The sequence below is a fragment of the Dromaius novaehollandiae genome, unplaced genomic scaffold (genome assembly GCF_036370855.1).
Source record: "Dromaius novaehollandiae isolate bDroNov1 unplaced genomic scaffold, bDroNov1.hap1 HAP1_SCAFFOLD_30, whole genome shotgun sequence".
In the NCBI taxonomy this organism is placed as follows: Eukaryota; Metazoa; Chordata; class Aves; order Casuariiformes; family Dromaiidae; genus Dromaius; species Dromaius novaehollandiae.
Window position 1 is genome coordinate 2,257,745 of NW_026991333.1, and position 144,179 is coordinate 2,401,923.

Consider the following 144,179-nt stretch of genomic DNA (forward strand, 5'->3'; position numbering starts at 1 on the left):
TCTGCTGTGACATCAGAAGGATAGCCAACAGGGGGCGCTGTAGGCTAACCTATGAGGCACTGAGTCTGCTGTGACCTCACAAGCACAGCCAGCAGCCATGAGTCTGACACTGGCCTAGGAGGCACTGAGTCTACTATGATCTCACAAGCACAGCCAGCAGGGAGCGATGGACACTAAACTATGAGGCACTGAGTCTACTATGACCTCACAAGCACAGCCAGCAGCCATGAGCCTGACAATGGCCTCAGAGGCAGTCAGGGTGCTGTGACATCACAAGTACAGTCAGCAGCCACGAGCCTGCCACTAGCCTATGAGGCACTGAGGCTGCTGTGACCTCACAAGCACAGCCAGCGGGGGCACTGGACACTAAGCTATGAGGCACTGAGGCTGCTGTGAGCTGACAAGCACAGCCAGCAGCCATGAGCCTGGCACTGGCCTCAGAGGCACTCAGGCTGCTGGGACCTCACAAGCACAGCCAGCAGCCATGAGCCTGCCACTGGCCTCGGATGCACTGAGGCTGCTGTGACATCACAAGCACAGCCAGTAGCCATGACCCTGCCACTGGCTTTAGAGGCACTGAGGCTGCTGTGACCTCACAAGCACAGCCAGCAGGGGGCACTGGACACTAACCTAGGAGGCACTGAGGCTGCTGTGACCTCACAAGCACAGCCAGCAGGGGGTGCTGCACACTAACCTAGGAGGCACTGAGGCTGCTGTGACCTCACAAGCACAGCCAGCAGACATGAGCCTGCCACTGGCCTTAGAGGAACTGATGTTGCTGTGACCTCACAAGTATAGCCAGCAGACATGAGGCTGCCACTGGCCTCGGAGACACTGAGTCTGCTGTGACGTCACAAGCACAGCCAGTAGTGGTCGCTGAATACTAAGCTATGAGGCACTGAGGCTGCTGTGACCTGACAAGCACAGACAGCATCCATGAGACTGCCACTGGCAGAGGAGGAACTGAGGCTGCTGTGACGTAACAAGGACAGCCACCAGGGGGCACTGGACAGCTACCTATGATGCACTGAGGCTGCTGTGACCTCACAAGCACAGCCAGCAGCCATGAGCCTGCCACTGGCCTCAGATGCACTGAGTCTGCTGTGACGTAACAAGCACAGCCAGCAGCCTGCCATTGGCCTTGGAGGAACTGAGGCTGCTGTGACATCACAAGCACAGCCAGCAGCCTGCCACTGGCCTCGGAGGAAGTCAGCCTGCTGTGACATCACAAGCACAGCCAGCAGCCACGAGCCTGCCACTGGCCTAGGAGACACTGAGTCTGCTGTGACCTTACAAGCACAGCCAGCAGGGGGTGCTGTAGACTAACCTAGGAGGCACTCTGCCTGGTGTGACATCACAAGCACAGCCAGCAGCCATGAACCTGACACTGGCCTGAGAGGCATTGAGTCTGCTGTCACCTCACAAGCACAGGCAGCAGTCATGGGCCTGATACTGGCATGTTAGGCCCTGAGGCTGCTGTGACCTCACAAGCGCAGCCAGCAGCCATGAGCCTGCCACTGGCCGAGGAGGCACTGAGTCTGCTGTGACGTCACAAGCACAGCCAGCAGCCATGAGCCTGACACTGGCCTCGGAGGCACTCAGGGTGCTGTGACGTCACAAGCACAGCCAGCAGCCATGACCCTTACACTGGTCTAGGAGGCATGGAGGCTGCTGTGACGTCACAAGCACAGCCAGCAACCATGAGCCTGATACTGGCATGTGAGGCACTGAGGCTGCTGTGACCTGACAAGCACAGCCAGCAGCCAGGAGCCTGCCACTGGCCTAGGAGGCACGGAGGCTGCTGTGACCTCACAAGCACAGCCAGCAGCCGTGAGTATGGCACTGGCCTAGGAGGCACTCAGGCGGCTGTGACCTCACAAGCACAGCCAGCAGCCATGAGCCTGCCACTGGCCTGAGAGGCACTCAGGCTGGTGTGATCTCACAAGCATGGCGAACAGTGGGCGCTGGACACTAAGCTATGAGGCACTGAGTCTGCTGTGACGTTACAAGCACAGCCAGCACGGGACTTTGGACACTAACCTAGGAGGCACTGAGCCTGCTGTGATGTCCCAAGCACAGCCAGCAGCCAGGAGCTTGCCACTGGCCTAGGAGACACTGAGGCTGCTGTGACCATTTTGATTTAATGTTTCTTTTAGGGCTTTAGCAGTTCTAGGATGCCCCTGATGAAAGAATGTTGCTTCTCAGAAAATAGAGATAGAGGTTATCCTAATCTGCCTAGTTTAAACAGCATGAACATTCTTTCTGAGCTTCTAGGGCTGTCTTGTAACAATTCCTCCCTTTGAGATCTATATGATCATTTTCATATTAGTCTCACCCCTTTTAAAGTTTTCCCCTTATTAACTTAGTACAACATCTAGAAATGCATTGAATCACTACATAAATACATACAAAAGCTAATAACACCATTTCCAAAATTGTTAAATACTTTTTAACCCATGAGCTTATGTCAGGCAACCAGGAAGTCAACCATTTCCATGTTTCTTCAAATCCGAAAGCAGTATCATCTTTGTGAACCCCATGTAAGATTTCAGTTTGCTTCCAGATTTCATTTAGATCGGTAGAAATTCTGCCGCTTCGATCCACGTATACACAGCAACTAGTATTTGTTACTGTCCATACTCCTCCCTGAGATGCCAATAACATATCTAGAGCCATTCTGTTTTGGGTGGTTAGTTTAGCAATTTCTGAAACCTCCTCTTGTAAAGCTGCAACGGCATCAGAGGTTTTATTCCCTATTTTCTCAATAACTGCGGCACTGCAATTAGTGGGAAGCCCTTGTTGGAATGTCCAGGGAAGTGGGTACACACCCAACAATCCATCTGGTTAACTATCTGTCCCGATCCAATATCGGCGGGGGGGTGGGGGGGGTTCGTTACGATCCCAAGGACGAGATTAAGACGCTAAAACCAGTCAAATATCGTACAACCTTTTAGCTTTATTTTCCACAGAGTGGGGAGAAAAGGTGGGGAAAGGCGAAGGGGAGGCGAAGGGAAGAGGGGAACAGAACAAGGGTAAGGGGAAAAGGATAGGGAAAACTTAGAAAAGGCGAGCAGAAGCTAGCTACCACCACTCCAGGGCCAATGATGTTCTGCTGACTCTGTTCGAATTGCAGCTCAAGCTGGGTGCCTCCGACGAGAGAGAGAGCAAGAGAGCGTGTTCCAAAACAAAGAAATCCCTGGGCAATTATAGCTTTTCAAATTAAGTTTCCCTCCCCTCATGCGGCAGTTCAGACCAATAGTAATTTTGGGGTCTGGGGTCTCCTGCTCCCTTATTGGGTCTCATCATTGTTCCTAGGCAGGCTACTTTTCTCCCTTATCTTTACTCTGCCCTTCTTTCTCAAGGCCTTAACAAACAGGTGTTGTTCCAGCAATTAGCACTGCCCCAGCAGTGACAGTAAGTGTTCTCTTCCAAGGTCCTGATGAAGAGGATATAATCCAGACCCCCCTAATTAACACTGTTTCAGCAGTGAGGGGAGGCTTTGTTTCTCAGGGTCCTGGCGCCCAAGCAGGCCTTATTTCAACGCCTTGACATCCTCCCTCCCGGAGTGTGATGCATAGGAATGCAGACTGCTTGTAACTCCCTTATCTTTCCAGTCTGCACCAGCTCTGGGGCCCTTTCTCTCTGAACTAGGGAGTGCGGCCTAAGGCTTCAGCAAATTTAGCTACTCATGCTAAGCAAGTTTTATAAAAGTTGTGCTAAGCAGCAGTAATTTGCAGTCCAGGTCCCAAAGTCTCTGCCTGATCGTGCCCTGGTTCAGCGCAGGCTCGGTGTGTCCCGAATGGTCGCAGGGAGACCATTTCAGGGGTCGCAGCAGCTCAGTCCTGTTTCCGCTGGGAACAGATGGCTTGTTCGGGGTTATGGTTTGCCTACACCTTATGTACCAAGAAATGTTCAAGGCAAAAGTTCACTCATCTGTCCGCCACACTATCTTCATAGATTTCGTAATTACTTCCAAATGAAGATTTTGATCCCTTTAATTGTTTGGCTCAGGTAAGCTAGAAAAACTAACCACCACATTTCTCCCCTGTTGTTCGTTAAGGAGAACATCATTTTTACACAGAGACCATAACAGCAACATTAACCCTATTCCTAACAAACAAATTAAAGCAATTTTTCCCTGAATACAATCGAACTTTAAAACTGATTCACTTCTAATACAACTCTCATATCTTTATATATTTTTAATCTGAAAGGTTGAACTTGTTCAGCTTTCCACGTCTCTCGAGGTACTGCTTTCACTCGGGTGGAGTGCATCCAGGAATCAGTTCCCTGCAGTTTCACAGCAGTATTTCTTGTTAGCAGTACAAGATACGGTCCTCTCCATTTTTCTGTCAATGGCTCATCCTTCCAGGTCCAAAGATATACTTGATCTCCTGGCTGGAATGAATGTACAGGTGAATCTAAAAGTATGGGAGATCTTAACTGGAGGTACCTACGGAGAGAAGTAGGAACCTTTGCCATAGAGAAGAGGTAATCACTTAAAATTGGATTACCCTTAATGTGTGCATCTGATTTTCATTTCCAGTTAACTTTACAGTGTAAGGCTTACCATACAGAATCTCGAACGGACTAACTTTCTCCCTAACCCTTGGGGTTATTCTGATTCTTAATCATGCCAGAGGTAAAACATCAGTCCATTTCATCTGAGTCTCCTGACACAATTTCCCTCCCTGTCTCTTCATTGTTTGAGTCATTCTTTCCACTTTTCCACTGGATTGTGGCCTCCAGGGGGTATGTAAATCCCATTTAATTTGTAATATTTTTGAGATTTCCTGTACTATTTCTGCTATAAAATGAGGTCCCCTATCCAAAGAAAATCCTTCTGGCACCCCAAATCTTGGTATGATTTCTTTTAATAGCATTTTTCACTACCTCCCTTGCTTTATTGCTACGGCATGGGAAAGCCTCAGGCCATCCTGAAAAGGCATCAACAATTACCAACAAATATTTATATCCATTACAGCTTGGTAATTCAGAAAAATCAATTTGCCAGTAGTCCCCAGGCATGAAGCCCCTTTGTACTTCCGCTGGGGGGGCTTCTTCTGAATCCTGGGATTATTTCTAAGACAGATTTCACATTTTTGTGTAATGCCCTTTGCCATTATTAACATACTAATTCCCACGGCAAATCTTTTAACTGTTTCAACCAATGCCTCGGCTCCCATGTGGGTGCTATCATGTATTTGCCTTCTTCATTATCGGCAAAGTTGCCACACATTGTCCAGTAGATGTTACCCACCATCCTTCGGAAGTCTTTATGCATTTCAGTATTTCTGCTAATTTATTTTCTTCTTCAGTGTCTACGGGAATTTCCACTTTTAGCATTCTCTCTGGAACTAAGGCTGCCACCGACATGGATAATGTTACCTTTTCTGCAGCCTCATCGGCCCTTTTGTTCCCTTTAACTCTGTCAGTCTGTCCAGACTGGTGCGCTTTGCAACGCATTACTGCTATTTCTTTGGGTTTATTAACTGCTTCGAGTAGTTCCATAATCTCCTTACTGTATTTTACAGGATTCCCTCGAGAAGATAGCAATTCTCTTTCCTTCCAAATTGCACCATGGGCATGTATAACCCCAAAGGCATATTTTGAATCTGTAAACACATTGGTCTGTTTTCCTTCTGATAATTCCAGAGCCTGGGTTAAAGCATTCAGTTCTGCTTTCTGGGCGGATGTATTTGCTGGTAGCGATCTTGCTTCGATTTCTTCTTCCAAAGTGACAACAGCATAGCCAGCCCTTCTTTCTCCCTTTATGATAAAGCTGCTCCCATCGGTAAATAATTCCCAGTCTGGATTCTGCAATGGAATATCTCTCAAATCCGGATGGCTGGAATATACTTGCTCAATAGTTTGCAGGCAGTCATGAGCCAACTTCCCCTCTTCGTGAAGTGGTAATAAAGATGCCGGATTAAGGGTATTAGACACTTTCATGGTTACATCTTCTGGCTCAAGTATTACTGCTTGGCATTGCACCATCCTACTCGGGGATAAGCAATGACGCCCTTTCTGTTCTAAAACTGCTGCAACAGCATGTGGCACATAAACAGTCACCTTTTGTCCCAACGTCAATTTTCCTGCTTCTTGTATTAACACCACAGCAGCTGCAACTGCTCTCAGGCATCCTGGCCACCCTGCACTCACTTTATCCAGTTGTTTTGAAAAGTAAGCCACAGGTCTTTTCCAATTTCCTAAAGTCTGGACAAGCACTCCCAAAGCCTGGTGCCCTCTCTCATGTACGTAAAGCTCAAATGGCTTTGTCAGGTTTGGAAGTCCTAATGCGGGAGCCCTCATGAGAGCAATCTTGATTTCATCAAATCCTTTTCGGCACTCTGGAGTCCACTCCAGCAAGTCTCCCGGCCCCTTAACAGCTTCCTATACAGGCTTTGCCATTAATCCAAAATTAGGGATCCACAGGCGACACCACCCAGCCATTCCTAAAAATCCCCTAAGTTCTCTTTTTGATTTTGGGGGGGCGAGCTGACAAATGGCTTCTTTCCTTTCGATTCCTAATTTTCTCTCCCCCTGGGATATTTCAAATCCTAGATAGATTACGCTTTCCTTCATAATCTCTACTTTTTTCTGAGACACCTTATATCCCGCTGTTCCCCAGAAATGTAATAAACTGATGGTTGTTTCTCTGCATTCTTCAGTCCTGTCTGCCCCCAATAAGATATTGTCCACATACTGTGATAAGGTAGTGGTATCTTTCTTTCCTTGTCATAATTCTATTTCTTTTGCAAGTCCATTACCAAAAATTGTAGGGCAGTTCTTGAATCCTTGCGGGAGTACTGGCCAGCACAACTGCATTTTGCATCTCGTTGTAGGACTTTCCCACTCCAAGCTGAATAATTGTTGACTTTGTTCCTCCAAAGGGATACAGAAGAAAGCATCTTTGAAGTCCAATACTGTAAAATAGACATTTGAATCATTTATCGTCGTTAACAAAGTGTATGGATTGGGCACCACTGGGTGCACACCAATCACTATCTGGTTAATAGCTCACAAATCCTGTACTAGACAGTATTCTTGTGAGTGCGTTTTTTTAACAGGCAGGATTGGAGTATTGTACATTCTCGCAGCAGTCCACACTTGAAGAAATTATTAATTATAGGCTCCAGTCCAACACGGGCCTCTGACTTCATGGGAGACTGTTTTTGCCTTACCGGTTTAGCTCCTTGTCTTAATTCCACCTTTACCAGTTCTACACATCTGGCTCTTCCAGGTTTCTCCCTTGCCCACACAAAAGGGACTACTGCGTCTATTACTTCGGAGGGAATTCCGCTTGGTCCACTCTCCACCTGTTTGGAGTCCAGTGCTTTCTGTAACATATATGCTTGTGCCTTCCAGGCGTTATTTTGTGCAATGTGCACCTGAACTTTGTTTTTATCAAAGGTTATCTGCGCCTCCAGTTTATTCAGGAAATCCCTCCCCATTAGGAGTAATGGGCATTCTGGCATATATAAGAATCCATGTGTTAACACTCTATTTCCTATTTTACATTTAATTGGTTGAAAAAAAGGTTTGACCTCTCGCTTTCCCATGGCCCCAATTACTGGCATAGAGAATTTACTCATTGGTCCCTTACAGCTATTTAATACTGAATATGTTGCTCCAGTGTCTACTAAAAAATTAACTGTTTCGTTCCCCAGCTTTACTGAAACCGGGGGTTCGGCTGGGGAATCCAATTTCTCAACCCCTGGTCCCTGTCAGTCTGAATCTTCTGCACCAATCAGGAGCAAATCTGCCTCCGGAACAGACACAGACGGAGGTTTCCAATGATCTGATTGTCTCTTCGGGCACCCTTTTTTCCAGTGCCCCTTTTCCCTACAAATCGCATATTGATCTCTCCTCAGTGAAATTCTATTTCCCAAATTCCCTCCTACTCTATGTCTGCTTCCACGTCCTTGTCCTTTCCGAAAACCCCTTCCCTGAGAGGAAGTTTGTGCCTGGGCAAATGCAGCTGCCAAAATTGCAGCATTTTGCCTCTTATCTTTCAGTTTCTCCTTTTGTTTTTCCTTTCTCTCTGCTTCTTCCCTGTTACTGTACACCTTCTATGCAATTTCTATTAACTGTGATCTTGACATCCCCGACATACCATCTACTTTCTGAAGCTCTCTCCTTATATCTGGTGCTGATTGTCCAACAAATAATGTAGTAAAAGTCATCTTGTTCGCTTTGTCCTCAGGATCCAAGTCTGTCCATTTCCGGGTGGTTTCACATGACCGCTCGTAAAATGCAGAGGGATCCTCAGTCTTACCCTGCACGACTTGATATAGTTTTGCAATATTTTTGGGCCTAGGTACTCCGTGCTTTACCCCATATAATATTAACTGTTGGTACTGTTTAGTCATTAACCTGCCCATCCCTGTATTTTGATCCCAATCTGGTTCTTGGGCCGGCATAAAACGGTCCGGTCCATCTCTAGCATTTTGTCTTTCATTTTCCTCTCGAGCTTTGTCCAATACCAGTCTCTTCTCCTCAGGTGCAAGCAAAGTATTTAAAAGCACCTGTAAATCCTGCCAGTCTGGATTATGATTCTCAATTACAATTTTAAAGAATTGATGCATCTTTTCTGGATTTTCTCGGTACGACCCAGCAGACTCCTTCCAATTCATTAAATCTGTGGTTGAAAAAGAGACCTTCACATATACAGGCATTCCTTCTGGTCCTACTGCTTGACGCAGCGGGGCCTGAATCACAAGATTTTGTTGAGCCCGAGTAGCCCGAGTTCTGCCTGCAATCAGGCTAAATGCCTCAATTCCCTTATCTCTGCCATCGACACTATCTTGATCTCTTTCCGGAGAGACCAATAATTGTACATCCTCTTCCTCATCACCCACTTCTAAACATCTTTTCCCAATGCTACAAGCAGAGCAACACCAAGGCATTTGCTCTTTCTCTTTCATCATCATTAACACATTTGAGTCAGAGACCAATAGCTTACATTGTTTTCTTCTTTCATGATCATTTCTCAGAGAGAAAAACAAATCTACCTATGGGACCTCATCCCATTTCTTCTGTCTTCTGCAAAACAACATAAGTTGCAAAATTGTATTATAGTTTAGCGTTCCCATTTCTGGCCATTTTTCCTCATCCTCTAGTTTATACATTGGCCACCACTGAGTACAGTATTCCTTTAATTTTCTCCTTGTTAAAGGATTCCCTCCAAACTTACTCCAATGTTTCAGGATGCATCCTAAAGGAGAACAGGGGGATACCCCCACAGATTGTCCTGTTCCCATATCATTACCCTTAAGAGAACGTTCTTACCGATTACACTTTCGTATACTCCAGTCGTCACTGTCCAAACGTGTACAAAGCTTACCTTTGGTTACCACAACCAATTACCCTTACATCACACCCTCTATGCAATGTCTCTTAATAATTACCGCGTTGCACCTTTGAGTCGCTTACCCACTCCAACTGGGGAGGGTGCGCGTGGAGTCCGCAAACAAAACGGTCGGTGCGCGCTGGAGTCCGAAGAGCAGCGTCTCCCTGCCGGGAAGTGGCAAGATGATCCGGGCAAGGCTTTACAGCGAGGCTCCCATCTGGGGTGCCAGAAAACTGTTGTCCGAAAAGCAGATTCGTTGCCCGGTGTGCAATAAGCCAATAATTAGACACTCAGGAGAGACATTTGCTTATTTCTTTCAGAGCTGCGCAAGCCTGGGTGTGCGGTGATTACCCACAGATCAAGCACACTCCCCCAGGCTTTTCAAGTAGCATTTATACAAACAAATTGCAAGGTTTGCAACTTTCCCTTTTACACCGGTTGGTTAGTGATTTACATACAATCATAATATTGCTTACACACCCTTTTACTACTATGCATGCTCAGGGGAGGGGGTCTTCACCTGGGCGCGGTTCTTTTTAACCTATGGGTGTGACTTTTTGTGTTATAATGAGGACAGTCCAGTTAGGGATATGGGGAACTCCAATTCTTTTGCCAAATTGGCAATACGTGCCTAGAAAGAAAACATTTTGATTTAATGTTTCTTTTAGGGCTTTAGCAGTTCTAGGATGTCCTTGATTAAAGCATGCTTCTTCTCAGAAAACAGAGATAGAGGTTATCCAAATCTGCCTCGTTTAAACAGTATGAACATTCCTCCTGAGCTTCCAGGGTGATCTGGTAACAATACGACACATGCCCCAAGCCCTTCATCAATCTATCCCCTTTGGTGGCCGGGCTCGCTCCACTAGGCCCACGTCTTTTTCTTCTACTGGGCAGGCCACAACTGGGCAAAGCACTCCAGGCACAGGGCAAGGAACACCTGCCTCGACCTGCCGGTCACGCTCTTCCTAATGCAGCCTGGCGTGCTGGCGGCCGCCTGTGCCACAAGGGCACGTTGCTGACTCTTGGCCGCTTGCTCTCCCCCAGCACCCCCAGGTCTTTCTCTGCTGAGCTGCTTTCCCGCCACTTGGCCCCTAGCCTCTAATGGTGCAAGGAGTTCCTGTGTCCCAGGGGCAAGAACAAGTCCTTGCCCTTGACAGCCAACTCTTTCTGCGCTTCCACAACAAGCAGCTTAGCTTTGCCAATTACAATATTGCTTACACACCATTTTACTACTCTGCATGCTCAGGGGAGGGGTCTTTACCCAGGCGCAGGCCTTTTTGGCCTATGGGCATGATGCAAAGGCACCCTGAAGGAGGTGGATGGGCAGCAAAGTATTGCCTGGTGAGGGCAAATAACCTGGGCTTGCTTTCTCGAAGAATACAGAGCATTAAGGCTTTTCCTGAGTCCTCACTTTTCCTCCCCTTTCACTGTCCTCATGCCTGAGCCTAGCAAAAGCTTGAACTGTGCTTAGAGTCATCCATGGGGAGGCTGATGGCTACAGCAGTGTCAGCACTTGGAGAGGAATCATCTAAGACATACCTACAGATGGGCCTGGGCTCCCTGCTCTCGCCCTCCTGCCTCCCTAGCAGGGAGACGCCTCAAAGGGTTGCATCTTAATGTGCCGGAAAGACACAAAAGCAATTGAAAAACACTGTTGTGAGCACAAAGCTCTGTCACTGACATGGGTGAGGAAACAAACTCTCCTCTATTTACAAAGCAAAGAAAAGATTCCTTTCGCAATTGAAAAAATAATGTAATGCCAAGCCTATATTCCCTGGGAGGCCCAGGCATTACCACAGTCACAGGCAGGGAACCAGGGTCCTTTCTGGTTTTAAAATCCAGCATGTTTCATCCAGGGGCCACGCATCCCCCACAGAGGCACCCATCCCTCCGGCACCAGGAGATCATGGGCTGGGTGCCCAAGGACAGACGCCCACCCGGCCGGCTGTGGCACCCCCCACCACCAGAGGCCTGCACCCTGTGTCCATGGCCCCTCGGAGGCTCTGGCATAGCCTAAGGAGAGTGGGGAGAGCAGCGAGGTGGGCTTTGCATCATGGAGGAAATGCGGTTTCTCCTGGGGACCCTCCTGGGCACACAGGCAGCCCTTGCCCTGCCCCGGATGCAGCTGACTCTGGGGGGGCCCTCGTGGGGCCTGTGGAGCACAACTGCAGCCTGCCCTTCCTGAGAGCGGGCAAGGCACTCCCTGTCCGCAAAGTCACCCCCTTGGCCAAGCAACCTGTGGCTCCAGCATCCTCTTTCCTTTTCCGACACGAAGCTCTCGCTGGCCCAGCCCTGCCGGGGGGCAGGATGCCCGGGACATCCCCGACGCCCAGGCGGGACAGGCAAAGGAGCTGGGGCCAGGCATCGCCCAGTGCGGGCAGTGCTGCCCTCACGCGACATGGCCGCCACCACCAGCCTCCCACAGCAGGGAAGCCACCGGCTGCCCTTCCCTAAGATGGCGGCCAATGCCCCACCCCACTGGGTGCTGACAGCCCCACCCCTGTCGCCATGGGGACGGCCCAGCCCAAGGCAGAGCCGCCATGTTGGCTGCGCCCTGCAGCTGCTGAGGGGCAGGGAGAGAGCTGGAGGCAGGGCGGGCCAGGGCCGGGGGCCGGGCTGAAGGGGTGGGGGATGTTTGGGGCCAGAGACCCTCCAGGACCCCACACACCACCCAGAACGCCCCGCCACCCCAGGGCACCTGAGAAACCCCCTCAGGCTCCCACACACCCTCACTGCTCCCCCCAGTTTGCCGCCCTGGGCCTAAGGGCACGATTTTTTGTGGAGGACAGCTCAGTTAGGCATACATGGACCTTGAATTCTTTTGCCAAATTGGCAATTCATACCTAGAAAGGAAACATTTTGATTTAATGTTTCTTTTAGGGCTTTAGCAGTTCTAGGATGTCCTTGATTAAAGAATGCTTCTTCTCAGAAAATAGAGATAGAGGTTACCCTGATCTTCCTACCCCAGGCTTTGGGGTATCCAGTGCACCGTGACAGTGGGAGGCCGGGTCCATCATGGGGAAAGGCGGTGCCGCGGCAGGGTGAGAGGGTCAGAGCGGGAAAGCACTGAAACAGCGCGGTACTGCTGGAGCTCTGGTTTGGTGGCCACTTCTGCCCCAGGACTCACCCACACAGTGTCCATTAGGCAGCTGTTTACTGTTTTCCTGCTTGTTTGTGTGCTGAAACATTTTGCTTAAAATGGAGGATTTTGAGTTCTTTATTTACAGCTTCTCGTTCAGAGTTTACTACTAAGGGTTTCTCCTAGCGAGATTATGACTTAGTACTTCATTGCATAGTGCTCAGAGCTCACACTTTATCATTCAGGGTCTAAAATTTCAGCCACTGATTAGAGGTCAAGGTTTAAAATGTGACAACCCATAAATATGAAACCTCTAAGTGTAGTTTGTGTTCCAGGGTTTACAGTCCATTGCTTCGAGTTCAGGGTTTGTGGCTTACTGTTAAATAGAAAGTCTAAACCATTAGATGAAGAACTGTAAGCCTTGAGCGCCAAATGATAAACTGTAAATACCTGTGTGGGATTTGTCACTTTCCACTCTGCCACCCAGCATGCAGCTCTGTGGTCTGAGGTCTAGGCTCTGCTCTAGGTGCCAGAGTAGAACTGCAGACAGCTAGGGCCAGGGGTTTCCCGCTAGAGTATCAAAGCTGATGCTTATCCCCAAGGGAAAAAAGAGGGGAGTCCAATGCCAGCTGGGTGACTTAGCCACACCCATGGCCTTGTCCAAGCAACAGCAGAAGCCAATCAGTTGGATGACTGCCAGTCCAGTAACTACTCTTCAGGTGCCTTGGAGAGCTGAGGAAGCATACTGGTACTTGGGCCCATGGCTAGTCCGCTCCTAGCTGTTGTTTGTGCGTATTAATGAATAAAGAGTTGCTTTGATCTCCAAACTTGGCTCTGTGGTTTCTGTGGTCTCTGCACACAGGAAAAAGTGCCTGAACACAGTGCCCTGGGGAGGAGATTACACAATGTTTCTGGAGGATGAGGCAGCCTGCCCTTATATCTCTCCCACTATTTCGGGTGCCCTTGGACAGCCCCAGTGTTGTTTACAAGGCCTCAGGAGCCTTCCATATGGATTTCCATGGATGTTTGAGACTGTTGGAGGCTTTTCCCACTGCCCTGGAGACAGCTAGGGTCCCTCCAGGGCGGTAGGAGGGCCCAGATGCCCTCCTGATGCTCCCTGAGCTGCTCTCGGCACCCCAGCAGTGTTTCGGAGCACTCTGGGGACAGTGGGGTTTTCCATACCCATGGCTCCAACTGTCCCAATACTGGGTGGGGGATGTTTCCCATCTCTGGTGGGATCAGGCAGGGTTTTACAGGAAGGCTGGGACTGTCCCTGTTGGCAGTGGTGCAGGGCAGACCCACGCTGGGTGCAGGCCCACAGTGCTGTGTGCTGGGCAGCTGGAGAAAGCAGAGGGGGTTGGCCTGAGCAGTGCAATGTGGGGCAGGTCTGGGGTGACAGGAGGGATGGGGGGGCTGTGGTGGCTCTCAGTAGCAGTACCTTTGTCTGGGGCTGGGAAGGCAGCAACCTGGAGCAGAGGATCACTGGGACCACAAAGGACCACTGAGAGGAGGGGAAGCAGTGGGAGAGGAGGGTCATGAGAAGGATGAGTTTTAACAAGCTTTTCCTTTTCTAGTCTCCTATAGGCTTGTCCAGTGGACATGCAATTCCCTCACCGTGAAGACTGGATTGCTGCAGCAGGGTGGTTCTGCTTCCAGATCCCTCCATCTTCAGGTCCTCTGTGGCATGCCCTTCTCACTAGTTTCTCAGCTGCTCGTGCCATGGTAGAAGCTGGGCAGTCAGGCCAGATTGAGGCCAGAGCAGTCTGGCCAGAATATTTCCGTAATGTCCATTGGACACTGCAGACTTTGGGAATGGAAAGAGAGCATGGGTCACTCCTGCTTGGGGAGGCACACTGGGATCTCCTCCGTGGTCTCAGCTTGCCTCACATGGAAACAGTGCTGTGTGTAGTGGTGGAAGAGGTGCCTGTCCCAAGGGGAGTCATGAGACAGGCTGTTTCCCTAAGCCTATTGTCCTGTTCTCCTGTGGCAGCATCATTGGAAAGCTTTGTGTATTTGTTTGGCCAGTAGCCCCACTACATTGCACAAATCAAAGAGCGGATCTGTTGTGTGGCACCCAAGGGAGTCTTAACAGTGTGAGCAGTGCTTGTGAGTGAGGAGAAGTGTGAAGCCAGATGAAGTGAGTAGAGAGAGGGATTTGGAGAGACACGGTTGGGCTGTGGATTGCAGTGGACTGCGAAGAAAGAAGGCCTTGCACACTGGTTGGAGAAAGAGTTGGGGAGCAGACAAAAAGCCAAGGTTAGTAAGCATCTGGACAGTTTCCTGGTGCTGTATCTTTTCAGTTGCTTCACGTACTATGGTGGTGAGCTGGACAGCATTGAACTGGACTTTCTGCCTGTCCTATGATGAGATTAAGCTACACGAAACCTGTCCTCCAGGGATATTTGCTTTTTGGCACTCACATTACTGACATGCATGGCTTCCCAAGGACCGTTCTGGGTGGGTCCTGGTGCACGAGCAGTGATTGCTGAGTTGTGTGCTGGGCCGACACTACTGCTGAGAGAGCTGGGTTTGGCTTCTCAGAGGTAAGAAGTGGGGTCTGAGTGGGAAGGTGTTCAGGAAGTCCCTCAGAGGGTCCTTTGCTTCATCGGGAATGTGTACAACCCTGTAGTCTCTGTCTGCACACAGCAGCCAGTGCCTTCTCAGATGTGACCTGAGTTAACAAAAGCCGTTGTTAATGCTAGTGTGTGCTAGCAGCCTTGCACGGATTCAGCAGCCTTTCAGCCTCCTGAATTTATTAATTCTCATGCATTCCATGTCACTACTCATCGCTGCAGCTAACCAGTCTCTGGGTGACTGTGGCCCATTGCCTCTCAGCACATGCTTTTCCTCTCTTTGGCCTGCTGTATTCTGCTTCCTGCTTTTCCATCCGCACCCTCAGGTACCTAGAGAGCCCATTCGCAGAATCACAGAATCCCTGGAGTTGGAAAGGACCCCTGGAGATCATCTAGTCCAATCCTCCCGCTCAAAACAGAGACCCATAGAATAGGTTGCTTCTCAACTGTGTCTACTTGGGGTTGGAACATCTCCAGCAATGGAGACTCCACAACCTCTCTGGGCAACCTGTTCCAGTGCTCAGACAAAGTTCTTTCTTATGTCTAAACAGAATTACTTGTATTTCAGGTTGTGTCCATTTCCTCTTGTCCTGTCACTAGCTATCACTGAGAAGAGTCCAGCCCCATCTTCCTTACTATCCCTGCATCAGATATCTATACATATGGATAAGGTACCCCCCCCCCCCCGCCCAAGCCTTCTCTTCTCCAGGCTAAGCAATTCCAGCGCTCTCAGCCTTTCCTCATATGTCAGATGCTCCAGTCCCTTCATCATCTGTGTAGCCTTTTGCTGGACTCACCCCAGTAGGCCCACGTCTTTCTTGTACTGGGGAGCCCAGACCTGGACACGGCAGTCCTACGAGGTCTGAGCAGAGGGGAAGGATCACCTCCCTTGACCTGCTGGCAACGTTGGCCTTCCTTGCTGCAACAGCACATTGCATTGCATGCACTAATACAGAACGGTCTTCTATGAAATCCCTTCCTCTCGGATTACAAGTTACAGCTGTCATACCATTAATATCACTCAGAGTGGACATGACTGCTGATATTCACTTTGGTGTTATTTTCATTATATTTACTTGTAACCATGAGCATAAGCATTTTTACCTTGTTATGATTATCATAACTGATAAAGTACAAGTGCAATTAACCATTCAACAGGGTGCCTTAAAAGATACAGAGCAGTAATTCCCTTAAGGATCCATCCCTTAAAAACTGACCCCAAATATCTCCCCGTAACAGGCAGACAATGGTGGGATGTTTCCCTTTCCACATATAATTAATCTATTTGCCAGGACATTCTCTTTTACTGTGAGTAAAATTATACTTACAACTTACCTTTTCCAGGACACAGGTACATCCTACCTTGTCACATCACCTAATTTAGCTCAGATACATAAACAGTGCTATTTCCTGTCATTACTGGAAGAGGTAGTGTGCAATTATGATGTGATGATCAAACCAGTTCCATCCCTCTTGCTGTTGACAGCAACAGCTTCATCTGACTCACAATTTTTGCCTGGCCTACCCCTGTTCTTAGCCTTTTTGTCTTCTTGGAGGATGTTTCACACACTAGCAGTTGTCTCCGAAGTCTGGGCCAAGGTTATGCGGCTGCGCCACATCAGAGCTGGGCTTCAGATCCTTCAAATGCAGGCAGCTAAACAGGCAGGAGGAGAGAGTGGTGGAGAGAAAAAGCAGAGGGGAACTGTACAGAGTTGTCTATAGGCCTGACAGAAGTCCCTGCTTCCAGTCTGAGTCTCCACTCCTTCACACTGCACCATCATTCTAGGATCTTTGGCTACAGTCACCCACAAAATAACAACTTGCTATGGCTCTCTGTATTGTTAGAGTGCATAGTTAGACGCAGCTAACTAGACAGAGGTTTTATTACAGGTGAGCTAGCTAACCACAAATAATCTTATTGGAGGAATTACTGGTTATTCCAGTTAGAGCAAAGTAAAGTTCCAAGCAAGCAAAAACCTGACACGCCTGGCCTGCAAAGTTAGCTTAATACAGGGCCTGTGGCCCTGCTAGCAATGGCAAGGCCATATTCACTGGCCTACTGGTTGTTGTTCCCCTTCTCCTTTGGTAGTCCAGGAATCACAGGTCCAGCAAGGATGTTGTAAACTGTCCTATTGCTCAAGGCTCCCAATCAGGAGCAAACAGAGCATCTTCTTGGAGGCATTGGTTTTCTCCTATCATCTGGTTTGCCTCGTGATGACTCATTAAGGTCTTGAGGTAGCCTGTAGTTCTTCTGGGCAGTGTAGGGTCATTACCTGATTTGCTACATGTCTGTCATTAACACAAAAACTAATACAACAGCTAAAATCCTTGCTGTAGGATGTAGAGCCAAGTTAAAAATGCTGGCAATTGCAGGAACCCTCTCTGAGTCCAACAGAGCGAGCCATACACAGCACATCCTAGAGCTCAAGGCCAGCAACTGCTACCGCCCAAGTTCTTCTGGCAGTATCTCAACTGTGGGCATCTCAGCTCCTCAGACTTGCCTCAGTTGCCACTGTGGCATTGTAGCTTGGTCAGTTATTGGCTGTTGATGGAGCTGTATTAAAATCTGTCGTCTCACAAAAGATGATAACGCGCAAGCCACAAGCTTGTCCCACCCTTTGTTTCTGAGGGATAATGATTTGCTGTGGGTGGGAAGGAGGGGGAGTTAAAACTAAATAGCCTGTGGAGGTATCTTTAAGAAATGTTGTGTGTCCTTATTTTTGGTGCAGCTGTGCTCTGCCCCTTCTTCAATTAAGGCACAAGCAAGAAGATCCAGTTGCTGTAATGCTTGTACCCCTTCCCCCCTTCGTTAATATTAATGACCACTGTGCCACCTGGGCAGATGACACTGCCTACTGAAAACTACAGACTTCTAGACTGGATTACCACTGGACTAGAACAGCCAGCTGGACTATTCAAGCCTCAAAGATTGTCACAATCCCACCTGCTGCATAACCTTCTCACAGCTGGAGGATTTCTGTCACAAAGGGGACATGGTTCCTGTGCTACTGCTACCCCTTTTTCCTTCACTATTGTTTTGTAGCAGTCCTGCTCCCACAGAATCAGCCGCTCTTGAAATCCTTATCGCAAAAGACTTTCCTTGCACTCAGAATTCTAATGCAGGAACTTCTTTTTAAAGAAGTGTCTTTCAGTGTGGTTCAAACATCAGCATATTCCTTGCCCCAAGTCCTTCACTGTTTCTCTGAACAGTGTTTTAAATTGTCACTGACTAGGAGGAGCTTTTATTTCACTCGAGACCTTAAGCTTGCTTTCTGTTACCTATCAATTTCTCTGTTTCTCCGACCACCATTCCCAAGTAATTAACCTGGGGTTGCACTAACAGGGCTTTGGTCAAATTGATCTCTTAATTTTAAAACTCAGATACTTCTCCCCCGTACTACTTCTTCTGTGCCTCCGGTCACTAGAATATCATCTAAAGAATACCTTGGTTTCTTACAGCCCTTAAAACATAGTCTTTTGTAAATGCACAAAATCACACACAAAAATATATATACGTGTATATACCGGCATGCACTTTATGTTATCTATACACACCTTACCTTATGTGATGGTGTTCCATTAATCATGGTCTGTATTCACAGCAGTATTAAGAAGACATTGATGCTCACCAAGAGAAACAGAGGACCTCATCTGGAGATGGAGACACTTTTCAGTTGGATCCATTTGCTTTTACTGCCTCAGTTTGTATGTATTTTTCCCTTTTAACTTCAGCCACGACAATTAGCCTCTAAAGAAGATCTTCTATGCTTCTTTTAAATGTATGCATATAGGATAATAAAACAAACATGGTGACAAAAAGCTAAGCAACATGCGGGTTTGAATATCCATAGGGATGGAATGGATTACTTGTTCTTCTGTGCTACAACTGGAAGACAAAAATAACAAAAGATTGTTATTAGCAGTTATCTTAGTTACCCAAGCTGGAACATCTCCCTCCCTCAGAGTTTCTGGTGATAGTCAAGGTCTGCTAAGCTGTGGTTTTGCTTCCTTCACTTTATCCAGTTCATTAGCTATTGTTCATAAACAACTGCTCACCAGTCTTCCATCTTTGTTATCCATCAGTGTTTGTTATCCACTGGCTCCTTCTCTTCTACACAGCAAAGAGATAAGGTTCATACTTCTATTTAAATTGCCACTATTTACACGTACGCATAAATTTTGACCATCTTCTTTTTCTTCTTTCTTCTCTAAAAGGTTTTAAAACATGGCTTCCCATTATGTTACAGAGTTAACTTTGGGGGAACATTAATACAGCACTTCTGTTTTGGTTACTGGATAGGTATGAGTATCCTCCACTACTCTTGATATCCTTCCTAGATCCCTCCTATACTTGCAGGCCCTTGCTTCAAAGAACATGACTGAAATCAGTTCTATCACTAGGTCTAGCCGCTTCTCTTCAAGTTGTCCTTTGGAGAGCTACCCTGGAAAGAAACCCTAAAAAATACCTAGAGAGGCCTTGAGGTTTCTATATTTCAGGTCACTTTTCCAAAGCTTTTACTGTGAGTAATAATGGAACCACTTCTAGGATATTTTGGTTACATTTCTGTGTTACTTAAGCCTGAACTTAATTGTGTCAGCCACAGCCTGCACCTCATAGATACTTTTTTTTTTAATATATCGATGGATGTGTTAGTGTCCAGTAGGTGCCAGGGGGCTCTTCATTTCTTGACCACCCAGCAAAGTTTTCAAATTAATACTTACAGGGTCATTTAAATTTAGTTTTAAACGACTAATATTCTTAAGTTTACAAATTGACCACTATTCCATTTTGAGTATGAACACTGATGACTAAATTGTCTTTAGTAAACGACACAGAGCACAAGCGCTAGTCAGTTTAGCTAGTTCATTTCCATTTAACTCCTAATTTAAAACTCCTAATTAGAAAGTGCCATGCTCCAGTCCACGGCAGTGCTTCTTTTTCATGATCTGAGATCTGGAGGCTGTGGAGGGAGCAGAGCTCCTGGAGTTGGGGTAATGGCCTGCATCTACAGGGTGAGCTGGGGAGTGTCGGGGTCATATCGAGGCATGTACTAGCAGGGCAGTACAGGTTTGGGCACAGTGCCTGAGGCCACGGGCTGTATGTGTTTTCAGAGGGGTTCTGGCTTGGCTGTTTTCCCCTGCCCAAGGGCATGAATCAATCAGTGGTAGGGAGCTGCACTGCTGGGAAGGAAACAAAGTAGGACTGTATGCAACGTCTTGCAGGAAAGGGCAGTTTTACAGTCCTGCACTTGCCTGTTTTCCCACTAAAAGCACCTAGGAAGCACCCCGAGCACGTCAGAGACATCAACTGTGGTCCACTGGACAAGTTCCAGAGTGATTCCTGGGTTTGGGGTGTTTGGCTGAAAGACAGGTGAATGCAGGTACCGGTGGGTCTGCTGTGCTTTTCGAGGCAAACATGGCATGGTGTGAGGGGCTGGGGATTTCTGCAGCAAAGGTGGCTGCCCAGGGATGAAGGTGGAGGGCGAGAGCATGGGGATATAGAGTGGGACTTCTCAGGGGAGCCAAAGGAGCAAGGAGGTTAATATATATGGGGGCGGGGGAAAAAATGAAGAGGATGAGGACTGTGGTGGTGGTCAAGGATCACCTGGCAGCCTTCAGTGCAGCCCAACTAGGTATGGTGTTACTCTCAAGAGCATGATTCTGTACATCTCAGACGGTACTGGCCATCTTTACTACCTCTGTGTGTATGATGCAAGAGAATTTGTCTTACTTGCAGAGTCCAGGGGTGAGGGTTACTTTCCGAGAATCTGTTCAAGTCTGTTATAGAGAGGGTGGTCTTTAGTAACCCAGAGACCCAGAAGCAGCGACAAAAGGCGCGCTTGAGCAGAGGAATAAAAATGGGACGATGCGGGCGGGATGGGGGTGCATCGCAGAGGAGACAAAGAAGAGGCTCTAGGCTGCAGAGGCCAAAGAGGGAGCCACAGGACAAAGTTCAAAGGGCCAGAGATGCGGCAGCCACGGAAGGTCCGAGTGGCAGGTCCACATCGAGCGACGGACAGCCACCTGGGAAGAACTGCGCGAGGCTAAATGCAGGGCGGCGGGCTCGTGCCCGGGGCGAGGGACCAGGTGGTGGTGGCGCTCCAAGTACTCACCGCTCTGTGGTGGACTGGAGCTGCCCCAGTCGCAGGTGGCAAAGCTCCTCCTGTCCCATGTTTGAGCAGGCACTTACTTTAGTGGGGGTGAAAGCGCTCCTGCGGCTCTGCCTCTGCCTAGTCTGGGCTCAACTTGCCGGGGAGGCAAACCACAAGCAGCAGGGCGGAGGTGAGGGCAAGCGTGTGAGCCTCGGCCATGCCAGGGCGGCGGGCAGCGCACTGCCGGGGGCCTCGGAGGAGAGGGGCCGTGAGGGCAGGGCTGGGGGGCTGCGGGGGCAGGGCTGGAGGCGTGGAGCTCCGCGCGCCAGGACAACAGGGACATCGGTGCCGCGCAGAAAGGTTTCCCCCGGGGGACTCGGTGCCGTGAAGAAAGGCTTCTCCAGGGGGACTCGGTACCTAGCAGAAAGGCTTCCCCCTGGGACTGGGTACCAAGCAGAAAGGCTTCCCCCGGGGCACTCGGTAGCTCACACAAAGGCTTCCCCGGGAGCCTCGGTACGTCCCAGGAAGGCTTCCCAGGAAGGCTTCCCCTGGGCACCTCGGAATGCCACAGCAGAATTCCCCCCGGGGACCTGGCAGCGCTCAGACTCCTGAATGCTCAGAAAGCATTCACCCCAGGACAGCCTGTGCTTCAGAAAAGTGTGACCTCCCGTAAAAGACCCCGTCCTTCTGCACCTGGTGCCTCTGGCCAGGCCGCTTCCACCTGCTTGCTGTCCTGTGCCTGCGTGTGCTCGGACAAGGCCCGGCAGGTCTGGCCCTGCTGGTACCAGCTGCTGGAGAATGCACTGCCCGCCAGTCTGAACAGCCTCTAGCACTGATGGCTGTGTTGCAGTCCAGCACATTCAAGGCGCATGTCACTGCGGTTAGGCTTTGCCAACCCATGAAGGCTAGCCCACCCGCAAAGCTCCACTGAAGCTGAGGGATTTGTTCTGGCTTCAGGTTTGATAGCAGAGGAACAGTGTTGGGAAGCTACACGTTCAGTGTCACGACCTACAGCGGGAATGACCAGGGAGCACAGTGTCTGTATTAGCCCCGCTGCTCCGACCCCTCTCAAGGATATGCTACGTTTGAAGCCTGGGCACAGCACTGCCCGTTACAAGGAGCCCCTACATTCCCACAGAAGATGCGATTGCAGCTGGGACTGTCCTGACTTATTGAAGTGGAGGCTCATGGGTGTCTCAAGAGAGACATCAGCTGATACCAGGGGAAGATATCCACTATGTATCCAGCTGATGGGAATGGCTCTCCAGAAATACCCAGCTCTCTCCCCTGACTACAGGCTTTGACAGAGAAAGCGACCTTTTAGGCCCCCAGGCTGGCCTTTCTCTGGCCAGATGCCTAGAAGTAGCTGAAATGAAGGCCCCAATTAAACACGAGTGGTGCAAGATGCCTCTTTCATCCCTGCACATAGTCCTCAGAGCTCACCCACCTCCTGCTGCAGTGCCATCCCGATCTTTCCCTCCTCCAAGCAGAGCACCCCCTGGGACTGATGGCAAAAGGCAATCTTGCCACAGTTGTCCTGTTCCCCCTTTGGGGATTTACAGACCACCCAAAGAGGCAGGTTATCCTCCTAATGTCTTTGTGTGCACCTGTGCCTCCCTCTCAACAGCTGCCAGCATTTTCTATGCACTGCTGTTTTCATGTCTTTACGGCCCAATTCACAGCACTCCATGTGCTGTCTGAAAAGCAGATTCGCTGCCCGATGTGCAATAAGCCAAGAATTACACACATTTACATACAATTATAATATTGCTTGCACACCATTTTACTACTATGCATGCTCAGGGGAGGGGGTCGTCACCCGAGCGCGGGTCTTTTTGGCCTATGGGTATGATTTTTTTGTGTTATAATGAGGACAGTTCAGTCCTTGAATGGACTTGAATTCTTTTGCCAAATTGGCAATACACACCTAGAAAGGAAACATTTTGATTTAATGTTTCGTTAGGACTTTAGCAGTTCTAGGATGTCCTTGATTAAAGAATGCTTCTTCTCAGAAAATAGAGTTAGAGGTTACCGTGATCTTCCTACCGCAGGCTTTGGGATATCCAGTGCACCGTGACAGTGGGAGGCCGGGTCCATCGTGGGGAAAGGCGGTGCCCCAGTGGGGTGAGAGGGTCAGAGCGGGGAAGCACCGAAACAGCGCGGTACTGCTGGAGCTCTGGTTTGGTGGCCGCTTCTGCCCCAGGACTCACACAAACAGTGTCCATCAGGCAGCTGCACTCAAGGTGCCCACTGTCCATGTTGCCACTTTCTCTGGTGAGCAAACAAGCCTGCCACACTGCTTAGCAGGCTAGTGCCGGCGCTTGGCTGAGCACACTGCCTGTGCACGCTGCAGAGTGCCGAGTGCTCTAGAGCTGCCGAGGACGCTTGCTGTGGCCTGCTGCCAGATTGGAGATAGTGAGGCGCACGTTCTCAGCTCTGAGGTGTAATTCCCATGTTCAAACCATTCCCCAAGTTCCCCGGCTATCTCAAGGGAGTCTCATCCAAGACGCCATTCCCAGATTTCAGCACCTCCGTTCACAGGTACGTGATTATGCCAAGATGGCTGTCTACAAAATCCTTGCAATCATACAGAAGCAGTTAGAAGAAGAAACTAATCAAAAGGCAGATGCTTTGTGGGGCAGGCCAGAGGAAGACGACACAGGATCGTAGATTCCATCTTAGGTCGGTGCCGTCAGCGTCTGACTGCCTTGCCTTCAGACCCACATTTTGCAAGGTGTGTGGCAGAAAAGCGGACACCGTCTGGAAAGGAGGCCTCTCCTGCTCGGGGCACACTCAGGCCACAGGGAAGGAAAATACCTGTGAGAAAGTTAGAAAAGATTCAGCCAAGAACCAGCTTGCCACCTATCAACATCCCTGGAATGGCCATGTATTCCGAGGAAGAAACAGAAAGCGAAGAGGAAATGCTTTGTGATCTCCTCCCCTCTGTCCTCCAAGACTGTGTGCCAGGGGCCCAGACCACACAATGGGGGATTCACAAGTCCACGTACTGGACCGCTGCATCCACAGCAAGCTCTCCAAAGCCAGTGCTGCATTCCCTACCTAAACTGAGGCCCGGGAGCACCAGCGAGACCCTGCCCATCATAGGCCAGGAGTTTCCAAGAAAGCCCTTCCCTCCTCCGTGTGCAAAGCCCCCTTCCCAGAAGGCAAGGCTGCGGAGACCAGTGCGCGAGGCGCCTGTGCCAAGCGAGCCAGAGCAAGTCCAGTTGGAAGAGGGAGCACTAGCCAGCAAGCTGGTGGAAGGAGGGTGCTGGGGAGCACGGCCCCTCCTTTTTACCGCAAGTCCCAGAGGAAAACGTTGTTTGTGTAAATACACATTAAAGGGCCAGATAAGTATCATCTAATTGCCATCAGTCCTCCCCCTCTACAAAAGATACCGTTCACACATTGCCACAGCTCGAGGAGGCTCGGCTCCGCCGTGTCTGCCCCTGGAGGAGTTCACTCCGCCGTCAGTGATTTACAGCACTTGTTACATCCTATCTCCATGCAAATGGCATTTATAGCGCTGAGCAGCCTCAAACGGCGCTGGGGAATGCATCCCGGGGGGGCGCACAGGGACCGCCTTCCCCCCGGCGCTGGCGGGACCGGGGTCGCCGGCGGCTCCCAGTCCCCGTTCCCCGAGACACTTCTCGATTCCCCCTTCAAGCACAAGTTCCACTTTCTGAAGGGATCTTCCCAAACCTGCTGCTTTCTGGGCTGAGCACCGTGCTGCCGAGACAGCCGGAGGCACGCAGGCAGACCAACCCACTCAGCACCTTCTCCCAGGTCTGCTGCGCCAGGTTATTAGCACCAAACACAGGGAGAAGAGTTTGGAGGAGAAGGCTGTGAAACAAAAAAAGGTAAAGGTCAAGTCTTGAGTCGTACCAATCAGCTGGCTCTCGGTTGCTTACATAAAGTGTATTTTCTGAACTAAAGAATCAGGAAAATACAATGACGCCCTTAAAATTAACTTTCTGCTGAGGCTGCAAGATTTGTGTCATATCTTCCCTCCCAGATCTTTCCAACTGCACAGGTTACACAGGTTTCCCTGATATCCTGCTCTCCCTGCCTTTCCTCTTACTTTCTTTAAAATGTTTTTCAGGAACTTCCCCATCCATGTTTGGGGTTTGTGTGCGCTAACAACACTTGGCTGCTGCAGTAATGCCTTTGCAGTATACTGAGAAAAGGTTTCTAGCGGCCCTGCTGTTTTACTGACCGTTGTGCTTTTCACCGAACAGTAACCATCAATTCTTTTCCACTTTCCCCCTCCCTTCCTGCACAAGGACAGACTGGGACCTTCTGCCAGCACCTGTGATAACTCCTATCACAGCCCTGCCTGGCATTACTCTGCCTCCAGAAATCACAACTGCATGTCTGATCTGTCTGTCCTTGGTCCTGCTTTCCTCTTTAGACTCATCCTCTGCCATCTGCACACAAACCCGATGCTCCATTGCTCATTTATCCTGTTATTCTGCCTCTCCTGCTGGATTTCTCAGCATTCACTTTGTCTGTGATCACAGTCAGTTTAACCATGGCTGTATTTCTTGGTCTGTCAGAGATAGAAGGCTTGAGGACCGAACCCCTCCTACTTATTTGTTTAGTTTATGTCTAAACCCTTTCAATTTATTTCGTTTTAAGCTTAGATGAATCTTTTCTGTTATAGCCATACAGTAAAAGGTTTTTCTCAAACCCTTTTCATCTGTCCTAAAACCTACATTTCAACCTACCTCCTGTCCAATCAAAACATAGTTGCTATATCCAGCCATCAGGAATTCCTACCATTTTCTGCTCACTAGCAGATTGTTGCCTTGTATGAAGTTCAGTTTGACTTCTGAGCCTAGTCTAAGCTCAGGCTCTCCCTGCTTGTCCATTCTCGTGGCACAGTCTGAGTGCTCTGTCCTACCAGTGATGCCACTGTTCGAGCGTTTGTCTATTTGATCAACAAGAATATAGACCTGGCTGTTGCCTTTATTTAAAAGTGGCTAATAAGCAATCCAGAATCTGTGGATACTACCACAACCAGGCATGACCATAGTCCTGGAGCCCTTTGTTTCTGGCCTACATAGGGATCGAGACACAGGCCGAACACTTAATTTGAACATGCATTTCTCATAAAAATCACCACTAACACACACAACAACAACCATACCCTTGAGCCTGCTAAATGAGCTTCCTGGAGGAAGTTAAGGGAACTGGTGTTAAAATATCTAAACAGAGATGCAAGTATTAATGTGCATCTGTTGCATACCTAAACAAGCCCACAAATGCCTCTTGCATTAGTTTTTTTCAGCTGTGTGAAAGACTCTGATCTATAGCTGATGACTTAAAACTCATTCATTTATCCATCCCAAGCATTTTCTGATTAACATTGCAAAATTGAGAAAGTTCACTTGTCCAAGCTATACAAGATTAGTTTTAAATTTCCTGCATTTCATACCCTTCCTCCCTCCTCTCCCCTCCCGCCCCCACCCAAGAAGTCTTCAAGCACAGGTTCTTAACTACCCTTTTCAGTAGGTAAATGTGAAGATTCCCGCTCCCAAAGCCTGAGGAAATATTTTAAAACATCAGCATTTCTAAGCATTTAAGTATCAGCCAGTTCTAGTGCCAACATATCGCATAGACCTGACCAAAGAGGTAGGAGATATACAGAGAGGAGTCTCAGAGGAATCTGCTCTGTTAACCGAGTTAACGGAGCTGAATGATGAGTCCCTTGAGTTAGCTGTATTTAACATGTGGCCTGGAAACAGCATCTCCGTTGAGGGATGGGAATACTAGTGCCATTTTGCTTGCCCAGAAAATCCAGCCAAGCCTCCTTTGCAAAAGTAAGAGCAAAAATAAGCAAGGTGCCTTTCTCAAGGACTAAATTCTCATGACCATTAAAAAAAGGCAGCGTTATTTTTCTGCAGGATTCGTTCTCAGTTTAAATCTGTGATTAATGCAACTGCATTCTGCATCTATGGATAGGGCCAAATAGGAAATAATTTGGTCCCTTGTGCCCAGGCAGAGGATTATTTCCATTCCTAGTCTCTGTACAATATAATGTGTATGTATATATATTAAAATATATATTCACACATAACATTATATATTATATGTAAAACATTATATATAATGCATAATGCAATATATAACATATTATGTAAATAATCTATACACACATATACACACAATATATACATGTAGTCTGTCTGCAAGACTCTCTTTTATGTCAGAGTACAAAGGCACTGGCAAGCTGTTGAGCAGGACACAGAATACATGACATATGATGGTGATCTAAAAATTAGAAAGTCTCAGGTTTTAGCATCCACTGATACATCTGTCACATAATTTCTTTACAGATTTTAAGCCATTTTCACCATCTGAGCTGCAAATTACATCTTTATACACTGCTGGCTTATTAATTGCATTTTATTGAGGCAAATGTCACAGCCAAAATATGGTGTCAAATGTTGAGCTCTCAGAGACTCAAACCGATCCCATTCCGACAAGGTTAAACCAAATGTCATTTCCATTCTACATAAAATGTGAGCTTAAATATTCCATTTAGATGGCAGATGACTTCTAGATGTAATGACTGCTACAATATTTAATAGCTGCTGGTTTAACTTTATCTACATTTCTTAAAATGCCTTCTTTCTGTTTCTATGTTATTCGTGAGGTGTTTGTTTGAAAACCTACTGCTAAACTGTGAGTCAGAAAATACTATCTTTAAAATCAACTGATATTTCTGATAGGATGAGAACCTGCTTATTCTGAAGTCCTTGGGGATTTTGCCAAAGACTGAAAGAGGAACGGAGAGCTCCTTCTAGCTCTGTTGCTACAAAGAAGTAGAGATGAAGAGCTCAGACATACCGACATGGCTGCCATAGCAGAAGTCTTAAGATCTATTTGCTGAAGATGACGACAATATTTCATGCAGATGTTTGTTCAATAGACAGTTGCTCTCTCTGGGGAGACAGAACCTTCTCCATGAAAATAAAGACCACCAGCTTCCTGATGATAAAGGAGATCGAGGCTCATAATGCCAAACGCCAGTCCAGGTCAGGCTGTTCTGTGGGAGGTAGAAGGGAACATTTTAGCATTCTGGAGAATTAAACTGAACTGAGATTTGTTACTTGACACAGACTCCCTATGTTTCTTGTGAGCAGGAGCTGCATTTGAAGAGGCCGAGAAGAAAGATCGGCTTTATAGATGTCTTTGGCTGGGACAGGTAGGATGGGATCAAGACAACAGTGCTTATGCAAGGCAGCTCTGCTGAAATGTATGCACACAAGGCTGGGCTCAGGCTGAGGAGGTTCTGCAGAACTGGCTATTCCTGCTTGGACCCCTATTAAGCAGTTGATAACAGACATATTTCAGGATAACAGCCCCAGCCTTTGAGAACTAATTACTGCGCCACATCTTGCAGAGCAAAGGCCAGTCCTGCTCCAACGGGCCGGGTCACAGCCCTGCAGAGGGGCAGGACTGTGCTATTCCCTTTCCCACTGAAACTTTGAAATAACTGAAGAGACAGAGTACCTCCGGGCTGCCAAGCAGCCCCCCACTACAGCTACACTGAAGAAAGCTGCCACCCACTTGGCCTTGCTGCAGTGGGGCACACAAGACCAAAGGTGGGCACTGTCCTTTGGTAACAGCAAGTCGTCCCTTCCTGAAAGAGTCCTGTGAAACCAGAGCAGAGCGAGTGTGCGCTCCTGGGAGCAGCTGGGTGGCAATGCAATGAAAGGAGCAAAAAAGTTGGCTTAGGACATGCAGGGGGACGCGTGTTCATCTGTGGAAATGCAGTACTTTTATTATGGGAGGTCCGTGAAGCAAGGGCTGCTGGCATCTGTCATACAATTTTTATGGGCTTTGCCCTGGCACGTTTATCCTATCATTGTAGTTTCTGAGGAATCACTCTGTAGGACTTAAAAGCATTACAAGTGGCCTTTCACCAAGCTCTCTATTATCAATTATTATAATCTCTCCTCCTTGACAGAATAACAGCTATTTTTCCAGGAGAAATAAAGAGACCATATGTGCAGAAATACCAGGAGGGCCTGGAATAAACACAGTGGCAATGCCTAGATGAAAATTAAATGCTTCATCATGCTCGGAACTGATCTAAATCAACACAGCACTCAAAATACCAAGAGCTGCCATGGCCCCTTACCATAAGGTTGTTACTAGCAGCTTAGCAGAGCCCGTGAAATGTTTTAAAAAGATATATTCTGCAGAGAGATGCTGCAAATACTAAGGAGAGAAAGACTCATATGGGTTGTGTTTTTAACAGTTCCTTGACAGAATTTAAGCATATCAAAAAAGAAGTCAAAGTAGATATGTCAGGACCACATTCAAACATGTATTACTGCTGTTACAGAAGCAAGGCTCACCAGCACATGATTCGTTTTTAAATTATTATTAGACCAACTAATATAACTGGAAAAACAGCCAAGTTTCAGGCATTCAGATCCTTCTTCATCACTCATTGCTGTCATCTTCTAATGGAGAGGCGTCTCTACGGACAGTGCTTAAGAATTTAGAGATAGTTTAATTCTGTCTAGACTAGCAATTAGAGTTTTTAAACTGCTGGTTTAAACAGTTAGGATGATAAAGGACATTTAGAAATGGCTTTATTTTCCTAAAGTAGACGGATTAATTGTGAGGCACACAAATATGCTTTAGGATCCATGTTGTGTTAAGAAGGAGAACTATCTATGGATAGGAGATGCACCTAGAGAGAGTGATTTGCATAACACATACACACACAAATTGCACTGGTTTTAGCAATAGTTCAGATCACTTGGACTACAAATCTGATCAAAACTACGAGTCATACCCAGATATCCTGAAATCTTTTCAAAAGCTAACAAAGAGACTTTCTTCAGGTATCTCAGATCAAGGCCTTTTTCTTTGTTAGTCTTTGCTGAAGAATAAACGTTCCCATGATGGTTACTTCTGAAATCACATTTAGCAACCTAAATAACATAAATCTGATAATGGCTTAAATAAGAAGTGTTCCATTATTTTTACTATTTGTTTCCCACAAATGCCTTTTTAGAGAACTATAGCTGTACACCACTAAAGCATATATCACTCCTGAAAGTAACTTTTCACCTTCAGCTATTAAAAAAAATGAATCATTTTTCTTGGTTTTAGAGCCAGCATTTGAACATTGTGAGGTCAGCCGCAGAATGTGCCACCGCAGCGGGTAGCCCTGGGTCATCTATCACTCTCTGCTCCCATCCTGGTCTGTGCCAGACAGCGCTGCTTTGAAATGCATTGGTCCCAGCAGTGGAAACATTTTATCGACTCTTCCTGCTCTTAACTCATCTAATATAAATCATGTGTTTGTAGTCCACCAAAACCTGTCCATTCAAATTAAAAGAAAATCAATGATACTTTTCTTTTTCTGACTTCAAGGCTCTTCTGCATTTCATGTCTCTAGTGATTTCTTGCCCTCTTCTGTCTTCCTCACTATATGTTGTTTCTTCCTATTTTCTTTCTTCCACTCATTTCCATCAAATACCCTGCAAATGTTGGTATTAGTTAAGGAACAGAACAAGTTTGAGGGGATGTAGAACTGCAGCAACAGAGCTCAGATGACTCCCCCCATCCACCGACTTCGCGGCACTCAAAACCAGGGAGCAGAGACACAACCTCCTGCCATTCCCACTCAGTTTAACAGTAAGGGAAGAGCTGGGCTGTAGAGTGGGTGAGGGCAGGAATATAGTCATATACAACGCCTAACAGTACACCTGCAGCAGTGTCTGTGTTCCCTGCAAGCCACACAGTGTACTTCCTTACATTGGCAGGTTTTACACAAAAGAACTGGCACATTTGGAAATGAGTGCATTATGAAGTTGTGTGTTGCATTTCTCTAAAACAGTACAGGGAGCAGCTGAATACACACATATATTTGTTTAAAACATAGAATACCGAAAAGCCTCTGCTATTTTGCATACCGAAAAGCCTCTGCTATTTTGCGTTTGCCTGTTTCTAGTGGACAGATTTTATGCAGACATCTGGAAGGCTGAACATTTCTCATGCTACCTTTGCTCCTAGTGCAGCATGAGCACCTGAAAGGCTGCAAGGGTCTCTTGTGCCATCTCCTGGTTGCATTAAGGCTTCAGAGCATCCAGGAAATTGCTACACAAAGGAAGTAAAAAAGCTGCAGAAGTTTAGCTGAAGCGATGATGTTCTTGGCAGCTTTGAGAGATGCCTTCCACTCTCCTACAACAGCAAAATGTAAGAGGAGGGCTTTCCCCCCCTCCTGTTTCTAGAACTAAAGTGCTTTTCCACTGCATTAATGTATGTATGTTATGTAAATCCAGTATTCTTCAATCACATCTTTTACATGTGTTCAAGTAATGCAGACCCTGGCCACATCTACTCCTTTGCTTTGCATCAATGGAAAAATGCAAATAAAATCTTGAAAATGAAAGTGACTGGAATACAATGAAGTTAATAAATCACTGAACAGCATATCCTGGGTGCAGGTGAGTATTTGAATTTGGGTTCCCTCTACTTTAAAAAGAGTGCAGAGGAGACTGAAGATCACTGCCGAGTCCCTCTGCCTCCTCAAGGACAGGACCAATAGCCCTGGGCACTCATGACAGCTTTATCTGGTCTGTTCTCACAAATCTACAGGAAAGGGGGTCCTACAGGTGTGTTACAGGTGAGTAACCTATTCCAGTATTTACAAGAAGCTCTCCAATTCAAAAATTGAAACAGAATCACCCTTACTTCAAAATTCGTACTGCCTCCCTTACCCTTCACAGAGCACGGAGAAAACACTCCTGTGTCTAGCTATAAGAACTCCTTTTTTTTCCAACAACATTTCACACACATGGTACTGCACAATCTAATCTTTTCTAAATAAGTCTAATTCTTTCAGTCTTTATTTGTGTTTTCTAAATATATTTTCATTATTGTCTTCTAGACTTTTTCCACGTTGTTTGTGTGTTTCTTAAGTGCAGTGCCTAAACAGCAAAATATTCCTGCTAATGCTTCATTAGTAGCAAATAGAGCAAAATAAATACCTTCTGTCACGTATGGCTCTCATATATTGTATCTCAGGTCTTTCTTTTTCTTTTTGCCCTCTTATCTGAAAACTGTACACATAAACTCATATTCAGTTTGGAATCCATTATAATACCCAGAGTTTTTTCCTCAAGTTCTGCAGTTATTTTTCATTTTATATTCATCCTTCAAAAATGTAGGGCTTCAAGAGGTTGATTAGCTTAAATTCAAACCATTACCATACTTTTTGTGAATTCTTACACTGTATGTTATGTAAGTGTACTTTCCATCCCATCCTCCATGTCAGTAGTAAAAATACCAGATACAGCTGGGTCCTGGCCCTACTCCAGCTATCAAGGGTACCCTTACCCCTACTACATCCCACTCTTTTTCTCTTTATTTACTGTAGAACAGATTTTATGAGGTTTTAATGATCTAATACATCTAAAAACAGCCTTCAGCTTACTAATCTCCTATTCAGACCAGCATGCCTGTTTCTTGGTTAGCTTTCATCATGATAAGCATCATCTATCTTACCTTTTGTTTGGAGTGAGGGTAGGGAGTGAAACGGCAAACACTCCAGGCTTTTTCACCATCTGATATTTATTCACCTTTCCTGGTAAGCAAAGAAAGAACTTTATATGATAGAAAAAGTATTTAAGATCCCATTTTTATGACTTCTTTTTCCCTGCTGGCCATAACATTTTGTCTGTCCATTTTTATTCCTAACATGCTGTGTTATTCTTTTATACTTGTTGTTGCTGATGCACCCTTCTTGTTTCTACTTTTTCAGCATTCTTTTTTAATTTTTCAGGTCATTGACAAGGCTCTACTGCAGCCACACAGCTCTATCAATTTTCTTTCCTTTGCATGAGGATAGACTGTTGTTATACTTAAAATATGGCCTGTTTTAGGAACCGCTCTTTAGAAGCCCTCTGCTTTCCTGAACTTCTGTTTGCCTTAGAATTCCTTCCCTTGTGACCTTGTGTACCTATTTCTTGAGCTTACTGAAGTTTGCTTTTTTGAATCCCGTTGTTATTATTCTGCTGCTCTCATTCCTTTCTTTCCTTAGAATCATGAATTCTGTTGTTTCACAGTAACTTTCATCCTAATTGCTTTCCACCTTCAGATTTTCAACCAGTTTCTCTCTATTAATCACACTAAATCTAAAAAAGCAGCCCTCCTACTTATATCCACCATCTTTTGAAAGGAAAAGTTTTTCTCAACCTATTTCACAAGCTTATTAGACTGCCTATGTCCTATTATGTTTTGGAAGATCTGGAATAATTAAAGTTTTCTCTTCCCTGTACTGAGATGAATCATTTTTTGTACAAATGAAGTCTCTGCCCTCTCTTCCTGCTTGTTATATTGGCTATAGACACTACTATGGCACTTTTCCCCTTCTGATTTTCATGCAGAAAGTCCAGTAGGCCTGTCTTTGAATTCTAAAACAAGTATATACATTTATGACAGTATTTTAACATATTGTATCCTTTCATCTCATCTTTCCTTCCTGTGTGGGCTTGCTCTCTCCAATACTTTGCAATTGTGTGCACTACAGTCTAGCTTCTTCCCATTATTTCCCACGGTCCCAGCACTGGTTTAGACATCCAAGGCTACATATAAATTATCCCCATGTTGGGTTCAGACTAAAGCATGTCCTAGCCATCATTAGGAGGATATGTAGCTGTATGGGTAGAGATGCAAAACACTGCAGCATGTCCCTTGGCCTGGACATTCAAAGAATGAGACTGTTGGCAATATTTCTGAATATACCATTCTTGCAATTTTAGTTGCAGCCTAAGATGTCTAGTAAATTGCTAAGTATCTTATCTCAGGTGTTCGATGACATACTGCAGTTCCCCACATCTTCTTTCTTTAGGTTTCAACCTCTTGGTCAAATTATCTTTTATTTAAATAAACTAATTTAGAGGATGGTGCATTTCCTACAGTGATCTTCAACAGATGGAGCCCATTTTTGTCCTGCAATTTACCTTCGGGGAGCAAAGTTACTTTGCTGACATCTTCTGTGGATCTGTACACTCATCTCAGGAGTTGTCTGCTCTTTTTTGGCATTTTATCTTCAAGCTCTTTGCTCTTTCAGTTCCCTGCATTAAGAAATACAGAATTATGAAAACTGAAAAGTCCTTCAAACTTTTGTGATGCAGGAAATTCTAAATAGAGATCAGCAAGGTGGAACTGTTCATTCTCGCATATTTTTCAGAGAGTCAGAGTATGAAATCACAGCAAAATGCACAGTAATGCAGAGATGACCCAAAGATGACCACTCAGCTAATTACTGAGTTTGATTTATGGGGCGTAGTCTTTAAAATACTGCTCAAACCAGCATTTCCAAAGCTTAGAGATCCCTTCTAAAGGTCAACATAGATTTTAAAATAACTGTTTGTAAAGCATGCTTTGAGAAAGAAGCTTTGCCAAAAATGGAGAAAAGCTCTTAAGAAAACACAATATGTAATTTCAAGGAATATATGCTTTGGATTGCATTTAAGCAAGTATGAGAAAGGAAAAAAAAAACCCCCACTTACCCGCACTCTTTACTTCATTTTAATATGAGCGATTGAAACAATCACAATCATATCTTTACCACTGAAAAAACGTTGCCAGCTTCCCTCCCTTCAGACTATAGCTTATTTGTTTGTTATTTAGAAATGGCTTTCCTAAAATTTGGATCCTTTGCAAATCACATACAATACTCAGAAGAGTTATAAAAGAGTCCCAGGAATGCTTAAAAAAACCCAATCTAATACACAAAGAATGCAGAATAGAGAAAAATAAAATGCAAAGTTCAGAACTGGTTAAAAAGTTTCCAGGGAAAGAGATTTGTCAGAACCATGAATCTGTGTTGATTCATGAAATATTTTCCAGTTTCCTGGGTTGGGCTTCTATGAAATAACTCATAGGATCCAACAGAATTCAGTCATGTTTCCTGGCTTCTAGAGGTGTTGGAGCTGTGCGTCCTGGAAACTCAAATATAAAGCTTTCAAATGCACGTAGTGTAGCTAGGACTTGGTACCCAGGTCTCTACCTAGCAGAAGGCCTAAAAACCCCAGGGATTCTGGGGACAGACACCCGCGAAGGGAAGCAGGAAGAACACCAGTGTCACCGAGCAACTGCAAAGCAAGGAGCACATTTCATTTCAGAAACTCCATGGGTCACTGTTTGAAAAATAATCAACATAAAAACAAGATGAGGGATGAGAGTGGAAAATGGAGAACAAATAGGAGAGCTAGTGGCAGTTCCAGGTTATAGAACCACCTCATTTTTTCCAAACATTCTCATTTGATATTGGAACGGGAACATGGGGTAGACTGCATGCTCCTTCAATTATGCATTACTGACACCAAGAAACTTTTGTCAACTAAATCATACTGAACTTGTTTCTTTGACAAATTTTGTCCTTCATTTTGTTTTAAAAGGACATTCCCAACAAGGAAAGGAAACTTTATCCCCATCCCTCCTACAAGTTACTCATAAACAAACAATACAGTTAGATGCTAGACATAACTTTATTCAGAAATCTGTGTCATATAAGAGGTGCATACATCAGTGTTCATGGACAAAAGCAGACCAGTTTTCTTGTAAAACTGCGATTTTTTCAATAGCTATTTACATTATTTTTTATTGTGGGGTGGTATCTAAATAGAAAATCTTAAATATCTGATTGATGAGAACACCCCAAAGTAGTACTATAATGCAATCATATGCATTTACAGCAATACCAAGTCTGATACACTGAAGCATTACACAGAAGGTAAGAAATGATTTTTAAATGCTTGAATAGCACCAGTTATTGTCATAGAAGAAACATAATATTTTCTAGATGTAGTAATTGTTTTAAATCCTGATCAAAACTGTAACAAATATATGAGCTAAATATCATGGGTGCAAAATGCAAATGCTAAGTAAAACCAGAAAAGCAATTTCAACAGTCTGACTGACAACTGTATCCAATGCATTTACTAAGATCATGTGATTAGAAAGTTTTGTGGAGTTCTTTGCATTAGTTAAGATTATGCTACTTTAAATTTTACTGTCTTTCAAAGGCAAGGCGTGGCTTTAAGTGAGTGGTAAACTTTCATTTCAGAAAGCAAAGCAAATAATTAAAAATAAAAAAAATTAGAATAAATGCATATAGATCAAATATTATGTGAAATTTATGCCTGATGATAGCATTATCATTGACATTCTTGCATCACTGTATTACACAAAGATAAGAGGTAATCATTAAGTGTTTTTACAGTTAAGAATTTTAGAGAAATATTATTAAAATAACAACACATTCTACTTCCTAGGGGTAAGTCAGGATACTACAATTAATGACAAGATAAACGTACATATATGTATCAAAATAATTCATCTTAAAAGTAGAACAAATGCAAGAAAATCCTGCTGAGGACTGAGTTCTACAATTGTTTAAACTAGTAAGACAGCACAAAAGTTACTCTGGTGTTAATATATTAGCATGAATAAGTTACTGAGGTATTTAATGGAAAGAACTGGCACAAATTGTGTTTGACTGAGAAAGAGCAGAAGCAAAAGGCTTGTGTTCATATATATTGCCATTATTGATAAGAGAAAAGGAGAAGCTTTCCTCTTCAATATTGAACAAGCTACAATTTAACACGCACATGCATTTCTGTCAAACGCAATACTACAGTTTGCAAAACACTAAAGATGTGCACATTCCCATTTCTTATTTCATTATCTTTCCCCTCAAAAAAATATTCCAGTGCAGTTAGTTCACATTGCTCTTTCCAAAATATCTTTTTTCTTCATTTTTCTAAGAAACTACCTTCAGGATAGAGCTTATTTTAGCTGTTTCTTGCCCTTCCCTATCTCTCTTTGAGTACTACTAGTCTTCACTCTGATAGAAATACTTGTATTTGTAAGCAACTTGTAGGCTTAAAGTCTTGGCCTTGCATAAACCTTGGTAGCTCAACAAACTTTCTAGCAATATCGTCCAATTTCATTGGCATTTAGATGGCCTTGTAAGCATAAGCTCTATAAATATGTTAGCACCAAAGTTTCACAAGATGCAGATCCAAATTTCACACACAGTTATCTTTATTTAGTGCTGTTGCAGCATTACAGTCTAGTAAAGTAATGTCAGGAGCAAAAGCTATAATCAAATGTGTGCACATACGTACACAAATCAGCAAAGTGACTCTTGCACCAAGTACAGACAGAAACAAGCAATTTCACATCTGCCACAAAGGCAGAACCAGAGCAACAAAGTGGTAATATTTAGATTCAGGTCTTACTTTTATTTGGAAACAGGTTAGTTCAATGGCATTAAAAGCAAACCAAAATGTTTCAGCATGGCATTCCTCTCCTTCTTTAGTATGTTTGAAGAAAAAGACGGCCAATTATTTAAATCAAGTATAGTTTTCATGAAACACGCCATAACAGAAAAAACCACCAACAGTTAGAGGATAGCAGAGGACTTGTGCCCCTGAATTATATGCACACTGTGACAGGGTACAAATGCACTATGTTTTTATAAAAATATATTCAACATCTGATGAACTACACTCTGAACTCTCCTAGGCCAACTTTGCAACAGAAACCGTGATTTTAAGTTCTTTCCACAGTATTTCTTCCACATTTGTTTGTGGACTAATTATTTTTCTGATAAAGAACAGTGACAGAATGAGTTATCCTTTTCATCTATACCCTCTCTTTACTTTTCTCTTTATTTTTATCCTTTTGATAAGTCATCCAGGAAATCCAATCTCATTAGACAGTGTTTTACAATTCCATGTTAAGAAATATATCCATTTCAACTTGAGATAGTATGTTGAAATTCACTTCACTTAACTATTTGCTTGGGAATTGGTCCAGGAGATGTAGTCAACTTAATGCAGTTTTACACTTGGCATAGAACAGATAAAATGCAAATAATTACTGAAATGTTGCCTTCATCCTGCGCAGTGTGTCTTGAATTTTTCGAGAATGCTTTTCTGCTGGTATCTGATGGAAGTTGGCACAGTTGTCAGCTGCCAAGGCAGAAATGTCTGCATCTTTAAAACGAGTTATTCTTTGTCTGAGGTAAGACTGCAGCTTGAAATCTGGTGTAAATGTATAGGGATTCTCTTGAAATGCATGAACTTGGCTCACAACTTTTGCAATATTTCTTGAAAGAAAATATGGGAAAAAAAGATTATTTTGTTTTGCTGCTGATAATAAAACTTTACATTCAAAGGCACAGAGCGTTCACTTCTATATCTGATGTCAAAATGATGCAATGATTTAAACCGCTAATGTGAAATGCTGTGTTTCCTCTTATTACCTCATTAGACCATATTCTGTTCTAAAAATTTAGGTGATATACATATAATTAAAATAGTTACCTAAGTTTAGTCCACTTGTGAGCTCCATTTGTCATCGTGAATCCTCCAGTTTCAAGCTGTTGGACATGCATAGCCAAAACATGGGCTGATGGAATTGTTGGATGTGTTTTGAACCTTTCTCCTTCCATCAAACATAAGCTGTCACTTTTTAAAAACACCTGGTTTAAAAATGTACACAAACAAATCTCAGGTTTAGTGTCACAGCAGGCTTTATAAGAAGGTCTCCATTTTATGTGTTTAGCACTACATATTTATTTGTAATGAATTTTAACTTTTGACATTGCAGTTGAAGAAAACACTTTAAATTAATCTGGTGGCAGACATTTTAAAATACGGAACTAAAGAAAGTAACTTCAATCAAAAGATATCCCAAAAGAGAATTCTTGATGTTTCTAATCCACAGACAAAATTATATCTTAGAATTTTACTCTAGGTTTCAAAATCAGATAGATCAATGAGGGAATGCCTGTGATAAGAACAAACACTTAAGGTTGTTCAAAACAGATTAGAGTCACAAAACTCCTGCAGAAATCAAAAGAAAAAGTGTATATCCTAAATTGCTTTGAAATGTCTTTTTTTTTAGCCACATAGGATACATTTTTAAGAAAAATACGGAGATGAAAATTAATGTTAACTCTGGACTAATCAAGAGCTAACAGTCTTAAATCAAATTAAAATCTCCTTAGTAGCACAAAATAATCATTTTGGCTTTTATCCTGCAGAGGCACCCATGTAGGCAGATCTCATATCTTCTCCAACCCCCAAGGAGTATTTTACATTAAAGACTTTATACTATACCTCAACAGCCTTGAGTTCTTCCATTATTTCAGCTACTTTTGCAGGTAAAATTTTCCATGCCTTCCAATAAAACAAAATACAGTTTTGTTATTCACATTACTCTCCGTATCAGAACAAGATTATGTTTAAACAAAATAGTTACAGAAAAGAGTCCCAAAATGTATCACTTACTGGTAACTGTCGAACAATAAGATTTTCCAAGCCTGCTAAGATTTGCATCGCAGTGGCAAAATTTCTTTGTTCATAGCAGGATTTTGCTATAAGAAGAAATTTTGATAACAAGCTCACCTGCAGCTGGAAAAAAATATTAAGATACACAATTTTTTTTAGAGCTCATGTGTGTTTGGAAGCTATCAAATTCAGTCAGTTGCTAGTAAAAAGCTTAATCTGGGTACCACTTTATTTTGGAATTAGAAAGTATTTCTACTGATTTCGTGGGGATAAAGTACCCTTGCAAGTAGCGAGTGGTGCTAAGACTCACACCCAGTGCTTATCACCAGTAATTTCTTGATTCTATTGCTCTTGCAAGGCTGGAAAGAAGCACTAGAAGAAAACAGCAGAGAGAAAGCAAGGGACTAACACGACACTACTCACTGAAAATCATTCATATATAGTGTCTACTGAGTACCTTGAAAGGTTAGCAAAACATGCAGACTTTATATGACCAACCAGTGCTGTACTGCCTGTCAGAAATATAAACTGTGAGCTATATATTGTGATTCTAGCAGATTATTTCTTCTCCCAGGATTTGTTAAAAACTATTTGAATTGTTCATTTCACATATATGTTTCTGAGAAATACTATAAATTGGGAAGCCAAATAAAAACCCAGAAGATAACCCAACAGAAAGAGTGATAAGGGAATTCAGAGGTTTGGTCTCTGATCCCTTGAATCCACAGAAACAACTGTGGATAGATGTAGCCTCAGATTTTTCACAGTGATTAGAAAGGAATCATCTGGTAGCAGCCTAGTAGCCATTGAAACACAGATTTACTAAGATATTACTCCAGTAGTCAGTTCAGAAGTCAAAGCATAAATCAAGTTTAAGGAGTGACCTTCCGTTAAACTTTCCGTTAAACAAGAAGGTAGATAAGCGATGCACGCAGTTCTGAAATTTCAGTTAATCACAACAGTCAACAGCTGCTTGGTTTTGACAGAAATAGTAACTGGCCAGACAGAATTCTAATTACTCCTCGAATGTGCTACTACATAAATCTACAAAGTGACTGGAAATAAGAAAATTAGATGAGGAGGAGGAAAAAAGAGATGCACCTTCTTTCAGAATTTGTCATCAAAATTGTTGACTGTAGTAATATATCCCTCTGTCACTGAGGTTTCCCTGTTAAAGTCTGACTTCTCTTATCCTTAGGCAACTAATTTCTTATATTCTATTAAGTTTTCAAACCTGCTACTACAAAACATCAAGCAGACCCTCCTAGTGACAATAAACCAAACTGCTGACAGTCCACTGACAGGGACAGAAAATAGGTAACAGTTTCATAATTAATAATATAATAAAACTATGACAAACCTTTGAAGTGTGACACGTTACAATTTCAGCAGCAACCCAGGTACTGATACTGTCTGCATTTCTTAATAACTGTAGAAGATACTGGTCTTGTACACACTTTGACAGAAACAAATTACAGACTTTAAGTGAAACTGCCTCAGTCGAAACAGCTCTATGAAAAGGGTGGGGAGAAAAAAAAAGGCAAATACAAATCCAGTATCTGCATTACTTATAAGGAAAAATGTCAATTTCTAACCATTTAAAATAACTTTGCAGTGTTTTCAATCTTGATTTTTAAAACTTTTTAAAAAGTACATGGTGAGATATGTTACTTATCTTAAACCTTAAAATTACTTATTAATAAATAAATAAATATCTTAAAATTACAAGATAAGCATATGTAATTACAAGATAAGCATGTGCAGCATACACTTCTGTATAAAAAGACACCTTCACACTTGTTCCTGAAAAAACAATTTGTTCAAGCGGAAAAACAGCTAACACACAAAATAACAGCGAGAATCCAAATGCAATAAAACCTGAAACCACATAAGAAACTGAGCCTGAAAGGGCATAAGGCTACATCTATGCTATTCAACAATGGGCCAGTGGCTGTTCTCTGGTCCCGACACCCAGCGGCACCACAAGTTCCTTTCCCCATGCCTCCACCCCAAATCAGTACAAACCAGCTGATCTTGCCTCTGACATTCAACAACTTACACAAGAAGATCTGATTTACATGGACCTTCCCCATTGTTAGCCTGAAAATTCTACTACATTTAGTATAATTAACAAGTACTAATCAGAAGCTAGCAGAATCCATTGGGTATGTAAGAACTAGACCTCAATCAATTATAATTAAGAGCCCATGTGGCTGGATGAAAATAATAATTACAGTTGAACAAATAATTTAAAATTTGTAATCACTCTATAGGAACTATAAGAAAATTCTTACGTATCTGTGAACATCAGCAGCTGTAACAGCACAAAATGAATAGTCACGGAGATTATACATGGATATAGTTGCCAAGTAGCCTGCTTCAGAAACCATTACAATTTTCTCCCCACAAAATAAATCCTCCACAAGGCCCACAACATAAGTTTTCCCTAATACTTTGGCGTGACTTACTTTAGATTTCAAGGAAATCACTTTGCATATGTGAGCTACCACACATATGTACACACATATGTAGCTACACACATATACATATATATAAAATCTCCTGAAGTTCAAAAACGCATGTAAAGATAATATCTACTCTGAGGAAAAACAGAAAGTATTTTAAAAGTTTCTCTCTTCCTGGATGTATTAAAGGTATAACATGAACTATTGTGCATCAACAGAATAGAGCGATGGTTAAAACAAGCAATGTACTTACTTTTGGGAAGCCACACATTTGTCTTTAACACCAAGTGCTCTTGAATTTATAAAGTGTACTGGATGGCATTTATGAAATATTTCCTAAACAAAAAGAACAAGATACATCCTGTTGTTAGAGCTAGCAATCCTTTTAAAATGCTAGAGGATAAAAATGACAGAAATTTCTTTTCTTCACAAAACTTATCACAGGCATCAGTGCCTATGAATCAAGTTAGCCATTCTAGATTTCACTGTAGAGACTTGGAGAAAAATGGAGTATTATAATTCCAAGCATTACAAAATAGTGAAAGCCCACTCAACTTGAAATAAGGTTGGAAAATAGTAAAGAAAAGAGGCTGACTATAAAGTAAGATGTGCATTATTGGTACTTCCAAGTGAACCCAGTCCTTTGTACCTGTTGTAGCAATGTCAGCTGACAACAAAGCTGTTGCACACTGTATTCTGTTAAGAGATATGGTTCCACTTCATCTGCTTTAGCAAAGGAAACCGGGAATTCTTCTGTAAAATTGTGATAGCATGGCTTTGGCAAAACAGATGAAATAGTGTACAGTCGCTGTCTCTGATGATGGGCAATTGGTCCCATGCCTTTGGAAAGCTTCCAGTTGAAGTTCTGCGGACTAAAAAAGGCGGCCAATGTTATGTCTCCTGTTCTCTAAGGCCAACGTTACGTCTCCTATTGATCTAACCTTCTGGAACACCATGTCAGAGAAAGACCTTTGGAAATGCAAAACTCTTTAGCTAGTCTTCAAGCTTACCCAGAGAGGCATACACTAACTGGTTTCCCCATACTGCTACTTTAGGTTAATATGATATGCACAGTCAATGAGCCTGAGCAGGAAGCTTCTAGATCTAAACCAATCTGTATTTAAAACAAACTTTTATGTATTCAAGCCTGTCAACATAAAATAATTTATGTTCTGGAGTTTTATATTTTACCTCTTACTATCTCTGGCACTCTTTTTGCTTGGAATCAAACAGCCCTGTGAAACAGATACTACATATGAGTGAAAATGTATGAAAGCTCATACAAAGGCTATTGCTGCAATCAGAATTAATGCATACATTATCGTTCTCTTTCCAGAGCACAGAGCACTTTCGCCAAATTCAAAAAAAAATAACATGAGGCCAAGTCAATGCCTTAAGATTATTCTTTACAACAACATTATCAGACTGAAAGGTAACTTGTTCTTTGGATTTTTTATTTTTTACAATTTTTGGTCAGGGCATGGATTTCCTCTGACCTTCACAGCTCTAGCGTGCAGTACTGTATATTCCAAATCATTATTCATTGACTTTGTTCAGCACAGACATCAAACTTTATTTTCAAACTTCTCCCCTGTATGACTTGTAATCAACGTCCTTCCAGAAGGTGAACTGTTGATCTCATTCTAGATCATGCTATTTTCCTGGGCATAATCTTGCAGTATTTCACTGTATGTTCAGTATGCCCTCTCTTCATTAACTCCACTGTTGTGATATCAACTGCTAATCACTGTGATACTAACTTCTAATCCTGATATTAACTTCTAATCACATACTGCTTGAAGTAACATTGCTCGTTTTTCCATTCTTTTCCCTTCTATCTTCTGGTATCATTGTGATGCAACATCAATAAAAGAAGTCTGCTTTTTCCCTATTCTTTTTGCCCTTTATTGATTGAATCTCTGATGTACCCCATAGAATTTTGCAACTTTATCAAGACGGTGATCCCAAATTCAATTTGCACAATATCAATACATTCAACTTTCATATGCCACTCCAGTTACTCTGTGAATAGGACTTTTTTCGGGCAAAGGCTATAGTATGTTCCAGGTTCTGGGGTTACTTTTCACTAGCATACTCTATAAATGAGTAAAGACAGACAAAAGTGCAGAAGAGTTTTTGCTACAAGCTTGAAATTCTAGAAGGAAACCTTGCCCCTCACTGTTTTCTTATACTTCTGGTCTTACAAATGAAGATGTATATGTAATAAAAAGTATCAATAATTGCCAAGGGGAGAAAAGGTTTCCCAGTAACTATGAATCACCGGCTAGTATCAAGGGTGAAGTGTTTGACTCCTCTCAGAATTTGGTTTATCTGATCTATTATTACTGAAACAGTTGACAGGGCACAGTTAAGGCTTCAGATGAGCTTTCTAGTTGTACAACTGTTTAAACCATAGAAACTTTCAGCAGACAAAGCACAGGTATATACATTTTACAGAATCAGGGTCCAGCTCCTAAACTGAATACTCTGTTTTTGTTTTGTTTTGTTTTTTTGTGAGAAAATAATATATGGAAAAGGTGCTGAATATACTACGATCTAAAGAAACCACATACCTTCCTGGAAACATCTTCTGAGAGCTTTTTACACAACGAATGTAATGCTTTTCTGTCCTCCTCACCCTCCTCTTCACATTTGTCCATGCTGGAGCAATGATAAGCACTGCCACTTTTCCTGGCAGAAGAATCCTCAAGCAATGACAACAAGCGCTCACCATAGCCATTTAATGGAGCAACCTGTAAATGGAATATAGATTAACAGAATATTGAACTGAATTTCCCAGAAATTATAAGCAAGATACAAAATACTTATAAGACTTGAGTCAGTCCAAAATCAGCTGTACTGAACACAGCTGTCAAAGACAGCAATTTTTTTTGTACTTTACTTTTATTTGTACTTAAGACAGATTTTATAATAGCAGTGTCTCATACACCATAACTGACTTCAACTGACCTTTTTTTTCTTAAAGCTTCCAGCAAAATTCTGTCTTACCTTGGAAGAAATAAACTCTTTCAGAGTATACAAAAGATCAGTATTTGTTGCAAAGTCTACACTGTAGCAGTCTTCAATCCAAGCCTGCAGGATGTAGAAACTGCGATTACATATTTTGGTAAATGATGTGGAAGGGTCCAGACTTGCACTGGTGAGAAGAAAAAGGCACTTATTGTACCAAAATTGATACCTTATTACAATTAAAAATAAATGTTGAAAAAACTGCAGATACTATATGGTTTTGACCATACAATTAAATGCTTACGTTTCACATCTCTACAGTCTGTGACTCTACAGAAACAAAACTGTGGTTGTGTTTATGACCCAATATCGAACAATTGGCTAAAGCAAGATTCACAGAATTTAGAAGAAAACATTAAGAAAGCATATTGCCAAATACAGCACTTGCTCTAATTTCACTCTCACTTGCCAAGCCAGTCTTATAAAAACAACCATCAAAAACTAAAGTTCATTAAGTAGCTCTTTTCAGAAGCAGCTCTTTGCCATTAGAGGAAAAGCCAATTGTGCTTTGATAATATTTTTCACAGGAAGTTACTGTACCTGGATAAAGTGCTGCTGATTCTTTCAAGAAGAAACTGCAAAAACTCTTCTTGTGTGCAGAAATAACAAAAAGTGTAGAGAAACTGCTGTACGTAACCTTCCAAAAATGCATTTCTGTGAAGCACAAGAGAAAACTTCAGACAAGCAAGAACATGATTTCTTCTTGCAGTAGAGTACAGCAACAATAAAAATCCTCAAAACACCAGGAACTGGCAGGGATTTCAAATTCACAAGCTCTACAGGAAATTCTGATTCATTTTTATTTCATTTTTACACATCAATGCTTTGGAGAAAAATGAGAAATATTGAGACTGCCAACAGCAGAAGTATAATTTGTTTAATAAAAAAGTTAATAAAGAGATTAGAGTTTTATGAAGAACCTCTCTGACATTTCTATTATCTTCAAAATTTACTTTCTAATATTAGTACTGAAGAACACATTTAATTTTCTTGTTTCTGTCATCTCATTTGATGCTGCTGCAGATTTTTACAGTAAAAGCATAAAAAGTAGATGCTTTGATAAAGAAAATGAGATTTTTCTTGTAGCAGTAATTAGAATAGCAGCTGCTTTAACGATAAAACTATACTTACACATTATATATGAGTGTATTTTATTTATATATATTTATATACATGTACACAAGATACTAAGCTGAGCTAATTGTCATGTCTGCTTGACAGCTTACTGCAAACTGCTGAATGGTGAAGCTCTGATTCCAAGGCATTTTGTTTGCTCTGACCCAGGAAGGGCAGCACGCAGGATAAGTAACTCGGTCTAAGGGTCAGGACGAGTCAGGGGTAAAAGCTTATGTTGCTTCCTATCACCTGCCTCTGCCGCTTAAAACGCTCCATTTCATTTTGCGCTTTTTGGAAACTGAATCCTTGTATCTTTGACTGTTCAAACCAGATGAAACTGTGACTTACAAATCACATGGGAGTGTCTTTTGCATTTAGACCCCGACAGTGGCGCAAGGCTGATGGAGCTGTCCCATCTCTCAGGCTGTTCCCCTCCCTCCTACGGTCACTCCCAGGGTACCTTAGAACGACACCCCCTCACCCCAACTGAGCGTTAAAGGACATCTTTGTCCCCCTCTACAGCCCTGAGAAAAGCATATGTCTTGATCAGTCTCAAGGACTGAGTCCATAATTTGTAAAGCAGAACCTGTGTTTTCACCTCCAGACCCTATGTAATAGGAATTATCAAATTATATGTTCTGAAGAATTGCTACCTGCTAGCAGTAACGTAAAGCCATGATTCCATGGCAACTATCACAGCTAAACTTCAAATAAGGAAAGGATTAAAAAGTTTAAAGTTATTAATTTTTGATTTATTATCAACTGCTCCAGTTTAAGATCAAATCCAAACTTGGTGGTTCAGCTTATTTCTTAGACTGCCTTTTGCCATTCCCATGCCCATTTCTGCACAGGAACAGTAAGCTTGATATACAAAGGAGAGTTCATGCGATCTTGAATATTTAAGATCTATTGTAGAAACTGTTTTTTTTAAACTAATAACAACACCCTGCTTCACTCCCAACTAAGGATGTGCAAAATATACTATACCTAGAATATAAATAAGCCATTAAACCAAGTGGTGTTCCAGCCTGCAAATCTCTTATTCCATTTTGATTATTGCATTGGTGTTTCACTGTATTATAGTAAACAAGCAACGATGGCTCTTCGGCAGGTGCCACATCCAACGTGTCAGTTCTGCCGTTGTGAACGACTGTGGGAAGCACACAGGACTCCACACCCCACTGCTCCGCATACATGATCTGCTCAAAGACCCAAAGCAATGCAAAAATAAAAAGTACAAAAACAAAGAGGAAAATCCACAGAAAATGCAGTCAATTCAACCTAAAGTCAAACACAGTTATTTAAACAATTGCTTTTTTTAAAACAATACTGGACAGCTATTATATTTATTCCAATCATTCTTTTAAATTTTACCTAATTTAGCTCTTGTCGAAACATTCCACATTTCACATGCTGACTTGAAGGGCCAGCTACACTGATGCAGTATTGGAATGACACATGAAACCAAAGCAAAACAACATCTGACTTGCCTGCACATACTTCTTCACCAGTTCAAGAAACTGCACCTTTGATTTCATTTCCTGTAGCTGTCCTTTCAGTTTGGGCAACATCGATTTGATTTCAGAACCTTTGCATGTAAAAATACACACAGCATAAAAACATCAATGATTTGATGTATATGGAAATTTCCTTAAATGATGTGATATCCCATTTCATTACTAGCAGGTTGCTGTAATATTACCTTTGTTTCTTCTTTCTTTCTGCAATAGCTTCTGATAAAACTTTATGGTCTTTCTATAATTTTTTGTCTCTATCATTAGCAATTGTTCCAGTTCCTATGTAAAGACGAAAAAGATTCTGATCATAATGGTAAATGCTTTTCCCGCAAAGTTTCAATAAGAAACAGAAGCTACCTAAGAGTTATTTTGCATGAGAAAGAATATCCAAACAGTAACAATATGATGACAGCGAGGAAGAACAGCCTTTCACAGCTATGCTGTGCAGGATGGCTACAGCAAGCATCCTCTGCCCCCCAAAACATTACTGGAGTTACAGTTTTACAACTTCTGAACTGGAGCTGGTTTGTGTGTGATGAGAGTACATTCGAGTTTGTCTAAATCCATTTCTGTAAATATGTCTTGACATGTAATTGCACTTATCTGGTTGTTTTCAAGAGCATTTTCCTAAAATGACACTCCAAAGTCCTCCAAAACTAAAAGCAATAGGCTCTGAAATCAGAGCCCACCCCAGAAATGCTCTGTTAAGCAGCTGACCTAGATCTGCTGCAAGCACTGAATGTCTGACAAAGCAGTGGTTTCCAAACCAGTCTGTAGGCTCTGGTTTTCAGTCAATGTGCAGGTTCACTGGTCAGGCTTCAGCATGGCTAAACAACTACACACGGTTTCAGGCATGTGATAGGTCTTTTTGTCTCATGATTATATGTGAGAATGAATTTTTGGGAACTACTGCTGCTGGACTCGAGTAGTGAGACTACATTTTTCTTACTGATTCCAAGGATTGCTGTCATCTTTCATGCCAGAATTAACTTATGATCATATGAGAAAGACTATGAAATACATTTTGGGGTGCTAACAATTTTTGTAAATGCATTAGTATTTTCATGTATTTATCTAAATTACATTTTCATGACTCTCCCCCCCCCCAAAAAAAAAGCTCTGTATGCACTTATTCTCTTGATATTGAGTATAACTTCAGAACAGAAGAAAATATAGCAAAGTCAGAAGCAGTTAGTCATCATTAAGAACACATGCTTTCTAGATGAAAACTTTGAAATGTTACAAAAGTTCCCACTAGACTGCTCATTTTGCTGTTCAGGAAGTGATACATGCCAGGTTTACATTATACTACACAACCAGGTCAAAAGTCAGGCAGGAGACCTGCTGTATAAAGGATATATCAATTTTGAAGTTCAGTTTATATGTTTTATATTTATGCATTTTATACAATAGAAAAACTAAATTTCTCTTGAGCTATGTAACTTTTAAACAGTGGATAGAGACAGACGTATATCCTGCTTAGCACAATAATATCATTTTTAATGTAAACATTTATATTTGTTTGTGTATCCAAGTTTTCATTGTTTTTCCAGTCAATGAAAGTGGGCCATCCATACTAGGGTCAGCTTCTGATCTGGGATAATAGTTTCTGATAAGTAGCTGCCCTTGTAAAACATAAAGGGACATTGCATTTGAGTTTGTTTTCCCAGCAAAATAGAAAGTAGAAACTGATAAAGCTGAATGTCAAATGCCAATTGGTAGACGATTTTTGAATCGCATGCAATAATATTTGGATAAAAACTGGGATTCTGTTAAATTCCAAGTATTTTAAAATTAACTGTTCAGAAACTAAGTGAGTAAAACAAACAGATTAGATCCCCCCCCCCCCTCAGTTTTCATAGCTAAATGTGGATGAGACATTCAGGGGTACGTGGAAGTCTAACAAATCCCAAATCTACTGGGACTTTTAGAAGGGTCTGCTCCTAGGCATTCAAATAAAATGAGGTTCACAGGAACCAAAAACAGTCAATTCAATAATTACATCCAGTAGTGCTTTTATGTATTAAAAGAAGTTTTAAATAGTATTTAAAAACCAGAATGCACTATGAAAATCGACCCTATATAATTTTTTCCCATCACATACACACTTAGCAATTGAGTTCCAAATAGGAGAGTGAAATGCACACTTTCCATATGTATTCTCGTTGCAGAATGCCTTTCCCTTCAGCAGCGTGTAACAGGTAAACAAGCTGCTGAATAAGTAAGTATGAAAAGACAAAACACACTTGATTGTACCTCTTTTAAAGTAAGTTGTATGTAAAGATGAAAAAATTAGCAGTGCAATTAAGAGATCATGGAAAAAAGAAATGACAGCAGAAAAAAAAGGCTACCCCATGATTAGAACATGATATACTGAAATAAAACCTGCAAAGAGCTACCAGAGGGAAAAAAACCTAAACTAAAAAACACACCTATCTAGAGATTCATTAGGAAACAAGGGTATTGGAACATAATGTGTACTGTGGTTTTTCAAAGTGGTGGCTTTTGTATTTGGGCCCTAAGCTAACTACCAGCGATCTAGTTATGTGAAACAGCATTTTAAATGGAATAAATTCACTCAATGCAGCAGATAGAACTCCCATAAGCAGAATAATCAAAAAACACATGGCTCAGAGCTAAAATATCAAACAACAGATTGGTAAATAGGTTAACTTTTGATGGCATGGACTTACTAGAAATTAATTTGAGTTTGAGCAAAAACCTGTCACTGAGGGGTGCGTTTTTGACAGAAGCTCAAAAGGTTTAACAACACAGTTCACATTAGCAGCAAGAATCACACAACTTAAACCCTGTGGATTTTTAAAACTTATTATATAGTCATCACATACAGACTAGTGAAAGCTCAGAAAAGTTATTATCTAGATTATAAATTGGAAACAGCTTGCTTTCGCTTAAGATTCATTTTTATTTCATCAGTGGAAGTGAAAACAAATTGATTAAGAGAATATAATCACAGGAAGGGAATCAGAAAAAATGGCCATTTTCTGATGTTTGGCATCTAATGGATACGTTAAGAAGCGTCTTGTCCCCTAAATAACTCTGGGCGAGTAGTAGAAGATAGATGCCTTCCCAGTCTATTCTACATCATCATCTTCCATAGACCATTCAGGTATGTGCAATGTTATGGGATTAGATCCTGCTTCCTCTGAAGTATATTTTGCTCCTCAAGACACTTTTCTACAGCATGTCCCTTCGCCCGGGGAACAAAGGAATGGCAGAATCACTTGTTTACTTGGGAAAAGTGATGATTCCAAGTTGCCCTTAAAGCACCGGTGTTTACATGCTGAAGGGCAGCTCCCTGCACGGATCCAGAATACCGGGGAAGAGGGATGGGACAGGGAAGAGCGTGAGCAGAACGTGCTGCGTGTTCACTACGAACCTCCTGGTCACAGGCTGGGGGCAGAGAAGTTGGGTGGAGACTCTGCAAAGGGACTTACAAGCCCTGGAGGGAAGAGCTGAAAGCCAGCGCAGGCAAAGAGGAAGAGGACAGAGGCTAAGGGCGAAGGCTTGGTGCTGCAAGAGAAGTGAAAGCGGGCTGATCAGAGCACAGAAAAACCCTTATTGTGAGGGCAGCCCTGTACGTGCCCCTGGAGAGAGGGCAGCCCTGGCGGCTGCCTTCCCCTCCTGCTTTGCTGCAAGGGCTGGAAGGCTTTGTGTCTGCAGGATGCGTGCCATAAGCGGGAGCTGAACCTGCTATTACTTAGCACAACACACAGAATATATGTTTCTGTGCAAATTAATTTTCCTTTTGCAGTGCATTAATAATACAGCGTACAAGTGAATTTAGTCTTCTCTTAATCTCTGAAGAAGATAGTGGAATATAAACTGAATTTAATGACATAATTGAAGATGATAGTTTATAATGGTATTCTTTTTAACTTGTACACAGAGTGACCTGATGCATTAGGAAGGCTTTTTATGTAAGATATGAGGCTTCTATTTCTACAAATAATTATTTTATTCCTGTTTGTCCATCTGGCCTCATGTGCAGTCCAGATCACATACACTAGTTCTGCATTACTGAAACAGAATAAGATCAGGGTCTAATTCTTGTCCATCTACTAAGATTTCATACTAATTATAACCATCTGATTTTACTAGTCATATATGTGTAATACATATATATATACATACATGTATATTTATATACCTATATATTTAACAAACAAGAAACAAAGATTAGTTCATCTACCCTCAGTATTGAGAAGAGTACGCACTTTTTTCAGGTACTGCAATGTATTTTCTGTTGCTATGAACTGATTACTGAATGAACTGCATTTAGTATCAACAGTAATCTCCCTCAGTGGAATGCATGGGGCACAAAGACTATAATTTTCTACAGACATATCTCATGACTGTTCCCCCTGCCCCCAGCCCCTTGCATGGTTGTTGGGTTAGCCAAGTTCTTGCACATTAGTGCAAATAGTAGCAATATATAATAGCATACATTAATTTTGCAAGCAGATTCCAGAGCCAACACTCTAAACACCTTAAATCTTGCTTCATTTTTGTTGTACATCTGCTAGTTCAATAGGGAAAAACAATTGCCAAGTACTCAGAAGAAAAGATCATTTATCCTTTTGAATCAAGCTAAGTTGGTGAGAGGTCTGTAAAATCTCAGAGTAAGACGACTACTTGTTAGAAAAATCTAATTAGATGCTTATAAAAGCTCCTTACTCTTGAAAATCAGTTCTGCAGACAAGAGTCAGTCCTTTGAATAAGGGAGATTATATGCAAGTCCATTTTTCTCTAGCTGGCATACTTACACAGTGTTAAACAACCCTATAGGATTAAAAATGTGAATACTTGAGTAGATGTAAATTTTTAGAGCAACAGTCCTGAAAGCTTTTTTTCATTTTATTTTTACACAAACCAAGAGTAGGTCACGTTTCGCACGCTGTTTTCTCCTACGTGCCAACACCTGGACATTAAGGAGCAAAAGAGAGGCTGAACGTCCTTAATGAATCAGGCTTTAACTTGCTTGACAGAAAAATACAGTGATGGTTTTTACTGCAAATTGTAGTGAGGTCACATCGTTTCACAGACGATGGATGTGAATAGATCCACTGAGATTTAAACAGACTATCTAGAAATGAAGAAGTCCAGATCTTATTTTCAACTGTCCAGGTCTACTATGTTATGCTCATTTAAATATAAAGCAACAAATTCAACCAATTTCATAGTAAGTAAATCTGCAAAAGCAGTACAACTTTTGTTTCATCTTTATTAAATATTTATCCAGCTGAAAAATTACTGATAACACCAACCAAATAATTAACCACTCTCAGGGACACAGAAAGATTTCAGGTATCCCTACACTAATAGGTATTCCAATACTAACCCACTTACTTCAATTTCATTGTCTCCTTCCATGAACCAGCTCCAACTACATAGGTTTCTACAGTTTCATATATATCCTTACCGCTGCTTTGGACTTAACATATTTATGAACTGAAGCTTGTTACAGACAGATGCACAAATGTAAAAATTAAGTAAATGTGATCAATGTGATCTTTAAGGGCATGGAAGATCTTGCTAATCTAAAATAAACTCCTCCCACCCCAACCCCCAAACTGTTTAAAAGGCACAAGGCCACCCTCTTGATGATGATTAGTGGTCTCCAAGATCTGAGAGCTAATGGCCATTCTGCTGACAAGGGTGAGAAGCTTCAGGGAATTCACTGTGACCAAGGGAAAGGGCTCAGTGCATACGGAGGGCAGAACCTTTTGAGAGCCTGGGCTATACACCAGTCATAGCCAGCCTCAGCTCTTTTTCATAATATTACCACCACAGCTTTGGTGCATACCGCAGGTGGTGCTTTTCCACTCAGCTTCGGGAAGAAAAGACAGGTTGTAGTTCAATGATATCAATTTTATGTCAGTGCTCTTCGTTCCAGAATACTATCCCTACCCTGCTTTATCCCTAAGACACAACACATTTCAGTAGGAAAGCATTTTAGAGTCAGTATTTAACAGAAGAAAGAGGGGTTCAACTGACTATAACACAACAGATATTATCATACTTTTAACCAGTAAGTAAAGAGGTATCTTAATGATTTTAAATCAATGTACTCACCACTTTCTTAGCATCTATATTTTGTGACTCACTTGATTTCTGCTTTCCAAGGTTTTTCACGTAACTATGAACTTCGGAACCAAAACAGTCAGCTCCATAAAATGCACTGCTCCAACCAGGATTACAGCTGTGAAAGTCAGGTAGGTTGGGAGACGCAAGGTAGCTGTTTTCAGCTGTCTTTATCATGCTCTCTTCCCCTGGCTCCATATTTTCTTCTGCAAAGCCTGTACCAACACAACAGTCATTGCTTTGTAAACACTGTCCCTCTTTTTCTATAAGAATAGTATTCTGCAGCCTGAATTCTTTTTCACAGTTATGTGCAGGTGACTCGTCCAAGTCCTTTTCGTCTGGTGATGTATTCATCACAGGCTCAGCCTTCATGTCAAAGGTTGCTTCCACTTCTCCTAAAGAGGGTGAGGGGTGGAGTCAAAGGAATAATGGTCACATGTTTTGATGTATGCTTTGTTAAACTTAAATGCCACACATACAAAATACAATTGTGAGACTGTCTGTGCCCTCTAACAGTGTTATAGGTGTGCTACTCCACTTTAAAATGTCAATTGCTATGACAACAATATCTTTCATGTTCCCTTTATGCTTATTTTGGCTCTGTGCTTTCTTTTTCTCAGCTATACCTTGTAAAATGGTAAAGGTTAAAGAAACTGCAAAACTATTAAGTTTTGGTCAATAAGTTTTTGAAAAATACAAAATATGTTCTGAATACGTACAAAAAGCATTTAAACAAAGTATAGTACAGAAGCTTCAGAACAAAATTAAACATGTCAAACCTGTACACACATCATTAAAAAACTTAGCTCTTCAGATTTTTTCATCCATAAACCTTGAAGCTCTTTACTTCATATATAGAGAGCAAGAGTATTTGTTGCAGCCAAAGGACACACACATGTTACTGTTGAACATTCTACTCCTACAGGACCAGTTCCCTTGAGCTATGATGGGACTTCTCTGAAGTTATAACAGCTACTATCAGTCCTAAGGGATTGCGGTGACAGTCAAAGGTTGGCACGATGCAGACAGGAGCCACCTGCCAGAAGTCTGCCTTTTCACTTGAGCAATCCCCCAGGGCTTAGATATGCCAGCCTTAGAGTTAAATGGACCTGAGTTACTGGTGCAAAGAAGTCACATACCCCATGGGAAGGCCTCGCTCTACACTTGCAATCATTCTAAGCAGAAATAAAAATTGTAACATAGCGTGACAGCAGCCAAGTGCAAGCTCACAAATTTAAGTTTTGCCATAACACCCAATCCAACTTTACTCAAAACAGAGAAGTAACCTAGTTTAAAAACAGATGGACTTCTATGTGCTTTATGTACAAATGCATGAAAATGTGCAAGAAAGGAGATTCAGGACTACAGAAACAAGTGAAATTTCTGTAACTTTAGACTACGAAACAGCTTGTACAAGCTCTGTACAATCCCTTTCCCAGAATTTGTAAATAATTTAGTTGACAATCCCTACTTTTATTTTAATATATTTTTTATTTTACTGCCTGGCTTTGCTTAAATTCTGGTAAGTGAAAAAAGAAGGACCAGGTATGCTAAATGTTAGTGAGTCACCTCTCAGTCTATCCTCACCTGATTCAGTAATGCCTAAGGAGTCAAGCATTTTCTAAAGCTCTCCTCTCTCGCTAAGCTTGCTACGCTGTATGGAGCTGATTCAGTAAGGCTGACCATTTTCTAAAGCTCTCCTCTCTCGTTAAGCTTGCTACGCTGTATGGAGCTGATTCAGTAAGGCTGACCTCTTCCCCCCTCTCTCCGTTAAAGCATGCCACTAGAACATCTACTGGGTGAACACAAGAAAAAAACACATGTAGCAAGTAGGATTTCATGACTTTTTCAACAGTCGCATGTTGCTTTAGAAGCAGGCATCCCACTCAATGACATTTGGTCAGATATATAAGCTTCAAATAAAAAACAATTCCACATGGCATCAACAATGTTCAGATACTCTGTCATAAGCTCTGAGGTGAATGTTTTTCTGAAGGCACACTGCAAGTGCCAGTCTCTCCAAACTTGAGTCACTGGTGGATTCTCAGCACACACAAAGATCTAGAAACACAAAGTCCCTTCTCACCCTCCATCTGATTGCTGCTTGCCAAAAAGCTGTCAGATTGCTTCAGCTCCTGGAATACACTGCCACATTTTGAATCACCTGCCTCAGTTATGCTGAAAATATAAGAGGATGGGGGAAAATTAATGTTTCATATCCTTAAATATTTACATCAGGATAAAATGAGATCTTACGAATAATGCTAGCATCCACATGAAGGACTTCACTGCATTTATCTAACTCCTGATGTTTGTATGCACAATTTCAGTTGTTAATTTACAGGAAAAATGTTCAAATTCGTATCGACATTAAGGCACACTGAGCAAGGTGCAGAGATTTTCCTTTACAACATTTAGCAAAATTTCAACAAAAATATCAGAACACACATAAACAGAAGGCATAACTCCAGGCATAACTTAGACTGCAAATTGTTGCAATGGGTTTTTCATTCAGGATTCAGTCTCTGGATAAGTTGTCCCTAACAAGAATATGATAGTTTTGAGTTAAAGAACATAACAATTAAGAATTGCTGTATTCTGCAGATGAATGGGAAAACAGTATCTCAGTGATATTCTGAGGCAGTTCTTAACTGTGATCTAAAAGCTAGACCTGTATTTTTTTAGTGGTTAATAAACGATGATTTCCTTTTTTCTCCCACTTTCAAAGATTTTACATCCTAAGAAAAGTTCATATAGATGTTGACCTCTTCAGATGTCTCAGTAATTCAGCTGCAATAGCTCAACCTTCTCCTGCCAAAACATTCAACTCTGGGAATTAAGAACCTAACCTCTCACCAGTTTTCAATGGTTCCTTAAAACTCCCAACCCTAACGAGTAATGGGCCAGCATGTGAGGGCCTTATATTTGGAGGTCATACTCCGTTCCCCCTGAAACATGCTGCTCACATGAAACACCTCTAATACTGAAGTTCTCCTGGACTGCATGTATTAAGCTGCTTTGTCAAAACTTCCAGCCTATAGTTCAGGACCACACAGACAAAGAAAACATACATAATTTCTGCATATGCATTCACTACTGCTTACAATAGTTTTTGGTAAGATGTTTTTAAAAATGTGTTACATTTGGAGGTTGCAATAAAACAAGTACAGTCTTCATTGTTTTTCAAGGTAAATATGTCACTGAAAATGAAACAGTAAAAATGTGAATTTAATTAAGGTGGTGTTTTCTCACTTAACATGCTACCTACAAAAATTGTGAGGAGGAACATTAGGTCAAACTAAGGTAGTTAAGTAAAAGACACTTCTAGCAAAGCTAAATTAATTTTCTTGTTCTAAGGTGTTCATTAGAATGAAAAGGATGCATCAAGGCAACTTTACTTTTAAATTAAGGAGAATTTGAGCCAACGCATAAAAAAACAGGAACCCAAACAGAATAAGCAAGTTGAACAGTAAAAACAATATATTTCAGTTCTGATTAAATGGCCTTTCTCTAACATGAGTATGAAGCTTTCCATCAATAGTTACGAACAGTATTTGATCGGAATTAGATCTCCATTATTCACCTACCCTAGGGCAGAGATACAGACAAGCTTTATACAAAGTATTTCCTGCTAATTCATTATTTGCTATGGGGGAAGCCAAGAAGCATCTGATAGAATGGAAAATTAACAGTTGACAGGAAACAAGTAAAGACACCTGAAGAGAAGCAGCATATCCTTTCCTGCTGCTAGTAATAGGCAAGCTCTTAAAATTTTGGAAATAGAAAAAACATCAAGCCAAACTGTAAGAAGGAAAAAGCTGAAAAAATACCTACCACAAATGTGAAGCTCTTTCTCCATTTACAACCTGGTAGAGATTCTCCAGTAATTTTTCATCCCAGTACAGGTCACAAAATTTCTCACAAATTGCATCAGAGAACATACCAAACTTAATTTCCTTTAAGGTTAAAATAAAGTTACCTTATTAAAAAAAAAAAAAAAAAAAAAAAAGAGTGAGTGATAGAAAGAGAAACAGAAAGAACACATTACTAATAACATTCTTTTATATCAATGATATAATATATATAAGAAAACATACATACCCATATTAATAACTTCAACTCCATTCTCAAGATAGCCATCAAATGCAAACTCCTCTTGTATAAGATGAACTACTTTCTGTAATAAAGTGTCACTTGTTCTGTTCTGCTGGGACAAGGCTTCTACATCAAGGAGATAGGAAGTGTTTTGATTCACTGAGGTACACAGTGCATGTCCTTGCTGAGTGAAAACACTGTCTAAACTGGTAGCACACTCAGGATCTTGGCAGTTGGTTTTATTAATTTGGTTTCTTTTTTCAGACTTGTTCTGTGTATTAGTGATTTCGCAGTTTTGCACTTCACGAAGGGAGGCATCGTCTTCTGTTTGTGTGCTCATTTTATAACTTGCAATAGTACTCGAAAGTAGCACTGGCAAACTATGACAGCAGTCATAAGCAATTCTTGAACGAAGAGGTTTATTTGGTATTTGCTCTGATACAGCTAAATGTACTGGTACAAACGTTAAAACTCTTTTCTCTGTGTCCTGTTTGAGAATGATGTTATTTATATGAAGAGTATTGGAAGATGCAGGAAAAGCCAAGGAGCTTGAAGAAACTTCAGATAAAATGTTTTTTTCTTGTAAAAGATGCGAGGAATCAGACCGTGATGGTAATGTAACCGTAGAAATAACCACGTTGCCAGACTTTTGCTCTTCTGAAGATATTTGGGATGAGTAGGCTGGCATTTGTAAATGACACTCAGGTATTTCAGGTGCAGTTTCAACAACAGCTGGGTCCTTGGTACCATGACCATTTGTGTCTCCTTCATATAATACTGATCTGTTGTGGTCCATGTGTTTTTCTTCTCCTATCTCTTTCTTGCATTGCACAGAAGTTGGTTTGTGAACCTCTCTGAAAAGGAGCAAAGTATTTTTGAGGACAAATTCAGTAGATTTAATAACAAACTTTTAACTTATTTTGCAGTAGGATATACTAACTTTATTATATTTGCATTTTGTTGCAAAATAATAGGCTTAAAGTGAGCTGCGGGAGAGGTGAATGCAACAGGTAGTGTAGTCTTCTCACAATTTAGAGAAATCTGGCATGGTACTGGTCCTTTAACTGCTATAAGCTTACTTTCACTGGTAATAGGCACAAATCCTGAAAACAGAAAGAGAATTAGATGAAAGATGAACAATATGTACAATATAAAGGCAATGGAGAAAGAAAAAAACCTGTGTACCTGACTGAGAAAATCTCACCCAGGGAATTGATTTAGAGAATACTGAAACAAAGGAAGTCTCAGAGAATCTGACTGCTTACCTAGACTTGACTCTGAAGGGTCCATTTCATGTCTTTCATTTTTAAGTCCAAAAGGAACATGATCTTGAGAAGGGATTACTTCTTCCTTGGAAGCCTAGCAATAAAAAATGAAGTCCAAACTCAATCTATCAGGTTTTTTTTTCTTTAAACTCTGCTCAGCACATTACTTCAAAAAACTATAAACCTAGAATATTAAGATTTTGAACTTCTGTTACCTGCAAAGTAACAATCTAGTCACACCTAAGTGGAGAATTAAAATGACTGCTACACAAAACTCTAAGGATTGGTAGAACTGTTTGTAAATCTTGATAATTCACTGCATAATTTTCATAACCATAATTTTGAGGCAATTCATAGTGTTGAATAAAGTCAATTCCCCAGACCAACTGAACAGTGTTGTGTGTCCTATACATGGATATGAAACATAAACAGAACACAGCAACTTCATATTAACGCTTTCCATTCTTTGATTAGAGGGATGTAAGTGAAGGAGAGATCATGAAACTAAGTCACCGGCTCGCCTTATTTCTGGGCTCTCATCCATGCAGGTTGTGGAGTTCAGGTGTCATAACCTAGCGAGTGACCACTCCAACACGGAAAGATAGATATTCTGCTGCCTCTCAGGAACTACAAATATTTTTCTTCATAAAAATTCACTGGCCCACTGTAACAGCTACATCAAAAGTGTGACAAAATTGTTATCTTTTAATTAACTTTAGATTATTACATTAAAAAGCTTTTGCATCCTGGCCCTAATTCCTGACTAAGTAATACTTGCGAAGTGCAACCACATCATTTCAAGACTTACTAACTTTCAGGCTCTTTTACATATGCAGAGCAAACTTAAATATAGATGGTAAAATACATATCTAAGAGTAGACATTAAAAAATCAGACTTCTAAAATCAGAATATAATTTTCACGTCTCCTTTACATTACTGCAAGGAATTAAAAATATATATTTGTTGTGTGTGTCACTATATAATTAAACATATTATATATTATGTGTATATATAAACACACATACATATAATTCTTAGTATTATATAAATATTTTACTGTTAATAATGTTTTCATAAGAGCAGTACTTAAAGATTACTTAAATTTTTTAAAAAAATTAGAACAAACTTAATTACACTTGCAAGGATCAAAAATCTTACTAGAACATATTTTACAGAAATAAGTGGAAAAAAATGCAGCAAATTAAGAAAAAAAAGAGGGAGGGGCACTCTTACCTTAAAGACAAATTTGTTCAACAATGCCAGAATTTTTTTGCTGTTTATACCTCGATCAAGTAAATAACAACTGCATGTCTAAAAACATAAAAACCATAATTTTCAATTAGTAAACAAGTTTTCAATTAAGCGAGCTACTCTTGGAGAAGGACAAAGTCACAATAAATAGTCAGTCAAAGTTAATCTAAGGAAGTCTTATGAACTTATTTCAATTACTTTATTGATAATTTCAATATAAATTAAAAACACACCCCTTCATTTCCCTAGAGGAGTAACATTAAAAAAAAATGAGTGGTTATCATTTAATTTGATAGTAGCCTATTACCAAAAATAAATTAATATTTTGATTTTCAAATCACTAAAATAAGGCTCTGACCACAACTAACAGTTTCACATAAAATTGTTTAAATATAGTAACCTTAATTGCATCAGCTAGAGAAGGTCTTTCGTCAGGATTTTTTTTTGCCATATCCAGAAGAAGGCTTTTTAACTTTCTTGGCAACGCTAGTTTGTGATGAGGTGGGAAGCTGTATTTTGCTGCCATCCACAGAACTGCAGCAACACCATAAATGCAGACCTATTAGTATAACATAGGAGAGAGGAAAGATGTAAGGCGACCAAAACAATTTCCTCAAAACCAATCCCCCGTAGTCATCCAAACATGCTTCCTCCACCCCCAAAGTAAAGAAAATGCACGGGAGCTTCCAAAGAGCAGGCTGCCGTCAGCTTCTGAAGATGCTGGTGAAAATCCCAGCCCATTTCAAAAACTAGCAGCTATGCGTGCAGTGCTGATAATAGTAGCTAGTATTCTACTGTTGGAACAACTGACATAATTTGTCTTATTGTTTGTCTAGGAGAATTATTAAAAGTGTTTTGTGTTACATTTTGACGAACCCCTTTCTCATGTAAAAATTTAGATTACTGCAAGCTTTAGGGTTCTACCATAACATCTGACCAGCAGCAATTTACTTAAAAAAGGCCATGACAATCCAGCAAGTAAACGGCACAAAGTAATTACAAGCTGGTCTGCACAAGTCATATTTTACAGAGAAGATTATGCCTATCAGAAGAAGTAGGTACTATATATTTATTTCAGGAATTGTAGTGCTGGCAGCTAGACTACTTGAAGTTGCCATGATGAGAGACCTTGGAAAAGTACTTGATCTTGACAAGCGGTCTGATTTTATTTGAAGAATTACTATTTTCAGACAGAGACTCATTCAGACTATTTAACACTCAGCAGAGTTTAGAAATGCAGCTCTGCCATAGCTAAAGCACCACGCTTGATCCCATTGCCTCTGGGGGGCATTGAAAAGGCTCAGGGAAGAGCAACCTAAGCATAGCACTAAATGATGTGGCCGTACAGTACAGAGTTTTCTAGCACTCTTTTGAGCCATGTAAACAACACTGGACAACAAGCAAGTTCACTGTAAAGTAAGCAGCCTGTGAACCATCTGAACTGTTGAACAAAAGCTATTAACAGGTACAAAAAGTCTGAAGGAAGAGAAAGCAGCTCCCCCAGGTTATCTTCCTCTTAGGTTCAGAGTCCCAAGAGGTCAACAAGATTACAATTTTAACTTTTTTTTTTCTTTTAAAGGAAAAATTACCATCCAACCCAGCACATGCTCTGCAAAAGCTCCTTTTACTGATGAGCAGCGTAGTTACTGTGGCTGGCACTACACAAGCCTTGATATCCATACCACAATTCTAACTGTTAACGTTCATAACAACCAAACAGTTATACAAGTATCAGGATAAAGCCAAAAACTGAAGTGAACTTAGTCAGAATTCTACATATAATGCTGGAGAAAAACAATAAAAAAATTATCTGGATTTTCTAGAGATAAAGCATAAATCATGAAAGCTTCAGGATTATTAATTCCACTGTCTGCTGAAGCTGCTATATTATATTTCAGGGTTAGTTTAAGCTTCAAGATAGCTTTTGAAGCTTTCAAAAAAGCTGCATGTTGGATCAAAGCAATTTAATTTAAGAAGAAGGAATGACTTTAAAGAAAGGAACTATATAAATATTTTCTAGTTACAAGTAATTTTACAGAAAGACAAAATCTGGCTTTTGAAGATTTTTAAAGCCGTTTTTCTTCTGATTCACAACTACTATTTCATATTTGTAAAGGGACACACAGGACAGGAGATACCTATTAGCTCCTCTCTTTTCATATTACAAAATAGAAAGATACTGTAAATTCAAATCTTTCCTAACTCATAAGATTGCTACAGTACAGTTTGCAATTGAGATGCAATTGCAATGGAGACAAATACTCACTTGCTGATTAGTTAATATTTTTATCATGTTTGGTCTGAGAGCTCCATGGCACTTCTTTCTATAGGAAAATGCTCTAGGGGATACTACTACAGTTACATTGACAAACTCATAATGTTAACAGTGTTATTTGTATCCAATATTCCATAGCAGATTAACGCCTGTCGGCTTTAACCTGAACAGTTCAAAACAGTCACCTTAGCATGCCTTCAAGAACATGAAATATGACTTCAAGTGCTAAAAAACAGAAAGCAATTAAACCTTACGGAAAACTATCAAAGAACAGATTTTGGCAGTTACTCCAATAATTTGGGAGAGGGAAGGCAAATAGTTTTTAAGAAGCAACTGATTTTATGGGAGACTAACACATTCCAAAGCACAGATTAATGAGAAATAGCATTATTATCAAAATGTTAAAATGTTTTTGCTTTCTCCTTCAAGGAACAGAGGGGTACAACTGCCCACTGATAAAATGAACAGCAACCCACATAACCTACCACATTACCTTCTCGGTAACTACATCCTCCTCTTCAATTTCAGGAGCTAAATAAAATACATCACAAGATTCTGAAAGAGAAAAGAAAACAGAAACAGATATTTTCTTTCTTCTTTTCTCCTTAAAAAAGGAATAAAGGCAGACTGCTCAATGTATCAGTTTACCTTCAGCTTTTGGAGCAGCAAAGAGGATACTTCCATGGCAGTCAATCTGTACAGAGTCCAAACATAAGAACACTGCAAAAGAAGTCACAAAAGACAAGCTGTAATAAATGTCTGTCCTTGTAACTGTGTAACACCAGTCAAAGAAATGAAATAATTTGAATAATAATTTGCAACATCAGCTATCATCCTAGGCTATGATAAATGAAGCTTTAAATAACACTAGTGCTGGAACAGAAACCACCCAATATAACAGCAGATGAGAAATCACCCTAAGCTGCAATTACAGACAGGTAATTCCTTCCAGAAAAAAGACAAGAAAGTAAAACAAAATGGGAACAAGATAAATAAAAGGACTTAGAATGCTGCAAGTTTATTCTCTTTATATTGAGCATTGAAGAGGAAGGCCAAGAAAGGAACAAATGAAAGAAATGCTTCGGCTAGACGTGCTCCAGTCTTTTTACAGTCTTCAAAGCACAGCCTAATTTAACATACTTTAGCATAATAAGCCATACAGTCAGCAATGTAGTCCTGCCTTTGCAGCTACCACCAAATAAGCCCCTTTCCTGTGAAAAACAGGGTGCTAGGACAATAAAATTAAAATTAAATACTAAAAGACAAGTTTGAAGAGGTCTAGGAGTAAAAAAGAGATATAAAAAAGCAAATCATCCTTTTGTAGTTATCTCTACAAAACATATCTAAAACCATCTAACTTCATTAAAATGTGCTTGACCTCAATTTTGGCCTCAATATGCTTAACGTAAATACAGGCTTGCCTACTACCTTCCATAGTATTTAAGCCTGACCTGAACTACTTGTCTTGTCTTTTGTAGCATGACCATTTTCAAAAATATATGAAAATGCTAACTTCAGGGTATGTTTTCTTATCCGGATAATTTCTCATAAGCATAATGAAAAAATGCACTCAAGGGAGGATTTTGAGGAAAAGGCTGTCTAGTAGAATAAATAAATAAGAACTAGTCCAGCCTGTTCCGCATTTCATCTATTTAGCTATCATTCATCAGCTACCAGTCTACCAGCAATGAGACAAAGGATATTTTAACATATTGTTTATATCATATCAGCATCATCTTTAATAAGCTAATTTTTTAAAAGGGAATGCTCGACTTCCTTGCTCTTCACCCTGCCCCGAAATAGCAGCACAACTGTAAGTCACTCCGGGATGCGCAGTCACTCGCTCCGAACAGGCAGAAATTCCTCTGGCAGAAACATTCTAAATCTGAAAACTGTATTCAACTTCAAAGCAGCTTTATTCTTCAAGTAGGGAGTTTTAAGTCAGGTGCCTTCCATTTAGTGGCTTAGTATCACTATGTTCACTTTCATAGGCTAGGTAAGGTTCAGATCATAAGTTGGATTTTAGTATTTTGAAGGCATATGCATTCTGGGTGCATGTAAGTATGGCAGCAGAGGCTTACTAAGCATATTGAATTAGAGTCTGGGCCATTATGTACAGTAATTTGAAGCCCTCAGAAACACTAGGAACATGCATTATGGGGTTGAAATAGTCCTTCTGTTGCAATGCAGGTATCAGATACTCAGTTTTGAGGGCGACATTGCTTAAAGTGCTCAGAAATCTCTTTTTATAGTCAGCTTCCCTGTAACTTTTTTATACCATAAAAGACAAAGTGGTTGAAACTGAAAACAGAAGACATGCAGTAAGCTTTCTGTACCCTACTATCCATTTGTTCATATTTAGTTCCAGACTTCAAACTAATTCCTATCCAAATCCTCAAAAGCTGGCTTCTTAAAGCAAGAAAAAAGTAAAGGCAGGTCATCTCTGCTCTTATTTGCTACAGCTTTCTAGTTAGTATAAGCTAGACCAAACATTCAGAACACCTACTGAAACGTAGGACCGTCTTCTCCCACGTGACGTACAACATACTCCAATTTTGTCAAAGGTCTACTCCCCTTTCCTCTCTCAGAAGCTGCCTTCTGAGAACTCTCCCATAAACTCAGGCAAAAGAATGGGCAAAGAGTAGAGGAAATTCATGGCAAGATCCTGGGCACTTTAAATTGGCAAAGGCCTGGATTGTCAAAAACATGTTGGGTGTCACAAACAAACCCAGGCAAGAGAGAGCAAAGAGGAAGTTTTAAGACTACTTAGATATGAAACATATATTCCTTCCCCTGCACTCTCCTTCCTCCCCCCCCCCCCAAATATCATAACAACACAGAATAAGGAGAAAATAAGAGATTTTTACAATGCTATACATAGAAGAAACCTCCAAATGGAGTAACAAATCAAAGTCACAGTTTAAAGTGTGAAATTAGAAATATTGCCTATTATTTTTTCTATACAAAAAATAGAAGAGTGATATTTTACATCAATGGCCTAAACAGAACATTAAAGCAGTGGACATAAATAAACAAATATTTCAAAATAATTAAGCCTTTACCTGGATATTCTATGCAAGTCTGCAGAGTACATAAACATTCATGACATAATGCCCACAGTTCATAGTCTTTCAGAGGCTTACCATACCAGGACAAAAGGAGTTTTAGAGATATCCACTGCAAAAAAGAGTGAGCATGGAGAGAATTATTAGAAATTATTGCAAAACAAAAATGTTTACTGGTGCAATGAAAAATCAAATGCTAACAAACAATGTGCATACCTTAAAAGCATTAAGAAAAGGTATTTATGGCGGTTGCTGGTAGTAAACTAATAGTTCTTCTTACTGAAAAAAGCATTCCCCAGTTAACTGTATAGATGAATAAATCTCTTAATTGCATTACAAAAGTGTAATTCAAATTAGATTTCACAAAGAATAGAAGTGCTTCAGGCAAAGTGAGCTGTTTGGAAGTTCTCTCTTGTTACATTAGGAAAAGATCCTTTCATAACGTCAAAGACGACCTATAACCGAAGGGATATCATCTGGGCTTAAAGATGTAAAAATCCAAACAAAAAACAACAAAAAATTCAAATCCTGATTTACCCTAACAGTTGCATTACAAGTCTTACCTTAAAGATTTCATCAACATTTCTTGTTCTTCTGTGAAAGAATGTTAACAGTATTGACAGAATTAATGACAGGTTTATTTTGAAGTTGAAGCACATTATGTTGTTTTCAATCACTGGCTGTTCAGTTTGCAAAACATGGTTATAAATTTAGTTTTTATACCTGGCCTACACCTTAATATGACAAAGATACTGCTCGAATGCAATAGGACATTTATTTACTGTTCTTCAGAGAATGCATACTTTATATTTTGTGCATGTTTTTATATAAGAACTTGACATTGATAGTACTACATAGACATTATCTTCTAGATCAAGCTGTGCTAATAGAAGAGATTATCACTATCGGTGGTTTTTATTACCCACCAGCTGGACATTACCCTCTTCAGCCATCGACCAAAGGAGCAGTAAAAAACAAATTCACTGCAGGCAGATCCCTCTGGGTTAGTGCAGACCATCAAACTATTTAAAACAACATGGTACATTCTCTGTTGTGCATGCAGCCTCTAAGATATTTAACTATTGCTAAATAGCAACTTTCAGCCACGTTGGAGAAAAGAACTACCAACATCAATTCGAGATTAACTTAATTGGGGGGGAAAAAACCCCTAAAAACTAGAACACAGGAAACAAAACCAAAAATACAAACCTTGAAAAATATTTGTTGCTGTTATAAACACCTTTAAATCCCCAAATCTAAACAGACTAGGGGTCTGATCTTACTTACAGTCTGGTTACACAGCATGGTAGTACTATGCTACATGTTTGATAAAGTCAATCTCTGAACTGTTGTTTGCTGCAGTCAGTTTTTCATGATCCTGGCTATGGATCACCCTTCAGTGAAGCACTATTTGGATTTTATAATACAACATATAATGCGTAGATGACTGCATTACCTTTAATCAAGATCAACAAACAAACAACTCCCCTGCAATCTATGGGGGAGAAAAAGAGAACCACATTAATTTCTGTACCTTTTCCGATAATTTAATATTTACCATAATATAGCTGTCAGAGAAGGTAAATACTTTGGCCTCATACTGTTTAAATAATCCTTAAAGGTGAGCCAGATGAGCTATTAACTTTTAATAAGATGTGCCATCAAACACTGCTTTACTTAAAATGTTATGTAACCTCTCCACCTTCAACACATTAAAAAAAGAATTGGATGCTTGTATTATCACATACTTCTTGGTATCACTTTGCAAAAAGTAGTAAATTTAGTACAGATAGATATGAATACAGGTAATCGGGTTAAATTTCATTCTCAAATTTTGCCATCATCAGCACCCTGGAGTGCAAAATTCTTTTGCAAATGTTTTCCTTGGCTGCATCTAGAGAAGTAACCTCTAGCTGCCTGACAAGAAGGCACCAGCTGCGCAGCAGGGAGGAAGAGACCAGATAGTCAAAGGGATGAACTAAAGACTATTCAAAACAGACAGAGCTCCACACTGTTGAAGGATTACTGTCCCTGATCAGGGTTGTGTTCCCCTCTTCATAGCGTAACACTTCCCAAATGCCTCAGAAATGTCTTTGCTCACAGATGGTTTACCACAAAAACAGCAGTCAAAGCTTCAAATTCACGGTGGAGAGCTGACATGTGAAAAGAAAAATCACAAGAAGAGGACTTCCACAGACTGAGTTTAAAGAAGACCTATTTTTTTTTTTAAACAGTAGGTACATACACCCCTGCCATGTTTCTCTCCAAGAAAATCCCTCCTCCTGCAGTTTGTGTCCCTAGAGGCTCTAAGGGCTGCAGCAGAGAAAGACGGACTTTCTCTGCTGCGCACACAGATGGGCCCCCGTGTCCGGAGGAGGCGATCGACAGCTCGCAAGGGGAAGAACAATCTCCCGCTGCGCTGGAGACTGAACTTAGCTGCACAGTAGGGCGCTCAAATGTATTTCTCATCACTTCTGGCATATCCAAGCTCTCTAGAGGAAGAAAGACATGACAGAAAGCTTTAAATATAGCAGGAAAGTAGAGGGGAAAAAAACCCCTAGGAGCAGCAGCAAAAGTTTATGACAAGAAAGAGGAAAGTGAAAGAAAATAGGGGATGAAAAAGCACCAGGAACTGAAATTGTGTCTCAGAAGAAAGAAGGATGCAGGAATTGTGATGAACAGAGTCTGGTTAAAATACTTTCCAAAGGAAAAAAATATATATGCATTTCCCAACCTAGAGTCATGAGGAAATTTTTATTTAAGCCTCAAAGCAGGTATTTAACTTAGCAGACGTTCGGATTCCACTGCACTTGCTTATGTTTTGGTAAACAGGTAAGTGGAATTTTCCCTTCTTTAGGTATCTGTCTCACATGCAAGTCCAGATCTAATTCACAGCTATTAGCTTTTTCTACAACTCAAAAAAAAAAAAAAAAAAAAGAGTCTGAAGTGCTGGAAAATATCTGACTAAAATTTTTAGCAAAACAGTCTGTAGCACGTTTTAAGTCTGCTTCCTAAGTATCTATTTTGACACTTAGCAGAGCGAGCTCAAGACAACCATTCAGCATGCATAAGGCCTCAGGTCCACTGCACCTAAATCATTAACATTGCTCATTTCCTCTACTTGTTTTAATGCTGAGATATAAAACATTTAATCTATATTATCACTGGTGATTACTGCACTAAAATACAAGCAAAATTTTAATCCAGCGCCTCTTCCTGGAAATTTTTTCATGCTCTAAAATGAACTTTTTCATAAGAGAAATTTTTAAATAAGAAAGTTTTTTTCACCACACAGAAAATTTGACTAAAAATATGGAAAAGTCACATGGCTGATTAATGCCTATAACTACATAATGGTGACATTTCGCTTTATGCCAAAAAGATTATATTTAAACCTCACTTGTTGAGAAAATGATTTTTTCCTTCAGAGTTAGTAAAAGCATTTATCAGGTCTTCTTTTTCATGGCTGATACCAGAACTGTACAACCATAATTTTAGCAAAGTATCCAAACAATGACAACAGTTAAAGATTTCATGAACATGATGCTGGGATATTTTAAACAGCCAAAGCAAACAAAGACTTTCATTATTCTTTACTTAAGGAGTACTATTCTGGGAATAGACAACTTTTCTTTCCTGCAAGTGTTATTTCCCCAGTGTTCAAGTGTCATTGTTTGGCTACATGGGTTTTCACCTCTCTTATGCTTGACTGGGTATGAATGATCAACATGAAACAAATGTGCGTATGCCAGGATCCTGTTAACCCTTCCCATGTGAAAGCCACAGCATCTGAATCACAGAGAAACATTTAAAAGCATTAGAGATGGGACACACCTGATTAGAATGCAATTGGTTAGAGAAATAAAGGATCTCCACTCAAACTTGAAGTGAAAAATACTTATTTATGGCATGCAAAACTATAAAAATGCTAAGAAAACCCTCACAAGATACATTGCAGTAGCAAGACACAGCAAGCAAGTATTTTTAGTAATGCCTACTAGCAGTAAAGCACACAACATTAAGAAGCAGTTTTGGGATATTAGAAAAATATTGTCCACTGGAGAAGTACTATTGACAGGTAAGAAAAACCATCTATTCTCCAGAGTAGACAAGGTTGATCTTCAGCCGATGGGACTTGTATTGCACTCTAAATAACAAGAAATACTTAAAAGAGATGCTAGAGATACTAGTCTAAAAGCTCTGTTTGCAGTAATCATGCTTATATATTACAGAAAACTGATACAAGAGCAGCACTGTAAATCTTATGAGGTGTTATCCATTTAGCCCAGAGGATGGAAAATACATTCTTAGGGCTCCACACTCATTTTGTCCCTTTGCAGCAAGTGAGCAGACTCAATTATTAGTTTCTTAAATTCAAACATTTTTAGGTATTTGTTAAAACTGTGGCATTCAGAAATGAAAGGGAACTTGAAAGGGTAAGCAGAAATCAGGTGTAAAATTTGGAACCAAAGGATAGCACCGTATGGGTTTATTTTTGCAATTGTCAGGACGTAAGACAGAGGCAGAAACAGCTGTTTCAGAAACCTGAGGAATAAAATCTGGCTTCCAGAGGAGAAGGAGAGAGTTGAAAAGCTTCTAAAAATAAAAAAAAATACAATAGAAAACCCCAACCCTTTCACTAAGGAGAAGGCTCACAAGAGAGCCCTCCATACCATTCAGCAACTATTGAAAATGAATGACTCTCCCTTAGCATCTCCTCCGGAAAACAAACAAACGAACAATATAGATTTGCAGGCTAGAAGCTCTGCATTTCAGGGAACAGACAGTCATTTTGTTTGGTAAGAAAGCTAAAGGTCTTGCTCACAGAAGCTGATATACCTAAATGCTTTTCTTTCTCTACCCAAGTTAGGGGGAAAAAAAAAAAATCTCCTAGATTACTTGAGACATAGGATTTTAACAACTTCTAAAGAGCATAATATTTTTATGTGGCAGGACCTGAATATTTGCTGGGATTACTAAAAAAAGAAAATAGAGCATGAGTCTATAAAACCTTTTTTCTACTGAAAACATAGCTTTATAAGCCTCTGGTTTCTTGGACATCAGCTGCCCTGCTGTCTTCATTTCAGACCACATTTGCTACTCTGCTTTTCAGATAGCTGGAACAGCAGTTACCTTTTCTTAATTCACTGTGATCGGCCAACAGACTAGGCAGGAGCAGGATAACCTCACTTCGATTAGAGCCTACCTGTCTGGAAGAATGAAGTTCTGTGCAGGCTGTAGATCATTTTGTTTTAAATTGATGATAAAATGTCTGAAGAAAAGAAGCATTTTAACATTCAGAAGAATGGCAGACTAATCTGAAAACATATGTTCTGTATGCCAATTTCAACTGCTTTTGCTGGAAAAGCAACCAGAACAGTCCCTATGGCTTTTAAATCTTGGGAGAAATTTGGGAAGCCGTAATTCTGAGAAAGCTTAATTTCTTGAAAGCATCCTCATGTACCCAGACAGACTTAAAACCTGGTCCTGGTGGTCCAGTGAGGACAGAATATAGGTCTTAATTCAATAGACTTTTTCCTAAAGCAGTACTCCTTCTCAATGCACTCAATTCATGTTCTTAAGTGGTGGCAGCTTATTTATCCCACATACTTCTCCAGTTAACAGAGCCTGAAGTAAGTCCACTTCCATGTTCAGACAAGTGATGCTGAAGTATAGTATCTATATTCCTTGGAGGAAAAAAAAGCAGCTGCATGGCTTTATAGTCATCCGATAGCTAGAATTATTTCAGTCACCCTCTCCCTGACAACTTGAATGCAATTAATTTTAGGTTTATACACTTCTGCATAAAAATATAAAATATCCTTCCAGGAAAGGAGATTCATGGCATAACACAGATGAAAGACTGCAGATAGAGCTGTTTCTGTCACTTGAATACTAAGACATAACAAGCTTCCTCACAAGAAATCAATGGCTGAAAATGCCACGATCCTTGTTAGAAATACAAGCACATCTACAAAATAAAGCAGGTTCATGGAAGTCCAGAGGAACAAATGACGTAGCAGAAGTAGACAATTTTGGAATGATTTTGGAGCTCATGATCCCCTTTCACTCCCTTCTGAAGTATGTAGGGTTGCATAGTCCAGAGCAGGAGAGAGAGGAAAAAGGAAAAAAATGCTTACAATAAAAGGATCTTTTCCTAGAGTCTGAAGAAGAAACCTACAGGATTTAAAAACTAAACAAAGAAATAAATATGCATGCAATGAGTAACTCCCTGAGAGAACAAAACCATGCCATGAGGTATGTATCCATATTTACTATCCTCCTGCATTATGAATTTTATAAGCACACATGATATTTAGAGGAGAAGAGAGGGAAAGAGAAAAAGGCAGTAAGAACAGTCTCTTTAATGTGGCATCCATTTCTCAGCTATAATGAATCACAGGCTCCTTACGCAGTTGACTGTCATTGATTACTGCTCCAGTGGAGGTGTCAGAGCAGGGTGAAAACAGGGAAGGATACAGACTGAAAATAACCCTAGAGGCCACTGCATTGGATGACTGAAAGACAAGCTGTTAGGCAAGGAGAACAGGCAGAGCTGTCAGTAGAGACAGCTGAGGAAAAGTCTTCACCATCATTTCTGGAAATGAAGTGTGCACTGGATGCTTGTGCTGCTCATTCTTTCCAAGGCACAGCACAGCTAGAGAAGCATCAACCGTCCTGCATTTTCAGCCAGCAGTTCTCCTATTACATGGATTGTTTACATCTCTTCAAGTGTGGCACAAGAGAAAACCATCTAGTGAGAGACCAAATTTGTCCACCCTGAGAATCTGTAATCTGAGCAGAGAAGAGACCACACTACACTACCTATCACTGAATTCTAGTAGACAAAAAAAAAGGTAGTAAACTTTCCCTCTTCTTATTTGGCTATTTATAGAGATGAAATGCTTGAGACATATCCATCATATTGTGCACATATTTGAATTTGATCATGAAATATACATAGCACACACAGAAGCAGTAATTTAAGAACACAGGATAAATACAGCATATGTACAATTCTCAAAATCCTAAATGCATATGTAGATTAAAAAAAGTGGAATCTTTTCCCCTCCTGAAGCAGATGGGATACTGCCATTGATTTCAACAAGGCCAAGTTTACACCCAGGAACTCTACAATTTTCATAAGCACCTGGGAGGCCTACTGCAAAGTACTGAACTTCATGTACTGACAGCAACATAGAGACTCAAAAATCTACATATGCTTTGGTAATGTATTCTTACAAATGTAATTAACTATTAATTATGCTGCACTAACACACTAGTGAGTGAGCTCCCGTACACTTTGTTAAAAAATTAAAATGAATGTTGATTTTGCAATAGGAGAAATTTCACTGTAGCATTTTACCTTTGAAGAGAAAAAAGGGTCACCACATTTCCAATGTGAACGTGAAAGCGTGCAGACAAGCAGAATTCTGTTCTGCAGCACACTAACTTGCTGGGGGCAGGGGAAGCAATCACACAGTATTCAAGTCATTTCCTCTCCACATAAGTGACTACAGCAACTATATAATGAAGACTTTATTTTTACTACCTGCTCATTACTTTTGATTTCTGACCCTCTGCCTCCACAAAGATTATCTTCATTATTGTTTGCGCTCATCACACCGTTGTTTAATTCTGGAGAACTAATTAGGTTTGATCCATATCTGTTCCCACTGGGTTTTGTTGTTAACACTGCATCCATCTTGTTAAAATGTATTAAAGAATTTTCATTTGGCCCATGAGAAGTTTCAGTACAGTCTTCCAGTGCCATGTAATTGTCTAGCATTTTTGTTCCAGCAATTGATTGATTAGGGCTTTTTAGCATACCAGCCATATTTGGCATTTCAGAGGTAGCATCAGAACAGTCTTCTTTGTGATCAGATGAAAGAAAACCTGTATTTTTACCATTAATAAGTGACATGTGCTCTTCTAGGTTCATGCCAGACACCTGCGTACACACACAAGGAGCTTCTAAATGAAGATCATTAACCTGGTGATTCTTTGGTTCTACTCTTGGTGGATTACTAATAGCAAATGAATTAAGATTTCCCTTTGAAAAAGCAACCTCATTATTATTGTCTAGAGGTAGTGGTTCTTGTGTAAGCAAGTGATTTTTCCTAGCTAGCAGTCCACTGTTGGTTACAGATGTAAAAAAGGGGTTTGTATCTGAAGCTTCAAGTGGTAGCTTTGGAAAGGTTTTAATTTTTCTCAGACAGCCTTTCTTAAAAATGCCATCTCTCTCCATGTCAATAACGCATGATTTTATATCCAAAGCAACACTAGCAAAACTGTCATTATATACTGCATGTTTATCCTCCTCTTTGCTCTTTTTAACTTGAGTTGCAAGTTGAGAATGTTGAGCTTTGTCATTATCCAGATCAATTTGCATTTCCGCTAATCCACTTTCTCTGCCAGTCACCATAGTAACTGCTGAAGAGTCCTTGTGACAGGTAGCTGGCACATCTTCCACTGCAGAGGAATCACCTGCTATGTTGTTTTTCTCATCTGAGTATAATTTAGATCCCAAACTTCTTTGACACACTCTTCCCTTCCACATGTTATCACAGCCATCTAGATGCAAAAAACAGATGCTTATATTAAGAATATATTAAAACCTTCTCCTCTTTCCTAGCAAGCCTCTATAGCTCTTTTTCTGTCACTACTAAGTATCCTCCTTATGTTACAAAGAGTGAGTGGACTACTTTTAATCATAAAGGACACGCTATACAGAGAGCCAAAATAAGTTAAAAGTTTATTCAAAATATATTATGTTCATTGAGAGTTTTGTGTTGTCTGCTCCTCCCCCCCAACCCAAACCCACAAATATTTAATGACTTTTGGATATCCAGAAAATACCCTCTGACAGGAGAGTACACAAACATAGCATTTTAAAAATCGTTAGATATTTCAGAAGGTCTAAAAATTCTAAAGTAAATACATTTTAAGCTTACCTTGAGAAGCACCAAATGATTCAATTGAAAGAACCCTTCTTCCAACAGCAGATAGACTTCGACAAATATTACTTGGCGAAGCAATCTTCAGTTTTTCTTCACATAATGACAAAATGCTCTAGAGAAAATTAGTGTTAAATGCTTATTTAATGCTGAATAAAGTTATGAATTTTGACTAAACTGAATCATGTTCACTCACACAATACAGCTGAATTTATAAATAAGATGCTACATTAAACTTCTCTTGCACTGTTCACTGTACTATTTCTATTATGTAGCTGAATTCTTTTCTTATTTTTACCACGGGCTGTCATGAAATTAATTCAGTTCAAGTTCTAGCCTGCAGTTAGGAAATACTAAGAACAACCAATGAAAATTAATCATCTAAAATATTATCCTTAATAAATAATGTACTGGAAATGTAAAAAGCTAGAGCTTGGATTATGTTTTAAACAGACAGCGATTCACTTTAATCCAGTGACATAGGCAGTATGATGAATATTTTTATTGCCAATATCACAATAAAAGCAAATTCTGGAAAACAGAATTACCAGGTCACAAGAAACAGTATATGAGCATCTCTAATCTGTAGCCTGGGCATCATCTGATAAGCACTGGTGTCAACTGAGTGTTAGCTACAGACACTCATACATTTAAAAACTGTCAGGATGGGCAGGAAGTAGAAGAGGGCTCTCTTTCCAGATGCTTCCTGATTCTGTCTCAGGTTCTACTACGTATTCAACTGCTGCTTTCAAGGTTGCACCCAAAGAATAGACGTGTGCCTGCATAAAGTTTAAAAGAGACATTCAATATTTTTACCAACTCTCTCACGCACTCTCTCGCTCTCTAAAACCCCAAGAGCGCAAGGGACATAGCTCACATTACAAACTTACCAAGTAACAGTTCATTGGAAAGGTAGTTTAAATTAAACAGAATAGGATGAACAAAATAGGATTTTAGTTCTGCTTTGGGACTTCAAGATTAAGAGAAAGGTTAGAACAAAAAAAAAGAAAAAAAAACCCACTATGTAATCTGACCTGAAAAAAAAAGATCAAAACTTGAAATTATTGCTTTTCAAAAAAATAGCCTCAAGCTCTTCACCATTTTACAACTTCACTGTTAAGCAGAAAAGGTAACCGAAGACTTTTTTGTTCTGTCGAGAATCTCAGAAGAACTCTGGCAGAAATTGTTACGATTTATATTTTGATCTAGCAGACGAAATACAGTAAGACTAGTAAGATTTACTCTTTCTTCTATTTTACTACATAAGCTACTGTAATAAACTTAGTACCAGTAGCCCTAATGAACCACGCACACATATACACTATTGAAAGATTGACGAGACTTTTGTTGCAAGACGAAAAAGGACTATATTGGCACAAGGATATGAAAACATGAAGCCTGAACAACAGAAAACTCTAACAAGATGATGGGAAGAGGGTTATTTCTTTAGACTTAACTCACTGCTACCCCATTCATAACTATTTCAGCTGCAGGAAAATGAACTCTACTCTGGACTAACAGAACTACTCACAAAAATATACAACCCCTGTTAACAGAAGTTTAGTGGATGGTGATCTCGGAGTTTGTACAAAGCAATTTGCTGTAGAACTAACTAGGTATAAACTGATACCTTCTAAGGCTGCTCAAGACTGAAGACTAGTAATTGCCCGAGATTCTAGATGCATATTTTATTATATTGTAGAATAAATTTAAACTAAAATTCCCCCCCTCCCTCCACCAAGAGGTTAGGAAGATCTTTTTTTCATAACTTTTTTTCTTTTTCACTGTTCAAAACTTTATGAAACAGTCTGCAAAGGGAAGTGTACAACTTATTCCTTTACTTTGATATTAGATAGACTCTGTTTCTCTTTGATATCAAACTGTTTCAGGGAATAAAGTCATTTTACATTTCTTGATAGACAAAATAACACAAAGCTGAACATAAAGCCAAAAAAGAACAAGGAAATACAAAGCCAAATGCTTTAAATTTTAATACAGTTTTACTTGAATTTTGTACAAATGGGACATTATACTGCAGTAATTTAATAAACTCAGTAAAATATTAGTGAGTTATTCCATGTATTTTATATGATCTGTAACACATGGCATCTGTTCTACAAAATGGCTTTATTAAAAAAAGAATTAATTATACCTCTAAGAATTGGAAGAAAAAATCCATAAGGCACATATTTGGATATTTAAATTTAATAATTTCAGTAGTATGTCCTGAAACTCACTAAAATGCACTTCCACTATACAGAGTGAGCAATGTCAGCATACCAGATGAACCAAGACCATATTTTGTTGGGACACCTTAGAATAACCCATTTCAGCCTCTCCATACTACTACCACCAACTTCAGAAATGGATATTTCTTTATTAGGAAAATTTCCTTTTATACTCCAACAACCACTATGTAGCTGATACCTTTAAAAATATCACCAGTGAAGTTTGGTAACATATTGCTCTCATGCTCTTACATCATATGGCAAAAGCAGACGACACTTTACATTTGTGCTCTATCAACAAATCCTGCACCTGCATTTATTCAGGAGAGAATTCTATTTACAGAAATGTTAAGGTTTACAAAGGCAGAATAACAGCTAGGAGGAGGAAAAAAAAGAATCTATTAATTCATCCTTAACAACTCCCCGCAACACTACCACCACCACCTAAAACTCAGCCTTCAGAAACAGATAAGGACATGCCAAGTATTACGACATTAACAACTCACATCAACTGACAGGCTATATCTGAGCCCTGAAATAAGAATAATACAGCTTACTCCAAATCTTCAACTTTCTTGAAACAGTTCTGTTTTCCCATCTTGGCATTTAGCACACAAAATACTTCTGGAAAGGCCAGAAAACTAAAATACGGGTGGAAGTTTCTTGTTCCTGCCTCCTCTTTTTGCTCAATTCAAAAGTGGAATTTCACAGACTTCTGTAGGCACCACTTTTGATATCTTATCACTTGGACATTACCTGTATGTTTAAGTCTCTCCAAAAGATGTGCAATTCCTCAGGATCTGATTTCATTTACAGAGTGTAGTGTCTATTCTAGATACATAATGCAAAAGATTAAATAAGAGATTATCTAGACTTCTTTCAGTGAGGAAGATAAAGTATATTTGGTTATAATCTCATTATCTACAACTCAAATACCAACTCCAAAAGCAGGACAGAAAGATAAGCAACACTACTCTGAGGGAACAAAGAAAACAAAGATGGGAGCACTGGTTAATCTTCTCTTTTGGCAAATTTTCTTCATCCATATGAAGATGGATGGGGACATTACAGGGAGCAGGACTAGCAAGGCCAACATGACATTATCTCATCCCTCTTCTTCACAATTTCTGTTCACAGTGGGGTAAAACTTGTACCCCTAGTCTGTCTTTAAGAGCATGAGGAAGTGTCTTTTAGATGCAACAAGACCGACTTCCACTCCCTTTTGCTGTCCTGCTTTAAAGTTCACCACATCTCTCTGTACAAGGGATACGCCAGTCTTCTTATAATGAAGAAAGAAGGGATTTTTTTTCTTGCATAGAAAGTTCTTGGGTTGAGATATCTCCTTCTTCTGACATCCAGAAAATCCAGTTTTGAAGGTGGCTATTTCGGTTACCATAGCTTAGAATGAGTTTCCCAAGTCAAAACACGTATCTGGGTACTTTGATATTTCATGCCAATCAAGTAATAAGATGTCCAACCATCTGGGTCTAGAAATTTTTAATTCTCAGTCAGAAAAAGAAAATGGTGTCACACCAAGGGACATCTGGATTTACAGCATCCCAATGTATTTTGCTTCCCTAGTTTAACCAGGGCTATCTATGTATCCCTAGGGATCTTTCCTTTATACTCCAAATGAGAAGATAGGGTGCATGTTATATCTAAAATTGTGCTTATTTTGCTACAGATAAGCACATTAATAAGACCTTAAAAAACCTACTGCTTGCTGTTCAGTCTTATTTTATCCATACGTATCACATTTAACACAAATTTTCACAGGTACATTTTTACATGGGATTTGCAGCCATGTTTGCAGCTCTTCTGTCCCTTCAAGTTACACTAACTTCAAAGAACCTACTTCATAACTACAGGAGGGAACAGAAATAGGGAAGTTTAACAGGAGGCTGAGAGACTTCAATTTATCAGACATATTGGTTATAAAAAGCTTTAAAAGGAACAGCTACGCAGCTTTGACATATGGTGGTGTTGACATCACAGTATCCCCCTTTGCATTTGCTCTTATTAAGGTATCCAACAGGTAAAGAACAGCTTTTTCAGCTTAATCTTAGCTTCCCATCTGAGCCTGAACAATGAGAGAATGAGTTTGTGGCTATCCACTAGGTGGGGCGTTCCTCAAGTTTATGCACCAGATCTGCGGCTAATACTACTAGTTTAGACCTAAGATGATGATCTGACTTTCTGAGAAAGGAGAGCAAGATCCTACACGCAGTAAATAAAGCAAAGTCACAAGTATAAGATGTTCAGGGCTCACTAAAACAGACTGCTCTCAGCGAAAACAATCTCATGCTTAACCTAAGTTTTCATTGTGTTTTATAAGTAGTGTAGAAAATGAACAGGAAAGAGCAGCAACCAACTTTCCTTCTCTTGGAAGACAAGTGAAAGCTGGCACTACTTTGGAAGTCTTAAGAATTTTCTTACTTAAAAATTTTTCCACTGAAGTTTTTTTTCCCCTCTTGCTTTTTTTTTTTTTTAATTCTTCTTATTTTCTGGGAAAAACTTTTTTTTTTTTAATCTAGCCAAGGAGAATGATTTATGAATTACAAGAACTATTGCATTATAGCATAAGCATGCTATATTTCCAGAAGCCAATAAATACTATAGGTTTCAAGAAAGACTCTCTTCACAGTTCCTAAAAAACTTTTAAGTCAAAGACTAATTCTAGTAAGAAAAAACATAGGCTGTGCTGGCAGGCACTACAGTATCAACTTTGAAAAGGGTGCAGGGAAAGGGAGGAAGTCATGCTAGAAAACAGGATTTCCAGATTTGGTGGTAGAGACATACATCCACTCGATGACAAGGTTAGCCTAAAGTTCGCAAATACAGCAAGAAAAAAGACAGCTTCCCCCCCCCCCCCCAAAACCAGCACGAACAACACAGAGGAAAGATGCTCCAAGAAAAACCACAAGCATGATTTGAGGTCCTCAAAATATCCCTTTCAGCAACAGGCTATGGGAGCTCGATATATTTGAGAGAAAAATTTGAAAGTGATAATCATACAAGTAGCTCCAAATTAAGATAACTTCTAAAATTGAGTGTTTTTCAAGACAAAAAGGCATAACAAAACTCAGAAGTTCAAAAAACCCCCCACAAAAACAGAACAACACAACCAACCAAAACCAGATAAAGAATTCAAAAAGATAGAGATACTACTGATTTTTAAAACTTTTAGGCTAAGTACTGGAAGAACTTACCAAGGGAGAGGACCGTTTCTACCATCACATTAGAACATTATATCATGAGAGCAATATATTCAAAAAGGCTTGTATTAGTTCCAGGCAAGTTATTTGGCTTACTTCATGCCATTTTATGACCACTGAACACTACAGAAGTAAAATCAGGGAACAATAAGGATCCTCTGGTTTTCAAATCTGTAAATCAAAAGATGAGGAGAAGCAGTAAAAGCTCCAGTGCCTACACACAGAGTGTGACAGAGGCTCTGTTGTATTACTGCTTGGCAGAAGCAAGCTTCTATAGGAACTCGTATTTGCAGATAAACAATATAGAAAAAGAGAAAAAGCTGACAAAAGAGCTTTTGAATAGTGACTGCATAAGCATTTCACATATTGCAATTATGAATAATGGCCATTTACATTTTGTATCAAGATTCCACTGAGTTTGGAAATTTCAGTCTTCCAAAAGAATTGAAAAAGTGAGCGTAATAGAATTAATACTCACTGTAAAATATTTCTTACTAAAAGATACAGGAATAGGATATGACAACTCTGTTTTGACATTCATATCTAACCCTTATTTGAACTTGCACCATTCTTTTTTTTTTTTTTTTTTTTTTTTTGATTGCTGGACATTTGCAGATATTTCCACCCTTTCAAAATTCAAAGCATTTAAAGGTTCCACAAATGAAAGCTTCAGAATTGTTATAAACTCTAAATTTTATAAACAAATTCAAGCTAATGCCCAAGAAAAATTACTATTAAGAAAATAAGTTTAATATTTACCTATGTCTCTTTTCACTGACTCATGACTCATTCTAAAATGTGCTATTTTTAAGCCAAATGAAGTCAGACAGTAATGTTCTTCAGCAACAAAATGAAATGGAAATAGGCCTATTAGTTTTTTAATACTTTCCTTCATTACAAAGGGACCAAATGCTTTTCTGCATAAGCAAGCTGTAAATACTGGAAAGTGCTGCATTAAATATCAGCTTTTTAATTCATTTGGCCCTTCAGACATTAGATTAATTATTCTGCAGGATAAAAGTGCTAAACTATTGTAGACTATTCACAGAAAGTATACTCTAGCTCCTGAATTACCAGCAAATGCTGGAAAAATAACATTTTAAACTGATGCCATACTTTCATTTTGCCCCTTCTAAATACAGTTGTTCCTTGTTGTGCCCGCAAAAGTTGAGAAGTCCGGAACAGCATTGCAAAGTTCTTCCCCAAAAGACTTCTTTTTAAAAAATGGGGAAAGAAATGCAACTACAGGTCAGATATTCTCAAATAATCTACTCACAGCTGAAACGTGCATGTATTCCCACTCTCAAATTGCCCCTTTAATGGCCTAAAACCTAAGCAAAAGCTTAGAAGGCTTAACCTGTTCACAGGTGAATGTCGAGCAATCAGTTTACATCCCACAATACAAGTAAGCTTTTACAGATACAATCATCTAAAAAGCAGTGCTACAACAACATAAAGAGAAATGAACCAAGCAAAATCTAAATGCAGTAGGAAAGAGCATGCAGCAGATTTGCTATGACTGAATGTTGCCTACACCACCTTCTTACTACGTTTAGGTTTCTTGTGATCTCTGACTACTTTAGTCAGGCTGAAGTGAGAAAATTAGCATTTGTATTCCCAAAGACTCCTATTTTCAGTGTTTCAAGCACTTCCCCTATCAATAGTGTATCAAATCAAACATTTAGGAAGTTTCATAAGATTTTCACCATAAAGCTGACCCTAAGACAAAAAAAATGTATATAATTATATGTGTATATACACATGCATATATATACACACATATGTATATAAGAAAGACAAACCTAAAGACTAGGGGAAACAAAAATGAGCTTGTTGCCTTGGGAGGGTCTACATCAAATGGCGAAGAGGTATCTATATGAACAGCTGAAATGGTGCCAGCATCTGACCTCTTTTCCAAGTCAATTTAAATGGCCTTTGCAAGGAACTGCCTGAATTTTATAAAACTCCAGCTTGCCCATAAACATTTCCATCTGAAGCAGCTGTACTTAAACAAGTAATGCTTGTCATAGCTTTTATTCTTTTGAAAGAACAAAATTAACAATACAGACTAACCACACCACAAGAGAAGGGCAGGGAGTCGAGGTCTCTGAGAGCCAGCTCCTAGTGCTCAGTTCCTGCTGCTCTGCCTCCAGCCCTGCAGCCCTCCCAAGGGAGACTCCCCTGCCCGGGCTCAGTACAGTCCAGAGGGCCTTGAAGCAGAACCACCAAAGAGGGAGACGTACTGAAGTTTCAGAAAAGACCAATAAAATTTGAACTACAGCTGCATCAAACCGTTTCCCCCCACGGCAATGATGATTGATCTTAGAGCTGCTGGCATATGTATACACTCACACGGGCTCTCTCCCAATCCCACAGGAGAGAAGTGGGATCAGGGAAGCAGTCCCACTGGGCTTATTTCAGTAAAGCCTCAAGTACCCTGTCCTGCCTTCATAGGGCTCGTTCGTTAGCAAAGGATCATTAGGGCCAGTGATCACCCACTGCCCTCAGTCATTCAGACTTGGGAAGCCTGGTGCACATACAGAGCTAGCCACTGTCCTCGCTGCGACCATGTCTCAGAGATTTGTAGGGCAATAGTCTTAAATAAACTTTTTGTCTTAAAACAGAGCTATCAAATATTCTTTCTAACAAATCAGACAAGTAGCATCTCTGGTTTGCAAAGAACGTAGAGAGAAAAGGCAGAGAGCCTAAAGCAATAATCAAATTTATACGAAACACTGCACTCCTTCAGGTGAGGGGAAAGGGGAGGAAGAGGTGCCATATTGACATCGCTGGTTGACATTTTGGTTCTTGGTAAAGTAACACCCAAAGATTAGTTATTTCTACAACTGTCAATGTTTTAAAGTGGCATCTGTTGAGGCCAGTGTCTCATCTCCAACAGCGAATACTAGAGAAGAACACAAGAAAAGGGTATTTGCATGGTGATGCTTACCTAGCAAGGCACTCAAATCTCACCAGTTTGCAGTCCGGGCCTCTTACCTGGAAAGGCTCAGGACAGATTTTTTTTCCTCCATGAATTTGTCTAAACTTTATCCACATGCAATTCTTTTCCACAGCTTACTGCATATTGAGCAAAGTAGTGTTTCCTCTTGTTTATTTTGAATCCACCCTGTGTTCGTTTCACTGTTGCCACCTACTTCTATGTTTATGAGATCCGGCAAATAATCACTCTGTATGGCCACTGCCACTGAAGACTTCACAGACTTCTACAATAACCTCTCCCTGAGGGTACTCTTTCCCAGGCTAAAGAATCTTACTCTAACTAATTGCTTCTTTTATGAATCGTTTCACCATCTGTTCCTGGAAATTTATTTTGTTAATTTTTGTCAACTTCATAGTCTCTTCTACTGACACTCTGATTTGAGACAAAGTGTTTGATGAATTCCCCATAAAGAAGAGTTGCAATATAGGAACCTCCTGAAGGTCCTCCAAGATGAAAACAGGTTAAAAAAGTTAAACTCAATTTTTCTGCCATGGCCTTGTTTGAAGAATTCTTTTGTAACTTGATCATCTGCTGACTTTGCAGACTGGCAGGATTCCTTTGTCTGATAGATTTGAAAAGAAAATTTGGTAGTTTTTCAGGCTTCAGCTCACCTTATTCCATTTTCTATTCCTTTAACCTGCCAGAGCTTACAGTCCTTTCCAATTTCTTTATTTGGGCAGGACCTTGACAAAGGAAATTTTTTAAAGCCCACTTTTTAACTCAGTTCTAATCATCTGCTTAGCTAGCTGCATACAAGACTTTTAGGTCTTTTAGGGTCTTGTTTGACAGGAGGTACAAATTTGTTTAAAAACACCTTACAATAGCCTTACAGCAATCAGCATGCTACCTGCAAACATTTTATTTTAGCAGTTGTTTTAGTTTTACATATAGCTACAAAAAAATGGGTGCCTGCTGTCCATACACTAATTTGCTAGTATGTGCAGCTGTAATGAATTTGAAAAGCAATACTGTCAATCCAGAGCTACAAAAGCAGGAAATTTTCAATTGGACCTCAATGTAGTTTGAAGAACAAAGAAACTGTTACCCTAATTGTTGTGGTCAAGAGTGAGATATACCTTGAGCCACTGCCAGTCACCTTCATATGCATTCACTGCACTTTAACAAGTCACACGAAGATGAACATACAGAAGAGCTAGACCTTACCTAGCTTGAGTAATTTTAACCATGCTATAACACTAGTGCATGAAATAACTCATGTGTTTGCAGGGAGAGAGGACAAATTAAGAAGATACTTCTTACACTTCCATCCCAATATTGTCCTTCCTTAATTATAAGGATTGGCACTCCTAGAACTGATAAATAATATCCCAGCTGATTCCACTTCTGCAGGACTGTAAAAGTATAATTACGACAGGTAAGCAAGAGTACAGCAGTAAAACTGCCGGAGACTGCAGAGGTTAGATAGCAAAAGTTATAGATCCATTTATCTTTAAAGCTTCCTAAACAACGTAATTTTTTTTCAACTCTTTGAAACTGCGAGTTTCACATATCACAACACTTCTTATGATTTATCAGCCATTAACCTCCTCACTTTTAAGTTACCTGCCACAGGTATCACTTAATTAAAACTAACACAATTTATTCTCTGTAAACATAGTAACAAAGAAACCTAGGAAACAGTTATACACATGCTGGGCAGATTTTTTTTCCCCCATAAATACACAAAGTTGTTTGTTAAAAAAAAAAACGGAAAAAAGAAAAAGGATATTATTTTTGTCTTAAACCTAACAGAGGCTGCTTACTGGTAATAAAATCTGTTGCTCTTTGAGTAATCCATTTATGCATTCCTATGTTGGGGGATGTTTATTCCATGTTTTGGAGTTAAAGAACTGAAGGGGAACACACACAATTCACATTTTACTGTTTCCCATTTAGAACATTACAGGCCGATAAACTCGAGCAGCATCCTTGTTCCTTGACATGCCATGAACCAATGACACCAGGAGTCTAAAGTACTGTGTTTGAAGAATATATCCTATCACAAAATATCCTTTGTTGTACAGTAATCTGTTCATTCTTTTTTGAAGTAATAATCTAGATTGGTGTAGCCCAATGTCAGCAGCTCCTGCACAAGATTTTTTCTATGAGGAAGAGATATAAGGATCTTTGATGAACTCCAAATGTAAAAAGCTGGTGAAACACTTCTGAACTTATCCCACTGCATAATATCTTGTGAGACAACACTCACAGAACATCACCAGCTGTCTCTGACCTCAAATCCTGTTGATACTCCTAAAACACTGATTTTCACAGAACAGTTGTAGGTGACTAATGGCAAATGAGCTGAATAGTTGGCTCCCAGTGTATCCCAAGAATGTAAATAGAAGAGGGTAAACTCAAAGCACACGTAAACCATGCTCTTGTCTATTCAGCCATAAAACTGATGTATTGTGCAATATGACTTGAACTGTACAGCCCATATAGACAAAAAATTGTACATGTAAAACATAACATTTACTACTTTCATGAGCTTTTCCTTCAAAACTGATAGCTTCAGACTGACCAGCAGCCCTGGGTAAAAAGAAAATACCTGTTGCCATTATGTCTGAAACAAAGGAGGAAAGCCTTATTTGACACCCCCCCACACACCTTTTTTTTTTTTAAACCTGGTGAAAGGGCTCAGAAGTTCATGAATTCTGGAGCAGGTAGGTACTACCTGCTGTACAGTACCTACTGTAGGTTCGTACAGCACCTGCTCCAAGGATAAAGTACCATCTGAGAAAGCTTAAGCCACCTGCAATGCATTTCTGAGGAAATAAAATCCTTAGCTTTGGTACCAGAACTAACCTGAAGTAACAGTTTATATGGAAAAGGCTGGAGATAACAGTTGATCCAAACCCACCACCACTGCCTTTAGTGCATCTTTAACGTTAAGGACACTGCAGGAACCTTGCAAGCTCAACTTCAGAACTGAGCAGCAAACTGTAGGTTTTTGGGGTCATCAAGTTTTACATCCACATTATAAGAGATTCTTTAGTTTAAACAAAAAAAAGAAAGAAACAAAAAAACCCAGCTGTTAAATTCCTCTTGGCCTCATAATCTGCCTTTGGTTAGCTCTTTGTGGAAACCCATTAAAGAGTGAAATTTGCTCAGCACAAAGTTCATGATTGGAACCACAGTTGGGCTGATGATGTAACAGCAAGAACAGGAGGATCCTTTTTCCTATCCGATAGCACAGAATTGACATAGATAACCAAAAGTAATTTATTTTTGTCAGAGAAAGAAAAGACAGCTTTAAATAACACTTGGAAGACAGAACAGTTGAGACTACACAAGGACAGACAAGGTACCACTCATTGATGACAAGCTTTGCCACTGCTAGACAGAATTAGAAGAGTCTCAGGGGAAGTCAGCTAAGGAGAAACAGAACTCAAAATAAAGCAAGCTGTGGTGCTTCAAAAGACTTATTTCCCTCATCGGAAAAGAACAAAACCAAAAAAAGCCACTAGAAGAATAGGTAAAATGACATCTCCCTTTCCTTTCGCACCCAGAGCTGAAGAAGGAACAGAACAGTAGAGATCATCATCCTATAACCCTCCAGGCAACTGCTTTAAAAAGCCAGGGAAGAGGCAAAGGCAAGACTTCTTTTATACCTTCTGCTGTTTTGATTTGGGAAAAAGATGGAGGCTTTCATATTCAGAGAAAGACCAACAGCTCAGACCCGAACACTAGCTCAGTAATGATCAACTAGTGAGAAATACCTGCAATACCAGACTGTCAGCCGTTTTCTTTAGTAGGATCAGCCTGAACCTTACTTTCTTTGATCTGTTGCCCAGATCAGTAGGTTTCATATGGCATTTCAATCCATGCATTTATATGTATATAAAGTATTTATACATATATGGTATCCATCCAACTTCCTTGCCACATTTCATAGGAATAACAGCCATATGCATCTTAACTATTTAGTTTTTGATGAAATTTAATGCTTTTAGCTTGCCTTTTCTATTTACACTAGCTTATATAGAATGGGCTATTGTTTATTTTTAAGGTTGTTGAAACACTTGGACCTTTTTTTTTTAAAAAAAAAATTCATCTACTGTAACACACTGAGAACTACAAGTGGACAGCTGTCACATTCTAGCAGAGAGATAGGCAGTATTTGACCTTTTCTGGTTCTCCCTCAGATGAGAGATCTGCATATCCTCCTCCTACCTTGTTAGGAAAAGGCAAAAACGAATTCTAGAAGAGAAAAACAGAAGCGTGACCTTTACTTTCTTCCCTTTCTCAGTCCCACATTTCTCCCTTCCCCAAAGGTAGCGTTCATTTCCATATCATTTTTCTCCGGATTTTTATTCCTGAAAGCTTTTAACCCTGCTGCACACTGAGGTTTAAGAACTATAGCATTCTATCACCTCTAAATAATGAAGGAAGTCATTTAGCAGAAGCATTTATATTCTCAATTATCCAGTCTGCTTTAGACAGAAAAAAAGGCAGTCAAGACTGGATATTCACTGATTTCTATTACAGAGGTTCATCAGAACAAGCAAAATTGAATAGCTATATTATTAGAAGATTATAAACCCAAGTTCACACATGGCAGACATCAGTCCTTCATCTCAGTACAAGCTCATAACTCAGAAATGTGGGGTTCTGCATCAATGAACCTCTGTGTTAGACTCAATGGCAGTTTTGTGATACAGACAAATAGCTATTTGAAACTGGTTTGAGACAGCCAGTGCTTTTAACCTGAGGCAAACTTATAGTGATAGTTATGGAAATAAGTCTATTAATGAACTCACCAATACTTAACTATTCCTGTTGTGCCTCTCATTGATCAAACTTCAGGTCTAGCACTGTACTACTCAGGGCAAGAAAACAAAGTGGTAACCACTTTCATTAAGAAAAAGTTAAAGCTCTTCATATCCAGAGAAGGGAGTCAGGACTTAGCTTATACTGAAGCTAGACTGTTTGTTACCATGTTAAGCCCAGTCAATATTCAAGTAGAAAAATTCTAAAAGAAGTCTCAAATCTATATTTTTACATCTCAGTCTCTTTTCTCTAGAACAGAAAAAAGTCACATTCTATACCACTTCCTACAGCAGCATACGATTAAAGCATTAGATAATTTGAAGCTAGCCTTTATACTCAGATGCTTATTGCTAACTGACTTTTGGCTCAAGGTTCAGTGCAAACGAGAAGAGTGGTCAGTATTTCTTATAACACATACAGACACATCTTCCAAGTTAGAGCAGAAGTGGAAAAGTGAGACTAATCACGCCAATGCGGAGAAGTAACAACGTCATCAGAAAACTTACTGAGCACAGCCACATCACACACCTTGATATGCATCAAGAATAAAAGTGAAAATGGTATTAAGTGGACTGTGTAGAAATTCTCCTCTGTTCTGGAGTTACAGTATGGATTGTAACTCTGAAATTTCTCTCCTAGGAAAGGAGAGAATCCCGTTTCCCTCTCTCTTGGCAGCACCAGCCTTTAATAGAGTGCAGCTACTAGGGCATACCGGTAATAACAGTAGCTTGTAAGGGGATAGCAAAGAGAGGGAAGAAAAAAAGTGAACAGACACCCAGAAGGAACGGTTTATTGCAGTGAAACCCTCCCCAGCCCTTTGATTCCAACCCCACAGGTTGGGCCTGTAACAGCACTAAAGAAGTCACCAGTCGGAAAGCTCAGACACTTCATTGATGACACCAAAAGCCCTTTTCACTGCTACTTCTTAACATTTTTCTCTCTGAAGAGCCTATAACATACCCGACACTGAAGCTGGCAAGTCCCTGAAGGGCTGTTTTTTACCTTCCTACTCTCAAAAGTAACTGAAGGTGCTGTTATCATTATTCCCACTTTACAAACAGACAGCAGGTCAGCAAATACGACAACTCTACAACAAAACACATGAAATCAATTACTTTCTTTTCAGTCCCATGCATTGTCCCTTGGACCGAGCTTTAGATCTCTTGCTATTTGAGATTCTCATTGGAAATTCAAATTTTTAATACTGTTACTTCAGACACCAGGAGAGTAATGCATTTCATTTTGTTTCCTGTGTCCTGCTCCTTGTTTCCCTTGTGTGCTTGCGAGTGCCAGCTAACTTTAGCAACTAATTAGACTGGAGTCACAATTCTGTTAGAGGTCTGGATCAGTAATTCACAAAGCAGGAAACAAAACATCTCTTGTTGAAATAACTATAGCTTTGAGACTTTTTTTTTTTTTTTAAGAGTTTAGAAAGGGGAAGTCATCCAATAGCTATACAACCCCCATTCTGTGGCTCCATTTTAGAAGCCACAAAATAGGTCAACCCTCAAACCAAGTAAGTCCTCTGGATGACATAAGCAATTTGGATCAGCTGAGCTTTGACACTGGAGTAACAGCTATCAAAGATCCTGAACATAATTAACAGTTCCAATACTGATTTTTTTCTTTATATTGGAATCGGACAGTTTCAATATAAACACTGCTCCCCATTCTTCTCATCAAAGCACACTAAGCAGCTGCAAAAACACTCCTTCAATAAAAAAACAACCAAGTAAGGCCATTACCAAGGAAGGAGCAGTAACACAAAAGTTTAGGAGCTTTTATTATATATACTATACCAATCTTACTGATATAGTATAAAGAATCATACAATGCTAAGAAAGCATAAGCATCCAGGATTTGCTCACAGACATGTATATATCAGTGATATTCTGTTTTTACATACCTGGAGGTAACAACTGTGGGTGAAGGGATAGACTAAAGTGTCAATTCCTTTGAAAAAGAGAACAGAAGAGCTCGAAGTATTAACGATGGGAAGGAGATGACTAGCTCAAAAAAAAAAAAAAAAAAAAAATCCCCATAACAGGTATATAAGGATTATCCTGTTGTAGGTCTTAAAATTGCAGAAGCAAAAGCAAGCTGAGGTCAGTGTGGAATTCCTGACAGAATCTAATTTGCTACTAGAAAGTACTTAAGATTGAACCAAACTCCACAAGCAGTAAGAGGTCAAGCTTTCAAAGCTCCATGAGCACACAGAATCACCCGGCTGCCTGATGAAATGCATACAAAGTCAGGATAAAACAATACACCTCCATCTCAATGCAAGGGAAGTCAGGATAAAACAATACACCTCCATCTCAATGCAAGGGAAAGCCCTGGCTTTTCGGTCTTGTGCATTGCCCTTCGGAGCTAGCTTGGTCAATGGAAGACAGCTGAGGCAACAAGACACCCCTTGTCGCACCCCTCTCCTGCTCTACAAGGCTCCCCAATTGCTAGATAAAAGAAATGGGAACCGTGGACAAAAGTCAGCACGCACAGCCCTTACCGCATTTCACAGTCAGTGGGACGAGGAAAAGCGTGTTGACACTGATCCTCTTCCATACAAATGCGTGCCTTCAAGGGCCTTTGCAAAGAAAGTCAAAGGGTCAACGTTCAGAGCCACTCCTGACTCAAACAGCTTTCCCCGACTGCATGTTTGTCATTTGTGCTGTGCCTGGTATTGGGATTCACTGGGACATGAGAGACTGATAAGTACTGCCCTAAGAGAAGAGTTAAACACTAAACCTGCATATAGACAGCAAGAGTTTTACCTGACAGGGATAAAATGGCCTTGTATTTCAGACAGAACTAGAATTTCAAGTCACTTAGTATTCTTACAGCCTTTCCAAACTCCCATTTCACCTTGTTCCATCACCCTGGTCTTAGAATCTCCTCCAGTGTGTCCACTTGCTATACACATAGCATAGAGTTCATCTAGAGGTGAAGAAAGGGCAAAAAACACAAGTTTTCCAGAAAAGCAAATAATTCCATAAATCTTCACTGTCAAAATACTGGCTAGTCAATTTTGCCTAACACACAAAGTGATCTCATTGAAGACCAGAGGACTCTGAAATGTGGAAATAGGCTGTAAACTGAAAAATCCCAAATTCAGTTACTCCCATTAGAAACGTCTTCGTCTCATGCCTTCAAGGCTTATTAAGAGTCAAGGAATAAAGAACATTTATCTCAGCAGATTTTAACAGCAGCTTCAGAAGTACAACAAAACAAGGAACCAAATAAATAGGCACTACTGGGTGACTTCAGGACTTGCTTTCCCCAAACACATCTGAATACAACAACTGCCAAGCTGACATGCAACATCGGTCCCCTCCTGAACACCTTCCCTCCTCAGCGCCCCAAAATAAAGTGTCTCAAAAAAAGAGTCTGGGGAGGAGAGCAACATCACTAAAGCTTTGCTGACCTATATAAATACATTATCAAGGCATAGCAATAGGGAAAAATCTTTATATCCCTAAACTTCAAAGACTGTGCTACTTCATATTCTGTGATACTACATTCTCATCCTTCTGGCTCATCACTCTCATCTCACTTCTAGTACTACACTTTAAAGTTCACTTACCCTTCTCCCCTGGGGAAATATAGATAATTATAAACATAATTATGGAAAAGATATCGTTTACTCTTGCTAGTTATTTGTATCATACTATGAAACAACAGAATAAAGTCTTTTATACCTTGAATGACAATGGAACATGTTGCTAATTAAACTATTTGAATTATCTAGAAATACATGCCAGAAAAACACTGTATTAAAAAAGTCTTCTATAGAAATTAAGCAAGCAAGCATTCTTGCACTAGGCAATGAGATGGTTGACTTGGGAGGCTAATGAATTAGTCTAAACAATTTAAATCTAATTTAATTTAACAATGTAGAGCACTTGTGCATTGCAAAGCAACAGAGAGTCATTTGTTTCTTCATTAACTCCAAGATAAAATTGGTGATTACCCTTCCATGAATTATTTTACTGAAGAGGATAGCAAGCAAATTTTATATTTAGTCATAAAAGTTCATGGCTAATCCCCAAACAAGCAAATGTAACCAGTGAAGGATACCAGTGAACATAATACAGACCAGCTGTGGCTTAGGGTAGACCAGTTCTCCCATTTTATCAGTTAGTAAACAAATGTTTATACAAAAAATTAACATAGCATTTTAAATTTGTTTTATTCCTACAAAACGCACAGTGTACTCTCAAAACAGCACAATGAAACTTAAAATGTGGCAAAATTATACATTGAGAATGCTGAGCATTTGGTACCGCAGAAATATCAACACAACTGAACCCCCCCCCCCCCATTCTACCAATAAATTTATAAACTTGCCTCAAAAGTGTCAAGAGTGATATCAAATTCTGGTGGTACAAAGGCACCCTCTGGATCATCTTTGAAAGAAAGAGTAAATGTGTCACATTAAAAATTAATACTTGTATTTATTTGAAGTACATACTAATTTGGCAATACATTCATGATACAAAAGAAACTAGATATTTAACAGTATTTTGGTTCACTCATATCTGACCTACGAAGATCATGTTATCCATATTTAGAGTACCATAAATAAAACGAAATGCTATTTTCAACCTTCCTGCAAAAAAACCCATACTTCCGACTAAGAAACAAAACAGACCAAAAAAAGAGAGCAGAAATACATTTAACCTGTCTGACCACTTTTTGCAGGCCTTCAGACATTTATGTTTGGACCAAGTTATCACCTAAGCTGGTGTGGCTCAGCTGTGGCTTGCAGGTTTGGTTTGGTTTGATTTGATTAATGGGAAACTTCCATTCAGTTTTCAAATAAAGACTTGGGGGATAAGGGTTCAGCCAGCAAAAACAATCCGAATAGCTAATTGACTCCTCTTCTATGGGCCAACTTTGAACCTTGGCCTTTCTGTTCTTTTTAAAATTACTATCTTTTTATTATTACGATAAAGTTGGAAGTGCATTCCCCATCTGCACGCTGCTGAGTGGAGAACTGAGTTATTGCCACAGTCACTGCTGAGTCAAGAGGTAGAAGGAAAAAATGAGCATCCTAAGAGGGACTGAAGCTGCTGCTGCATTCAAGCATGCATGTAACATCACACTGTACTGATGGCACATGAACTTGGTCAAGAACACTGGGGTTAAAGAGTGCCTGACCAAAAACCTCATCTTCAAGTACATATTCAGCTTACCCAAACTATCCTTCTGTGAAGCCAACAGATGACAGATAGCATTTATGAGCCTATATATTTCCTTTATTTAAAAGGCTATATAAATATATGAATGCTATAAATTTCCTTTCTCAACCAGGGGCAGAAATATGCTCACAGGTTTTGCATACTCATACACAGCTTTAGCTCTAGTAGAATTTTTGTGCCTATATTTAAGCAGCAAAACACACAGCTCTTTTATTGTGAAGATACTAAACTCAGATATATGGTAGAAAGGTCCAGAGAGGACTTGCTTTACGTATTTATATATTGCAGCTATCTGGCATGGTTGAACATCCAGATGCTACTAACTGATTTAAAGCTCCTTAGAACATTCCTGATTCTGCTTCCCCACTGAGAAAAGATGATACACAACTAATTCTGCATTTTTCCCCACACACTTTTTCCTGCTATTTTTTTTTAGGGGTGGGGGAAGGAGGAGGAAAAGGGGGAGGTTTTGTTTTTCTCCCATAGATTACTGCTCATTCTGTCCTTCTCCTTGCTACCCTTTCCCTTTCTTTTAATGGGATGGTTTAAAGTCTGCACAAGCATACGGTTTTACCACTGGTGAAATTCACTGGATTCTTGCAGTATAATGTTTACAATGGAGATTTGTCTGATTTGAAGAGACAAGAGGATATAAGAGGCCTTTGGCACAACACCCCGTTGGATGTCTGTCACTGGCTTCAGAGCCACAGAAGCTGCAGGAAGCAGAACTCTGCTGAAGCTGTGGTGACAGGCTGTTAATTTTCACTTACTTTAGGAAGGGAAAAAAAAAAAAAAAGAAGTCTGGCAAGCAGATCCAGAGGTTATCACTGTCCTCCAGAAAAATAGATCCATAGGCTACAAGTACAAGAAAGCAGAAAGACAACTTCCAGAAGCACCTAACTAGCAAATTGTATTTTCAAACACTAACAAGAATGGAGGCAAAGGCAGGGCGGGGCGGGGGGGGGGGTGGTGGTGGTGGGGATCTTAGGGCATAGATGAACAGGGAGAAGAAATAAACAGTGTATCTATGTAACTTCCAGCATTTCAAGGAAAAACACAACCTTCTTTAAACAGAACTAATGAAAAGTCACTTCAAAGTATACTGTGTATCCAGAGAACAAAATCTTGGTACACCATTTGCTTTGCACAGGAATTCCCATTAGCCCACGTTTTAAGCACTTGAACGTAGGCAATGTCATGGATCAATTGCTTGCCAGCTATTCAATTAGACTAAAACAAGTCATGCAAAGCACAAAACAAATACCACAACAACTATGAAAAAAGTTTTATGATGTTACGTTCTTACTTGAAATACGATTTTTGACTCTAAAGAATGCAAATATTAGTCTAAAAACTACCTTATCCCATTCTTTCCAACTACTGTGATCTAGATTTTGACTAAGAAAAAAGCAACAACACTTATTCTGACATCCTTTTAAAAAGGAATTAGGTTAAAGAAGATATAATAAAAATCTGAATAGAACATATAGGGACTAGAATGGATCTTCTAGCTACAAACTGATATAACTCTAAAGGGACTGGAGAAAAAAAGTGGGGTTTTTTTTGGCTAATATTTCTAGCTGGGAAAAGTCTTCTGGTCAAACTCAGAAGTCTTTGCTGACCGTTCACAAAACTGAGCATACTGTTTCATACAGACTGATATTCACCAACTTCTGAAGAAGTTTTGTATTTTTTCCTTCATTTTAATTAAGGGTCTGAGGAATAGAGCATAATGCTTTACTACAGCCTCTCACCATGAGTCTTCATACTTTTGAAACAAATTGCCTGGAAACACAAATACTTACCACTGAGCTGTTCCATGAAGCATACATTGCCATTGGTGTTAAAAGCCAAAGTGTCAGGAGTGATGCAGAGTGTCTGGAAGATCGCAGAATGGGCGATGCTCTTCAGAGAGCGGCTGCACTCCAGGCAAATTGCCCAGATATCTTGCTCCGTGAGACAGTTATCCCGCAGTGACAAAATATCAGCAAGGGACACATTCTCCTGCCAAGACATGAATTCATAAATTACTCTGCATTTCATGACATTACTTGTAGCCAATTGTGTCAAATGTAATCTCTGATACACAATGTAAAGCTTCCAGCAAGTTCTCAGACTTTCTACGACCCTGATTAACACCCCAAGAAACACCAAGTGCATGAAATCATGGTTAACACCATAAGTCTCGTAAGGAGCACAGTTAACCCGAATGAAGGTACCAATGCATGTTAACAGGAAAAAAAAAAAACCCAAAAACGTATTTTTGTGAGCTATTCAAACTATATCAACCCTGCACCAAAGGTACGGAAACTGAACATTCAGAGGTGAGAGCAGAGAAAGTTTTTGTTTAATCCACATCTTTCTTGAACTTTCCCGAGTGCTTTTGCATAAGCTACTTTTAAATTCTCTTCACAGCAGTTCCCTTTGCCATCTGTGATCTGGGGAAAAAGTACCTTCCTAATTAAGCCATCTTAAGAATGATGCTATTGTGAGGATTAACTGTGTAGACCATTTAATAAGCCCTCCAAAGTCCAACATGCTGTTGGAAAGTTTTTCTTAAGCTTTGACTTAAACAATAATACAAACGCTTCGGTTGTCCTAGGCCTCCCCTCTATGTCCAGGGTTCTTCACAATCATAATAGTTTATGGACTTAGAAACTAAGTTACTGTCCTAAATTATAAGTCTTTCAACTTACAACTTTCCTTTGACTTTGTCACTAAAGGAAGGCTATAAAGAGTCCAGTTAAAAAAAATGGCTCTGATGTGGCTTTTTTGGTCAAGACATTCAGAAGTAATGCTTGATTGAATGCAGCTGGACTTTTTTTGTATGTTGTTAGAATACTGAACTAATTCATCACCCGTAGCTAGAGAAGTAAAATTTCCATGAACTGGAAGACCTGAGAACAAAAACAAAATTTAAAAACTTTTTTTTTTTTTAAAAAAAAAAGCCTGATTCTGTCTGTAGGAAAGATAAACAGAAGAATGGAAATATCTACAGAAGTCACTGTGTGTATCAAAACTATACTCACTATTAATCATGCATAATACATTTCTCACTAATTTATATGTGATAATTAAGAATAAAGCCTTTACTTCTGAATGATAATAAATATACCTTCAATTCAAGATGCACATCAATGCATTTAAATTGGGTGGCCTATTAAACTCTCTCTAGAATGGCAGAATTTACCATATTGAAACTAGAAAGTATATCATCAGCAGCAAAGCAGAATGTGAGGTATCTTACAGTTCAGAAACGCAAACTGAAACTTAGTGGTTTAAACTTACATTGCCGAAGAGGAAACTTGGAAAATATAGTTTTAACTCAGTTTACATAGCTCAATACTGAAGATCATCAATAAGATTGGACTACTATTTACAGAAGCTGTAACAGTTTATTAACAAGATTTTCAGAGAAGGAAGTATTGCACTCATCCTTCAAACATGAGTCCAAAATTTATTTTGCTTTTTAGTCCAAAGTGCAACGCTTCATAAATATGGGGGGGGTGGGGGGGTGGGAAATGCATAGGAAATAAAGCACACTTACTATTATATGGTTCTATTTTTAATGTTCTGATTTTCTGTCACTTCTGAGGAGGGACTAATTTACTAACAGCAGTATTACTACAGTGCCCTCTAGCACTGCTCATGGAGCTGGGCCTCACAGGAGCTCAGCACTATGTAGTAAACAGCAAGCGCCCTTGTAGTTCAGCTACACGAGACAAGAGCTCGCATTGTTTCTCTCTGCCAACTGTACTCGGCACAATGTGCATAATGCTGCAAGTTTACTGGCCATCAAATTTTGAGGGTGGATGAGAAAATTTTATACATCTTTATGGTGTAGTTCTTCCAAGCATGGAGGGTGGCACATGGTTCTTATGTCTGAAAATATAAGCATACGACCAGGAGATGGACCACAAACCACAGGCATAGGAGTTGAGCAAGCTGATAGGTAGGATGGGGATAGAATTGGACAAGAAAGGCACTGCAAAACATATAAAATCTGCAAGCTTTTAAAACAGCCTCAGTGTCCACTTCCAATCATGACCAGATTATATAGGACTTGGTAGGATTTCTTATCAGCCAAGCTTTGAGGTTACTTTGTGGTTGTCAGGTGTGACCTCAGAGCTGACATTAATCAGCAGTAGGAAATATCTATAGTTCTGATCTACAAAGCCATCTTTGTCTTGTGGTTAACTTCTTATTTGGGAGTAAATGAAATGTGGTGATGATGTCATGTCAGACAAGCTTATCTTCGCTTCCAGTGAAAGAGAAATTTAGGTAAGGCGAAAGGAGGAGAGGGAAAAAAAAAGGCCTATGAAATGCTGAACAGTCAGTGGCTTACATCAAAAATGGATGGTGAGCGAAGATATGAAAACACAGCAACCCTCCCTCCTTCCAAAGACCAGCAGGTGAAGTTATTTGCTTCACAGAACCCCTGTATTTTTCCAAATGGCCAAACTATCTTGGGGTTAGTTACCACAGCTGCTCTTGTAGCGAAGCCATGTCAATACAGGGAACCAAGCACTGTAAACAGCTGGGACATGCATTCAGCTTGCATCCTCAAAACAATAAAGAAACAGAGTCTTCACTGAAAAAAAAAATGGTTTCAAGAATATAACACAGGAGTTTCTGGTAAGCTAGACCAAAGCCTATCAGAAAAAGCACAGCCAGCACCCATACATGACTGACATACATACAATACTTTGTCTGGACCACTGGAAAGTTGCAGTAAAAACTGGAGCATTCGTTACATAACGGAGATGCTGATGTCTTTCCTCCCTCATCTCATTATCAGCCAAAATGACTTGCAAAAAGCAATTACTGTTTAATAACTATGAAAAGTGAACTGGTCAGATAACCATGGTTTAATTACGCACTTTAGTTCTCAGTTTTCCCTTACATTTTCTTCAGAAAGTATAAAATGATTCAGCAGTATATGTAATTAAGCAAAGGGAGGGACAGCAGGAGGAGAAACCCATTGGTCACAACTTCTCTAAAAAAATTAAAACAAAATATTAAGGCACCTTTGAGACCAAGAAAGTCCTAGTAAAGAAAGGTGTTTCAAATACACCCTCATCCTCAGCACTCCCTGCTCCTCTGCTCTGGCAGCTTTCCCGTTGCGCCTGTTGGCTTTTGCAAAGCAGAGGAGTCAGCCACCAGCCTCTGCCCTTATGCTTCCCCTCAGCCAAGGGAAGCCCAGGCTCCGCTAAATGACTAAGCAGCTAAAAGCTCAGGTGTCTCAGCATTCACAGCCTTCTGGCAACTAAGTCTTGTTGCAAAGGTTTTTTTTTTTTTTTTTTTTTTTTTGGTACTTTGGGACACAAACCTCAAAACAGTCTGTCCCAGAACCATGAAAAATACACCAAACATGATTCATTAAATCACTCATATTTAAAGGAAAACACTGGATGCTGAGGTAAACCCATTGACTATTCCTCCAAGCAGCCCTTTTAAATTAACTTCTCCAATCACCAGGTGATAGGTCATACTCGCTTTCTCTACAAGGTTATTTAATTATGAGTAAATGTGTAAAAGGAGGCCTCTTCCCTCTGTATTTTGCATGTACCAGTCCAAGGAGGCCTACCACAGTGAATGCTATTGATAACGGAGGAGGAGAACCCATCTGACTGACAAAAAGAAACTCTAGACCAAGACTGGAAAAATCAGTTCAGCTAACAGCAGAAGAGCCAAACTCTTGACCAAAAAATGGATTGTGAAATTTTGAAGGGACTGTTTTTAGCACACCCTCATTTCCTGACTCAGTTTGGGTCCGTGAACCAGGAGATATAACAAGATATAAACAAATCTAGATCTGGTTTCGGTGTGTAAAACCAAAAAGTTATCATTTTATCAAAATATTCCCTGGGGGTAAGGAACACACTTTACATGAAAGTATGCAAAGAAAGATGAGCAAGAGGAAAACCAAACACATTCAGGCAAACATCATTACAGAACAGGATTCAGTTACAGGTTATTTGGTGCAATAAACACAAAATAAACAAATCCCCCAGCTTATTTCCCACTGACAAAGGCCTTTTTTCACACAGGGCCATAAGAAACGGCAGTACAAAAATCTGTTTGGCTGCTGCTGAAACCGCTTTTGCCCATGTAAGAAATTCTGCCAGGTACTAGAAGGAAGCGTGCAACATGACTGTGCTGGGAACCCCGGGCACGGCAGGAGTTACGAAACACCGCGCGCAGCGGCGATGACTCTGCTCGGCACCGCGGAGATGGACCGGCACCCAACAAGCCAACTCAGCAACTCGGTAGCTGGGATTATTATATGTGATTAAAGAGTGGCCAGGGCAATGCACCAATTTATATGTGATTGGCAGCTGTCAAAAGCCTCAAAACCTACCTCAAAAATATTAATTTAGGAATGTTTCTATAGTAGGGCTTTGTAAAAGCGAAAAGGCAGGTCACAAATGCCTTGACAGCACAAAAAACAACGGAATGCTTTGGAGAGAGGTAATTTCACCTGGCAACTTTCTTTTTTTGGGGGGCCGGATTTCGGCAGCAGCTCCCCAGAGAGGCCTGGCGGAGGGGGACGCGGTGGCCCCGGGCCGGGGCCCTGCTGCCCGCGGCCCCACTCCCGGCGCGGCCCCGGCCGCCGCGGCGCAGGTGCGGCCCGGGGAGGGGGGGAAGGGGGGGCCGTGCCCGCACTCACCTCGTCCTCCAGCAGGGTGGGCAGCGGCTCGAAGTCGTAGCAGCTCACCGCCTCCTCCGCCTCCTCCTCCGCGTAGAAACCGGCCTCGGCGGCGCCGACACCCTCCATGCCGCCCGCGGAGGCACCGGCGGCTTCACCGCCGCAGCCGCGCCGCCGCTCATGCCCTCGCCCGCCCGCCGGCTGCCCCCGGCGGCGACCCCCGCGGCACCGGGCCGGGCCTCACGCCCTCCCTGCTTAACCCCTTCGCCCCCCGGCGGCCGCAGGGGGCACCCCCGCCTCTCCCCGCCCCGCCCCGTCCCGCCCCGCTCGGCGGCGGCCACCGAGGGCGCCAGGGGCCGGCGCGGGGCGTGGGTCCGGCCGCGGCCCTGGCGACTGGGCTGGTCGTCTTCTCCTCAGCAGCCCGGGCCGCCGGGTTACTCCCGCGGCTGAAACTAGGCCGGTGGCCAGGGGTTTGGTTCCCCACACGCGTCCGAGCCGCAACAGGCACAAACAAAGCCGTTTTCGTCAAAGTGGTTATCGGTTTATCCCCCCCCAGCCCCGGTATTTTTGCTGTTCACCCGACTGGGGTACCTCAGGTGACCTCAATGCTCGCTTTAAACCTGAAGGTTCATGATCGAGGTTCACAAATAGTACGAGAATATGGTACATTTTTGTTTAAACCACCATGTTTAAATACGATTTGTGGGAAAAGCAGGTTCCCGCTTCCATGCAGCGACGGGGAACCCGGCCTTCTGCCGGAGACAAGCCCCTGCGCCCGCTTTGCCGGCCCGCGAGCGGGTACGTCCTGCCTCGGCTCGGTGGCTGCGCACAGCCCCTGCGGAAACTCCCTTCTCCGTGGTAGCAGGGTGCTGATGGAGCGAAGAGGCTGTTTTCTTGCCTCATTAAATTTCACAACTACAGGTAGTTGGAAAATGATAGCACTATCTGTGTTATTGTTTCCTATATTCCTATAATTTTATGTCAAAATAGAGTGTGCTAACGGGTTCATCTGTGCACAATACATAAAGCAAAGCAAGGGTTTTATATTCTATTTCGTATGTAGTACAAGAGTAATACTCTACTAAAATATGCATCAATAAACACCATGGAACAAAGAAAAATACTCTGATTAACTGTCCCATAAAGATCATCCTTTAGCAGTTATAAGATTCTTCCCAAATTAAATATTAATTGGATATATTCCATAATTATGACATACTACTTAAAAAAAAACCCCAAACATTGGATTTTTTCGTATATATGCTGTCCTCTTACTAACATTTTGAACTCAGTTGATGGGAACAAAACGTTTTTCATGACTACAAATGTTTCTAAAATATGTGTGTTCATAGTTGGGTAACTCAGGTTTTTAACTATGAACGAATATTAGAGCATGAGAAACAGTGAGTGCCTGTCACTTCTGGAAACAAGGCCCAACATGACCCCAATGTCAGTACTATTTAACTTATAACACATTTCACCACAGTATTTGGCCAAATAATTTTTTGGGGCAGCATGATCTGCCCAAAGTTCCCTAAGTTCTGGACTCTCATGGACCAGGCGCGTAACTAGTCTAAAAAAAAAAAAAGAGAGAAAAGAAATTTCTCCACTGTGTAAACTAGGTCTAAAATCTACACTCATCCATACATACAGCTTAGATAAGCACACCATTGCAATCACTTGAGCAAGCAATCATAAACATTTCTGTAAAATGGTAGTTGAAATCAAAACTATGTATGCTTCATGGAAATTGCATGCTTTGAAAGGATGCATGCAGGAGTTTTGAAAAGATGAGTATCTTTTGTTTGACAGATACTCACTTGCTAAAAGCAATTAGTAATTGAGCAAAAGGGCATTTCTCTGTAAGATTAGAAGACTCAGGTTCAGACCTCTACCCTGCAATATTTGGACCTGGGGCTTGAATCCAGGCTTGGGTAGATATTGCCAGAGGAAAAGACTAACTATAGCTGAGTGATTAGAGGTGCTTCAGACCTGTCTCCCTGATCCCCTGGTTAACTTGCTTGTTCCACCTAAGAACTATTCATACCAAGCAGAATATCTACAAAGCAGAAAACAAAATGAAATATTTATAGACAGCGTGAAAGAGTGTACTCCAGGTTAATTATAATATACGATAGCACTGGATTCCTCTGTCAATCAGAAGTCGCAGTGGACTTAGCCTTATCACAAGTGCCTTGATAGGCAGGACAGAACTGGAACTAATATGGATTGGTATATTTTCCAGAAAAGTGTCTAATAAACTTCTGCTCTCATTAGTAATTCTATTGTTTTGTGGTCTTCCTTGGTCTCATGATTGAGATAACTTTCAGAAAAAATTAAGTGAAACTTGTTTGATACATTCTTGCAGCCAATTTTCACACGGAAGAATAGTCTTCCTTAACATATGCAATTAATCAGGGCCCATGGGAGTTGTTGGGGGACAGTCAACACTACACAGTTCAACATTACAAAAAAGGCATGTAGATGCCTAGATGAAGCCGTCAGTCTGTCTGCAGTGATATTTTCTTTCTTTTTCACAATATTACTTAAAAACTTTAGAGTCCTTAAGAATTCTTTGTAGAGTATTGCCAGACTTTTTGAAAGATGTTTTGATAGATACCTGAGTATCTGTGGAAATAATCTTCTGAGTTTGAGGTTGGCTTGGGTGATAAGAGAGTTCAAATAAAGTAATAGAGGAAAGATGGTTTTAAGAGAATCAGTATAGCTAAGTGAAGTGTAATATCCTTTACAGATGGAAGAATGTCCAAGATGAGATGTCTGTGCTAGATGAGAAAGATCAGTTAAAGAAGGATGCAGTAACTGAACAATAGAGAATAAGAGGGACAGCAAGAAGAAAGGACTTGTACTGACTGACAGGCAATCAATCACTGCAGTCAGTGAAAGTGAGGTAACTAACCTATATGAAGTACAACTCTTATAAAGTATATGCAAAAATGGGAATTTTGTTACAGAAATGCAAGGAGTCAGGGTAACCTAATGGAAAAACTGGAACTACAGGTGTAGAGTATTATATTAACATAAATATATAGAACAGTATTTGGGAGACCAGGGCAAGAATTGAAGGGCATGCAGGATTCACAAAAGGCAGAAATAAAAACATTATTGTACACTAAGAATATTATATAGCCTGAGAAAAAGAAAAAAAAATGTTAGCATGCATAAAAAGGAATATACTGTGACTAAAAATTGTCTTGGAAAAGTATACTTTAAAGTGTTTCATTAAGGAAGTATCAGAGATATGCTTGCCTCATGATCAGATTTTGAGTATGAGTTGAGATCTCTAATACTAATCACAGCAGGAATAACAATTATTAGAGATCTTGACTTTTTAGCTGTAGATTAGAGATGAAAAAAATACTAAAAAAAGGGTAAGCTCCAGGTATGGTATAGATATTATAACTGAGGAACCTCTTCACCAAAAAATCTTTGAGGCAACCTGAAGTTTTGTGCCTTAGACATCGTTTAGCATCAAAGACAATAGACTGCATCAAATAAACCTCGTTTGAGTATTCTCACAGTTTAGCGTGTGCCCTCAAGCTGTATCTAATTGTGGTAAGTGCAGCAGAGTAAAGGCAGGATTTCCACATAAGGTGTGTTTGCAGCAGAATAGCTGACTTGACTTCTGTTTCTGATCATGGTCAATAGCAGATGGCCAGGGAAGAAAGAGTGTATAAACCAGGTAACTATGTACTTATGCTTTTCCAGTACAGTCTCAGCCTCCAGAGATTCAGTTTAGAGATCTCCTAAGCCAATGGTAATGTCTACCTGTTTAAGAGACACTGGAATATTTTTTTTTAAGGAATTTGTCCGTTCATTTTTTGAGCCTGGATAGTTTTAACTACCATGTCCTATTGCAAAATTCCTCAGTTTACCTCACATTGCATGAAGTAAATTCTTTGTTTCATTTGAGGCCCCCAAGTTCTTGAGCTGGAAAAGGTGGTGTATATATTCCCTGTTTATCCCCTCTGTTTCACTCACAATATTACACAGCTGTCTTATATCTCCTTCAGTTGCACCTTTTCAGGTTGAAGGGTCTGGGTCTAGTTGCTCACTCACAGAATAGAAACCATTCAATGCCTTTGATCATGTAGTAGCACTTCACAGTGCTTTTTCTGGTTGTGCCTTTATGTAATTAAAAATTATGAAAGAGAAGGCTGGCATCTGAATGAATGAATGAGTGAATGAATGAATGAAAGAACTGGTAGATAAATGGAGGAAAAATGAGAGGTTTTTAAAAATAATATATTAATGACCTGCAAGCTTAAAGTACTTCTCTTAATTATGACATACTGATTTAGTTATGAGCCTCGTGTCTTGTATTTCCAGATCTCTGGGTTCATGAGATATTGCCAAAAAATTAATCAGTGGGCTCTGGCTATGGGGAATAAATTAACTGGAATTCAGGGAGTGACTGTGAGCACCTCCATCTCTGTAATATGATCCAAATACAAGTTACAGGAGAAAGGAAATTATATTTGGTACTATTGTTATACCACTTTGTGCCACTGGTGATGTCTTTCATGTTCTTTTGCAGGTTTTTCCTTTTCATTGTAGCACATCAGTTATTCTTCTTTATAGGTTATATAATCATAATTGACTATTACAGTTTTGGAATACTGGTCTTGTAGATGAAAGCTACACAGTTGTTACATGATAATTAGATTGTGCATTCTCCTTTTAAGAGTTTTGTTTAATGGCAGTTTGCCTGAAGGTTCTCATTTTAATTTAGTTTGGGTGAAACCATGGGAACTGAAGGGTGGAGTGTAAAGAATTGGGTTTGCATGTGTTTGGACTTTTTCTATCCTTTTCAGTTGTTTGATTTTTATTAATCAGAGATTGCTTTAATGCCATGGGCTTTAATACTTTTACAGTCTATAAAACTGCTGTTCTTCCTTTAGCAGTTACATGTATTTCAAGACAGGGAAAAGCTTTCTGCCAGTTGCCAGCTGCTGCTGTCTCTATGGCAGTAGTGAGAAAGCAGTATAATAAAAAGTAGATTATGTGTTGCTGCTATTGAACAAACCTGAAAGAATTTGGAGGTAAAGACACTGCAATTTTTTAAACCAGCCCCATTACTGCTACTAATTGTATATGGGCCTGCTTGCCTGAAGTGGCAGGCTAGTTTGTATTCCAAATACTTCAGAATCTTACAAAGACAGTAGGGATATGCTGGCTGTGTGTTTCTGAAGAGGATGGGAAAATTATATGCATAGACTACATACTGTATGGGAAAACCATATACAGGCATTCCCTTTTCATGGGGCTGAATGGTGAAGAACATAGACTTCAGATTCATCAAGTACAGTAATTGGGAGTAATTCTGTCATTATAGGCACCTGTAACATCATTCATCTCATAAATGTATCAAAAACTTCACTTCCTTCTTTGTCGCCTTCTGATGCGACAATCTCCCGTTCGCCTGAGACGGCACGGAGGCTCCCCCAGCCTCCGGGCCAATGAGCACTGACACCAATATGAGGATGCTGCAAATGGCGTTTATTGTACGCATGTATTTGCTTATATACCTACAAGCATACTGCTATCTCTACGTCATATCCTTCCTCTTCCTTCCTCTTTCCGTGCCATCGCGAGATCTTCCGATTGCTGTTCCCTACATCTCCCCCTCCCCATGCTTTGACTATGCTATTTGCTTTAAATTGCCGTGTCGCGGGTTAAGCGTTCATAGTGTGGGTGTGGGTGGGACCACCCCTTTTCTAGCAGTTGTCTTACCAAGCATCTAAACACTAGTCTACATACTAATATACCTAGCACGAGCATCAGTAGCAGGTGCAACTCTTCTATTAGTAATTGCCTGGCCCATGGTCCTAGCCCAAGCCAATTACCACTACTGAACCCAGAAGGTCAAGCTCTTGCGGGTCCCAGGGCAATGACGCATTCAGCGTGTCAATGCTCTCTCAGCTTTGGTAGGTCTACGGTCAAATTCAATGGGACCCCTATTAAGCATGTCTTAAAAGGGCTGCCCCGCACCCACCAACGTCAGGCAAAATTGCTTATTTCCTGTCCGGTTTGCCAGGTGAGTCATAGATTGTTACTACCCCATTTCACTAACATTGGTTCGCCTTTCACCCCTTGGAGTCCCAGTCCCAGCATCGCTACGAGGGGAGCTACTTGGGTTGCTCCCCCTGCCATCTTCTCGGGTTTTCTGGTTACGCGTTCTTCTTGTAGTTTCACGCGCCTTTTCTCATCTGTTCTTCTTCTCCTGTCTGCTGTCTTTGCTGCTAGAAGGGATCATCAGCTTTTCAGGGTGGTCCTCCCCTGCAATAAAACTCAGACATTCATTAATTCACCTGACTCTCTGCTTCCTGTCTTGTCCTTGCCCTGAGGTCTGGGCGTACCCACTTCATAGGGACCCATCTTACCATTTCTCCCTGCCTGACCGCTGCATACCCTCGTCCTTGGGTTACCAGCTGCCACCCCTCTTCCCATTCCCCTTTTTCCGGGATTCGAACCTTTACGTCTGGTCCCTCGTGCATCGCTCGGACCACCCAATGCTTTTCCGCTGGCGTCTTGTTCTCCTCCCCCCTGATGAACTGATTTAGACCGAATAAGGTGCGCATAATTATTTCTGATTGTTTGTGCGCGGGGATTCTTTGTGTATATCCTTCCCCCTCCCCAAGAATCTCGATCCTTTGCTTTAAAGTGCGGTTTGCTCGCTCGACAATGGCTTGACCTGTGCTATTATAGGCAATACCGTGCACTAGTTTAATTCCCCAGCGTACGGCCCATTCTCTCGTGCTTTGCGCTGTGAAACACGTGCCGTTGTCTGTTTTAATAGTTTCTGGGGCACCCAGCCAGGCCATTGCCGTGTGCCAATGCAACTGTGCCGCCCGCGCTGTGACTCGTTTATGTTGGGTCGCAACGATGATACCGCTGTGTGTGTCCACTGTGACAGCCAGCCAGGGCCGTGGTCGAAGTCGCTGGCACATTGTGAAGTCCGTTTGCCATATTTGGTTTCCTTTCAGCCCCCTGGGGTTGATGCCGGCGCCCCACAGGGGGTTTTTTGGCAATACGGGCAAGCCGCAACCACTTCACGAGCCGTGGTGAGGGGGATGTTGCAGCTTTTTGCCAGTGCTTTTGCACCAACATGGAGAAGGTCGTGCACCTGCCTTGCTTCTGCGACTGTCCACACACCTTTGGCCGCTTGATCGGCTTTATTGTTGCCTTCTTGGTACACTCCTTGGATTGCCTCATGACTCCGAACATGAATAACAGAGGCAGTGGCCCACCGTTGTTGTAGGGCTTCTTCTAGCATTAGCGCAATGGGCGATCCGGCCCATCCGGGATATGACATGTTGTGTAACAATTTAAAGACAAACATGGAGTCTGTCACTACATTCAAATGCTCTTCTGGCCACATTTGTAATGCCTGCGCCACAGCTCGGGCCTCTAGATGCTGTACGCTACTGTCTGGCTCGCTGATCTTCACTCGGTGCCATTGGGCCTTTTGATCTTGCCACACAACAACCGCTGCCCTGGTCACCGATGACGCGTCGGTGAACACTGTGCGCCCTGGTGCAGGTCGCTGTAGCACTCGGGCTTTCAGATGGGGCCGAAGGACGGTGAGGTGTGTATACATCTCCAGCACAGGTGATAATCTGATTGTTCCTGGGAATCCTTCTAAAGCTATTGCTATACTATCTTGTTTCTGGACCACGCTGTCCCATTGACTCCTTTTTACCGGCAGGTAAATGGACTCAGGCTCCTTCGCGAAGTGCCGAACGGTGGCGGTTCGTCCCTTCTGTATCATCTGTGCCAACGCTGTTACGATTGTGACGTATGCCGTACTTATTTGGTTTGACACTATCCACCATACGACTTCCGGACGCTCCGGCGTCCCTTGTCCTAGAACGCCTATGGCTCCTGTTCTTGTAACTGCCACGTACAGATTGATTGGTCTGGCCGGGTTGTATCTCGTTACTCCGCCCTTTGCCATGAGATCTTCTATTTTTCGGAGGGCTTCTAACGCGTTCGGTGTCATCTGCCTCGGTTCCCATGGTTTGTGGCCCTTGAGCAACTCGAACAGTGGCTCCATCCACTCCTTGGGAATACCTATCAGCCCTCGCAGCCATTGGAGAGCTCCAACTAATTGCTGTACATCATGCAACGTCCGTATCTCTCTATTGAGCTTTATCAGCTGTGGGACCACAGCTCTGGGGAGGATGGTGGTTCCCAGATAGTCGACAGATTCTCCCCTTTGCGTTTTCGCTTTCCGGACGTACAATCCCGCTTCATTTAGGCAGTTAATTACTGCCTGTTCTGCCTGATCGGTTTCTTGCTGGGTCTCTGCAGCTGTTAGGAGGTCGTCCATGTAATGGATGATAAGCGCGCGCGGGAACTGCGCTCTTACCGGCTGCAATACCTTAGCTACTGCCGCCTGACAAATCGTAGGTGAATTTTTCATGCCCTGCGGGAGGACTGTCCATTGATATCGCGCTGCTGGCTCCTGCAGATTCTCTGAGGGCAGTGTGAAGGCAAATCGAGCTTTGTCCTGAGGGGCTAATGGTATAGAGAAAAAGCAATCTTGGATATCCATCACCACCACTGGCCAATTCTTTGGTATTGCTGATGGTAGTGGCAACCCTGGCTGGAGGGCACCCATCGCTTCCATCTGCTGATTTACCGCTCGTAGGTCGTGCAGTAATCGAAATTTAGACTTATCCTTTTTGTGTATCACAAATATAGGAGTGTTCCAGGGACTGTGGCTTTCCTCCAGGTGTCCCTGCTCTAATTCTCTACTTACTATTTGTCGGGCAGCCGCCAATTTGTCCACTGTCAATGGCCACTGCTCTACCCACACAGGCTCATTGGAGCACCATGTCAACGGGACAGCGAAATGAGCCCCGAGGAGGTAGGCAGTGGCCCTTACCCTAAATTTGTCAGGTGAAAGCCGCTTTGCAATAAGGCATCTCGCCCTAACAATGGTTCCCCTATGGCAGTTATGTACGGCCGCACACGGATGATCTGAGCAGGCCTATCCGGGTCCTCCAATACAATTGTGATATCGGTTTCAGAAATCATAGCCTCCGCCCTGCCTCCCACTCCATCTAACGAGCTTGCCACTTTTGCTGGCCAACTCGATGGCCACAACCACGAGGGCACACATGTAACATCTGCCCCCGTATCTAGCATCATTATTAAGGGGATGCTAGGAGGACCCGCCCCTGGTGGGCCTATCAGATGCGCTTTCACTCGGGGTCTCTTCTCACACCCTAAGACCAGGGCCACGCGGGGTTTCCCTTCGGAGTTTGGTCGCTGGAGCTGTCCATCAGCGGTGTGTTGTTGTTGACGGGGGCTACTTGAAGCCAGCTCACCGGGGAGGGGTGGCCCCCTAGTTGCCCTCCCCGCTTCTCGTTTCCCGACCGCCGACAATCTCGTGCTCTGTGTCCTGGTTTTCCACAGGCCCAGCATGTAAGGCTCCCCATACCCCCTGTTGGGCGCGCGTAACTTCCCTTATTCGTGCACTGTGCTCTCAAATGGCCCATTCGCCCGCAGCCAAAGCATGGGCCTCCTTTTGGACCTCCTCTAGCTCTAACCTCCGGCATTGCCATAACTGCTGCAGCAATCTGTAGGGCTGTGGTCTTGTCCCGGTGTTCTAATACGTACTTGATCGTCTGCCCTAGACTTGCTCCCTTAGGCGCTGTTCTTAGGATTTCTTTTGTCAACTCGTTGCCCTGTTGTTTGATACATTCCAACATCACCGCTCCTTTTGCAGCGTCTGGTAAAGATGCAAGTTCTACTGCTGCCTGTAGCCTGTCACAAAACTTGTCAAACGGCTCTCCCACTCTCTGCTTCACAGTCGTCCATGGGTCTGCCTGCTGCACCAGTGGCCCAATATCATCAAAGGCCTTTCGAGATGCTTCTGTTGTCACCAGTATCTCCCGAGGTGTCAGGCCCGCTGCCTGCTGCTGGGGTGTAGCCATGGCCGCATCATTTCCTCTTAACCGCGGTAGGGTGGATTGGCCCAGTGGGTTCTGCGGGTCTGCCTGTGCGGCCATCAACGCCTGCTGCAAGCGCGAGGTCCACGCTTCTTTCCACATAAGGACCATCGTGGGCGATAAAACCAGTCGCGCGAGGGCGGGACAATCCCACGGTATTAGGCCTCCCGCGTGCGCCGCGTCCAGCAACGTCTGTGTCACCGGGTGTCGCAGGCCCTGTTCTTGCACTGCTTTCAATAGCTGTTGTACCGTCTTTGGGTCGAGGGGCATCCATTCCACTGCCCCCCCCGCAACTCGTACTGGGAAGGCCCCTATTGGCGCACGAAACTTGAGGCCACTCAGGGCACATTCCGTCGCTATCAGTTTCCAGTCTGTTAGGGGAATTTCTTTTCCCCCTCCTGCTTGGGCAGAACCTGCTGTCTCTGATGGCCCTCTTTGTTTAGCTGCTGTCTCTGATAGCCCTCTTTGTTTAGCTGTTGCCTCTAATAGCCCTCTTTGTTTAGCTATTGCCTCTGATAGCCCTCTTTGTTTAGCTGTTTCTTCTTCCAGAGCTGTAAGCAGCATAAACATCTGCTCCATATCTCTTGTGACTTTCCTTTTTTTTTTTTTTTTTTTTTTTTTTTTTCCTTCTCCTTCGCCTCTGACTGCGGCGGGGGAACTCCGCCCTAGTTGCTGCACCTGAGTCTTCAGTCTCCTCCTTCCGCAATGCTGGTCGACGCCCACTCCTCTCTCAGCCAGCGCCATCTTTTCCCGGGTGCGGCACCCTCGGTTTTTCCCCTGCTTCTGGTCTTTCCCCTGCTTCTTCTCTTCTTTCGTCCTCCCACTGCACCCGAATCATGGTCCCCGGTAGCCAGTCTCGGGGATCATCCACTATAAGCGGTCTTTCCTTTTCTTCTGCCTCCTTCACTTTCACCTTGCTTTCTTTTCCTCTACCCGCCTCTGGCTTTTTCATAACTCGGTCTCCACAAAGGTCTCCTGGTTCTCCTAGTTCTCCCCCTTCCATCACCCTCATCTCTTTCCACGGATACCGCGGCGGAGGCGGAGAAGAGGGCGTTATTGGGTAAGCCTCTGGAGTTTTTGCCTCCCCCTCTCCCCGCTCTGGTTCTTGATTAACCGCCTCCTCCTTTATGTCTGTTTCCACACTCTCCGTTTTCACTTCATCCCCTACTATCGTCTCTCCCTCTATCGCCTCCGTTCGCTCCTCTGCGTTCGCTGCTGTCTGTGTTGCCATTTCCGCGGACATGTGCAGCGCCGCGCGGGCAGCCTGCCAGGTCTCAAGCTCCTCCCTAGTCCTTTCTAAAATGATTGTTATATCTCCCCACGTCTTAAGCTCTGCGGCCTTCTTAGTGGCCATAGCTCTCTGAGCAAGTGCACGAGTGCACTTCTCCCAGTTAGAAGGGGAAAAAATGTCCCCTGTTCTAACTATCGCTCCATCTTTCAGGAGCCGCCCGACGCAGTTCGCAACTGCATTCGCTCTCATAGAGAGCACCCATTCCCGGGCACCCACGCGTACAACCTTAAGTACCGCGTCCATGATCCGGATCCTCTCGACCGCCTGCGGTCCGCCGTCTCAGCTATCACGTCGGGGTCACCACTTGTCGCCTTCTGATGCGACAATCTCCCGTTCGCCTGAGACGGCACGGAGGCTCCCCCAGCCTCCGGGCCAATGAGCACTGACACCAATATGAGGATGCTGCAAATGGCGTTTATTGTACGCATGTATTTGCTTATATACCTACAAGCATACTGCTATCTCTACGTCATATCCTTCCTCTTCCTTCCTCTTTCCGTGCCATCGCGAGATCTTCCGATCGCCGTTCCCTACACTTCTTCATGTTATGAATCTTCTTACTTCCAGCCTCAGTTTATACTGATTCATTTTTTCTCCAACATTGCTGTTTATCTCTTAACCTCAGTTTGTATTTCCTTCGAGATTGCCCTGTCACTATGCATGCATCCATTCTGTTGCCGTTGTCTTTGTTTTCCTCTTTTGTAAACAATGCGTAGTCTCAAATCTGTGTTCTAGTCATGATTACTTTTCTACTACATTATGCTTTGCTTGCCTCTATAATACTGATAAACCTATAAAAATTATAAATTTTGATTTCATAATTTCCTCAGGTGCTTAGGAGATCTGATCTTTACAACTGATTCCTCTTTTATATACCTCTTTAATATATTTCTTTATGGATGCTTGCACCATTTTTTCATCATCATTATTTTCCCACACACTGTCTAAAGGCTTTGATTTCATTGAGTCTTCTTTGAATGGTAGTTTCTTTTGTCCCCATATGAAAGATTATCAGAGGATTTTTCCCTGTTCTCCTCAGGACATCTTTCAGTTACCTAATATGTTCTTGACTGAACTGCAGCTGCATCTCCAATCCTGGCATAAACTCTGCTAGGTGGCATTCCAGGCATAGATAGCTCCCCCCCATCAAAAAACACGTTAGGGTAATACATTTTGTATTTAGGCATCTCCATTTTCTCTGTCATCCTTTAAATGTCCTTTGCTATTACAGTTGGATCTGATCTTCCTGTACCAGCTGAAAAGCAGGGAAAGGCAGCAGAAATAAAGATGCAATTTGGCCCCATTGAAGTCAATAGTAAAATGTTAATGGCAAAAATTCCTTTGAAGGGAGTTCATTGAGATGCAAGATCAAAGACTAGTATTGCTTTTGCTTATACAAATGGGAACATAACCTAGTAACGGTCCAACTTTCAGATGTGTGGCTTTCTTCTCACCATTGGAAAATTAAGACTAGAGGATATGTAAGTCCAAAAAGCAATCCAATAATAAGTCTTATATTTGGGAATTTCAGACTCCTTGTCCCATTAATTCGATCAGATTATTAGGTTTCTCATAGGCAGTATCTATCCAGAAATGTGCGTGTGTGTATTCACACATATATACCTATAGAGAAATTGTTAATGGGATTCTTTCTGTTATCACTGTGGAGTGTTACGTGACTTCCCTTACTTTGGCATGTTAACACATGCCAGGTATTCCCACAATAGGCTTGTATGGTAGGGAGGAGGCCGCTTTACCTATTTTACATGGCAAAGTCAGGCACCCTGAAAATAAATCACTTCCAACATTACTCAGGAGGCTCATAACAACTGGAAACTTAAGCCATAACCCTGGAGACACAAATTTATGCTGTAATTGCAAAGCATCCTCCAATTGATTTTGAACTGCTTCAGTTTTGGCATTATAACGTTGACTTCATAACATAATATTGTATTTATAATACCTATTGGTCCCCTTGCTCTTTTAATTCATTTTAGTGGTGTTCATTTGAGAACACTAGAAAAAGTTACACAAAAGATCGTTTTATATGCATAATAAAGTCTAATATGATGCCTCTGGCAATTCCACATTGGAAAATAAGCCTCAGGGTGATATCAGCCATCCTTCAGAAAAACCTCTCATAATAATTAACTAAATCTTAAATTCAAATTAAAGAAGCATAAAAATTAACTATATGCAGGCAGAGTTCTCAGCCTGAAATTGCTTATATTTCAGACATTTAGCTATCTCTTTAAGCTTTCCTTTACAGAGATTTATGATATTGTTATGACTTGCTCATAATCACTGAAGGAAAACACTGATAAGCCAAAGAATTCTCCTTTCTGTGGGAGAGTGAATTAAACCACATTGTTTAAACCCTTCTTGAAGTTAATGAATCAGCAGGAAGAGTCCATCCTGAAGAACTGATGTCTCCAATATAATCATCTGATGTCCTCAACATTTGATATGAAATCCACCAGTGTCATTGTTGTTGTGTTCCCTTCCCCAGAGACATGGTTATTCCAGGAATCTTTCTCACTAAAACATAAAGACAAACTGGAACATAAGTGACATAATCTACAAGCAACAGAGGCCGTGTACAGTGTTTCCAATTTTATTTGCTTGGTTTATTTATTATGACTATTTTTCTCCCACGAGGATTTAGCAGCTACCTCTCATGCTTGGGTCATTGCTCTTCCCTCCCGGTACTGCATTGGGAAGGCATTCAGAAATTCCACCTGTGCATGACACCTCTGCCAGGTGAAAAACATGCTGAAAGCATACTGGGCACTATTCACCACACTCCACTGCCTGTGTGTTCCTTACAGGCCCTCAGCAAGGAGAACACTGCTAATCCGGCAGCCTGCTCTCCATCTTTACCCTGGCAATACTGTTGCTCTCCCTGGAAGCCCAAGGGCAGCTGTATTGCACTGCGCACCTCTCAGGAGCTGAGATCGGACTGTCCTTGGCAAAGGGCCCTATATTATATTGCTTTGTGCCAGTGCTGATTAGAGTGAGTCTGGTCACAATCAGTTTCAGATCACACTGCTGAATTAAGTCTTTTTGGGAAGCCCTTCAATTAGTAATAAAGATAGTTGAAAGAACTTTCAAAGGCGTAAATCATCCCATAGGGTCACTTGACCCAGCAAGAGGTCAAGAGAAGAGGTTTTTTACATAACTGAAGGCAAGTCTCATATGAGTTCTCAGCAAATGTTTGCAGAAAAGCACAGCAGGAGCCATACTGACGCTATTAAAAAAATGTAGATTTAATTTCCAAAATAGTTCCAGAGAGAATTTTATTTTTCACAATAGTCACAAGCATAGAGGAAAGCGCACTAGCTAAGGCTGACCTCTGCTATGATAGCTTTCAAATGCTGTGATTAGAGTAATCTCCTAGCAGATGGAAGAAGTAGTCCTATTACTCAAGCAGGCTTTGAGCTTGAATCCCAGCACCACATGTATGTAGGTGAGTGCTCTTCTTGCATTCTGTGTGAGAGAGAAGGGGGGGAAAAAAAAGCTTCTACTTCCAGTCAAACTAAATGCAACCTCTTTTGCAATTTCTCAGTTCAGCTACTGAGCAGAAAAATCAATTATTTGCACTACCCAAGCCTCAATTTTGTAATTGCTGCCTACATAATTTGCTGATGGATACAGTAGTAATAGCTATACACTGTGCCACTGGGAACTCCTTTATACTGAGAAATTCTCCTCTGAGGAGAAGCAGTCTATCCATAAAACATACAAATAAAACTGGACAATATAGTGCAGGCTGAATCTTGTCCCTCACACACATCGACCAGCACGAGGGGAGAAAGGGTGCTTCTCTCTCTCACCAAAGGAGCTCATCAGCCTGAGGGAGAAAACAGCCCATCAACCTCCTAATGAAACAGACTGAACAATTGAGCTGCAGCCTGGTTTTAGGACTGCATATTTTTAGGCTTCCCTGTCCTACACCTTTAAAACTAATTCAGGGGCAGAGGTGACTGATTTGTAAAGATTCCTAAAGACATGATCATTAGCTGTTTGTTAGTGGAGCTCAAAATAGTGTTTAATGAGCCTGGAAGAAAGATGAATTGCTGAGATCAGTTCAAAGTCTATACTAGCTACTGTGAGTATGTGTTTGAAACATTTGTCATTAATTAGGCACCGTCAATTACCTCCTGCATGAAGCCAAAGCCATCTTGGGCCTCATAAAATCCATGAGCTGCAGTATATTTCTCCAGAAACTGATAATCCAAATGAATCAACTGGGCAAAACCCTCTTTCAATCTGTTAGAGATATTGATTCACCTAAATCTATAACATGTTATTCAATTTTCATTTTTAGTAAAGACAGTTGATTTATATTAAGAAAAAAAAAAGGAGGAGAGATTGTATGTAGCAAGGAGCTAGGCACATGAATATCCTAGACAGAAACTCTTGTAGCACACAGAGAGAAACCAAAGAGATCACTAGTGCCTCCTTTCCATACTGAGTAGGACTTCTCTGAATTAAAATTTTCATGAAATTTTTGTTATGCACTAAAATTTCATGCAAGTTTTGGTCCCTGAATTGGTGTCCCATGGGCACCCCTTTCAAGAGATAGGAAAGAATCAGCCAATCATATCTCAAAGGCAATGCAACTCAGTTTTAATCTGCCTCACAAGGACAGGGCAGCGATAGGTAAATTAAGTATTTCAATGCAGCTTCTTGAAATGAAACACTACTATTCAAGGAAAAATGATTAACCCCCCCCAACTTGTATGCAGGCATCTTCCCTAATTAGGCTTCCCTAATCCTGACACTTCCCTAGTGTTCCTTCCTATTGCATGGAATAAGAGGAAAACTCTCCAGGCATGACTTCTCTCTGAACACCCATGTAAGGCCTAGGCCTTACACTTGGTACCTAAAAACACAAGACCAGATGCACTGGCTCATTAAATTCACATTGAGTGGCTCCAGTAGTCCTATAGCTCCTGATGATTTCTGGGTTCCCCAAACATAAGTACTTACCATGTGACATAGGACCAGTGGAATGGCTTCCTCAGTTCCTACCTTGTGGAAGAGGCTAGCTGGATTAGCTGGAGAACACAGAGAGTGGCTTGGCTCCTGAAATGTCCTCCTGAAGCCAGAGCCACCTTCAGACTGCTCTGAGCAACAGAAAGTCAGAAGGATCTCAAGCTACTAGACATTTTTTTTCCCTATGAAGGAGGGCCTTCAGATGCTGCAGAACCACTCCAGGAGCATCTAACCCATCAAGTGTCCCAGTGGCAAACACAGACTATGGCAGAGACAATGCTGTGTCCCAGTAATACCAGCTGTAGTAATGACTCCTTGGGTTTAGAAGCAACAGAAATAGACCAGTCTGTAATCTTATACTGGGGAGCCAGACTGGCACAGAGCTGTCTCAGACTTAAGGCAGAACAAAGTAAAGCCTCGCAGCAGTTTGGCATTCCAGTTCCCTTCAGCTGTGTCGAGCATACCTCAGCTGCAGCCAACAACCTGGCACAGAAGCTCAATTAATCAACAGAGGTTATATAACAAGTATAGAGCTTCAGCCAGAAAAAAATCAAACATATCTGCACACAAAACCCTCATTGTTTAGTCAAGTCACTTCTGTCCTGCACCATCTGCTTTTGTGAATGATTTCTCAGCTTATCCTCAGACAGTATCTGTCCTTGATCATTTAATCAGTATTTAAGGCTGTGTCTATGATGTTATTGATCCCACTTGTGGAAAATCCAGCACAGGGAGAGAGTGCAGAACACTATCTGAGCATCCACAAAGAAGAAAAAGAAGCATTTTCCTCCTTTCTGATTTTATGGTTTGTTGTATAATAGCAATTATCTCTATTTATATATCTTCTGAGATCGATGAAATGTCTGAGCTACAGCTTGGCTATTAATCATTCTCAGTAGCCATTTATTGCTTCAACAAAAATTATTCCTTAAACCTACTCAGATAGCTGAGGAGTGCAAATTTCAAACCTAACTCGGAGAGACAGATTCACCGATGGCAATCCCTGTGTTGTCTCTTATAACAATAAGTAGTAATAACAGCGCTGTGCCTTCCACCTGCAGATTTTAAGACCTACTATACAATGCATTAAGGAAAGATGAACCTTCCTTCTGGAGCTGAAGGAGGGAAGAAGGTGAAGACATGGATAAGAAATGTCTGTGAGGATGCCCTCCTATTTTTTTTCCCCCCTCATCCTCTGAGAAAGTAATATGTATTATCTGGCAGAGTTCCTGATACCTACCCTTGGTGGCATCCTGTTAGCACAGCTCCCTGGGAATCACTCCTCTGACTGCAGCTAGGGGAACAGGTACTGACTGTCCCAGGACACAGGCTGTATTGCTGTTCCTGGTAAAAATCAGTAAGACTGGTGTGAAACAAATCTTTGCTCAACAAACTCGTTTATCTCATTCCTTACTATGACCGGTCTTCAGTCCCTCTCCTTGCTCCCCACCCTCCTTCCATCTAGGACCTGATTGTGATTTTTGTGCAATCATTCAATGAAATGGGTGGTGGCATCAGAGGAGAGGAAGTCCCTGTGAGTCTGGGTTGGGAGAGCGTGTTCTAAGCCTGAGAATAACAGTATGGATCCTTCATAAAGAAAATTCTACAATGAACTCCAGCATAGTCTACTATTCTCTTGTCTTAGAGGCCTCTGCTTCTTAGATGCCTCTGCTTTGATCATCTGTCTTCCTTTCACTCCCATATGAATGGAACTCAATGCCTGTTTCTCATGGGCTTTCATTAAGTTCAGTGGAATTCCATGTTTGTTCACTGTTGTGATGACATAGCTATAACTTCTTAGCCTAGACATGGGATTTACCAAGTCTGGTAATAAATTCTTATATGGCTCTAGCAGCTATGACTACTTTGAATGTGAGTTGTCAGTTGCTGAAGAGTGATCTGATGCCCAGGGTGTTCTCAGTATGTGACACCACACACTCTTCCTCTTAGCACAGGCTGCCTAAATGCAGCCTGAGGTCGAGCTGTGCATGAATCCTATCCGTCTGTGAACAGACGTTGGGAAATTAGAGAAAGGATCCCCAATTATCCTGTGTCCTTCCTATGAGTTACTTTACATCAGGTGAAGGGCAGGTGGTCTATAGGTCAGAATGCCAGGGCCACCAGTCAGGCTGATAAGTATGCCTTTGAATATACTCTCAAATTCAGGATAAGGTCAGGGTTTTCCTTACCACTTCTGAGGATGGTGCTACAGGCACGTCGAGTGTTGTGAGAGTAAATACATACTGGGATCTATACAATAGTTTCAGTCTGACAACACTGCAAGTATATATACTCTTATTCTGAAGTTTTGCAAAAGCAGACGGTATGAAAACAAGATGTTCTCTCACCTATTTTTCTTTTCAGCAAGAATCAGAAAGAAAAAGTGGAACTGGACTGGGATATCATATATGCAGAGAACAACAGCATAAGCACATTTCAAACGAATTTTCAATGAAAATTATGCTAATATAATCTTGCAGCCTCAAAATAGAGAGACAAGGAAACTCATTTTGTCTTGATTTGAGACACAAATGCTTTCCCAAAAGTTGTTATGTCCAAACTTCTGTATAGCATCTAAAGGCAGTACACTGTGTATTCTTTCTTCTTGCAAAAGTGATAAGATGGATGAGTTGTTCTTTATTTGCAAATTGATTTCAGAAACCTCCAAGGTGTTCCATGGTTATGTTTTGGATACATTATTCATCATGTTTTTGTTTTGGAGATGTTATTTTGAAACCATCAGTATACTCTCTTGTTGCACAGTGGTCTCCATTCACATTTTTATATCAATTTTACATGATTACATCAATCACCACTGTTCAAAAGCTAGAAAGTAGAAATATAACGCTGCAGAAAAGCCATATCTCATGTTATGTCTCTTCATTTCTATTTGTTCTTCTATTTAATAGGACAATAATAAGAAAAATAAACAAAACTAGTTTACTCAGTGAATTGTACCTATAAGTGAAAAAATATGCATGAGTTTCTTTGCTGTATTCCAATAAATTGCACATTATCTGTCAATAATATTATTCACTCGTGGAATATTAAGTAAAAGGTTGGCTGCTTTCCATATATTTCATCAAATATTCATTTACACTTTAAAAAGTCTTATGATTTAAATAATAAAAAAGGTCAATCAGAAAGTATCAAAAAGTCCAGTTATATTCTTCACTTTGTTAAAATATAGCAGAGATTTTAGATGTCTGATACAATGGAATTCTTTCTTGCTTTACTGTCTGACAGGCTGTCCTCTTCCGTGTTGGTTGCTATTTGATATGGTGATAAATTTTCCTCTAAAAACCTCCAAACATTTTCCAGATTAGGAAAAATGTATTTCACTCTTTACAAAACTATAATTCAGCAGGTTACAAATTGTCACGTAACCTTCATACATGTGTAGATTAGTGTTTTCCTCTTGATCTTTAGAGTTAACGATCAAAGCTTATACCCACTGCATTCATTTTTTTCAAAAAAGTAAAAAGTAGCAGTCACAATTTTACTTTTGAAAAGGTGCCCCTTCAACAATGCCTGCCATGCAAACAAGCGTGTGAACAATTTTTAAGCATAATCAGCAGCAAGGAAATCGCTTCTTATTGAAATATGAATATTACTATAAGGAAATATCCTCATCAAATGGGCTTGCCTGTACAGAAAAGCTGACCAGAATGCTTCTTTTTCAGAATGTGTTTTTCTAAAATAGCTGTTTTCCAAAATAATGTTTATTTTTTGAGTGCAGGAATTATGTGGCAGAGGGAATGTATTCCATTCAATTTTGTTGCCTCAAGATCTCTGCAAAGAACTGGTGATGAAATTCTCTCTTTCCCCCAGTCTTTTCAGAACACCATGATAGCTATTAAATCTCATGACTATGATCACAATCATTTGTGGTACCTGATCTGTCTCTGCTCCATCCACAATAGATCACCGAGTCATTGTCCTGCATTCAGGTCTCATTCATAACATACACTTCCCTGTCACATTCTTTCCCGGGTCAATGGACTCATATTGCTTCTGTTATGTTTTAGGCTCTAGGAAACTCCATTTACAAATCTATCCTTCTAGGTATGATTTAATTATCATTTGCTTTGTGAAAAGGAAATAGTAGCAGGCAAGTTAAAGAGAAGAACACTCTATTGTTATGACAGTCAAGAAAGTTGGCCAGACCATGAGTAATCAAACTCAGAAAAGAAATCCTATCATATCAACAAACTTATTTTCATACTAGGACTCTAAAAGCCCATAAGTAAAGAAAAAAAAAAAGGAATACTACAGAAGAATAGCTCTAATGTGACTTCAGCAGAACTGGAAAAAAATCTAGAAGGATATAACAAGAGGACATGACATTCTATAACTGCATAAGCTTAAGATCGTTGTCAGCTGTTTCATGGCAAAGTCCATACTGTCCAAAGTGGACAAACAGTAGCATTCTTTCAAAAAAAACCCTGAATTCTTTTGTCAGATTTATTTCAGGGACTCAAACCTGTCTTCCCAAAGCTATGAATTTACTCAGAGTAGGAATAAAATCTGACAAGCTGGAGAGAATTTGATAGACAGGACACTTTTCTAATTTATGGTTATCCCAACAACTATCCCTCTTTGCTTCAGCCTGTGGAAAGGGATTAAGAATGCCTCCTCATCATTCCTGTAGCACTCTGAGAGCTGCAAAAGCCAAATAAATATTACATTTCATTTTGAATAATGTTCAAAATGTCAGTCTCATGTTTTATTGTGCATCACTGAAGCATCATGTGACGGCTTTCTGCACAAAACAGTGTATCTGGGAAAGAAACAGAACGTTATGGGACAGGAGAAATGCCCTGTGTGTACCATGGCCAGTGTCCATCAGCATCAAACATTGCTTCATTAACATCTAACTAAATCCAGAGTAATGAGTCTTATCCTCTGCTGTCATGGGCTGTGTAACTCTGCTGTGGTCAATGAAACTAAGCTGAGTTATTCAGCAGAAAATCAGGACTACCAGCCTTTTTAGACACACAGTAGAGTAATTGAAGTCAGAGTTGGACTGCTTCTTAGTGTTCAGGTGTTTTAAAGAGTGAAATGAATATAGTAGTGTTTCTATCCAAGACAGTGTATGCTGCATGTTAACGGTCTCATTCATTTATGGCAGAGACAAATAACAGTGACAAGATCAGTAACACTCACAGACTTTTACAGTGGACCAAGACTCTCTTCAAGACACAAGTTTTTGTCAATCTCTTTTCCTTCCTAAGATAAATCATATTGCCATCAATAGGTGCAAGAAAATGTTACCTTTAGATCAGGTTTCATTATTATTGAGAACATCACAAGTAAGGAAATGCAGGAGAATGTAACAGAATCTACAAGAAAGACCTCTCAGAATAATTCCCCTCCAAAAGGTAAATGTCAGAAGTACTTTTTTATTATTTCAGTCCCAATTAAGTAGAAGTCCTGGACAGCATCCAGTTACAAAACCCCAGCAGAAAAGCTACAGGTTAATATCTTCACTTAAAGGGAAGCAGCTTTTCAGCTCCAGCATGCCTTCCTCTGAGGGTATCCTATCACAAGCGCATTATCTCCATTCACGCAGCAGAGGACACTCTTTTACACATCACCACCTCTATGGCCCATGTGGTGTGGGAATACAGCCACTACTTTCATCAAGCCCTGTCTGTTCTCCAAATAGAAAACAGGAATTGCATTAGACTGTGGGTGAAGCGCCATGCATGCCAAAGATCCTATATTAACAAGACATAATTAAATAATAGCAAGCAATGCAATAATAAAAGGGTTGAGGAGAATTTGTGTGTTAAGGGTGTGCAGCAGTATTGCTTGACTTGAGTTGTGTGATGCATAAGCACCCTGAAACTCCCTTTCCTTTCTTCCTGCCAGCATTGACTTTGCCCTCAGAGCTGAAACCTAGGATAATAAGCAAACTGCCATTCACTCCTCATCACATATCTAGGCTCAGCCATCTGTATATTTTGAACACAAAATGCACAGTTGTTCTCAGAATTTCCTGGAACTTAATCAGATTCTGAGTACAAGCAAAACACAGGCGCATGTAAATCTAAGGAAAAAATGCATTTAGAGAGGTTGCTAAGTGATTTATATCACACTGGTTGTTTCAATGCTAAACTTAGTGCTCCAAGGGAACTATTTAAGTTCTCTTTGAAAGATCCCAACTTTTAGCATCTTTTAACAAGATTGGGAAAAATAACTATATTCTCAATATAATATAAATAAATATGTTGAATATAAATATGTAGTGTTGATCTGCCTGCCTTCACAATAATTTTATAATTGTCTTTACAAAAAATGTTAAAACCATTTTTCTAGAACTATAAATCAAGATTTCTAACAAATTTTCCTCATTACCCACTTTTGAACCAGTCAGACGTTATTTGGAGTCATCATATAAATTTGATTAGGAATCATTGATCACATCACATCTTTGGTGCTACCATGTTTATTACTTATTAAGAACAGTCAGAAGGTCCTGGGTCCTGAAACAGGATGGTAATCAAATGACAGAAGGCAGAGTTGGGGATTCTCCCCCACAGCTTCCAATGCCAAGCTGCTTTCTGGCAGCCCCCAAAAGGTCTCTCTCCTCAGCTGCCTTTAAAGTCAAGCTGAATGACCATTTTCTATTCTGTCTTGGACTCTTCTATGTTCTCTCTCTGCTTCTCTTCATATTTGGCTATATCTGTTCACAAAGACACTGTTCAACCAAAACAATAGATAGACCTCATGTTCATACTTGTCCAAACTTGCCATAAAATACCATAGTATTATTTACTTGTACTGCTGTTTTATGTAGGAACTACAAGCATGCATCAAGGTTCGACTGTGCAAGGAACAGTATATACACACACAACGGAAAAAAAAGATCTCTGGTTGCATAAATTTCAGTCAAAGAGTGATTATATCTCCATTAAGTTGCATCCCCATGTCATTAACGCTTTTTATTAAACTCAGATTAGATTTCTGAATAAAAGTCAATAGATATTTTCTATCTGTCTTTCTGTCTGTCAGTACAGCATTACAGTCATGAAATGCTCTTCTTTTGGAAGCTGATCCATTTGGCCCATTTTTGTTAATTAGTAAGATTTTGTCTATTGAATATTGAATATGAAATTCATATTGAATATGAAATTTTGTATTTTGTTTAATAAATGGAATTCTCAATTTCCTTCAAGGAAGGCCTTGATAAAATCTGAAAGTCAGAATTTCATAGGCTAGGAGATAACAGGGAGAGGAGACTTATACAATGTCTCTACTGAGACATTAATTACATTTTTAAGGGACAGAAAAGGAATATAATTTTCCAGAGGTGTGACAGGGATGTGGGAGAAGCACACATATGTGTCCTTATATGAAAAATTGAAAGCTGTCTCTTTTTTTAAAAAAAAAAGCAGCTAAAAACCAGTTTTCCATTAAAAAAAATCCCATAGGAACAATTTATTCAGCTGATTAAGTAACTCAGAGAACTTGCAGGTATTATCTCTTGAATTACTAGAATTCTGGATATTACTTCTTGCTTCTGAAGGGCTTATGCCTCTCAGAAGAAAAGGAGGTTGCTGCTCTGCTTTTGCAAAAGGCACAGCTGGGCTTTTCACAGCAAAATGCATTAAGGACAGGGAGAAGTATCTTTTTTTTGTCTTGCAATGTGTCAGGAATCCCCCAGGCATGTAACAAATAATAAATAAAATAACTGTAAGTGTGGCTGGGATTAGAATACTATTACCATACTTTGCAGTCTCTGTTATGCTCTTTCATCTCACTCTTGGCAACCCACTTGCCAGTTCACATCATAGTTTGAGAAAGATCTGCCAGGATATCAGCTACACATGAGAACAGGAAACCCAAGATATATTTTTTTTTATTAACTTGCTCTCTGCATGGGTGTATCTCAACAAGCCCTTTGAATAGAGCTTGTGAGTACTGGCCAGTACAGAAACAGAGTGCAATTTATAGCATTCCTTTCCAATGAATTCTTAATCTGGCTGCCGGAAAAACTGGCTGTTATAAAGGCAAAATACATATGCTCAAGTTTTTCCTGCCTTCTCTCAGCTCTAATCCTTTGCCTGCACATGAATATATTGCATATGTGATAGAAAAGTCTGGTGAGCAGGCCTGTCTCTAACAACAATTTGTCTGCATCATAGCAATCGGTTATATACATAAAGCTGAATGTAAACTGTAAGTCCTAGAACTTCCCTGGAAGTGGTGGCATGGCACTGCTGGAGTTAAACAGAGCCCAAAGTCCTGTGATTGCTCCACCTTTATATTTTATCTGACAGTTCTCTTTCTCTCCCTGAAATGTCATGTAGCCCTTTTGCTCTGTCTGTTCACATTACACAGTAGATCCTCTGGTGTCTCTCTCAGTCTTTTCCATACAAATGCGTTCCCTGTGATACATTCAAATTTGTGCACAGGAGACTTCCTCAGGCTCACTGTTGCTTTGGCACACTTACCTTTATGCATAAATAATTAATAGTAAAATATAGAGAAATAAATAAATAAATAAACACCTGCCCAAAATTTTGGGAGCATCTTCAGAAGTTAATATTCATAATATATATCTTAATAGAATGCCAGCATAAAATTCCGCTTGTGCAGGACTTCTAAATTCTTCTGTAGCTTCACTGGTTTTAATGTTTGTACTAGCACTAGGAGGAATTTACAGTAATATAAACTGATGGTGACAAAGTTTTCAATATGAAAATAGAGCCAGATTTGTGAGAAAACACTGCACCTCTCCTCAGGCAGGGACAGGCAAAGAAAACATTCCTGCACATGTTCCCTACTAGTACAGGATATATTATTACAGTAAGAAGGGCTTATTTCATGTTTTACTTTCAAAAGACAATTGGCAGGTAACATTCAATATGAGAACATTAAAGTTTTGCAACTGAAAAGTTGACATCTCCTTGAATAACTCTTCAGTGCTCCTCTTTCCCCAGACGACTTTGGATGTGATTTGAGCTGACACCCACAGTTGTGGGTTTGAATAGCTCTATTCAGTGCTAGGATAGTTTACATGTCAGCTTCCAAGACCCAAAAAACATGAAACTCTTGATTATGTTTGTCAGCCTATCTTGAGTTTTTACTTCATTATGATACTCATAGAAAAAGAAATATTGAGCACTTGATTTCCCTGGTTTTGATCTCTTCTAAAACATTACAAGAAAACTTACTGAATAATATAAATCCCCTCCAAAGGATTTGTATCTCTCTCTATCAGTAATAGCTTATAAAGCAGAAAAGTCTACTTTAAGAACTTACTCTGTGCAACTAAGCTATCTCTTGTTAATATACGGTTTTGACCTCTGATTTTAAAATATATAAATCCAATATAAATGAAAACTCATTCGAAAAAATATGATCTATGTACTTTCTACAGAAAATTTAAACATACAAAATGAATGAATTCTGAAAGGAACAGCTTTGAGTGTTATTGACTGAAAAAGCAGATGGTGCAAGGATACATTAGTGTCACAGAGCATTACCTTCATCCTTAGAAGTAGAGATGGCGTCTCAATGATGCACTAGGCTTTTTTCATTGCTTTCTAGGTGATTCATAAAACATAAAAACTGTTTCTTACTGGAGTTATGTACTGAAGAAATTAATGTATCTCTGATTTACTCTTTGCATATAGATTGCTTCTCTAGGGGGAAAATTCCGCTTAAAGCTGATAAGTCATTAAAGTCTCACCTAAAACCTTAAAATAGAGTGTAAGTATGACTTAAATTATGCATGAACCTTGAGTTGGCCTTTGCAGAAGGGTAGCTCCAGTTTATTTACCCCTCAAGCATTAGACTTAACCTGTTTCCAATCACAAGGAGGAACGAAAGTTTGGCTCATGCAAACATCTGTCTTTTTCACTTTTCTCTCCTTCCAGAGGCCTGAATCTTTTTCCATCAGGTACCCATATAAGGCATGCGTGTAAAAAAATCATTCTTCGGTTTTCTAATGGCAATATTTCCAGTTATCAAAATCCTATCATAACGTAACATGGAAAGCTGTGCCAGCCCCACAGTAAGTTCTGCAAGAGCCACTGTGGGTCTCCGCCACCAGGCTCTGCCTCCTTGCAAGGCCGGAGAGCAGCAGCCAGTATGAAGCATACAGGCAGCCACCTTCTTTCCTGCCCAGCCACGCTTTTTGCTAGAAAAAAGCACACAGATGAACCAAGCAACAAAAGGGATCCTATTCGTCACAGAAATATACTTAAGAAAAGTAAAATTCTTTTTATTAAACACATTATTTTCTGTTCACTTTAAAACAGTCTCAGAAAAAGATATTATCCCAGAGAGACTGCAGGAATATTCAATACCTACCTTTTCCTAGCTGTACTCTGAAGTCACCCTGCCTCTTATACCATTACCCATCTTCTCAAACCCATAGGAACAAACCTGCTCTAGGCCTCACTGTATGACAGGCCCAGGAAATATTCCTACTCCAGTATGGCATTTTAATCTCCATTAATTCTCTCCTACTTTAAGAGAGACTTTTCCAGAGAAAGATCAATGTTCAGAGGCTCTGTTAGGGTCCCCTGGGGCTATCTGTTCAGCCAGACAACGCCTTGCCTGGATGACACATCCTGAGGAACAGCTGTACTTCAGCAGGAAGAGGGAACTGGACGACCTCACAAGTCTTTCATTGGTCTAACTGCTGTTTCTTGATCAAGGTTAAAATAATTTAGAATAAATTGCTGTCTGAGGCTGGGCCTTGATCCAAGCATGCACATCAGTACACAGTATGCTTTTGCCTCCTAGGCCAGTGGAAGGCTCCTGTGTGCTGGCTGTGCTTGTGACATCACAGCAGCCTCAGTGCCTCCAAGGCCAATGTCAGCCTCATGGCTGCTGGCTGTGCTTGTGAGGTCACAGCAGCCTCAGAGCCTCATAGGTTAGTGTCCAGCACCCCCTGCTGGCTGTCCTTGTGAGGTCACAGCAGCCTGAGTGCTTCACAGGCCAGCATCAATCTCATGGCTGCTGGCTGTGCTTGTGAGGTCACAGCAGTCAGTGCCTCCTAGGCCAGTGGCAGGCTCATGACTGCTGGCTGTGCTTGTGAGGTCACAGCAGTCTCAGTGTCTCCTAGGCCAGTGGCAGGCTCATGGCTGCTGGCTGTGCTTGTGAGGTCACAGCAGCCTCAGTGCCTCCGAGGCCAGTGCCATGCTCATGGCTGCTGGCTGTTCTTGTGAGGTCACAGCAGCCTCAGTGCCTCCGAGGCCAGTGGCAGGCTCAAGGCTGCTGGCTGTGCCAGGGTGTTGTGCCATGCACGGGCACAGCTGGCTCCCAAACAAGCCAAAGCTCTGTCTTGTGGACTGGTCTCAGCAGGAGGTGGAAACAGGTGTCCCTGCCTGGGTGAGGAAGGCCAGAGCCCATTTGGTAGTTCAGTAGAGGGAGTCCAGGGCAGGGCAGTTCCCGGTTTGAGAGATTTCTCAGCAGAGGCTGTGAAGATGGACCATGAGTCTGAAGTGCCCCGCCCTTCAGGGCAAGAAGTCTCCATGCAGGACTGGTGGGGACCCTTGCCATTGCTCTCATCTTCAAAGGGCAAAGCGGCACGAGAGCTGCTTTGGGTTTTGAATGGGAGCTGCTCGTCTCTCACATTCAAAAACACCTTGCCAGAGGCCATCACACAAATCTCGCCAGCACAGCTGCTCCATCACTTGCCCGGCGGGCCCTCAAAGCCCTCTGGGTGCCAGCTAGAGCAGAAATCTGAGCACGGACCGCTGCTTGTACCTCTAGAGCTCTGCCCGTCTCCTAACCTCTCTGGTCTGCTGTGACAATCCCAGCCCTGACGCCCTGCTCACAGCAAGGCTGAGCTCTCCCAGGCTGCTGGCTGCTGCCGCTGCTGGAATTACACCGCAGAGCTGAGAACGTACACCTCACTATCTCCAGTCTGGCAGCAGGCCACAGCAAGCGTCCTTGGCAGCTCTAGAGCACTCTGCAGCGTGCATAGGCAGTGTGCTCAGCCAAGCGCCGGCACTAGCCTGCTAAGCAGTGTGGCGCTCACCAGAGGAGAAAGTGGCAACATGGACAGTGGGCACCTTGAGTGCAGCTGCCTGATGGACACAGCGTGTGTGAGTCCTGGGGCAGAAGTGGCCACCAAACGCACCTGGGCACCCCTGTGCTTCAGCAACTGCCAGTGCCTTGTGTCAGAGAGAGGCAGAGGCAGAGGCAGAGGCAGAGGGAGAAGGGGTGGGGGGAGAGAGAGAGAGACTCTGGAAAGCAGCCATTGCTGGCTGACAGCCTTTGTGCAAAGAAGACACAGCACAGCCCAGCAAGACAACATCTCCTCAGTGACCAGGTGCTGCTCACAAGGCAAGAGAGGCAGTGCGTGGCAGCACTCTCTCGGGAGTGCCTGGCACCACGGCCCTGCAGTTCAGGAGCTGTGGCGCCCTGCAGGCACCCAGCTCTGCGCAGAGCCTGCGTACCTGAGCAGAGGCACTTTTGCCTGTGGCAGCATGCGTCGTTGCAGAGCCCTTCTGGCAGACCGTGACTCTAAGGGAAGCCTTGGTGCAGTTCTCTCTGTCAGCTGAAGTCTGACGAGCCTGGTTAGCTCCTATGGGGAGAAAGCAATCACGCTTCAGTTTGTAAACCTTTTCCAAGCAAAAGCCAGGGGCTAAGCAAGAGGCTTCTCCTGGGACTGCAAGACCACTGCCTTTCCCTGCATGGGCCTTGCACCCAGGGCAAGCAGGATGGCTGAGCCCCTGCAGCTTGCCTCCTGTAGGGTTTTGAATTGGGTGGGCTCTCCTTGAAGGCCCAGTCCTGTCCCATGCTAGGTGCTGCCACAGCCAATGCTGTACGTAGAAGCACACAAAGGGAGCGGCAACCAAATGCTCATCCTCTCAGGCAACACTGAACGACCACAGCATTAACCTCTGCGTCTTGAACGTTCTTGGAGTGTCACTTTGGAAATCATCGGCGAGAAGGACGCTAGCCTCTTCTGCTGTCCCTCAGCAGGGAAAGCACATCCTCTCTGCCTAAGGCTAAGATATGGCACTGCTAAGGGGGAACTCATCCCTAGCTGCCCAAGCCCAAGCCAGGGCCATGCAATGTGCCATGCAATGTGCCACTGCCACGGGGCGGGGGCCGTGGCAGCTGGAGAGCTGGCTCTGCTGCAGCCAGGCTCAAAGAGATCTGCTCAAGCTTGCCCACACCTTCCCAGGGCAGGAGCTGTGACTCAGCGCTGAGCAGAGTCAGGGACTGCTACACCAAATCCCATGGTAAGCCACCATACCACCACCATAGCAGAGACCTGTGCTCAGCCTACAGATGGTCCGTAGGAAAAGAGTTGACTTCCAGGCTTGGCTTTGCCTCTTTGGGGGTGGGGCAGGGCAGGCTTTGCGTGTGTGGGAAAGTGCAGGAAATTCATACCCGCGAACCAGAGAGCGTGCAAACTGCATGTCACGTACACTTGGCAGGAGCACATTCCTGAAGCGCGAGGGTAAGAAGCCCCAAGACAGCTCTGTGGGCTGGCTTTCGTTCACCCAGCCTGCCCTGAGAATCTCTCAAAGCCCTAAAAAGAGCGGCAGCCCCAACCGCTCGCAACTCACTCCATGCCTCCAGAGGCTAAAGCTTTGGAAGCGAGAGCAGGCGTCTCTGCTGACCTGGGAGAGAGGAGCAAGAGCTAGTGCCACAAAACAGTTGCATTACAAGTACCTCTGGCTTCAGGCAGTGGGTCCCGAGACAGCAACTTGCCAAAATATTTCCCAGGAACGTCCGCCTCCGCACTGGAGGAAAGAAGGTCTTGCCCCTTTTTGAGGTGATATGCCATTTTTTTCTCCAGCAATAGTCGCTTCTACAATATTGAAGAAAAGCAGCAAAGATTAGGTTACCCCAAGGGTTCTTTTGCCTAGAGATGCTCCATCAAGCATCCTGCACACAGCCTATGGGCACTCTTTTCTGTCTGAGACAGAAACTGCCACCCCAAGCCTCAACATATTTCCTGCCGTGTCTTTGTTTGTCTTGGGAGCAATCCCTTGTTGAATCCATTGCAAGGAAAAACAAATAAACAAACAAACAAAAAGAAAAGAACCAAAAAGGATGTACAGAAATCCAATGGCCATGTGCCGACTGAGCTGCCCTGAACAGCATCGTCTGACCGCAGGTTGAAACGCCGAGGCCTCCTGCCCCACTGAGCTGCCGGGGAAGAAGACACACGGTCTGAAGAGGAATAGTTACAGTACCCGTCTGGAAAGGCCCACAGTTCCTCTCCTAGTTTAGGCCACTTTGGGAGGGACACAAGCATTTCCCTAGCTGTCTCTTTCTCACCCTCCCCTTTGGAGCACAACAAACCTGTGCAGCTCCCGCCACCAACCTGCCCCACTTTGGCCCTCCAGCCCCTGCAGCCTTCCCAGGTGCGGTCAGCTCTAAGGGGCATCTCAGGGCTCCAAAGCACACTTGGCGCCTCTTTTAGACACCCTGCGGATTTTTGTCAGTAGTCGCTCTCTTCTCTGCCGCCTACAAGCTGAAAAGAATGCTCCTTCACGTGCCTTTCGGGCTTTCTCTTGTCTCCTTTGCTTCTGCACTTCCTCAGCTCTCGCTTCCTGCTCCATGTCCTCCTTGAGTCGCAGCAGAAGCAGCAGCTCTTTCTCCTTCCTCTCCTGAGCAGCCCCCCGGGGCAAAAGAACACAGGTACGCGTGTGAGGCTCCAGCACAGCAATCCAAACCCTACAGCTCTATGGAAAGATTTCCTGTTTGGGGGCAGGGCATGCTGAACACACTCGGCCATATCAGTGGTTGTGCCTTGGCAGTGCTCGCAGGCCTTGTAGTACACCCAGAGCTTGCAGCCACCTCTCACATTCTCTAGGGACTTCCTCAGGAATGACAGCTGATGGTGATTTCAGTTTGTCCTGAGTCGCCTTCTTCAGGTTGGTGTACTATGTAGGGGACACCTTCTCCACACAGCAGCTGCACCTTGCTCTGTTTCCCACTGCTTCTCCACTGGTTTATAAAGCGCTGCTTGTGGCTGGAGCTCTCCAAAGGCCCATGCGTGCACTCCTAAATCAAGGGTGATTTGTTTCTGTCTCTTACCTTTCTCCTCCTCTCCAGCTCCCCTTCCTGCAGACTCTCTCTTTCTTCCCACAGGATCCTGCCTCTGGCACAGAGGAGGACAGCTGGAAGCAGTCCTGAGGCAAGAAACAGCCCTCCGAGAAGGGAGAAAACCTGAGCGGCCAAGTCAGCAGGAGGGTGGCACAGCAACTGCTGCCCTCCGGCCTGCTCCTCTGCACCTCAGCAGACCACCCCCGGTGCTGTCGCACTGCCTGCTCTGGCTCCCAGCACAGCGGCTCCTGCCCAGCAGCACGGGGGCGAGAGTAGCGGCAGTGCCTGGGCTCCCCCGGCCTTGCTGGGACAAGTGGGGAGAGGCTGGGGGCACCGTGGGAAGAGGGGAGCTGCGGCTGTGAGGTGGGACCCCCCTCTGTGACCTCAGGCCATGTCACCGAGGGGCTGCAGGGACACCACACACACGCCCTCCCGGGCGCCCTGCCAGGGCATCTGGCAGCAGCGCGGCAAGCGCTGCAGGAGATGATGTTGGGACACTTGGCTTTCAGTCAGTCAGAAGCTCAGGGCAGGGCTCTGAACGCTGTGGTGCAGAGCTCTTTGCACACCATAAAAGTTACCCGGATGCAGTGACCTGGCAAGGCAGTTACACAGTGTCTCTTGGACTGCCTTGCAATGCATGGGGCTGTTCCAGGCTCTCTCAGGCTCTTTGCAGGTCCCTGGACAGCCACAGAGATGTCCATATTTCCATAGTTCAGAGGGGAGGAAATTACAAAGCACTTGCTTTTCACTTTGTGTTTCTTTCTCTGAGTAAACGGCCATTCCAGGGATGTTGATAGGTGGCAAGCTGGTTCTTGGCTGAATCTTTTCTAACTTTCTCACAGGTATTTTCCTTCCTTGTGGCCTGAGTGTGCCCCGAGCAGGAGAGGCCTCCTTTCCAGACGGTGTCCGCTTTTCTGCCACACACCTTGCAAAATGTGGGTCTGAAGGCAAGGCAGTCAGACGCTGACGGCACCGACCTAAGATGGAATCTACGATCCTGTGTCGTCTTCCTCTGGCCTGCCCCACAAAGCATCTGCCTTTTGATTATTTTCTTCTTCTAACTGCTTCCGTATGATTGCAAGGACTTTGTAGACAGCCATCTTGGCATAATCACGTACCTGTGAACGGAGGTGCTGAAATCTGGGAACGGCGTCTTGGATGAGACTCCCTTGAGATACCCGGGGAACCTGGGGGAATGGTTTGAACATGGGAATTACACCTCAGAGCTGAGAATGTGCGCCTCATTATCTCCAATCTGGCAGCAGGCCACAGCAAGCGTCCTCGGCAGCTCTAGAGCACTCGACACTCTGCAGCGTGCACAGGCAGTGTGCTCAGCCAAGCGCCGGCACTAGCCTGCTAAGCGGTGTGGCAGGCTTGTTTGCTCACCAGAGGAGAAAGTGGCAACATGGACAGTGGGCACCTTGAGTGCAGCTGCCTGATGGACACTGTTTGTGTGAGTCCTGGGGCAGAAGCGGCCACCAAACCAGAGCTCCAGCAGTACCGCGCTGTTTCGGTGCTTCCCCGCTCTGACCCTCTCACCCCACTGGGGCACCGCCTTTCCCCACGATGGACCCGGCCTCCCACTGTCACGGTGCACTGGATATCCCAAGGCCTGCGGTAGGAAGATCACGGTAACCTCTAACTCTATTTTCTGAGAAGAAGCATTCTTTAATCAAGGACATCCTAGAACTGCTAAAGTCCTAATGAAACATTAAATCAAAATGTTTCCTTTCTAGGTGTGTATTGCCAATTTGGCAAAAGAATTCAAGTCCATTCAAGGACTGAACTGTCCTCATTATAACACAAAAAAATCATACCCATAGGCCAAAAAGACCCGCGCTCGGGTGACGACCCCCTCCCCTGAGCATGCATAGTAGTAAAATGGTGTGCAAGCAATATTATAATTGTATGTAAATGTGTGTAATTCTTGGCTTATTGCACATCGGGCAGCGAATCTGCTTTTCAGACAGCACATGGAGTGCTGTGAATTGGGCCGTAAAGACATGAAAACAGCAGTGCATAGAAAATGCTGGCAGCTGTTGAGAGGGAGGCACAGGTGCACACAAAGACATTAGGAGGATAACCTGCCTCTTTGGGTGGTCTGTAAATCCCCAAAGGGGGAACAGGACAACTGTGGCAAGATTGCCTTTTGCCATCAGTCCCAGGGGGTGCTCTGCTTGGAGGAGGGAAAGATCGGGATGGCACTGCAGCAGGAGGTGGGTGAGCTCTGAGGACTATGTGCAGGGATGAAAGAGGCATCTTGCACCACTCGTGTTTAATTGGGGCCTTCATTTCAGCTACTTCTAGGCATCTGGCCAGAGAAAGGCCAGCCTGGGGGCCTAAAAGGTCGCTTTCTCTGTCAAAGCCTGTAGTCAGGGGAGAGAGCTGGGTATTTCTGGAGAGCCATTCCCATCAGCTGGATACATAGTGGATATCTTCCCCTGGTATCAGCTGATGTCTCTCTTGAGACACCCATGAGCCTCCACTTCAATAAGTCAGGACAGTCCCAGCTGCAATCGCATCTTCTGTGGGAATGTAGGGGCTCCTTGTAACGGGCAGTGCTGTGCCCAGGCTTCAAACGTAGCATATCCTTGAGAGGGGTCGGAGCAGCGGGGCTAATACAGACACTGTGCTCCCTGGTCATTCCCGCTGTAGGTCGTGACACTGAACGTGTAGCTTCCCAACACTGTTCCTCTGCTATCAAACCTGAAGCCAGAACAAATCCCTCAGCTTCAGTGGAGCTTTGCGGGTGGGCTAGCCTTCATGGGTTGGCAAAGCCTAACCGCAGTGACATGCGCCTTGAATGTGCTGGACTGCAACACAGCCATCAGTGCTAGAGGCTGTTCAGACTGGCGGGCAGTGCATTCTCCAGCAGCTGGTACCAGCAGGGCCAGACCTGCCGGGCCTTGTCCGAGCACACGCAGGCACAGGACAGCAAGCAGGTGGAAGCGGCCTGGCCAGAGGCACCAGGTGCAGAAGGACGGGGTCTTTTACGGGAGGTCACACTTTTCTGAAGCACAGGCTGTCCTGGGGTGAATGCTTTCTGAGCATTCAGGAGTCTGAGCGCTGCCAGGTCCCCGGGGGGAATTCTGCTGTGGCATTCCGAGGTGCCCAGGGGAAGCCTTCCTGGGAAGCCTTCCTGGGACGTACCGAGGCTCCCGGGGAAGCCTTTGTGTGAGCTACCGAGTGCCCCGGGGGAAGCCTTTCTGCTTGGTACCCAGTCCCAGGGGGAAGCCTTTCTGCTAGGTACCGAGTCCCCCTGGAGAAGCCTTTCTTCACGGCACCGAGTCCCCCGGGGGAAACCTTTCTGCGCGGCACCGATGTCCCTGTTGTCCTGGCGCGCGGAGCTCCACGCCTCCAGCCCTGCCCCCGCAGCCCCCCAGCCCTGCCCTCACGGCCCCTCTCCTCCGAGGCCCCCGGCAGTGCGCTGCCCGCCGCCCTGGCATGGCCGAGGCTCACACGCTTGCCCTCACCTCCGCCCTGCTGCTTGTGGTTTGCCTCCCCGGCAAGTTGAGCCCAGACTAGGCAGAGGCAGAGCCGCAGGAGCGCTTTCACCCCCACTAAAGTAAGTGCCTGCTCAAACATGGGACAGGAGGAGCTTTGCCACCTGCGACTGGGGCAGCTCCAGTCCACCACAGAGCGGTGAGTACTTGGAGCGCCACCACCACCTGGTCCCTCGCCCCGGGCACGAGCCCGCCGCCCTGCATTTAGCCTCGCGCAGTTCTTCCCAGGTGGCTGTCCGTCGCTCGATGTGGACCTGCCACTCGGACCTTCCGTGGCTGCCGCATCTCTGGCCCTTTGAACTTTGTCCTGTGGCTCCCTCTTTGGCCTCTGCAGCCTAGAGCCTCTTCTTTGTCTCCTCTGCGATGCACCCCCATCCCGCCCGCATCGTCCCATTTTTATTCCTCTGCTCAAGCGCGCCTTTTGTCGCTGCTTCTGGGTCTCTGGGTTACTAAAGACCACCCTCTCTATAACAGACTTGAACAGATTCTCGGAAAGTAACCCTCACCCCTGGACTCTGCAAGTAAGACAAATTCTCTTGCATCATACACACAGAGGTAGTAAAGATGGCCAGTACCGTCTGAGATGTACAGAATCATGCTCTTGAGAGTAACACCATACCTAGTTGGGCTGCACTGAAGGCTGCCAGGTGATCCTTGACCACCACCACAGTCCTCATCCTCTTCATTTTTTCCCCCGCCCCCATATATATTAACCTCCTTGCTCCTTTGGCTCCCCTGAGAAGTCCCACTCTATATCCCCATGCTCTCGCCCTCCACCTTCATCCCTGGGCAGCCACCTTTGCTGCAGAAATCCCCAGCCCCTCACACCATGCCATGTTTGCCTCGAAAAGCACAGCAGACCCACCGGTACCTGCATTCACCTGTCTTTCAGCCAAACACCCCAAACCCAGGAATCACTCTGGAACTTGTCCAGTGGACCACAGTTGATGTCTCTGACGTGCTCGGGGTGCTTCCTAGGTGCTTTTAGTGGGAAAACAGGCAAGTGCAGGACTGTAAAACTGCCCTTTCCTGCAAGACATTGCATACAGTCCTACTTTGTTTCCTTCCCAGCAGTGCAGCTCCCTACCACTGATTGATTCATGCCCTTGGGCAGGGGAAAACAGCCAAGCCAGAACCCCTCTGAAAACACATACAGCCTGTGGCCTCAGGCACTGTGCCCAAACCTGTACTGCCCTGCTAGTACATGCCTCGATATGACCCCGACACTCCCCAGCTCACCCTGTAGATGCAGGCCATTACCCCAACTCCAGGATCTCTGCTCCCTCCACAGCCTCCAGATCTCAGATCATGAAAAAGAAGCACTGCCGTGGACTGGAGCATGGCACTTTCAAATTAGGAGTTTTAAATTAGGAGTTAAATGGAAATGAACTAGCTAAACTGACTAGCGCTTGTGCTCTGTGTCGTTTACTAAAGACAATTTAGTCATCAGTGTTCATACTCAAAATGGAATAGTGGTCAATTTGTAAACTTAAGAATATTAGTCGTTTAAAACTAAATTTAAATGACCCTGTAAGTATTAATTTGAAAACTTTGCTGGGTGGTCAAGAAATGAAGAGCCCCCTGGCACCTACTGGACACTAACACATCCATCGATATATTAAAAAAAAAAGTATCTATGAGGTGCAGGCTGTGGCTGACACAATTAAGTTCAGGCTTAAGTAACACAGAAATGTAACCAAAATATCCTAGAAGTGGTTCCATTATTACTCACAGTAAAAGCTTTGGGAAAGTGACCCGAAATATAGAAACCTCAAGGCCTCTCTAGGTATTTTTTAGGGTTTCTTTCCAGGGTAGCTCTCCAAAGGACAACTTGAAGAGAAGCGGCTAGACCTAGTGATAGAACTGATTTCAGTCATGTTCTTTGAAGCAAGGGCCTGCAAGTATAGGAGGGATCTAGGAAGGATATCAAGAGTAGTGGAGGATACTCATACCTATCCAGTAACCAAAACAGAAGTGCTGTATTAATGTTCCCCCAAAGTTAACTCTGTAACATAATGGGAAGCCATGTTTTAAAACCTTTTAGAGAAGAAAGAAGAAAAAGAAGATGGTCAAAATTTATGCGTACGTGTAAATAGTGGCAATTTAAATAGAAGTATGAACCTTATCTCTTTGCTGTGTAGAAGAGAAGGAGCCAGTGGATAACAAACACTGATGGATAACAAAGATGGAAGACTGGTGAGCAGTTGTTTATGAACAATAGCTAATGAACTGGATAAAGTGAAGGAAGCAAAACCACAGCTTAGCAGACCTTGACTATCACCAGAAACTCTGAGGGAGGGAGATGTTCCAGCTTGGGTAACTAAGATAACTGCTAATAACAATCTTTTGTTATTTTTGTCTTCCAGTTGTAGCACAGAAGAACAAGTAATCCATTCCATCCCTATGGATATTCAAACCCGCATGTTGCTTAGCTTTTTGTCACCATGTTTGTTTTATTATCCTATATGCATACATTTAAAAGAAGCATAGAAGATCTTCTTTAGAGGCTAATTGTCGTGGCTGAAGTTAAAAGGGAAAAATACATACAAACTGAGGCAGTAAAAGCAAATGGATCCAACTGAAAAGTGTCTCCATCTCCAGATGAGGTCCTCTGTTTCTCTTGGTGAGCATCAATGTCTTCTTAATACTGCTGTGAATACAGACCATGATTAATGGAACACCATCACATAAGGTAAGGTGTGTATAGATAACATAAAGTGCATGCCGGTATATACACGTATATATATTTTTGTGTGTGATTTTGTGCATTTACAAAAGACTATGTTTTAAGGGCTGTAAGAAACCAAGGTATTCTTTAGATGATATTCTAGTGACCGGAGGCACAGAAGAAGTAGTACGGGGGAAAAGTATCTGAGTTTTAAAATTAAGAGATCAATTTGACCAAAGCCCTGTTAGTGCAACCCCAGGTTAATTACTTGGGAATGGTGGTCGGAGAAACAGAGAAATTGATAGGTAACAGAAAGCAAGCTTAAGGTCTCGAGTGAAATAAAAGCTCCTCCTAGTCAGTGACAATTTAAAACACTGTTCAGAGAAACAGTAAAGGACTTGGGGCAAGGAATATGCTGATGTTTGAACCACATTGAAAGACACTTCTTTAAAAAGAAGTTCCTGCATTAGAATTCTGAGTGCAAGGAAAGTCTTTTGCAATAAGGATTTCAAGAGCGGCTGATTCTGTGGGAGCAGGACTGCTACAAAAGAATAGTGAAGGAAAAAGGGGTAGCAGTAGCACAGGAACCATGTCCCCTTTGTGACAGAAATCCTCCAGCTGTGAGAAGGTTATGCAGCAGGTGGGATTGTGACAATCTTTGAGGCTTGAATAGTCCAGCTGGCTGTTCTAGTCCAGTGGTAATCCAGTCTAGAAGTCTGTAGTTTTCAGTACCTCCACAGGCTATTTAGTTTTAACTCCCCCTCCTTCCCACCCAGAGCAAATCATTTTCCCTCAGAAACAAAGGGTGGGACAAGCTTGTGGCTTGCGCGTTATCATCTTTTGTGAGACGACAGATTTTAATACAGCTCCATCAACAGCCAATAACTGACCAAGCTACAATGCCACAGTGGCAACTGAGGCAAGTCTGAGGAGCTGAGATGCCCACAGTTGAGATACTGCCAGAAGAACTTGGGCGGTAGCAGTTGCTGGCCTTGAGCTCTAGGATGTGCTGTGTATGGCTCGCTCTGTTGGACTCAGAGAGGGTTCCTGCAATTGCCAGCATTTTTAACTTGGCTCTACCTCCTACAGCAAGGATTTTAGCTGTTGTATTAGTTTTTGTATTAATGACAGACATGTAGCAAATCAGGTAATGACCCTACACTGCCCAGAAGAACTACAGGCTACCTCAAGACCTTAATGAGTCATCACGAGGCAAACCAGATGATAGGAGAAAACCAATGCCTCCAAGAAGATGCTCTGTTTGCTCCTGATTGGGAGCCTTGAGCAATAGGACAGTTTACAACATCCTTGCTGGACCTGTGATTCCTGGACTACCAAAGGAGAAGGGGAACAACAACCAGTAGGCCAGTGAATATGGCCTTGCCATTGCTAGCAGGGCCACAGGCCCTGTATTAAGCTAACTTTGCAGGCCAGGCGTGTCAGGTTTTTGCTTGCTTGGAACTTTACTTTGCTCTAACTGGAATAACCAGTAATTCCTCCAATAAGATTATTTGTGGTTAGCTAGCTCACCTGTAATAAAACCTCTGTCTAGTTAGCTGCGTCTAACTATGCACTCTAACAATACAGAGAGCCATAGCAAGTTGTTATTTTGTGGGTGACTGTAGCCAAAGATCCTAGAATGATGGTGCAGTGTGAAGGAGTGGAGACTCAGACTGGAAGCAGGGACTTCTGTCAGGCCTATAGACAACTCTGTACAGTTCCCCTCTGCTTTTTCTCTCCACCACTCTCTCCTCCTGCCTGTTTAGCTGCCTGCATTTGAAGGATCTGAAGCCCAGCTCTGATGTGGCGCAGCCGCATAACCTTGGCCCAGACTTCGGAGACAACTGCTAGTGTGTGAAACATCCTCCAAGAAGACAAGAAGGCTAAGAACAGGGGTAGGCCAGGCAAAAATTGTGAGTCAGATGAAGCTGTTGCTGTCAACAGCAAGAGGGATGGAACTGGTTTGATCATCACATCATAATTGCACACTACCTCTTCCAGTAATGACAGGAAATAGCACTGTTTATGTATCTGAGCTAAATTAGGTGATGTGACAAGGTAGGATGTACCTGTGTCCTGGAAAAGGTAAGTTGTAAGTATAATTTTACTCACAGTAAAAGAGAATGTCCTGGCAAATAGATTAATTATATGTGGAAAGGGAAACATCCCACCATTGTCTGCCTGTTACGGGGAGATATTTGGGGTCAGTTTTTAAGGGATGGATCCTTAAGGGAATTACTGCTCTGTATCTTTTAAGGCACCCTGTTGAATGGTTAATTGCACTTGTACTTTATCAGTTATGATAATCATAACAAGGTAAAAATGCTTATGCTCATGGTTACAAGTAAATATAATGAAAATAACACCAAAGTGAATATCAGCAGTCATGTCCACTCTGAGTGATATTAATGGTATGACAGCTGTAACTTGTAATCCGAGAGGAAGGGATTTCATAGAAGACCGTTCTGTATTAGTGCATGCAATGCAATGTGCTGTTGCAGCAAGGAAGGCCAACGTTGCCAGCAGGTCAAGGGAGGTGATCCTTCCCCTCTGCTCAGACCTCGTAGGACTGCCGTGTCCAGGTCTGGGCTCCCCAGTACAAGAAAGACGTGGGCCTACTGGGGTGAGTCCAGCAAAAGGCTACACAGATGATGAAGGGACTGGAGCATCTGACATATAAGGAAAGGCTGAGAGCGCTGGAATTGCTTAGCCTGGAGAAGAGAAGGCTTGGGCGGGGGGGGGGGGGGGTACCTTATCCATATGTATAGATATCTGATGCAGGGATAGTAAGGAAGATGGGGCTGGACTCTTCTCAGTGATAGCTAGTGACAGGACAAGAGGAAATGGACACAACCTGAAATACAAGTAATTCTGTTTAGACATAAGAAAGAACTTTGTCTGAGCACTGGAACAGGTTGCCCAGAGAGGTTGTGGAGTCTCCATTGCTGGAGACGTTCCAACCCCAAGTAGACACAGTTGAGAGCAACCTATTCTATGGGTCTCTGTTTTGAGCGGGAGGATTGGACTAGATGATCTCCAGGGGTCCTTTCCAACTCCAGGGATTCTGTGATTCTGCGAATGGGCTCTCTAGGTACCTGAGGGTGCGGATGGAAAAGCAGGAAGCAGAATACAGCAGGCCAAAGAGAGGAAAAGCATGTGCTGAGAGGCAATGGGCCACAGTCACCCAGAGACTGGTTAGCTGCAGCGATGAGTAGTGACATGGAATGCATGAGAATTAATAAATTCAGGAGGCTGAAAGGCTGCTGAATCTGTGCAAGGCTGCTAGCACACACTAGCATTAACAACGGCTTTTGTTAACTCAGGTCACATCTGAGAAGGCACTGGCTGCTGTGTGCAGACAGAGACTACAGGGTTGTACACATTCCCGATGAAGCAAAGGACCCTCTGAGGGACTTCCTGAACACCTTCCCACTCAGACCCCACTTCTTACCTCTGAGAAGCCAAACCCAGCTCTCTCAGCAGTAGTGTCGGCCCAGCACACAACTCAGCAATCACTGCTCGTGCACCAGGACCCACCCAGAACGGTCCTTGGGAAGCCATGCATGTCAGTAATGTGAGTGCCAAAAAGCAAATATCCCTGGAGGACAGGTTTCGTGTAGCTTAATCTCATCATAGGACAGGCAGAAAGTCCAGTTCAATGCTGTCCAGCTCACCACCATAGTACGTGAAGCAACTGAAAAGATACAGCACCAGGAAACTGTCCAGATGCTTACTAACCTTGGCTTTTTGTCTGCTCCCCAACTCTTTCTCCAACCAGTGTGCAAGGCCTTCTTTCTTCGCAGTCCACTGCAATCCACAGCCCAACCGTGTCTCTCCAAATCCCTCTCTCTACTCACTTCATCTGGCTTCACACTTCTCCTCACTCACAAGCACTGCTCACACTGTTAAGACTCCCTTGGGTGCCACACAACAGATCCGCTCTTTGATTTGTGCAATGTAGTGGGGCTACTGGCCAAACAAATACACAAAGCTTTCCAATGATGCTGCCACAGGAGAACAGGACAATAGGCTTAGGGAAACAGCCTGTCTCATGACTCCCCTTGGGACAGGCACTTCTTCCACCACTACACACAGCACTGTTTCCATGTGAGGCAAGCTGAGACCACGGAGGAGATCCCAGTGTGCCTCCCCAAGCAGGAGTGACCCATGCTCTCTTTCCATTCCCAAAGTCTGCAGTGTCCAATGGACATTACGGAAATATTCTGGCCAGACTGCTCTGGCCTCAATCTGGCCTGACTGCCCAGCTTCTACCGTGGCACGAGCAGCTGAGACACTAGCGAGAAGGGCATGCCACAGAGGACCTGAAGATGGAGGGATCTGGAAGCAGAACCACCCTGCTGCAGCAATCCAGTCTTCACGGTGAGGGAATTGCATGTCCACTGGACAAGCCTATAGGAGACTAGAAAAGGAAAAGCTTGTTAAAACTCATCCTTCTCATGACCCTCCTCTCCCACTGCTTCCCCTCCTCTCAGTGGTCCTTTGTGGTCCCAGTGATCCTCTGCTCCAGGTTGCTGCCTTCCCAGCCCCAGACAAAGGTACTGCTACTGAGAGCCACCACAGCCCCCCCATCCCTCCTGTCACCCCAGACCTGCCCCACATTGCACTGCTCAGGCCAACCCCCTCTGCTTTCTCCAGCTGCCCAGCACACAGCACTGTGGGCCTGCACCCAGCGTGGGTCTGCCCTGCACCACTGCCAACAGGGACAGTCCCAGCCTTCCTGTAAAACCCTGCCTGATCCCACCAGAGATGGGAAACATCCCCCACCCAGTATTGGGACAGTTGGAGCCATGGGTATGGAAAACCCCACTGTCCCCAGAGTGCTCCGAAACACTGCTGGGGTGCCGAGAGCAGCTCAGGGAGCATCAGGAGGGCATCTGGGCCCTCCTACCGCCCTGGAGGGACCCTAGCTGTCTCCAGGGCAGTGGGAAAAGCCTCCAACAGTCTCAAACATCCATGGAAATCCATATGGAAGGCTCCTGAGGCCTTGTAAACAACACTGGGGCTGTCCAAGGGCACCCGAAATAGTGGGAGAGATATAAGGGCAGGCTGCCTCATCCTCCAGAAACATTGTGTAATCTCCTCCCCAGGGCACTGTGTTCAGGCACTTTTTCCTGTGTGCAGAGACCACAGAAACCACAGAGCCAAGTTTGGAGATCAAAGCAACTCTTTATTCATTAATACGCACAAACAACAGCTAGGAGCGGACTAGCCATGGGCCCAAGTACCAGTATGCTTCCTCAGCTCTCCAAGGCACCTGAAGAGTAGTTACTGGACTGGCAGTCATCCAACTGATTGGCTTCTGCTGTTGCTTGGACAAGGCCATGGGTGTGGCTAAGTCACCCAGCTGGCATTGGACTCCCCTCTTTTTTCCCTTGGGGATAAGCATCAGCTTTGATACTCTAGCGGGAAACCCCTGGCCCTAGCTGTCTGCAGTTCTACTCTGGCACCTAGAGCAGAGCCTAGACCTCAGACCACAGAGCTGCATGCTGGGTGGCAGAGTGGAAAGTGACAAATCCCACACAGGTATTTACAGTTTATCATTTGGCGCTCAAGGCTTACAGTTCTTCATCTAATGGTTTAGACTTTCTATTTAACAGTAAGCCACAAACCCTAAACTCGAAGCAATGGACTGTAAACCCTGGAACACAAACTACACTTAGAGGTTTCATATTTATGGGTTGTCACATTTTAAACCTTGACCTCTAATCAGTGGCTGAAATTTTAGACCCTGAATGATAAAGTGTGAGCTCTGAGCACTATGCAATGAAGTACTAAGTCATAATCTTGCTAGGAGAAACCCTTAGTAGTAAACTCTGAACGAGAAGCTGTAAATAAAGAACTCAAAATCCTCCATTTTAAGCAAAATGTTTCAGCACACAAACAAGCAGGAAAACAGTAAACAGCTGCCTAATGGACACTGTGTGGGTGAGTCCTGGAGCAGAAGTGGCCACCAAACCAGAGCTCCAGCAGTACCGCGCTGTTTCGGTGCTTCCCCGCTCTGACCCTCTCACCCTGCCGCGGCACCGCCTTTCCCCACGATGGACCCGGCCTCCCACTGTCACGGTGCACTGGATACCCCAAAGCCTGGGGTAGGAAGATCAGGGTAACCTCTATCTCTATTTTCTGAGAAGAAGCATTCTTTAATCAAGGACATCCTAGAACTGCTAAAGCCCTAAAAGAAACATTAAATCAAAATGTTTCCTTTCTAGGTATGAATTGCCAATTTGGCAAAAGAATTGAAGGTCCATGTATGCCTAACTGAGCTGTCCTCCACAAAAAATCGTGCCCTTAGGCCCAGGGCGGCAAACTGGGGGGAGCAGTGAGGGTGTGTGGGAGCCTGAGGGGGTTTCTCAGGTGCCCTGGGGTGGCGGGGCGTTCTGGGTGGTGTGTGGGGTCCTGGAGGGTCTCTGGCCCCAAACATCCCCCACCCCTTCAGCCCGGCCCCCGGCCCTGGCCCGCCCTGCCTCCAGCTCTCTCCCTGCCCCTCAGCAGCTGCAGGGCGCAGCCAACATGGCGGCTCTGCCTTGGGCTGGGCCGTCCCCATGGCGACAGGGGTGGGGCTGTCAGCACCCAGTGGGGTGGGGCATTGGCCGCCATCTTAGGGAAGGGCAGCCGGTGGCTTCCCTGCTGTGGGAGGCTGGTGGTGGCGGCCATGTCGCGTGAGGGCAGCACTGCCCGCACTGGGCGCTGCCTGGCCCCAGCTCCTTTGCCTGTCCCGCCTGGGCGTCGGGGATGTCCCGGGCATCCTGCCCCCCGGCAGGGCTGGGCCAGCGAGAGCTTCGTGTCGGAAAGGGAAAGAGGATGCCGGAGCCACAGGTTGCTTGGCCAAGGGGGTGACTTTGCGGACAGGGAGTGCCTTGCCCGCTCTCAGGAAGGGCAGGCTGCAGTTGTGCTCCACAGGCCCCACGAGGGCCCCCCCAGAGTCAGCTGCATCCGGGGCAGGGCAAGGGCTGCCTGTGTGCCCAGGAGGGTCCCCAGGAGAAACCGCATTTCCTCCATGATGCAAAGCCCACCTCGCTGCTCTCCCCACTCTCCTTAGGCTATGCCAGAG

The 144,179-nt window shown here is 42.3% G+C and overlaps 1 protein-coding gene across 1 annotated transcript; it reads right to left on the bottom strand.

The window, feature by feature from the left end:
* Positions 1 to 37,655: 37,655 nt before the first annotated feature.
* On the bottom strand, positions 37,656 to 99,775 carry LOC135325841 (kinase non-catalytic C-lobe domain-containing protein 1-like). Its single transcript, XM_064503814.1, is given in 31 exon segments — positions 37,656 to 38,245; positions 38,463 to 38,620; positions 39,261 to 39,320; positions 39,432 to 39,554; positions 40,792 to 40,942; positions 42,150 to 42,232; positions 42,546 to 42,761; positions 44,470 to 44,649; positions 44,906 to 45,053; positions 45,467 to 45,580; positions 47,030 to 47,241; positions 47,533 to 47,630; positions 47,745 to 47,838; positions 53,656 to 54,059; positions 55,751 to 55,842; positions 57,499 to 57,643; positions 57,766 to 58,613; positions 58,700 to 58,862; positions 59,025 to 59,118; positions 60,259 to 60,336; positions 60,677 to 60,835; positions 63,045 to 63,106; positions 63,200 to 63,271; positions 65,614 to 65,728; positions 73,169 to 74,190; positions 74,571 to 74,711; positions 75,032 to 75,037; positions 75,232 to 75,352; positions 92,135 to 92,193; positions 94,794 to 94,992; positions 99,659 to 99,775. Coding segments are annotated over 31 exon segments (5,757 nt in total). The 5' UTR covers positions 99,767 to 99,775; the 3' UTR covers positions 37,656 to 38,013.
* Positions 99,776 to 144,179: the final 44,404 nt, after the last annotated feature.